The sequence below is a fragment of the Odocoileus virginianus genome, chromosome 11 (genome assembly GCF_023699985.2).
Source record: "Odocoileus virginianus isolate 20LAN1187 ecotype Illinois chromosome 11, Ovbor_1.2, whole genome shotgun sequence".
In the NCBI taxonomy this organism is placed as follows: Eukaryota; Metazoa; Chordata; class Mammalia; order Artiodactyla; family Cervidae; genus Odocoileus; species Odocoileus virginianus.
The window spans coordinates 20,523,077-20,667,255 of NC_069684.1; the positions used below are offsets into that span (position 1 = coordinate 20,523,077).

At 43.2% G+C, this 144,179-nt stretch overlaps 1 protein-coding gene and 1 long non-coding RNA gene across 2 annotated transcripts; both read left to right on the forward strand.

Moving 5' to 3' along the window:
- Positions 1–3,951: 3,951 nt before the first annotated feature.
- On the forward strand, positions 3,952–67,289 carry SEC16B (SEC16 homolog B, endoplasmic reticulum export factor). Its single transcript, XM_070474035.1, has 26 exons — positions 3,952–4,051; positions 23,977–24,329; positions 26,813–26,925; positions 28,169–28,289; positions 29,042–29,150; positions 30,592–30,736; positions 33,871–34,022; positions 34,407–34,468; positions 36,184–36,319; positions 36,806–37,036; positions 42,314–42,411; positions 44,774–44,855; positions 48,842–48,959; positions 50,179–50,290; positions 52,119–52,224; positions 53,880–54,020; positions 55,405–55,524; positions 56,381–56,453; positions 57,767–58,051; positions 58,899–58,966; positions 62,441–62,593; positions 62,744–62,842; positions 63,250–63,358; positions 63,493–63,572; positions 65,201–65,299; positions 66,147–67,289. Exons 2-26 carry the CDS (start codon positions 24,034–24,036, stop codon positions 66,213–66,215), a joined length of 3,177 nt encoding a protein of 1,058 aa, XP_070330136.1. The 5' UTR covers positions 3,952–4,051; positions 23,977–24,033; the 3' UTR covers positions 66,216–67,289.
- An 11,480-nt stretch (positions 67,290–78,769) lies between these two features.
- On the forward strand, positions 78,770–122,485 carry LOC139037454 (uncharacterized). Its single transcript, XR_011490287.1, has 6 exons — positions 78,770–79,130; positions 100,034–100,228; positions 103,211–103,296; positions 104,373–104,562; positions 114,467–114,545; positions 120,842–122,485. It is a non-coding gene; the product is annotated as an uncharacterized lncRNA (long non-coding RNA).
- The last annotated feature ends 21,694 nt before the right edge of the window (positions 122,486–144,179 follow it).

The following is a 144,179-nucleotide window of genomic DNA, read 5'->3' on the forward strand; positions in this document are numbered from 1 at the left end:
ATCATGGACCTAACTGTGAAAGCTGAAACTGTGAAGCGTCTAGAAGAAAACATTGGAGAATATATTCATAACTTTGGGGCAGGCAAAGATTTCTTTCATGAGATCCCCAAAGCACTAACTTCAAAAGAAAGAAAAATTGATAAATTGGACTTTATCAAAAGTGAAAGTTTCTGCTTATTAAAAGACAGTTAAGAGGGAGGAGGGATAAATTAGGAGCTTGGAATAATATATATTTGTAAATATATGAATCACTTAGCTGTACACCAGAAACTAACACAACATAGTAAATCAACATAGTAAATACATAGTAAATATACAACAAAGTAAATCTCAACTAACTCAACATAGTAAATCAACTATACTTTGATAAAAAAAAAGACCTTAAAAAAAGACAGTTAAGTGAAAAGGCAAGCCATAGACTGGGAGAAAATATTCCTAATAAATCTCTCTAACAAAGGACTCAGATCCAGAATTAGAACTCCTTTGAATCAATAATAAAAAGAAAAAAATAAAGCTTAAAATGGGCCAAAAAAAAAAAAGAAAGAAAGAATGAAGAGCAATAATAGGAACTATTCCTTAAGGCAGCTTCATGGATTGTGTAAAATTAATCTAAATGCTTTTAGCTGTAATAATTTAATATCTATTCACAACAACCCCTGAGGGAGTTACTATTTTTTTGGGGGGGGGAGTTACTATTAACCCCATTTTACAGATAAGAAAACTGAGGCCCAGAGCTATTCAATGACTTACCTGACATCAATGGGGTTAGACAGTAGCAGAGCCAGGACCTCAGCTTGGTAGTGTGGCTTTAGAGCCCACACACATGACCATTGTAGTATACTGCCTCTGCTCAAAAGCCCTTTGCTTAATCTCTCCTGGGGAGTTTAAGATGTTTTCCCTTCTCAACTTAGACTTGGACATGGTTTGCGCAAACTCCAGGAGATCGTGAAGGACAGAGGAGCCTGGCATGCTGTAGTTTATGGGGTTCCGAAGACTCGGACATGACTTAGGACTGAACAACAGCAACTTAGCCTTATGGTGGGTAAACACTGAGCCCGGACTGTCGTTAGAAGTAATTTAATTTAAGGAATGGAGCTTAGAATTCTTTTGAGAGGAAACATTTGTGCATATTGTGTTCTGCTATCTGTTTTGGTTCACCAACATCTGAGTTAATTCCTTGAATCTGCTAGTGAAACTGTGAAGTAGGTGCCTATGAGAAAGTATGTATTTGGGAACATAGCAATCATTGCATTTTCTCCTTTTTATTCAGTTGTTTAGTTACATATGCACAGGTCTATACCTTTTCAATTTACGGGAGATGTCTGAGCCAAGGAAAATGCTAGTTTGTGAAAATATGTATGTATACTTTTTGCATATTTTCCTAATGTATCTCTTTTTAAGTGAGAGAAGTGTGTGGAAAATGAGACTGCTAGATTGTCTTTAGATCAGGGTCACAAGTCCCATGTAAACTAAGGCCAGTATCGTCCATAATAGCCTGAGCAGTAGATGTGTTCTCAAACAAGAAACCTTGTATTTTGAATATTCTTTCCTATCTCTTTTTGCATTGATTCCTTTTCTTCTCATCTGAAATTACCTTAGGTTTATTTTCCTCTCCTGATCTCTTGTAGCTGACATCACACATTTGGCATTTATTTACATCTGCTTTTTACAGATTTCTGTTTGCAGCCTTCATTTGTCTAGGTGAGTGATTATTAACAAGATAACAGAGCCTAAACTAATCACAAGACAAGATGGCAAATGCAGGTCGTATTTAAGTATTCTTTGCATAAATCTAAGGAGGTGTTCTTTGCATATAAATCAAGAATATGGTAATTATGGGTGTCTTCTCTAGTTATGACAAGTCAGGTTATGTATGATCTGTTGTTAATATTTGCAGCACAGTGTTGTGAGATGATCTCTGAGAGCCAGAGTCCTAAGTTCTACTGTGTGACCTTGGGCAAGTGTGTGACCTTAGTTAAATAAAACCTCTCTCATCTCTAATTATTTCTATCTAAAATGATGAGGTGAATTCAAGATCATTTTAGGTTAAAGTTTTTTGGCCTCTACTTTGGATTATTTTTGTAATTGAAAGTAAGGAACAACATTTATCTTTAAAAAGTTATTTTCAAAATACTTCTATAATTAAAATATTTTATCTAAATCAGGTCGTTTTCTCATTTAAGTTTAAAATTGAGAGTTTCCCCCATTCCAGAGTAGTGAATACATACACACAATATATACTTTCTGATTCATACACATATCTGCTTAATACGTAGTCTTTATGGTGATGGGACATCTTGAATTTTCTATGATTGTACCAATTAAAAAAAAAACTCTGTAGTGTTTCCATATAAATAATTTTACATCCAAGTACATTCATATACCTCATTTCATTTTAATTCAGAAAATGTGGCCAGTGAATACATACTGACCTTGCCTGTAGTTTAATTATATAAGATATGTTGGTTGTTTGGTCACTGATCAATAAGAGCTTATTTCTCAATTTCTGGCTTTGTTGCTGAAAGCAGGGATTGACTGGTCAATTTCAACTCCCTTTTCCTCAGTTGGCATTTTCTCAAATGATTCCTGAGTCACCCCTAGAGGAATGATCTGAGGCAGTATGGGTTATAACTCTATCACACCCCTATGTGTGCACATGCCACAGAGCCCCCTCATTCTGCACCACACATCACGGGAAGGTGTGAAGATACGACCCCCCTCTGCTATCCATCTCAAAGGAGAGGAGGGCCACGTGAGGTCTGGGCTACAATAGTGTTTTACATTTCTCTTTGGCATGGCCTGTCTGTTCCAGATAAGCACAAGAACATCTTCAGAATTCTTGAGTGTATTTGGAACATGAAGGAAAAAAACCCAAATCTATTTAGGATTCAGCAGAGGGCCTCAGAAATAGAAGAGCTCAGGCAAGTTACCGCTTGTCAATAATCTCTACATAACAGAAGCAGTTTTATTGTTTGTTCTGATTATATAAAGAAAATTTTTCTTTGAAAAAGATAGATACATGTAAAATTATAGAGAATAAAATAAAAATCATCTGGAAGCCCACCACCCTAAGATATCTAATTAACACTTTTGTTAACTTCCACATACTTCTCAATACATGCCATTTACATACAGATACTTTTATATACATGGGATGTAATAAATGCTGTTTATTGTGAAGCCTTTAAAAAAATCACATCCATCTCTGGTCATTGTCCATGTATCACCTCCCCCTCAAACAAAGCAAGTATTGTTAACTGCTGGGTATATATCTTTTGTATACTTTTATCTATATAGATATATAGTTATATATAACCATATACTATCATATATATGCATATATAATAGCATAGGGGATAGTATTATACTTTTCACTCATTATATGTCATAGAAACCCCAAACAAAATGACATTATACCTTTTTTATTTTGGCTCATTAATGTTTCATAGAAACCCCTTCAAATCAACTGGTATATCTCTAATTCATTATTTGTCATTAGATATCTGAATATTCCACAACTTAAATGTCTCATAATCCATTAAAAAATCTATTTATGAGCATTTACTTTTTCAGTTTTCTGCCATTCCAAGCTCATAATTTTTTTCAGCTCAGGCTCATAATTTTTTAAATTTCTAAAATCTATGATGCTGTCTACAAGTCTAAATTTTACTTTTTTCTCTTGAATTTTTTTGGTCAGTTATTAACTTGCTGTCATGATTGTTTAGAAAGTCATTATAATATTTAGCTTTCTTTTGAAATCCTCATTTAGATACATGAAAGGGTCTGCAATTTCTTTCTGTAATTCTGTTATAAAAGAGGTAGTGACCTCTTTTACCCAGACCTTCTCAATATGGTGGTCAGATCATGTTTCCAGCCTCAGGATCTACATGCAAATCATTCCGTCAGGAAACTGTTGCTGAAGCAGAAAGGTTCTGGGCAGCTGACGTGGCATCACAGCTTACAGTGTCTGCCAGTTGTGAGGAACAGCAGGCTGTCATGTTGGAATATAGCCGAAGCAGCAGCAGCAACTCCTGGTTTAGGGGCAAAAGATGTAAGTACTTACTTTCACCATTAACCAATTAACACAAAGCAAACTCAAACTGAAGAATGCTAAGAGGGAATACAGTTCCCACTAGAGACCCCTTTAGAAGATTCATTTGAGAAACAGTTGGTCTTAACCAGAGTAGAAAGTTTTCAAGCCTGCACATGGTTTTCAGCAGAAGGGTAAACTCACAGGGTCTTGTTTGAAAAAACAAGCTTTAACTGTGGCTAACGCCCCTTTCAAGTCCTAATTCCTCCAAGGACCTGCATACTTTGGCAGGGGCTGTCCCCTGTGGGATAGAGTGCATTGCTAATGTGCAAAAAGGACATGTGATTTCAGCAAAGATAAAAATTTTAGGCAGGTTTGGTTATGGGAAGATCAAAGGAGGCTTAGCACTTACAGTGTTTGAGGGAGGGAGAGAGCCTGTTAAATATTTAAGGTGGATTCAAACTGGTGAAAGCTGACTTAGAGACAGCGGTGGAAACTTCTATTCTTGAGCTATATAGTTGACCAGGGGCATGGGGCCTGCCAACCCGATGACAAATGAAGCCCTGGCACAGATCCTTACCTTGAGCTGCTGTTTCCGAGACTGCCACCCTGGAAGTCATGTCTGGAGTTTCTGGTATTTTCGGAGTTTCTAAACCATATGTTTATATGTTGGTGATTTTTTTTTTTTTTCTGTTGAGATCTTTTACTCTGATGTTCAGCTCTTTATAAAACCTCACAAAGGATCAGCAGTGGTCCACCCTAAGTGTGGTTAACTTACTGACAGGTATTTCTGATGGTTACCTCTATGCTGGGGGGCGCCTAAGTGAACAAGATGAAAGAGGTCTCTGGTCCAATAATGTTTGCTGCCCAGCAGGAAAAACAGATGTGATGAGAAGAGGGGTGAACTGTGAGTGGGGAGCCAGGAGACCTGAATTCTGGTCAAACCATATGGCACTCTGGGCTGCAGTTTCTGTGCTATAAAATGAATGGGTGGGAGGGATAACTGTCAGTAATTGATTCCTTATCTACTGGGAGTTTTCCCCTGGCTGAACAGCTTTTAACTCAATGTTGAATTTGCTCCATGTCTTACTTGGGAATGAGTACTTTATTTATGAAATAGATTTCACATGTCATCAAATAGGCTTTATCAAATTGTGATTTTATTTTTAAAATAATTTTATTTATTTATTTATTTATTTTTTGGCTGTACTGGGTCTTCTTTGCTGCGTGGGGTTTTCTCCAGCTGCATCAAGCCTGGGCTCCTCTCTGGTTTTGATGTATCGGCTTCTCATGGTGCTGGCTTCTCTTGTTGCGGAGCAGGGGCCCTAGGGTATGCCGGCTCAGTAGTTGTGGCTCCTGGGCTCGAGAGCAGAGACTCAACAGCTGGGGCACCCAGGCTTAGTTGTTCTGCAGCATGTGATCTCTTCCTGGATCAGGGATCAAACCTGTGTTTCCTGCATTGGCAGGCAAATTCTTTACCACTGAACCACTAGGGAAACCCAAATTGTGATTTTCTGTGACTGAAACTTGAAGGATCCTTTTTGGATGGGTGCACATATAGTATGATATTGGTAGGAGGAAAGATTGTTTCTGAAAAAGATGTCTTAAAGGTAGCGATTCCACACAGACTCATCTTAAATATCTATTTCCAAAAGGTTATCGATTAGAACTTTTCTAACTGCTGCTGACTTTTGAGGAGCAAAGACACAAGAGCCTGGCACTAAGGAAAATGAAATTTCTTAAAATAGGTGTGACCCACAGGCTACAGCTTGACAGAAATTAAATTGAATCAAGAACAAGTCAGGCTGTGTTTCCAATAGAATAGGGGGAAAAAAACCCCTACCATGAGTGACTGTGTGTTACATTCTCAGCTTCCTGAAACCCAGCACCATCAGCTCAGTCATTTTTAGCTTTGGAAATTGTGGGCTTCTCATTAACATGTTTTAATAGAATCTGAAGGATAAGATCAATTTCTTTAACATAATTAGTATGCATATGTGCCCCATTAGCCTTGTCTAGCACCCACCTGGGCATTTATACATCCCTTGCTGCCTCCTGCCCTTCTCAATGGCAGAAGTGTACTTCCTGACCCAAGTAATCCCTTCTCCTGGGCTATGAGCTCCATCCCTGTATGGCCTCCTAAGGGACCACATCCGTCACTCATTTCCCTTGTTCCCCTGTCTCTTTAGCTTCTCTTTTACACTGGCTTTCTGGTCCACCATAGGGAAAAACATGTTCAAGTGTCTCCTATTTTATACCAACCAAGCAACCAGCCAATAAACAACCCTCTTTAATGTTCTACCCCTTTTCTCACCATTCCACGAACCCTATGGAATCCCATGGATATTTTCAAGTTCCTTTGTAACTTGATTTCTTACTGTTTTTATTCTCTTTACCTCTTCCTATGTCTTGATGCCTTGATTTCCTTGATGCTATTCCAACTCCGCCTTCTTAGTCTTCATGAACTTCTCTTTCTTTGCCTTTTACCCTTAATTCTTCATCTTATTTTTTATTTTAAAGTCTGTGACAATGTTATCATGTCCATGATTTTCATTATGACTTGTGTGCTGATAACACATAAATCAAAACATATACAAATCTTCAGAAAAGAAGCAACATATAAACAAATAATACCACCCACCACACATTGAGTCCCTGCAGACTTTTCTCAGGAGCTCGTGACTCATATTTACTGTCCGAGACAAATATATTGGTATATACACTCCCCTGAAAGGGCATTATCTTCCTGTCTAATTGAATATGGTGTGTCACCAGAGCCTGTCCAGCTGGGCCTCCCCTCCATGCCTTTGAACTTACTGATTTCTTTTCTGGAACCACCCCCATGCCTCAGTTCGCTTGATTAAGTCCTAATTATCCAATAAGGTTTAATGAGTTTTTTCCTTCCTCCTAGGAAGATTTGCTTGAGTTGGTTGCCCTTCAGTGATCATATAAGAAGCTATGTAATATTTATCACTTTTATCTAAGGCTATTATTTTGCTTGCCTTTCCAGTTGATAGTGAAAACCTAAAAAGCAGAATTATATCCTTATTCCTGTGTCCCTAATGTCTACAACATCATGAGGCACATACTAATTATCCAAGAAACTATTTTAGATTGAATGAATGGTGGACCGATGGCTGCCTGCAGCTCCAGGTTGCTATTCTATCATCTCAGTCAATCCAGTGGGAAGACTTATTTCCCAGCAGTTCAAGCATAAGCTCTGGGGGCATGCTTTGTGGACATGTCCCTGGACACGTGCTAACTGCCAAATTAATCTTTTCAGGCAGGGAGCTGCAGGACTCTGTCATGTATGAATTTTGTGTCCATTCTCAGAACAGGGATGGGATCAGTCCTATACATGCTATATAAGCTGAGAGGGGCAGGGAAGCTTATCATAGAAAAACTAATGATTTATTAGCAGAAGCTGGAGGAAAGGAGGCAGGCAGGCAGTAGTAGCACATGTCTGCCATATTGTGTGCAAACAATCTGGATGCTAGGGACAGCTGGGGCTACGCTCTGCTCTGCATGCTGGCGGAGACAGCTAGGACAGTCTCTTCAGTCTCAGCCCTCATCACTGCTGTCTTTATCCACTCAAGCTGCTATGATGTGATACCATAGACTGGCTAACTTATAAACAACAGCAATTTATTTCTCATAGTTTTGGAGGCTGTCAAGCCGAAGGCCGAGGTGCTGGCAGGTTCAGTTAATGGGGAGGGCCTGCTTCCTGGTTCATAGATAGCTATCTTCTCACCTCTTCTCACCTGTGTCTTCACAAGGGGCATGGGATCTCTCTAGGGTCTTTTTTATAAGGACACTAATTTCATTTATGAGGACTCTGCTCTCTTGACCTAATCACCCCTCCTCCAAAGTCTCCACAAATATTCAGTTTGGGAATTAGGTTTCAACATACGAATTTTGGAGGGATACAAAAATTCAGTCTTAGCAACTCCTTTGTGCATTCTAGGCTCCAACCACACTGAACATAAAACCTACTGATTATGTGTTAAATGCGCAGGTCCTCCTTCAACTCTGAGCCCTTATCATATCCATCCTCTTGCTGGGAACACCTACTCTCTTGCTCTTCCTTCCCTTCTTCAGGTTAACAGACTCACATCCTTCCTGAATGTGAGTCTTCCTTCATGTGGTCTTCACTGAGACTTCTTTCTTTGCTGGGAAGACTTCTCTGACTAGGTTGGGCACCTCTGCTGTGTGCTTCATCTATTTCTTACTGCCATCCTCTCCTAGCGCTGATCGTTGGGGTTGCCTGTTACCTTGTCTGTAGTAAACTCCAAGAGGATAAAGAACAAACTCACTTGGTCACTTCCTGTGGCCTGCACTTAACACCTAAGACAGTGTGTGGCACATAGTAGGCACTCAGTAAAGACAGAATAAATGAAGTACTTAGCTTCTCACCCATTTCTTGGTTATTAAATAGGAACAGGGGTTTTCTTGGGGTTTTTTCTTCCAATTAGTCCTGGGACTTAGCAGCTTTACTAGAGAAACTGTGGAAAGCCAGCTCATACAGGAGAAAATATTCTTATTACAGTGAATAATGAATCATATGTGTCTAAAATATAATTTACTGAATGAAGGAAATAATTTTTAAAAATCCTCCCAGGGTGAGACTATATACCCCAGTCAGGTTCATTCAGTGACATCGTCTATCTAGTGAATAACATTTGGACCAGCACTAGGACATGGTGTCACAGTGTCATGATGTCATGGATCATAGAGTATTGCATTCTTAGTGAAAAAGGAAGTATTCTTAGGAGGTTTGTACGGAAGTTATGTCACAGAAGCAATGTTGAACAAGGCAGTAAGTATTTTCTCAGCATGCAGAGAATCTATAACATTCACATATGGACGGCTCCCAGAAAATAATGAACTTTGGCCATCTCCCTTTCGATGACTACAGACATTTATTCTTAGGAAAGAAACTTCTCAATCAGCTCATCTTGTCCTTCAGTGTCCTCCAGAAACTGAAGTCTGAGCTTTGTTTTTTGGCATCAAAAGCGGCTCCTATGGAAATTGTCCTGATGTGCTAAATTCAGCATTAGAACAGCACTCCTGGGGATCTTGGCTATATCTGCAGTCACTTATTCCAGGCCGAGAGAACAAGAATGTGAGAACCGCTAAAATACGTGTATGCACTCACGCTGTGCACACATGGGCTATTTCTATATGTGGAACAGTGGGCAGAGGAGTATAACCAGGAAAATGGTATGCACCTTTACTGACTGACAAATGAGACAAGGAGGAAATACAGAAGTTAATCTTTGAGTTTCTATTTTTATGAATATATATTCCTATATATATGTCAAGTTCAATGAGCCTATTTACAGTGACTGATAACTTTGAAGTTTATGGAATGGGTATTTAAATAATTGCAATTTTGTATTAAATATGCTTGCATGTGTGCTAAATTGCTTCAGTCGTGTCTGACTCTTTGCCACCCCATGGACTGTAGCCCGCCAGACTCCTCTGTCCATGGAATTCTCCAGGCAGGAATACTAGAGTGGAATGCCATGTCCTCCTCCAGAGCATCTTCCTGACCCAGGAATCACACCTGTGTCTCATGTCTCCTGCATTGGCAGGTGGATTCGTTACCACTAACACCGCCTGGGAAGCCCTGTATTAAATATATCACATGGTTTTTATGAACCAGTATGCTTTTCTGAACAAAGCCTTGACTAGAAGTCCTGTAATTGATTTTTTGCTACTTGATGACTGATACTGACACTGCGTGAGTTTGGTGAAATCTCTTACCTTTTTTGGACTCACTTTCATTGCCCCTAAATGGACAAACTCTGCCAATACCACTGGGTGATATAAATAAAGAACCAAGGATGCCTGTCTTGGGGGAAGACAAGCTATGAATGCAGTGGATTATGATGATGAGAGAGAGATCAGGAGAAAAATTAAAAGCAATAACCCAAGATTAGATTTGAAGCCAATAATAAAGATCAGCTAAGATAAAAGCTATGAACTACTATGATAAGAGAACCTGAGAATTTACACCCTGAGCAGCCAGAAGAGAACTCTCCTGCTATGATCTTTTACACAAGAACATTGCCAACAAGCACTGGTGGACACTTCCTACGTGCAGGCACTGTGCCAAGTGCTTTTCCTAGCTCATGCATTCATCTGGCATCAAATATTCATTGAGCACCTCCTACATGCCATGAACAGTACATTGTCTTACTCATTCTACAACAACCTTGTGAAGATATTCGTTATTATACAATCACTTAACAAATAAGAACACTCAGCCTGAGTGGTTAAGTATCCTACTTGAAGTCTCCCAGTTAGTCAGGGGAGGCTCTGGGACTCGAGTCCAATTCACACTGCAAAGCCTGAGCCCTTAACCATCGTATTGTATCGTACTCAAGAGCTTTGCCTACAGTTTAGATTGTCACACCTTTAACAGCAGGTAAGGAACCTGGAACACAGAGAGGCAGAGACTTATGGAAAACCTCTATTTAATAGGCACTGTTGTGTTTTGCCATATTTTATTTCAGTCTATCTGCATCACAGCCTTGAGAGGTACTTTTTCAGTGCAGTTCAGTTCAGTCTCTCAGTCGTGTCTGACTCTTTGCGACCCCATTTCCTGCTGCACTCCAGGCCTCCCTGTCCATCACCAACTCCCAGAGTTTACTCAAACTCATGTCCATTGAGTCGGTGATGCCATCCAACCATCTCATCCTCTGTCGTCCCTTTCTCCTCTCACCTTCAATCTTTCCCGGCATCAGGGTCTTTTCAAATGAGTCAGTTCTTTGCATCAGGTTGCCAAAGTATTGGAGTTTCAGCTTGAACATCAGACCTTCCAATGATTATTCAGGACTGATGGACAGGGAGGCCTGGCGTGCTGCGGTTCATGGGGTCGCTAAGAGTCAGTCATGACCGAGCAACTGAACTGAACTGAACTGAACTGATTTCCTTTAGAATGGACTGGTTGGATCTCCTTGCAGTCCAAAGGACTCTCAAGAGTCTTCTCCAGCACCACAGTTCAAAAGCATCAATTCTTCAGTGCTCAGCTTTCTTTATAGTCCAACTCTCACATCCAGACATGACTACTGGAAAAACCATAGCCTTGACTAGACGGACATTTGTTGGCAAAGTAATGTCTCTGCTTTTTATTATGCTGTCTATGTTGGTCATAACTTTTCTTCCAAGGAGCAAGCGTCTTTTAATTTCATGGCTGCAGTCATCATCTGCAGTGATTTTGGAGCCCTGCCAAATAAAGTCTGTCACTGTTTCCACTGTTTCCCCATCCATTTACCATGAAGTGATGGGTCCAGATGCCATGATCTTAGTTTTCTGAATGTTGAGCTTTAAGCCAACTTTTTGACTCTCCTGTTTCATCAAGAGGCTCTTTAGTTCTTTGCTTTCTGCCATAAGGGTGGTATTATCTGCATATCTGAGGTGATTGATATATCTCCTGGCAATTCCAGCTTGATTGATTCCAGCTTGTGCTTCTTCCAGCCCAGTGTTTCTCATGATGTACTCTGCATATAAGTTAAATAAGCAGAGTCCACAAGTCTGTTCTATACATCTGATGTATAGAACAGACTTGTGGACTCTGGGAGAAGGCGAGGGTGGGATGTTTCAAGAGAACAGCATTGAAACGTGTATATTATCTAGGGTGAAACAGATCACCAGCCCAGGTTGGATACATAAGACAAGTGCTCGGGCCTGGTGCACTGGGAAGACCCAGAGGGATCGGGTGGAGAGGGAGGTGGGAGGGGGGACTGGGATGGGGAATACATGTAAATCCATGGCTAATTCATTTCAATGTATGACAAAAACTACTGTAATGATGTAAAGTAATTAGCCTCCAACTAATAAAAATAAATGGAAAAAAAATAAATAAAGTCAATCCACTTAAAAAAAAAAATAAAATACAAAAAAAAAAAAAGTTAAATAAGCAGGGTGACAGTATACAGCCTTGACGTACTCCTTTCCCTATTTGGAACCAGTCTATTTTTCCATGTCCAGTTCTAACTGTTGCTTCCTGACCTGCATACAGGTTTCTCAAGAGGCAGGTCAGGTGGTCTGGTACTCCCACCTCTTTCAGAATTTTCCACAGTTTATTGTGATCCACATAGTCAAGTGCTTTGGCATAGTCAATAAAGCAGAAATAGATGTTTTTCTGGAACTCTCTTGCTTTTTTGATGATCCAGCAGATGTTGGCAATTTGATCTCTGGTTCCTCTGTCTTTTCTAAAACCAGCTTGAACATCTGGAAGTTCACAGTTCACATATTGCTAAAGCCTGGCTTGGAGAATTTTGAGCATTACTTTACTAGCGTGTGAGATGAGTGCAACTGTGCGGTAGTTTGAGCATTCTTTGACATTGCCTTTCTTTGGTACTTTTTAGACTTTTTTTTTAAAAATGAGGAGACTGGGGCTGATAAAGTTGGAATGATGGTTTTCCAAAGGCGCATGGCTGAGAAGTGGCGATGTTAAAACTAAATCTAGATTTCAATTCCTATTCCTTTCCCCTGTGCCCTTACTACTTCCCAAAGTGACTGAGGGAAGGAAATTGCACAAGGAAACATAAATGGGATTGGGGCTGTGAAACCTGGAGAGAAGAAGAAGGCTAAGTGGCATGACACTTCCCCCTATTTGAAGAGTTTGAGTGAGTTTGAGTCACGTATGTGTGTTACCATCAAGGAAGAGTATCTTTATTTTTGAAAATATTTATTTATTTGGCCGCATCAGCTCTTAGTCGCACTGGCTCAGTAGTTGCGGACTGCGGCCTTAGTTGCCCTGTGGCATGTGGGATCTTAGTTCTCCACCCAGAGATTGAACCCACGTCCCCTGCATCGGAAGGCAGATTTTTAACCGCTGGACTACCAGGGAAGCCCAAAAGGAGAATATCTTAACTCTAAAATATTGAGGTGTGTTTCTATAAGGAGTCTGAGGACTTAACAACTGGAGAACAAACACTTCCTGCCCCAGGTAAAGCAAGAAAGTCACTGGCCACCTAGGTACTCTATAGAGTCTTATGTAAGAGAGGATTTTTTATCCAGCAGTGGAAAATTTGGAGTGCTACAGGTCTGGAAATCAAAGAGCTGTATGCCTTGGCCTGAGTCTCGCTGGCTTAGACATTGCATCACCTGCACAGATGGATTCCTTCCAGAGATTCTTCCCAGCTCATCAGTTATGTGTCCAAATGTCTGCTCTTGTTCAAATGTGTCTCTCAAACATTTCCATCAAATGGCAGGCAGTGACCTCCTGGGGATGCAAGGTATGTGTATGTGAACATGTGTCTCTGTGGGATGTGTGTGTACCTGTCTTGGTGCAAGTGTGAAATTTTTTGGAAGTTTTTCATGTTTTGTTGTGAAAAGTAATACAGATTTTTGTTCCATTATATTCCATATTATAATATTTTTGTTTGTTAAAAATTAAGGTAATATTTTAATTTGCTTATAAAATAAAATTAGTGCTGATCCTGAGGCATCCTGACAGTGGTTACAAGTTGTCCAGTGTGAGAAGCATAGGACTGCATCGTCACGAAGTTTCTAATTCTGATGTTCTTATCTTAACCCATTGTTTTATGTCATATGTAGTTGTGTAACATAGTCTCTCAATTTTTCCCTGATCTCATGGTTCATTGGGGACACTGGGTTAAATGTTGGGGAGAAGCTGTGGATTTCAGAGCAGTAATGGATAACCAATTAATTCCTGACTGATGACTTGTACGGAACGCTTCCTGAACACTTTATAGCATTTTCAGGGAAATGCTAACAGTTAACAATTATTGAGCATTTAGTATACGTCACGTTTGTAGATTTTTAATCTAAAAATGTACTCTTAAATTATAGCTCTCTGAGAAAGGTTCTGTTATTATCATTCCCATCTTATAGAGCAAGAAAAGGAGATATAGAATAACTTGCCTAAGTTCACACAGCTAGCAGATAGTGGAGCTGAAATTCATACTCAGCTTTATCCTGCCTATTTCCAGTTGACTTAGGGGGCTTGGAGGACTCTCCCAGCATTTACAGCCTTTTATTTCATTTAGCAGGTGCGTGAGTCATCTTTGCCTGATGGAAGCTTGATGTGGGGTTAAAAGTCAGAGCAGTGTCCATCTGCCACCCCACTCATCCAGGTTCAGGGGGCATCGATAAAAAGGGAAGGGTGAGGAGAGGAGAGAGTGAGGCCCCCTCTCCTTCACTTCTAGGGTAAGAGCAACAGTCCCAGGATTGGCATGGGTAGCTCATGGTGTCTGTGCCAGGTTAATTGTCTCTGGCCCTTATACCGGGTTTTCCTGGCATGCGTCCTTGCTGATAATGGAACTGCTGACAGGCATGTGCTGCTATGCCTCTCACCTGCCACCCAACCCTCCTGAAGAAGGAGGTTAAACCCTTGGTTGCCAGCCCCTGGCTGAGGCCATGAACTCCATATCTCCAAGGCAGGCTCCAGGGGCTGGCTTTGCTGGAGTCCAGAGACTGCTCTGTGCTAAACCTTCCCCTCCTTGCCTTGCCCCCGACTCCTTCCTGGAGCCAGAGCTATGAGATGCTAGCTGACTAAAAAGCACTTCATTGTATCAGATGTTTTTGGAAAGTCTGGGGTAGGCATTATCCAGTCATTCCCCTTTAACTGAAGTTTTACATTTTGAATCATGATTGAATGTTTTTCTTTTGCTGTCTTATTGGAGAGGCCTCTTATGTATTTCTAGGCACCTCACTTTAACAAGGTATGCAGAGAATTTGTGTTTCTGTCTAATTTATGCCCTATATGGCACCCCTTCAACCACTCTTCAGTCAGTCCCCTTAACTCACTGCCTTAACATTCCCTTTTACTTTCCCTAGGAACTCTCTATCAGAGTTTAATTCTATACTCAGGCTGGGAAAACTACTGGATACAATCTGCAGCCAAGACTGTTGCTGCTATACATTTCAGAGGTCCATTCATTTATAAATAAAGTCTTTATTGTGCCTTTGTCACACACCAGATGCTGTGCTAGGCCCAGTGGTTATAACATGGACAAAACCACAGATGCTCAGTATCCTCATGGAGCTTCAAATCCATCTAAGGGTCCAATAACAGCTGCATTTCCTGCCTACTGGTTCCTCTGAGGACATGTTCCTGGTTAAAGCCCACTCTTGTTTTCCGCATTGGCCAATCCAAACCATCACCACATTTCTCAAGTTTATCACTAAAAGCTCACTTTTATCTTTAGCAGTCTACTCTGCAGAGAAGTCTTAATACCCAGTCTCTTTTTGAACAGACTTGCCTCCATCCAAGCCTATCTTGACTGCCTTTATTTCTTTCTTGGAGGAAGAAATGCCCTTTCTCTTAGCTAGGCTTAACTTTATTTCTATACTTCCATGCAGTCAGCCTCTTTTGAGATTTATTCCTTCAGTAATTGTATTTCATTTCTGTATCTCCAATCTCCATATGAATCAGCATATAACCTTTTTAATCTTGTCTATGCTAAGCCAGTTCTTCAATCCTGAGTGCTTCATAGTAGTCCTGGCTATTGTCCCCTTTTCTTCATACCCAGGCTTCTCAAAAGAGTAATTCTTACTGTCTCCTTTTACTTACTTTCCATTTGCAGCACGAGTGATTTCTGTATCTAATTCCTCACACCGTTGACTATAGTTCCAAGGAAATTGTTTAGGTCATGATCATCAAACTTCCTTATTGGTAAAACCAGTGTAGGGAGAATACTTTCACTGTTGCCTCTTTCAACGTCTCTCCTACATTTGGCATTGTCGATGACTCTCCCATTTCTGAAGCCATCACCTCCCCTGGCTTCTGAGACACCATTCTCTCCTAGCTTTCAGCCCACCTTCATTACTGTCTTTCACAGGCTCCTCTTTCTGTGTCCAGCTTTTCAATATCTACTGCTTCAGTGAACTGAAAAGTTCTTTAGGGAAAGGATTATGTTATTAATTTCAGTGTCCCCCATGCAAGTGACAATGCTGGGCATCGAGTGCGTGTTCAATAAAGATCTGTTTAGTGAATGTATGACTTCCAGAGTCATCTTTCCAGAAGAGCAGACTGAGCACAGCCAAGCAATCTTGGAAGTTTTGGGGACTCACTGCTGCATTTTAGCAACTTGGGTAAATAATTAATTACTTCTATGAGAGTACCACACTTGGATATCGAACTGATTAAAAATCATGTTAGCTGATTTTGTTTTTGAAAGTAAGTTTATTGTAGAAAAGTTAGAGAATACGAACAGCCAGGAGAAAAAAATAAAATCATCCATAGACCCATTACCCAGACAAATAATTACCAGCCATCTGTTGACATAAGGCCTCTCAGTTCGTTTCCTAAATTTTTACTTTCAGTAAAGAAATCGGGTCAAGCCTGGAGAATATCTCAGCTACTGAGCTGGCCTTTGCAAAGCTCACCAGTCATTAAATCCTAGTGCTCAGGGATTCATGGCAAACCTGACCTGGATCTAGATGGGTGTTCATGTCTAGCAGCACTATTCTGGTGGGAAGAGATTAACTGCATTATTAGCAGTGATGATGCTTTTGTTAGATAGATGTCACACTAGGGTATTTGAAGCAAGATCCTCTTAGTGATCTGGTATCTGGAGAGGAAGGCAGAGAAAGGAAATTCAAAACAATTGGTAATTGACCAGGGCTCCATTTCCAGGGCTTGACTTTCCTGGTGGCTCAGACAGTAAATCGTCTGCCTACAATGCAGGAGACCCGGGTTCAATCCCTGGGTTGGGAAGATCCTCTGGAGAAGGAAATGGCAACCCACTCCAGTACTCTTGCCTGGAAAATCCCATGGACGGAGGAGCCTGGTAGGCTACAGTCCATGTGGTTGCAAAGAGTTGGACACGACTGAGCGAATTCACTTTCACTCTTCTTTCCAGTTCCAGTGGACAGTTGGCATGCAGAGTAGGAATTGGGCAAAAGGACAGGACACTTGGGGAAGGGAAAAATGTTAAGACTATAACAGTTTCAGCATATGAGAGCCTATGGGATCATGTGAGGGCCACTGTGATCAGGACTTGAGGTGACAAGACCAATTTTAGCCCAACTCCTGTTGGGGATGAGATGCTAATGTACTGTCAAACTGAGTGAATTTTGTTAGAAACCAGGAAGACTTGAGCTGCCAGGTTGAAAGACTTAGTAACTGTTGATTTATGGGGCTAGGAAAGGCAGGGACTGATAAATCCCAAACCTTTTGGAGTGCTGAAACCCCATACAATCTGTTTCATTTCATGACCCATATAACTGTGGTATGCCATATGTCGATATAAAATAATTAAAGCTAATTAAAATTAATTTTGGTTGGTGAGTATTTGAAGAGCTTCATAATAACTCTTGAGATGACTGGAGATGCTTTGGGATGTCACAAAAGGAGCATTTGCAATAACGGGGCTAGATGTTTAACCCAGATGTGTGAGATGAAAGCTAGAAACAGAATGACAATTCTGTGGTTGAAAGAACACTGGAATAGGAGTTAGGAGTTGTAATCATTGTGCTGGGAAAGTGACTATCTGAAAACAACAACAACCTGGTTTTGCAGCACTTGCCAGTTTCTGTGCTGTAAATACCCCCACTGTGGTGGGCTTCAAATTATCAACAGTTTTACTGTTGGCTCACATAATTCTTGAATAATTAATAATCACACTTTGGTAAGCCCAATGCAAGACAAGCCCAGTACATCTAGATCATCTTAACTGAGCTTCTAGCTAGCTATGTGATGTTGACTAAATCACTTTATCTCTCTGGATCTGCTTTTATCACCAACCAAATGAAGTTGCTAAAATAACCTGTAAGATCTTCCAAAGTTAACATTTCAGTGACACAGCTGTGTTACAGGGCAGGGCTGTGCTGTGCTTAGTCGCTCGGTCATGTCCGATTCTTTGCGACCCCATGGACTGTAGCCCTCCAGGCACCTCTGTCCTTGGGGATTCTCCAGACAAGAATACTGGAATGGGTTGCCATGCCCTCCTCCAGGGAATCTTCCCAACCCAGGGATCTAACCCAAGTCTCCCGCATCACAGGAGGATTCTTTACTGTCTGGGCCACCAGGGAAGCCCAAGAATACTGGAGTGGGTAGCCTAGACCTTCTCCAGGGGATCTTCTTGACCCAGGAATTGAACTGGGGTCTCCTGCATTGCAGGCAGATGCTTTACCAGCTGAGCTACCAGGGAAACCCTTGGGGCAGAGCTAACATCGTGTTATAAGCCAAAAGAGATGTTATTGTGAGATATTGGGACACATAATTTGACATCTGAGCCTGTGTTGTAATCAACCATGTTCTGATTCCTGTGGTCATTGTGTGTGTCCTTTTCCAGTACCTCTTTCCTGGAGGATTAAAAATGACAGTGTGGTTATTAGTGAGCCAAGCCTCAAAGCCTACCAGTGCGGTAAGAAACCACGACCCAGAGTCAGAGAATTCTACATTCAGCTGTCATGTCCTCAGAGTCAGTTGAAGGGCTGTGGCAAAAGCCTTTTCTTAAAAAATTAATTAATGAATTAGGCTCTGTCAGGTCTTGGTTTCAGCATGTAGGATCTTCCTTGTGGTGCACGGACTCCCTAGTTGTGGCACTTGGGTCCAGAATGTGTGGGCTCAGTTGCTCCGTGGCCTGTGGGATCTTAGTTCCCTAACCAGCAATTGAACCCTTGTTCCCTGCCTTGCAGGATGGCTTCTCAACCACTGGGCCACCATGGAAGTCCTCTGTGTCATAATCTTATAGCTTAGGTACCTTAGCCTCTCTGATCACGAGACCAACCATGGACCCTTAGTCCAGGCCTCCCCTGGACTAATAAACAGCATGACAGGTTAATTTGCTCATAGAGTTTTGATGACAAGGACTAGTGTCCTTCATTCTTATGTGTGTCAAATCCTGGCACACAGTAAGGACTCAGTAAGTGTTTGTTGAAAGAAAGGATAAACATCTGAGCCTTTTTAGAGCAAATTCTGGGTTTGATTTGTATTTTCTCCCAGCTCTATTGAGATATAATTGATGTATAACATTGTACAAATTTAAGATAGACAGCATGATGATTTGCTAAATTTTAAAATATTAATTCAAAAGTAGACATGAGCTTCTTTGTGTTCACCTGAAGAAATGTATTTCTCAAACAAGAGAAATTATGTTCTTGTTGTAATAGAAACTTCTCAGTGCCTTCAATTCAGTATTGAGCATTTAAATTTGCCTTCCATCTAGATAACACAACTGATGCACAGTCAGAATCCAATGGAGAGAAATTTGAATGAGAAAAACCTAAACCAGGCATTTACTACCCACCAGTGAATACTCTGGGCTGCTCCAGTGGCTTAGCTGGTAAAGAATTTGCCTGCAATGCAGGAGACCTGGGTTCGATCTCTGGGTTGGGAAGACCCCATGAGAAGGAAATGGCAACCCACTCCAGTATTCTTGCTTGGGAAATCCCATGGACAGAGGGGCTGGGTGGGCTACAGTCCATGGGGTCACAAAGAGTCGGACACGAGTGAGCAACTAACACACACAAAGTGTACTCTGCCTACCTTAGCCAGTAGAATTAGCTCATTTCCTTTGAAACGGAAAGATAATACTTATTTATAAAGCATACATAATTATATATCATTACCAACATTTAAAGGCATACCTCATTTTATATCGCTTCAGTTTATTGTGTTGTTTTACAACCTGAAGTCGGGGCAAAGCTTCGTTGAGCAAGTCTCACGGCACCACCTTCCCAATAGCACTTGCTCACTTTGTGTCTCCACGTCACATTTTGGTAATTTTGGCAATATTTCTTTTGTTTTCTTTTTCATTTTGTATGCTGGCAGTAGTTCAGATTTTCCCATTGTGATCATATTTGTTATAGTGATCTGTGATCAGTGATGTTTGATATTACTATTGTAATTGTTTGGGCACTTTTTAGCAATAGAGTATTTTATATTCATTTATTTGTTTGTGGTTTGCTGTGTCAGCACCTAGTTGTGGCTCGAGGGCTCAGTAGTTGTGGGTTTAATTGCCCTGTGGCATGTGGGAGCTTAGTTCCCCTACTAGGGATGGAACGCGTGTCCCCTGCCTTGGAAGGTAGATTCTTAGCCACTGAGCCACAAGAGAAGTCCCCAAGGATTTTAAAATTAAGGTATATACATTTAAAAAAAATGATTTGTTTATGTTTGGCTGCACTGGGTCTTTTTTTGTGTTTTGCTCTTACGTTTTGCTGAACATGGGCTTTCTCTAGTTGCAGCGAGCAGGCTTCTCATTGCAGTGGCTTCTCTTGTTGCAGAGCATGGGCTCTAGAGTGCAGGGTCAGTGGTTGTGGCACATGGGCTTAGTCATCCCATGGCCTGTAGAATCTTCCAGACCAGGGATCAAACCTGTGTTCCCTGCATTGGCAGGTGGATTACCAACCACTGGATCACCAGGGAAGTCCTACCTTTTTTTTTTTTTTTAAGACATACAGCTATTGCACACAGTAGGCTACAGTATCATGTACAACAGAACTTTTATTTGCACTGGGAAACCAACAGATTCATATGACTCATTTTATTTCAGTGGTCTGGAATTTAACTCACAATATCTCTGAAGTCAGCCTGTGGTCCTCATGATGACCCTCCTAAGTTAAGTACTGTTATTCCTCTTTAAAGGTATCTACCCGACCCAGGGTTCAAGCCCACGTCTCCTGAGTCTCCTGCATTGGCAGGCGGATTCCTTACCACTAAGCCACCTGGGAAAACCCACCTTGTTATTCTTCTTTCAGAGAAGAAACAGAGGTTGAGCAATAGAGCCGCCCGTGGCCCAGAGAGGAGTTAACAACCCGTAGGTGGCGCTCTTCCCCCCAGCCCAGGCTGCCTCCGGGCTTTCTGCACTTCCTCTCCTTGGGATCTCTGTTCTTTGCTGTGCAAGTTTGGATTCTTTCCCATGTGCAGGAACCTGGCTCAGCCCACTACCAGGCAAACGGAAGCAGCAGCCTCTGACTGGGTTCTGGGCAAACACGCCAAGCCGGGTCTGGATGAAGGAGGGAGCTGGCCTGTACTTTGCCCTCGTGAATCAGCGCATGGAGGCTGGGCAGTTGCAAAGGTAGCTGACAGGCTGTAGATCTGAGAGCCAGGTAGGTCTTGGTAGATGTGGCACCTGGACTTTGACAGTGTCTAGGAGGGGAGAAGACACTCCGGGAGCGCGCGAAGGGAAGGTGGCGGCTGTCAGAGCAGGTGTGTGGGGACGCTAGCGCCCTTGTGGGCTTTGTCTGGGCTGTGCTTGCTGTGCTGGTCAAATTAGGAAAGGCAATATTGATCTTAGTGGGGCCAGGGAAGGTCGTTTATGTGGATGTGTGAGTATGACTTGTCCCTGTGCATGTAATGCCTTCATTTGAAGTATCTTAAGTGCTTTTCACTTGGCGTCCTTAATTGTAACCTGAGCCCTAACTTGCTGGAATTGATATATTGGCAACAGTAATCAACTGTAGTTGACTTTGGCGAAGGGAGTGGGTAATGTGTATTTGCAGTCAGAGAAGGGCTGTCTAGTGAAAATATCTGGGGATGAGGTGGAAGAGGCTTTCATCTTTTTTTTTTAATAGATAATTTTTTTTGATGTGGACCATTTTTAAAGTTTTTATCTATAAATTTGTTTCAGTGTTGTTCCTATTTTATGTTTTGGTTTTTTGGCCATAAGGCATGTGGGCTCTTAGCTACCTGACCAGGGATTGAACCCTCACCCCCTGCATTGGAAGGTGAAGTCTTAACCACTGGACCACCAGGGAAATCCTGAGGCTTTCTTCTTGTTGAGCTTCCTTGTGTCCAAATACTTTCAAATTCCATAGGCCTTCAGGAAAGACTCAGGTAGCCTTTCATTGTGTCTGGGGCATTTGGCCTTTGCTGGGGTTTTCTTGAAAAGGCTCTCGTTACACCTGACTTTTTCAAGGAAGTAAGCTGGCATGGGAAGGAAGGTGCAAGTTTTCCTGAGCTGTGATTGCTCTGGAGGTAGAAGGCACTTCTACGCCTTGTTCTTCTGGTGCATTCTGCTTACAGCTCTCTGCTCAAAGCTGTGGACCCTGGCTCCTCGGCATTGGAGCAGAGTGACATCTTGATTTCAACACACACACCCTTTGACCTTTGCTTCTGATATTCATTCTTATATTGGGCTGGGAGTTTCAGCAGTGGGAGCAGGTTGTGGATCCGATCAGAACTTTTCAACCTAACATAGTTCCCAAGGGAAAAGGAGCATGGAGCATGGAGCCGTGTATACTCATGACAACAGGAGACTCCTGATCAGCTCTAAGGGGTGATGGGTACTTTTGTTTGGAGGCAGCTGGGTGCCGGTGCTGCTCTGTGATACAAGCAGAGAAGCTTGGAGGGTAACTCGTCCTTGGGAGCTATGTCCCATTTCGAAGAATAAATGGGAAAAACCAGTTTGATCCTGGGGTGACTTCCAGGTTTTAAAATCTCCAGGCAGGAAAATTACTGAGACATGGCTCTCTAGTTTGTCACTGAAGCAATCCCAAACCCTGCGTCTCCTCGCCTCCCCTGGAGGAGGGGCAGGCATGGGCAAGTTATAGAGCACAGTTCTCTAAGACTTTAAGGATTTAGAAAAGATGTCTCTTGAAGTCACTTTAAGCTTCTTCTTCTTCTTTTTAAACATCTATTTATTTGGCCATGTTGGGTCTTAGCTGTGGCATGTGGGATCTTTGTTGCAGGCGTGGGTTCCAGAACAAGCAGGCTTCAGTAGTTGTGGCACATGGGCTTAGTTGCCCTGAGGCATGTGGGTTCTTTCTGGACCGGCAATCAAGCCTGTGTCCCCGGCATTGGCAGAAGAATTCTTTACCACTGGACCACCAGGAAAGTCCCTAAGCTTCTTTTTATTTAGGAAATCTTTTCAGCTACTCACAATATGCTAATCTCTATCTCTGATAACACTGTTATTTATTGAACCGCTAATGTATACTAGTCATAGTGTTCAGCACTTTACATGAGTATCTCTAACTCTGACAGTGACCCAGTCAGCCAGTTATTATAGTCCTCATTTTATGGGTAAGGACATTAAGGCTGGAAAAATTTAACTCGCTCATAAGGGGCAAAGTCAGGATTTCTTTTTTTAAATTAAAAAATAATGTATTTATTAATTTTTTTTGGTTGTGCTGGGTCTTTGTGGCTGCATGCCGGCTTTCTCTAGTTTTGGAGAGTGGGGCCTACTCTCTAGTTACCATCCATGGGCTTCTCATTGCGGTGGCTTCCCTTGTGGAGCGCAGGCTGTAGGTGTAGAGGCTTCAGTAGCTCCAACGTGTGGGCTCTAGGGTACGTGGGCTTCAGTAGTTGTGACACAGGGGCTCATTAGTCGTGGCTCTCGGGCCCTAGAGTGTAAGGGCTCCAGTAGTTGTGGCGTGCGGGCTCAGTAGTTGTGGCTCATAGGCTTTAGCTACTCCTCGGCATGTGAGATCTCCCTGGTGTGCTAAGTAACTTCAGTTGTGTCAGGCGAGAATACTGGCATGGGTTGCCGTGCCCTTCTCCAGGGGATCTTCCCTACCAACGGGTTGAACCCGTGTCTCTTTTGTTTCCAGCACTGGCAGGCAGATTCTTATCCACTTTACCACCAGGGAAGTTCAGAGTTAGGATCTGAACTGGGTCTAGCTCTGTCCAAAGCCCACTTGATTTCTACGGCAACATAGCGCCTCCTGAATAACTATTTGTTGGTGGAATAGGTGAGCACACATGTCTTTAATCGGAATACTTTGATTGTGTTTTGGAGCTTCATCTATTATTGTTCTCTCTCCTGGGCCTCCCACATCTATTGTTGCTCCAAATATACTTCTAAATTTTTATAACAAGCTCAGTATAATTGTCTAGCCTGTTATTTATTTCAAGTATCCACTTGCGATTTTTTCAGACATCTCTGTCTCAATGCCTGTGTGGTTTGTTTTAGATAGAAGATTTTTGAGGACCATCGGTGCTTCTTTCACAAAACCTAATTAAGCATCATGCTTGGATATAGGCCTAAAATGATAATTTGTTTTGTTTTTGTTTTGTCTGGCAGGAAGATAAATAACTACATAGCTGACTCAAAACACTAGAGAAATTCAGAAGATCTAGGATGGAACCTTGGATTCCCCAGTGGCTGCCTCAGCCATCAGGGAGGCCCCCAGCACCATCAAAGGATCCAGACCGAGGGCTTCGGAGAGATAGATACTATCAGCCTATTCCTCACTCTTGGCACGATGGAGAGAGGGTCCATCAAAGGCAAGACTTGGGCCGGAGCCCCCAGCCACAGCAGGACCTCAGGGCAGACCACCAGGAGCCTCACTATGCAGCCAGACCTGGGGAATGGCATCCACCTGTGTCTGGGGTTGACTATTACAAAGGCAGTTATCCCAGTCAATTGTATTCAAGGTATGAGTTTAGAGCTTGGACTTGACCCAGCTCTCCCAAATGCTTATGAACAGATCGTTCTTTTCCGTCTTCCTTTTCCTTTTATTTCTCTTCTTCCTTTTCCTCCTCCTACTACACTGACTTAGCTAAACCCTTTCCTCTCCCAGGCTGGATTTTGGTGGCTGAAAATATAGTTTATTTCCCTTTATTAGTCCCTAGGGGAGCTTCTTAAGAAGCCATCACAATGCGATTGGGTGTTGGGGGCAGAGGAGAGAGTAGAAAGAATGGTGAAATTCAAGACGGCAGATGAGACCCTCTTACTCTGGGATCACAAAAGGCCGGATTTGTGGACTATGGAAAAGCTTTTCCTATGGATGTCTATAAAAAGTTCCTTATCCTCTTTGATGACTCTCCCAGGGTTAGCACCAAACCCACCCGCAACATAAGAGTCCTAGTGCCTAGAACAGCACCTACAGTGTGATGCCTACACAGAAAATATATACACTGAGTGAATGAATGGGAACTTAAAAAAATCAGAGAGTGGATAGAAGCTTGTAGTCTCCCAGTTCAGAATGAAAAGGTCTCTGTGAGGTGATTCTGGGAGAATCTGGAGTTTTTACTCCTGGCCTTCATATTTTATGGAATGTTGCAAGCCATCTATTTTTTACTTTAGCTCTTTCAGGTGAGATGATATTTTCCTGCCTCTAGGTTTAAGGTTGAAATTATGACAGTTATTATAAAGAATTCTGTCCCTATGAAATAGTAAAGAATTATTAATTGATAAAAATAGTGTTGAATTCTTGAAGGAAGGTCTGTTAAGGGTAGAGGCAATAACAGCAAGCATATTTAAGATGGTCCAATTTGACTTTTCCATCTCATTTCCATCTATAATATGCATGGGAATTACAGTGGTGGGAATAGCAGACCACCTGACCTGCCTCTTGAGAAACCCGTATGCAGGTCAGCAAGCAACAGTTAGAACTGGACATGGAACAACAGACTGGTTCCAAATAGGAAAAGGAGTATGTCAAGGCTGTATATTGTCACCCTGCTTATTTAACTTATATGCAGAGTACATCATGAGAAACACTGGGATAGAGGAAGCACAAGCTGGAATCAAGACTGCCAGGAGAAATATCAATAACCTCAGATATGCAGATGACACCACCCTTATGGCAGAAAGTGAAGAGGAACTAAAAAGCCTCTTGATGAAAGCGAAAGAGGAGAGTGAAAAAGTTGGCTTAAAGCTCACCATTCAGAAAACTAAGATCATGGCATCTGGTCCCATCACCTCATGGGAAATAGATGGGGAGACAGTGGAAACAGTGTCAGACTATTTTTTTGGGCTCTAAAATCACTGCAGATGGTGATTGCAGCCATGAAATTAAAAGACACTTACTCCTTGGAAGGAAAGTTATGACCAACCTAGATAGCATATTAAAAAGCAGAGACATTACTTTGCCAACAAAGGTCCATCTAGTCAAGGCTATGTTTTTTCTAGTGGTCATGTATGGATGTGAGAGTTGGACTGTGAGGAAAGCTGAGCACCAAAAAATTGATGCTTTTGAACTGTGGTGTTGGATAAGACTCTTGAGAGTCCCTTGGACTGCAAGGAGATCCAACCAGTCCATCCTAAAGGAGATCAGTCCTGGGTGTTCATTGGAAGGACTGATGCTGAAGCTGAAACTCCAGTACTTTGGCCACCTGATGGGAAGAGTGGACTCATTGGAAAAGACCCTGATGCTTGGAGGGATTGGGGGCAGGAGGAGAAGGGGGCGACAGAGGATGAGATAGCTGGATGGCATCAGCGACTTGATGGGCATGGGTTTGAGTAAACTCCGGGAGTTTGTGATGGACAGGGAGGTCTGGCATGCTGCAATTCATGGGGTCGCAAAGAGTTGGACATGACTGAGCGACGGAACTGACTGACTGATTGTGTACTTTACACAATTATCTTGGGAAGGGGTTTCCTAAGGTGATATCAGGTCAGGGTTTTCTTAGATAATATTTCGTTTTGTTGGATGTGTGTATTTGAGGAGTAAGAGGGATCATGAGGAAGGAGAAGAGACACTTGGCTGTGGTTTTACTGTAAATATTGCAGCCTTGTTCTGACACGATGATCCTATTCCTGCTCCAATACTAGATTTTTGGTTGTAGGATGAACCATAGCTTTAGAGAAGATTCTAGATGGGTGTCACAGTTTTGTCCTCTGAAGTTGTTTTGTTTGTCAAGTCCTTCATTGTTTTTCTTTTAAAAAAATCATTTATTTATTTGGCTGTGCCAGGTCTTAGTTGTGGCAGTTAGGATATTTGATCTTTGTTGCGGTATGTGTAATCTTTAGTTGGAGCATGTGGGATCTAGTTCACTGACCTGGATCATCCCAGGTTCCCTGCATTGGGATCATGGAGTCTTAGCCACTGGACCGCTGGGAAAGTTGCTCTCCATTGGTTTTTCTCTTTGCTATGCTCATCCTTCAATGAGTGGCCTTCTTTGTGATTCTTTAGGTGGGGCATTGAGGATCTCTATCAGAACTATTACTCTCCAGCCCTAAGGGAAGAATATGCTTATGGAAGTTATTACTACCATGGACACCCACAGCAGCTTCAGGAAGAAAGAGGTATGGAATAATCTCCAAGAAGCCTTTGGGATGGTACCACTGATATGACAGGGCAGAGGCCAAAAGGGCCATGCTCGGAGCCTCATCCTAGGCCTCCACCCCCACTCCCTCTCATCCCCGCCTGCTTCTTTCTTGGTCAGATGAGGCCACAGCAAACATACTGCTGCTAGATGTCTTGAGAAGAGATAGAAAAGAATCACTTTTCTTTGTACATGTAGGCATAGTTGATGGTACTGAAACTGTTATTATGTTATTAGTGTTACTGATAGTTTGTACTTCATCCATTTTTTTTTTCTACTCCTCATTATGATCAAGATTATAGTCTCTCCCTGACCAAGTAGCAGTGAAGTCAGTTCTTGACAGTGAAGTCATCAAGTGTGTGGCTGGGCTGTAGTGAGTCTGACCATCACAGAGTGGCAGATTTGTGCAAAAAGGAATTTATACCCTGTATCAATAGTAAGGATTTAGATATGTGTTAATGGCAGCTTCTGACCTGCTAGCAAAGAGAAAAATCTGTTTCAGTACTGAAAACACAAACATACACACACACACACATACACACAGAAGATCCCCACGATTGCACCGTCCTATACAGTCATGCTGATTGGTTCAGAGAAGACTGAGGTTCATCTTACAGACTTACACTCTTGGCTTTCACGTACCAACCTTACTCAATTTGGCAAATACAGTCAGCCCTCTGAATCTGCAGGTCTGCCTCCAACTGATGATCAAAAATTTTTGAAAAAAAGATTATTCCAAAACTTAAAACTTGAATTTGTTGCTTGCTGGCAACTATTTACATAGCACCTATGTTGTATTTACAACTATTTACATAGCGTTTATATGGCAACCCACTCCAGAATTCTGGCCTGGAGAATCCCCTGGACGGAGGAGCCTGGTGGGCTGCTGTCCATGGGGTTGCACAGAGTCGGACACAACTGAAGCAACTTTGCATGCATGCATGCATATGGTATTATTAGTATTTAGAAGTCATATAGAGATGATTTGAAGTTTATGGAGGACATGCATAGATTATATGCAAATATTACACCATTTTATTAATATATAAGGGAATTTAACTTTCCAAGGTCCTGAAACCAATCCCCTAAAGCATACAGAAGGATGACTGTATGTCTTTATACCTGCCATGCTCCAATAACCCAGCTTTACAACTTGCTAGTATCTCCAAACTTTTAGGAATAGGAAGTGACCTGTCTTTGTTTTGTTTTCTCTGAGGGTGCAGTGCCAAGGCAAGGGAGTCCTTATATCTGGCAGGAAGATCATCGAGATCAAAAGTACCTCAATGATCATCAACATGAAAACCAGAATAGTCCCTTTGGAACAAACAGGGAGACCCAGTTCCAGTAAGTGTGAAAGGAGAGGCTGGTTCAACATGATTCAGCCAAATTCAGACTATGTCATCTGGTACTGGTCCCTCATCTTCAGAAGCCTGTCTGCTTTTGTTCTGGCTACAGGGATGGAGCTCAGGCTGGCCCGAGCCAGCTGTTCTCATGGACCCTGGAAGGAGGGATTCTTAATTCTGAGCAGCAGTTCCCCAGACCTGCCTAAGTCCCCAAACCTGTGAGGTTACTTGAGGTCCGTCTTGAAGGAGGGCCTTAATTCTGTGTTGGCCTTGGGACAGATGTGGCCTTGCAGAAGTTCTCATGATTGCATCCTGCCTGGGGATGGGGTGCTTCTCCTCTGCCCAGTCCTGTGCCCTAAGAATGGTCTCTCCCCCGGGGTGAGAAGAGCAGGGAAGAGCATTTTGTACATGTAGCTGTCTGGTACCCTGAGGCCTTTCCCCTGCCTGAAACTCACCAACCCGCCTGCTCTGATTTAAGTCATTCTGGGATGCCAGGCCACAGAGACCCAGCATTCTCTGCAGAGTTTGGGGCCACTTCTAGTAACTAACTGTACTATGAACCCCGGGAGTTCCTGTTTTTCTGGTTTAATAGACTGTGGCAGCACAAGGGAGGACAAGGCTTTTCCCTGTGGCACGTGGGTCAACCCGACACCTGCCCACACTTTGCAGCAGAGCAGCCTCCAGTACAGAGCAGCTCAGCCTTGCTGGCCTGCCCTGGACCCCCCCTCACATGCTCCTGTCATTTTGCTGCAGATCTAAGAGTCAGAATCCTTATAAAGACAGTCCTGCTTCTAACTCTGGACAGGAGAGGCCCGGGGACCTGTTCATGGAGAGTCCGCTGACTGGGGCCGAGAAAAACAAGGTAACCTGAAGTGACACAGGGCTGGTGGTCTGTGACAGGGCATCTCCGCTGACATCATCAGCAGTGGCAGGGCAGGGCCCTGGGGGTGGGGGTCCCTGGTGCCAGCAGTCTAAAGGGTACCATTCCTCCCCTCTTGGCAGAGCCTCCATGCCCATGTCCTCCTTTCCCTGTTTCCTGTTCCAATCTTCTGGGTCTGGGGACCTTATCGAGCCCTTTTGCATTTTTCTTTTTTCTTTTGCCAAGTTAGCTGTCAGAAAATATCACCCAAGTCACTCCAAGGTGGGAAAGAAAAGAAATGTTACTGGTACCCCAGTGGACTAGCAATTTGGTTTACTCAGGAAGTGGGAAGTTGCTAGCATCTTTTAATTTGGGTATGAAAAGCAGACTGTGAAACCTTTCTTGACTCTTCCATTTCTGTCTTCTGAAATCTTACTGTGTGTACCAGTTGGGCTATGAAATGGAGCTCCTGAATTTTTTAAACTTTCAATTTTGGAATAACTTTAGACTTATGGAAAAGTTACAAGAGACAAGGTCTTAATGTTTGACAGTCTTGTATTAATCTTCTATCCCTGATTAGATTTGTATGATTTGGGGGAACAGTTTCTTCTGTATACCTAATACTTAACAGGGCTGGGCACCTATTAGGACTAACAGTAACAACAACACAGTAACAGCAGTCGTGTATGAGTACAGTGCTTGACAGAGTGGACAAAGAGCTTTTGTATCCATTGTTTGCATCTGTTTTACAATCCTCCCAGAATATAAGTTCTGTGAATTTCTTTTTTAAAAAATATTTATTTATTTGGCTGTACTGGGTCTTAATTGTGGCATGCATCTTCATTGCAACATGCAGGATTTTTTTAGTTGCGGCATGTGGAATTTTTTAGTTGTGGTGTGCAAATTTTTAGTTGCATCATGGGGGATCTAGTTCCCTGACCAGGGATCGAACCTGGGCCCCTTGTATTGGGAGCATGGAATCTTAGCCCCTGAACCACCAGGGAAGTTCTTTTATACCTGTATCCTAAGGGAAAGCATTACACCTGGAGCATAGTAAGTGCTCATTAAACAGTTGGTGAATGAATGCAGGTGGTAAGTACTTGAACTATATTGGATAGGTATGATTCTCTACATTACAAATGAAGGTACTGAGCTTAGAAAGTCTATGTCACTTGTTCAAGGTCACAGAGCCTGGTATTAACAAAGTTGGGATTTGAATTAAAACCCCCTGACCCCAGGACCTGCTCTCTACCCATGGGGCCAAAATGAATCCCTTAGTGAGAACTGTCAGTTGAATGATCCCTTCTTTTCCTTTCAATATGTCCACATTCATTAGATTTATTTGAAAGTTTGAATTTTGTTGCTTTGAAGAAACACTGGAGGACTGTCTCTCTGAAAGTGCCTCTGATTCTTCCCATGTGTTCTTGTTGTTTTTAACTTCCAGCCGTCTCTGATAGAGGAGTCCAACCTTCTCTGGCAGCATGAGTCTGGTCTCACCTCCAGCAGCTACGAGCTCAGTCAGTACATGGCAGATGCTTCCGAGCTCCAAGACCCCATGACTTCAGCAGTCTGGAGCCCAGTTCAGGCTGGTGGGTACTGACGTGATTAAAGGAGTTGGCTGAGTCTGATGAGAAGAGGGCTGGGTGGCACATCTCTTGGAAGGTCAACTTTACCTGGTATTTCCAAGAGTAGAGCCTTTGTCTGACTCATTTACATGTGTAGGTCCCCTGGACAGAGTGGCCAGCTTTGGCTCCATTCCCTGTCTTTTCTTTTGTCCTGAAGAATGCATCATAGCTGATTCTTGGAAAGGAACACTGCCCTTGGCCATCATCAGGTTGGGAGAGGAGGCCCTCAGAGGTATTGTAGGTAACAAGGGAAGAAAGTAAAGACCAGAGTCAGTTTGGGAAAGTGAAGGCAGGTCACAAAGGTCTGGATGTAAGAGATTTGCCCTGAGTATTGGGGCTATGAGAGCCAGTCCCCAACCTGTCACCCTCTTGATAGTGTAGGCCTGGTACATTATTGTTTGGACCAAACTGTCAATTCCTTGCATTATATTCTTCTTTTTTAAAATTAATTTTTTATTGGAGTATAGTTGATTTACAATGTTGCTAGTTTCTGCTGTACAGCAAAAGTGAATCAGCCATATATACACACATATCCCCTCTTTTTTGGATTTCCTTCCCATTTAGGTCACCATAGAGCATTGAGTTGAGTTTCCTGTGCTATACAGTAGGTTCTCTTAGTTTTCTATTTTATACCTGATAGTGTATATATGTAAATCCCAATCCATCAATTTATCCCATGCTCCCTTCCCCCCCTTGATGTCCATACTATGTCTGTGTCTCTCTTTCTTCTTTGCAAATAGGTTCATCTGTACCATTTTTCTAGATTCTACATATATGCCTTAATATATAATGTTTGTTTTTCTCTTTCTGACTTGCTTCACTCAGCAAGAAAGTCTCTAGGTCCATCCACATCTCTTCAAATGGCACAATTTTGTTCTTTTTATGGCTGAGTAATATTCCACTGTGTATATGTGCCATGTCTTCTTTATCCATTTCTCTGTCAATGAACATTTAGGTTGCTTCCATGTCTGGGCTATTATAAATAGTGCTGCAATAAACATCAGGGTGCATGTATCTTTTTGAACTATGGTTTTCTCTGGGTATATGCCCAGTTGTGGGTCACATGGCAGTTTTAGTTTTAGTTTTTTAAGGAACCTCCAGAGTGTTCTCCATAGTGACCGAACCAATCCACTTTCCTACAAACATTATAAGAGGGTTCCCATTTCTCCACACTGTCCCCAGCATTTTTTGTTTGTAGCTTTTTTGATGATGGCCATTCAGACCAGTGTGGGTGATATCTCACTATAGTTTTGATTTGCATTTCTCTGTAATTAGTGATGTTGAACATCTTTTCATGTGCCTCTTGGCCATCTGTTTGTTTTCTTTGGAGAAATGTCTATTTAGGTCTTTTGTTCATTTTTTGATTGGATTGTTTGTTATTTTGATATTGAGCTACATGAGCTGTTTATATATTTTGGACATTAGTCCCTTGTGTGTTGCTTCATTCGCAAATATTTTCTCCTATTCTAAGTGTTATTTTTTGGGGGCTTTGTTTACAGTTTCCTTTGCTGTGCAAAAACTCTTAAGTTTAATTAGGTTCCACTTGTTTACTTTTGTTTTTATTTTCATTACTCTAGGAGATGGGTCAAAAGAAGTTCTTGCTGCGATTTGTCAGAGTGTTCTGCCTGTTTTCATCTAAGAGTTTTATAGTGTTGGCCTTACATTTAGGTCTTTAACCCATTTTATGTTTATTTTTGTGTATATAGTGTTATGGAGTGTTTTAATTTCATTCTTTTACATGGGTTGTTCAGTTTTCCCAGCATCACTATTGAAGAGATTATCTTTTCTCCATTATCAAATACTAGGTAACCGTAGGCGTGTGGGTTTATTGCTGGGCTTTCTAGCCTGTTCCATTGATCTATATTTCTATTTTTATGCCAGTACCATACTGTCTTATTACTGTAGCTTTGTAGTATAGTCTAAAGTTAGGAAGCCTGATTCTTTCAGCTCTTCTTTTCTTTCTCAAGACTGTTTTGGCTATTCAGGGTCTTTTGTGCTTCCACACAAATTACAAAATCTTCTGTTCTAATTCTGTGAAAAAATTCAATTGGTTATTTGATAGGGATTGCATTGAATATGTAGATTGCTTTGGGTAGTACAGTCATTTTTACAGTATTAATTCTCCTAGCCCAAGAACATGGTATATCTCTCCATCTTTTTGTGTTGTCTTTGATATCTTTCATCAGTATCTTATAGTTTTCTGAGTACAGGTTTTTTAACCTATTTAGGAAGGTTTATTCCTAGGTATTTATTCTTTTGGTTGCAATGGTAAATAGAATTGCTTCCTTAATTTCTCTTTCTGATCTTCCATTGTTATTGTACCAGAATGCAAGAGATTTCTGTGCATTAATTTTGTATACTGAAACTTTACCAAATTCATTGATTAGTACCAGTAGTTTTCTGGTGGCCTCTTTAAGATTGTCTATGTTTAGTATCATGTCATTTGCAAACAGTGATATTTTTACTTCTTTTCCAATTTGGATTCCTTTTATTTCTTTTTCTTCTCTTATTGCCATGACTAGGATTTCTAAAATTATGTTGAATGATAATGATGAGCACAAGCATCCTAGTGTTGTTCCTGATCTTAGAGGAAATGCTTTCAGTTTTTCATCATTGAGAATGATGTTTGCTGTGGGTTTGTCATGTATGGCCTTTATTATGTTGAAGTAGGTTCCCTCTATGCCCACTTTCTGGAGAATTTTTTTTTTTATCATAAATGGGTGTTGAATTTTGTCAAAAGTTTTTCCTGTATCTATTGAGATGATTGTATGGTTTTTATTCTTTAATTTGTTAATATGGTACATCACATTGATTGATTTGCATATACTGAAGAATCCTTGCATCCCTGGGATAAATCCCACTTGATCATGGTGTATAATCCTTGTAATATGTTGTTGGATTTGGCATTATAGTCTGACATATTATTAAAGGCATAAATCTGACTTAGAGCATGTATTTCTTCTAATTATGTAACCCACCCAGAATCTTATCTTGGTCCCAGGTGAAATTTGGAAAGAAATATGTCTGTGGAATATTTCTTACATAAAGCAAAGCAGTGGTAGTAATGCTAACAGTGTCCACCTGTATTGGTTGGTCAGAGGACGTCTCAGCAGCTGGTCCCAAGGAACCCATGAAGTTCTATGTCCCTCACATGCCTGTGAGTTTTGGGCCAGGAGGTCAGCTGGTGTGTGTGAGTCCCAGCTCTCCCAGTGATGGACAGACAGCCCTTGTTGAACTGCACAGCATGGAGGTAAACAAGATTCTGTGTTCCTTGAATGTCAACATGTTACTCCCGGCTCCCCTTTGCCTGAGCCCTGGCATCTCCATGAATCTCTTGGAGGGGCCTGAGCCATGTACCCTGTGGATTGGGGTGTGTGTGTGTGTGTGTGTGTGTGTGTGAAGGAATGTGTGCACTCTCCTCTGAAAGAAGTAATGCTAGACTGATGTTTTACCTGTGATGCTGTTGGCTCATATCCAGCAACTAGAGAGCTCTTTTTTGTCTTTCTGCTTTCTCCATGAGGCATTAAGCCTCATCCTAGGACCACAGCTCTGGGTTCTGATACTGGACTCAACCGAGGAATGGGGCACTAGGGGGACATAGTCTTGAAGACCAAACCTGAGTTTTTTGTTCCAGGTTATTCTTAATGATTCTGAGGAACAGGGAGAGATGAGGACTTTCTCAGGACCGCTGATCAGGTAAATCATCATAAAAGTTGCCAAATAAGGGCTTTTGAAACCTATAAAATCTTCCTGCCCAAATCAGCATTTTGGGGATTTGGGCTTGGCTTCCTTTGAAAGAAAATATCTGTCCCCATTGGAATGGAATCTTTGTGCTACAAGTTGGAGACAGATGTGGCCTGAGCCATTTTGACAAGCAATTTGAGTGCTGAAAGACAGAAAAAGGTTTAAAAATCTGAAATCAGTTTATTTTACAAAGGCTATGTGGTAGGAGGTTTTAATATTCTGGGTACCTAATAATAATATGATTTCCTATGGGAAATCACAGGCAAGTTGCTCACATGGAAAACATTTTTCTAGAGAGATGTATAACCCAGTCAGCATGAGTTACTAGACAGTGTGCAAGTCTGCCCTCTGCAGGATTGAGCTAGAACTGCTTTTACATTCCTAGTCATGTTTCTGATAAATATTGAGGATGTTCTTTGCTGTGGAGAGAAGAGTTCACCCTGGTGTCAGAGGTGAGATAATGCATTCTGAAGCCCTTTAAATATCATCACAACTATACAGATGTGTCCTTATCCTGAAGCTTCCCCCTCCAAGAAAATCCCCAGGGTATTTTGACAGTTCCTTCAAGTAAAAATGAATTGTTGTCTCCATTTTTTACACACAGGTGTAGCGATGTGACCTAGAGTACCGAGTTGGGTATTTTGGACACCTAGGGTACTGATCCCCATTTGATTGACTTCATTAAATAATCTCAAGCAAATAATGTCTAATTCCTGTCTATTGAGCACTTTATATATGCTACACAGTTGGCTAATTCCTTTTTGTATGCGGTAGGCTTTAACACAGTGTTTTAATAGAAATACAGTTGATTTCCAATGCTGTGTTAGTTTCACATATACAGCAAAGTGATTCAGTTATATATAAATCTGTTCCTTTTCAGATTCTTTTCCACTGTAGGTTATTATAAGACATTGAGTTGGAGGTAGACTTTTAAAGAAATTTTACTTTATTAGTTTCAGCTGCACTAGGTCTTCGCTGCTCCACGCGGGCTTTCTCTCGTGGGGAGCGGGGGTACTTCTGTTGCAGTGGACTGGCTTCTCCCTGTGGTGGCTTCTCCTGGTGGAGCACAGGCTCTAGGCCTGCAGGCTTCAGTAGTTGTGGCTCACAGGCTCCGCGGTTGCAGCGCCAAGGCCTGTAGTTATGGCACATGGGTTAGTTGCTCCACAGCATGTGGAATCTTACCAGACCAGGGATTGAACTTGTGTCCCTTGTATGGGCAGGTAGATTCTTATCCATTTTACCCCCAGGGAGGCCCTGGAGGTAGACATTTTCATCACCCCTGTTTTATCAGAAAGAGCAGAGGTTCAGAGGAGATCAGCAACTTGTGTAGGCTGAGAAGTTTAGGCTAGATTTAAATCCAGGGTTGTCTGATCTCAAAGTCTGTGTTCTAACCTGCCACCCAAACAGTCATTTCAGGTCTCTGGGCCTGTTTCTTCCTCTGTAAAACGGAGACAGTGGATGAGAGAATCTCTGCAGTCCCTTCCTGTTCTATACGGAAACAACTGTCCTGTAACTTCGGACGCACTGTTCCCATCCCAGGACGTCCTGTTTCTGTTACTATCTCAGTCCCAGCCCAGGCAGCGCCCTCGCGCTGTAGGAGGGGCTTGTGGTCCTGCCCGGGGGCGGAGTCTGTCCATCACTCTTTGCTCCTTGAAATCTCTCCCTAGGGAAGACGTGCACAAGGTGGACATCATGACTTTTTGCCAGCAGAAGGCAGCACAGTGCCGCAAATCTGAGACACCGGGGGGCAGAGACTCGGCCCTACTCTGGCAGCTGTTGGTTCTCCTTTGTCGGCAGAACGGGGTCAGTATCACCGCGGCTGGAGGATGGGTAGGTGCAGGCTGGACTGAAATTTAAATTTTCCTGGGAGACAGAAGATTCGTCTTGGGACATAATTATAAAAGGTAACATTAAAGAAGCAACAAATGGCCTCAAGAAAAGAAACTGCTGAGGTCAATGCCACAGTGCAAACGCTAACTTTTCCCTGCCCTTCTCCACTAGCCTCTGGTTATTGCTCAGTTCTTGGGTTACTGCACCGAGCAGATAATACACCTATGAGAGTGTGCATATTGCTGGTCATCTTTGTGGCTCCTGACAGGCAGAAAATAGCCATGAGAATGAAGGTGGGGTTTCAACTACCACAATGCAAAAAGGACTGTCTTGTGTTTACATGTGGGTCTCCTCCTGAAGAAGGCGGGTGCTCCGGTGCCCCCCTTCCGCAGCCTGGGGTACCAGCATGGCGACAAATGGGATTCTAGCTCAGGGAATGGGATTCTTTTTGCCTTGCAGTCCATGGTGGGGTCTGACATCGCCGAGCTGCTGATGCAGGACTGTAAGAAGCTGGAGAAGTACAAGAGGCAGCCGCCTGTGGCCAACCTCATCAGCCTGACGGACGAGGACTGGCCGGTGCTGAGCTCCGGGACCCGGGACCTGCTCACCGGGGAGATTCCTCCCAGCGTGGAGACGCCTGCGCAGATCGTGGAGAAATTCACTAAGCTGCTCTACTATGGAAGGAAGAAGGCAAGTGCCGCGCCCGCTCCTGCTTAAAATAGTCCCGACAGCCTTATAGCTCACCCCTCTCCCAATGATATGAATGACATATACTCATTTCATAATAGTTAAGTTCAGAAAGGTACAAAGGAGAAAAAAAACCAGAGTCCTACTATTAAAAGATAATACCTGTTAACATTTTGATATATTTACTTCTAGTATTTTCTATGCATATGTATCAATATTAAAAGTTAAATTAAATTACATAAACAATTTTTTTTTTTTCCCCTTTAGACTGTATGGTGAAACCCTCTCATAGCATTAAACTATGCCACTAAAAACTAGATATATTCCATTATATGAATGTATGATATTTTATGCACAATTCGCTGTTGTTGACTCTATAGGCCATGTACAGTTTTTCCAGTCTCTGGTAACTCAGTGGGTAAAGAATCTACCTGCAATGCAGGAGACCCCCTGCATTGTGCAGGATCTTCCCCTGGGTGGAGAAGATCCCCTGGAGAAGGAAACGGCAACCCACTCTAGTATTCTTGCCTGGAAAATCCCATGGACGGAGGAGCCTGGTGGGCTACAGTCCACAGGGCTGCAAGAGCCAGACACGACTTATCCACTAAACCACCACCACCATAATCACACAATTTGAAAATCTTGTTATATAAATCTTTGGATGATCTTTTTATTATTTTCTAAGATAGATTCCTAGAAGTGGAACTACTGGGTTAAAGAGTATGTACTTTTAAAAGGCTCTTCACTTATACACTAAATTAGTTTCCAGGAAGTTTGTTTACAAATGATACCTCCATCAACTATATCTAAAATATACATGTCAATACTGAATAATTCCACTGAGGAAGTGATGTCTTCTGTATATTTTGATGTGTAAGTTAGACTTTGACATTTTTATATTATTTATTAAATTTTAAATAAAAGTATATTTGACAAATAAGATGGTAAGATAAAGTGTACAATGTGATTTGATATATGTTGTGAAAGGATTCCCCTCACTGAGTTATTAACATATACATCACCTCACATATGTCCCTATTATTTTATACCCTAATTTTGAAGTTGAGCTCACATTTTACAGAAGTCTTAAGTGAAGTGAAAGTCACTCAGTTGTGCCCGACTCTTTGCTACCCTCCATGGCAAGAATACTGGATTGAGTTGCATTTCAGTAAACTTAAACATTTGCATAAATGGTTGAAATAAATTCAAATAAATTAAAAATCAAAAGATAAAAGGGATATAAGGGGAGAAATGATGCTGTTCCCTGCTCCTTCCCAGCCATAAGATTTTTCCTCTCTGAAATATATGGAGGTATTTCTTCCATATATAATTATTTCCTCCCTCCTTGCCCTTATAGCATATTATATATCATGTCTTCACCTTCCTTTTGTCATTTAACAAAATCTTACAGGAAACACTCTATATTGGCACTGGTAAGTTTTTTTTGTAAAGGAACAGATAGTAAGTATTTTAGGCTTTTCAGGCTTCGCTCTACTTAGTTCTGCTGTTATTGTGTGAAAACAGCCATGGATAATCTGTAAATAAATGGGTGTGGCTGTGTTTCAATAAAACTTTATTTATGGACATAGAAATTTGAATATATCACTTTCACATGTAATGAAGCCATTATTCTTTTTTTCATCTTTTTTCCAATCATTTAAAAGTGTAAAAACTTTTCGTAGCTTGTAGGCTGTACCAAAACAGGCAGTGGGCTGAACTGGGTCTTTGGGCCGCATTTTGGTGACTCTTGTTTCTTATTGTATACAAATACCTTCCTCATTATTACTTACAGCTACATAGGTTTCTATAGGTGAATTATAATCAATTCAATTGAACTTCTGTAGATTGACACTTAGAGCATTTCTAGTCTTTTGCAATTACAAATAATGCTGCAATGAATAACACTGCCATTTTGCCCTGTGGACAGAATATACGTAAGGAAAGTTTGTAGAAGTGGAAGCTTTGGATCAAAGGGTATATGGTTTGTAATTTTGATAGATATTTACAAACTGACTTTTTAGAGGTTGTACTGATTACTCTACTAATATACAAGAGTGCCTGCTTCCCCCAACTCTCATCAAGAGAGTTTCTTTTTGATATGTGCCAGTGTGAGAGGTGAAAAAAATGTATAGCAGTTATTTTCATTTTTCTTATTATAAATGAAGCTGAATATCCTTTAATCTGTGAATATTTTTGTCACAGATTTTCCATATTTTTCTGTGGATTTTTGATACCCATATATTGATTTGTAGGAGCTCTTTACTTTTTTAGGATTTTCTGTCTGAAATCACTTTTTTGGGATGATATATAGAAAGGCTTTTCCTGCTTCAAAATTAATTTATGAAAATAAAGTTGAAATACTTTTGTGACTTCACCTTTACCTTTAAATGTTTAATTGTGTGTGTGTCTTTGTATGTGATGTTATCTTTTAAATGAAAGATAGACATGATACTCAGTGAAAATGGGATCAACATGTAGCATATACAAGTGTGTATATAGTCATTATATATTTAATATATATATATTCACTATATAGTAGGGACTGCTATTTCACCAGTGATTCACTTACTCAATAAACGTCTATGTAGCAGCCACTTCTTCAAAGGCATCAAACCCAGTAGGGGGATACAGAGATAAATTGGTTATAATCTCTTTCTTAAGAATAAGTAATGATCATAACAACAACAATAATAAAAGAAAATATTTGAAAAACACTTTCTATGTGTCAGATACTCACCTATCACTGTATATGCATTATCTCATTTATCTTCATAGAAACCCTCTAGTTTAGGTTCTATTCTTATTCTATGTATTTTTAAATGAGGAAAGTTAGTAATAAAGCCCAGGTTTAGATTTAGGCAGCCTGGTACCTGAGCTTGGGCTTGTAACCACCCACCACATCATCTGTCTTACTATGACCCAAAGGTAGCAAGGCTAGACAGAGCACTGTGGGAGTTCAGGGCCATCTCTGAGGAACTGGACTCCACAATATTTTTAAAATCTTATGTTAACACTTGACTAGGGTCTTAATTCAGGAGAAAGCAATGGCAACCCACTCCAGTACTCTTGCCTGAAAAATCCTGTGGATGGAGGAGCCTGCTAGGCTGCAGTCCATGGGGTCGCTAAGAGTCAGACACGACTGAGAGACTTCACTCTCACTTTTCACTTTCATGCATTGGAGAAGGAAATGGAAACCCACTCCAGTGTGCTTGCCTGGAGAATCCCAGGGGCGGGGGAGCCTGGTGGGCTGCCATCTATGGGTTTGCACAGAGTCAGACTTAGCAGCGACTTAGCAACTTAGCAGCAGCAGCAGGATCTTAATTCTGGCATCGGGAAGATTGATATCCTCCATATAAGTTCTCAATTCATCACTTATTCTTAATTATATTTTTGGGGATGCAGATTTTTGACTAATGTAGTAAATCCCCACCAATCAAAATGGTTGTCTGAGGAGGCCTTACAAAGAGCTTAGAAAAGAAGAGAAGCAAAAGGCAAAGGAGAAAGGGAAAGATACACCCAACTGAATACAGACTTCCAAAGAATAGCAAGGAGAGATAAGAAAGCTTACCCGTCTTCAGTAAATCCTTCTAAAAATACTACTATGAAATAGTTTAATGTACAAAAATATCAATCTTCTTTTTCCCAAAAAGAACATTTTCTTTTTTTTAAGATTTCGCCTGGGTTTCTTTTTTTTTGTAAATTGAAGTATAGTTGATATATAATGTTGTGTTAATTTTTGTTGTACAGCACAGTGATACAGTTATACATATAGATACACTTTTTCTAAATATTGTTTCCTATTATGTTTTATTACAGGATTTTGAATATAGTTGCTGGTGCTATACAGTAGGAACTTGTTTCAAAAAGAGCAATCTTAATGTCATTTTTACTTCTACTGACTATGAGGCTGAATTTCCTAACTATAATTGTTTAAATTTATTGTCGCTTTAAATACAGTAACATGGGAGATGTTGGGATAATCAAATGCATTTTCATTTGGAGGTGGAAATACCTCATTAGTAACCTCCTGTCCAAAAATCAAATTATTTTGGGGACAGTAAGAAAATTGCGTGGTCAGTTACAAAGTTGTGTCTGACTCTTTTGTGACTCCATGGACTATAGTAGCCCACCAGGCTCCCCTGTCCATGGGATTTTTCCAGGCAAGATTACTAGAGTGGGTTGCCATTTCATCCTCCAGGGATCTTCCTGACTCAGGGATCAAACCTGCATCTCCTGTGTCTCCTGCATTGGCAGATGGCTTCTTTACTACTCAACCTCACATATAAATTAAACTCTTACTAAATAGTTTTGAAAATTAAATGAAGAGATAAATATATGTATGTGTATGTTTTTAAGTTTGCAGCTTTTGACGCATGTCACCAAATTAATGATGTGATTACTTTGACATATGAAGTTGACTAGTTAACTAATAAGCACTTGATAGTTAGTACGCAGTTAGTTATAGTATTAGGTGGGGTAGGATAATGGCTATGTATACTGGCTTAAACATAATAGCAGCCTTTTTCTCTTCATGTGAGAGTACTGAGCAGGTGAACAGAAGATGGGGCAGCCCTCCTCCATAAGTAACCCAAGGACTCAGCTGTATGAGGCTCTACCATCTTCAACATAGAGTCTCTAAGGCTCCTGGGTGTCATCTGCATTCCAGCCAGATGGGAACAAGGCCATGGAGGATTGGGCATGGGGAGTTCTATGGGCCAGACCCAGAGGCTGCATGTATTGCTTCCATTCCCATCTGATAACCTAGGACTCAGCCACACCTCAGTGCCAGGGAGGTGGGAAATACAGTCCAGCCCTTGGCCCAGGAAGGAGAGCATGGATTTGGGTGGGGAACTAGGTGTCTCTGCCACAGTTGTTAATTAACAGTTCCTCTACTATGCCCTGTGAACGCCATCTTACAGCTCATCTTTAGAGACTCGGTCCTTGGTGTGAAATGCCTCTCTCATTCTTGGTGCTTAGGCTCATGAAAGTATCATGTGACATTTTCTCAAGAGATAAAGGTAACTGGTGACCATGTTTGTGGGGAGCTAATGAAATCATGTAGTAGGTTCTGATAACATGAAGGTTGGAGAAAGGGACAATGGAGAGAGAAATACCCGCCAGCTGAATCTGGTTCACCCAGATTCACATGGGAGGCTCTGCGAGTCTTCCTGGAAGCCTGGCCTCTAGTTGCTCAGGGGGCGGCGGTACCCAAGCACAGTTGTTGGTTGTGTTAGAGGAAGGTGAGCACGGAGGTCCTGAAGGCGATGTCTGTGTTTTCAGGAAGCCTTGGAGTGGGCCATGAAGAACCACTTGTGGGGCCACGCTCTGTTCCTCTCCAGCAAGATGGACCCGAGGACCTACAGCTGGGTCATGAGTGGGTGAGTTGGGGACTTGCGCACGGAGAGACCAGTGGAGTGGAGAGACCTCCCCTCCAAACGTGGGGATGAGGGTAGGGAGACGTACAAGATGCACTGAGGGGCCCCACCCTCCAAGCGTCTTTCCAATTCCAAGTCGGGCGTAGTATTTCTCTTCTCCAGATCCTTATAACCTAGGCGCGGATACATTCTTTTTAGCTGCTAAGTTGAACAAAACATTTTACTAACATTTTCTCAGGGTCAGAGCTTCCAAAGATTAAACAGGATTCTGCATTGCAGTAGCCTTCTCTTATTGGAAGAGAGAAATTCCTAGAACTCTAGAGAGTTGAATCAGTGAGGGGGTGGATCCCTTAAGGGTGAATGACAGAGCCTTAGGACTGAGAGTTAGTAACTCTCTGCTTAGTCCTGCAGTGGGGGTGTGGGTGCTGAGAAGTAGGGAGGGGTACACAGTAGCAGGACTGTGAGCTGTGGGAGAAAGGGGTTTACAGGGCTGGAGATTAGATATGGAAGACTTCATCTAAAGGGAGATGTCAAGACTGAAGGGATGCCCTCGGTCATAGGTTGCACTGGCTTATCAGGACCTGGGTGCCAGGGGACACTGGGAAGAAGGCTCAAACCAGAATGGGATAGGAATGCAGGTGTGAGTACCTAGCCAGGAGTTTAAAACAGGGGCGATGAAACAGTTAAGGAAACACAGGATCAGATGGAGGTGGTGGGTGTAGCGGGTGCTGGGGTCAGCCCTTCAGGCTGCAGTTAGCATCTGTGGGTGGCTGGGGACAGATGTGTGGCAGGGATGGGATGGGGAGGGGGGCCCTCCCATAAGGAGCAGGCTTGGGTCAGACAGTGAGAAGGATGCTAACTCAACATTTATCTTCTCGTGTTGCTTGAAGCCTTGAAGCAACCTTCTCAGCTTGTTGTTGTTTAGTTGCTCAGTCGTGTCTGACTCTTTGCAACCCCGTGGACTGTGTAGCCCACCAGGTCTGGTATTTCCTCTGTCCCTGGTACTTCTCCAGCAAGAATACTGGAGTGGGTTGCCATTTCCTTTTCAGGGGATCTTTCGACACAGGGATTGAACCTGAGTCTCTTGCATTTGGCAGGCAGATTCTTTACTGCTGAGCCACCAGGGAAGCCTTATCTTATATTTAAGTGAAGTGAAGTTGCTCAGTCGTGTCTGACTCTTTATGACCCCATGGACCATAACCTACCAGGCTCCTTCATCCATGGGATTTTTCAGGCAAGAATACTGGAGTGGGTTGCCATTTCCTTCTCCAGGGGATCTTCCCAACCCAGGGATTGAACCTGGGTCTCCTGCACTGCAGGCAGACTCTTTACCATCTGAGCCACCAGGGAAGCCATCTTATGTTTAAATTGGCTCTAAATCCTGCTGGGCAGAGTTGGATAAGAAGATAGACACCCCAACTTTAAGTTTGGTCTGTGGGGCTCACATCTATCCCACTGTCTGGGAGTCTGTTCTTCACCATGGCCCCTGCTGAGTCTCTATTACTGTGATCCTCAGTCTTCCCAGTAAATAGTGACCACCATGTACTTCATTATGTTCAGAGGCCAGAACAGTGAGGAGCACTGAACTTCTCTGAGGAGAAGCACTCCAAGCTCTGGAGGAAGGATGCTGTTAAAGACAGCATTATGAGGGATAAATTTCCTTTAGGTTTTGGAAGCGAGCATCCCACAACCCTGTGCTATAGCATACATCTCTGCTACGGATTTCCGCCTTGGGCCATTGATGTTTGATGGGGCCCAGTGAATCGTGAAATATCTCTCTTACTGAGTGTGCTTAAATCTCAAATCAGCCATAGAGCTTATTATATACTTGTTAAGCAGATCCCACGGTTTGTCATCAGCAGGATCATTTCTGGTCCCTGCTCTGCGCCTCTTCAGTTACTGAAAATGACTATTTAGTACTTGTGAGCAAAGGCACCCGGGTTAGTGATAAGCCCCAAAAAACCAGCACTGAGAACTGTAGGCTTGGCCTGGAGGAGGACTTCCTTGGGGCAGTGGGTCTCGAGGGTGGCTGGGGAGGAGGGGTCTGGAAAGAAGAGGTTCAGGTTTACTGTTGGGCTCTCAGCGTTCATTGACTTATGTGTGGTTCATCTCCATGATGGATGAAGGTTTATAAAAATGGTTTGCTCAAGAGTTAGGGTGTCAGTGCTGAAGTGCACAAGGTCTCCCCGGGTGGTGAGGTCTGCTTGGGGTGAGTGGTGGGATGGGTGTCTGAAAGTGGGATGGAGCTGAGCCATAACCGAAAAGCAGAGAGAAACTCCAGTTTCAACAGAAGCCACTGCAAGGCAATGGATTAGAGGTGCTCTTGATTGGGTCCCCACTGATGGTCGGTCCCCTCTCTCTGCAGCTTCACCAGCACGCTGGCGCTCAACGATCCACTGCAGACTCTCTTCCAGCTTATGTCGGGGAGGATCCCACAGGCAGCCACGGTACCCTTCGTAACAGGAGCCCAGCATCCTAAGGGTTTAGTGGGTGGGGACTGCTCAGAAACGAGGTGATGGCTTTAGAGAGGAAATAAAGTAACAGCTGTCCCTTAATCACCTGCCATCTGCCTGGTCCTGTGCTAAGTATTGTGATGCATATTATTTCATTTAATGCGTGGAGGTAGGAATTATTATCCCTGTTTTGCAATCATGAAAACTGAGATGCAAAAGTGTAAAATGACCCAAGATCACAGAGCTAGGGGCAGAGGAGTCAAGATCGGTCCAGGTCTATCTAATTCCAAAGATCTTGCTCTTTCCACAAATCCACAGCTACCTGCTGAGTGAAGAATAGCGAGTGAAGCTGAGGCTGCTCTCCCCGCTTCCCACAACCAGGCTTCCTTCCTTCCCCATCACTGCACGGGACCCTTCAAAGAGGGACACTTTAGATTCTATAGGTCGTCAGTGTGAGATGTGGTTCAAGAGAACCCTGAGGCCACCTTGATAGTTTTCCCATGATAAGAGACTTGATCTGTTTGTCCCAAGGTATCCCTTCCCTATCCTCGAAGTCCAGTAATTTTAGTAAGATACATCTTGTTGTTGACTGACTGTGTCAATTTTTGGGGGATAGAGCATGCTGTTTTAATATGTGCATCCATCTCTTACACTTCAGGAAAAATTTCTTGAATTATGTCCTCCAGTATTTGTTTTGCTCTCTTATTTTGATTTTCTTTTTAGGAACTCCCTCTATATACAAAATATAATAGTATATATATATGATTAATTCTTTCTTTTCTTCTTTTTTGCTGTGTCCCTCCTGTGTATCCCTTACTATATTTTCATCGGTGTCTCTTACTTGCTGTGCTCTTTGAAATTTTGTCATTAAAAAAAAATACATGTGTATTTATTTATTTGACTGTTTCTGGTCTTAGTTGTGGTGCCCGGGTTCTTTGCTGTGGGAGCGTGGCTTCTCTCTGGTTACGGTGTGTGGGCTCCAGAGCACGGAGTCTCAGTCGTTGTGTTGTGTGGGCTTATTGCCCCATGGCATGTGGGATCTTGGTTCCCTGACCAGGTATAGAACCCACATTCCCTGCATTGGAAGGCAGATTCTTAACCACTGGACCACCAGGGAAGTCCCCTCCATTTTTGTCTTTATTTCTTTGACTTTCCTTCCACTGCCCTCCTGAGCTTTGCACATCTACCTCCTCCTGTTCTCCACCATCTCTTTCCTCTGCTCCTGTAACTTAGCTTTAGGCTCTTGCTTCATAAAAGAAATTGTTTCATTATTTTACTTACATTCATGATGAAATATTTGATGACCATTCTTTGGTGGTATCATTTTTTTTTTTTTCTGGTGAATGTTCTCTCTACCTTCTTCCCTCCTTTTATCTTGATGGTATATTTGTACAAATTCTGTATTTGTTCCTTCACAGGCTTCAAGCCTTCCTTGGACCAGTTATTTATGGGAGGTTTGAGCTGGGGAGATGCCAGGACCATGTTCCAGGCCAGCTGGCATTTCCATACAACCTGGTACTTTCTGTGAGCGTCTTTGCTTCTCCGCAGCCAATGGAGATGGCTGTGGGATCCCCTGTCTCTGGTGTTCTCTCTCTCTGCCTTCCGAACCCACCTCTGCTCAATCTCTTTTGGAAGCCTTTTCTTGTATTTAGAGGCTTGGGTTTTTGCTGACTTTTAGTTTTAATGAAAACACACTCACACTTTTGCTTTTTTGTCCTTCTTATTGCTGTGGACAATTTCAAGAAAAGAAAAGAGAAATACTGACTTTCATGCCCCTTTGTCAAATAAACTGACTATATCAGAACATGCGATGCACCTCACAGTTCTGCCGAGTACATGTGATATGCAATGAAATCCTACCATGTCACAAAACGCTAAATGCAGGGAGTGATGTAATCATACAGGGAGTGATGTAATCAACAAACAACATTGGGTCTCAGTACACTGGTAGAGTTTGCTAACTGATCCCTGCTTTTGGATAGGAAAACCAAGGAGCCAGAGGTGATATGCCACTGTGGTATTTGACACCCGTGTTGGAGAGTTTCCTAGCATCATAGCAGCCAGTAAAGGCTAGACTCTGGTACTTACAATGAGAGGTGTAGTGGACGAAGCATGACGATTGGAAAACAGATGTGGGCTTCTGTCACAGGCTTAACCTAGACTCTGCTCCTCACTGTTGTGTGAACTGGGTCTTGTTACTTAGAGTCTCAGCTTTTCATCTTTGTGGGCATTTTGATGCCTAACAGAGTTATTATAAAAATTTAAAGGAGAGAGAATATCTGAATGTATTAATGGCCATGCTTGGCCCATTGAAGTTAGTTAATAAGTTCTCTGTCTCTCCCCACCTCTATAGATCTCCTTTACAGTGATCCCCACCCCCCAATCACCTGGGGAGGAGACAGAAGAATTGCTTCTAAGTTTTTGTTCTAAAAGAAAAAAAAAAAAGCAAGAGCTTTTCTGTTGCTGGCTCCCTTAGTTTCAGCCAGAAAGAGCCTGGCTCACACGTTAAAATGGGAATAATAATGGTACTTAATGCATGTGATTGTTCATAGGAGAAATGCTTAGCACAGGCTGTGGCCCAGGGTCAGAGTGCAATAAGTGAGAACTGCTATTATTTTTGTGATTTATTATTATCATTCTTCTCATTCACACTGCTTTTCCCAGATAAACAAAGAGTATCTATAAAATGGAGCTGGATAAAGCATCTTTTGTTCTGTGGGATAATTACAAATACAATACCAAATAATTGTGAATTGTTTTGACCTCCAGATCTTAGCTATTACTGTCAATCTCCTGTTCTGTCCATTCTGTGTAACAAATTGGAGGACAGACTGGCCTGCAAATCACCTCTTTTCCTCTGCTGTGCTTGTGTGTGTGTGTGTATTTACACCTACATGTAATTTATAAAGTGCAAACCAAGTGCAAGGCACTACGCTATGGGCTTCACCGATCTCATTTCACTACCAACAGTAATCCAGTCAGGTAGACATTATGATCTCGATTTAGGAGATGAAGAAACAAAGCTTCAAAAGCATTAAGAAACTTGCTCAAGAGGCAGGACTCCTGTTGAACCCAGCGCCTGTGACATTGTTTTCTTTATTGCTATTTCTTCTGTCCCGAAATTCCCCGGCATTCAGAAGGACGGCCCATCCATTCCTATGGGGCTTCCACCCGCGTCCACTTCTCTGACTACCCTCGACCGCCCCCTTGTGGAGCTATGCTGCCCCTGCATCGTCACCAGCGACTAACGCTGGCTGGGCCCCTTGGCCTGTTTTCTCTCAAGAGGCGATAAGAATTAGATTTCACAGAGTTGTGAGAAGATTAAAGAAGGTGATGTGTAGAAGAGGACTCTGTAAAAACAGAGAACATTAGCCATTTGGTAAAATATTAAGGAGCCCAGTGTTCCCCTGTTTTCTTACAGGTTAATATGGACTCTTCTCATGAACCAAGGGTTTGCGATCCTCCAAGAAGGAAATGTATCAATATCAATATCAATGTTGTTGTTGTTGTTTTTTTTAATTTTGTCCCCAGCTATCGAGATTAGGGGCACCAGGATGAAATTTGAAAATTAGTGACTAGTAGTGTGATTTTATTTATTTATCTACCTCCCAATATTGGAGAAGGAAATGGCAACCCACTCCAGTATTCTTGCCAGGAAAATCCCATGGACAGAGGAGCCTGGCAGGCTACAGTCCATGGGGTCACAAGAGGCGGACACAACTTAGCAACTAAACCACCAACCACCACCTCCCAATACTCCTGTGTATGCATGTATTTATATGTGTCTGCCTACCCATCCTTCGAAGAGTTTTGCTTTTTTTTTTCAAAAAAGAAAACTCAGAATCAATGAGTGGCCGCACTGCAGGCAGCCTAATAGGCATTCCTGGCAAATCAGAAAATAGACAACAGCCTTCCTTAATCTGTGTTCTGGCCGGGGCTGTATTACTCAGCCAGTGTTCAATTTTTCTGCTGCTTTTCAGTGTTGTGGGGACAAGCAGTGGGGAGACTGGAGGCCACACTTGGCAGTGATTCTGTCGAATCAGGGTGGAGACCCGGAGCTGTACCAGCGCACGATTGTCACCATGGGGGACACCCTGGGTAAGCAGAGACCAGCTCTGTCCCCTCCTCGCCTCTGTCTCCAGGCCAGCTTTAAACGTGCTGTGCTTAGACTCCGGTTCTGTGTTGGGCCCAAGTCTATGCCTCAGGCATTCCTTTGACCCAGGAGCCTCGGTGTTTTGGGGACAGAAAATCCAGGGAAAGGAGTGTCCTTCTTGCTTTTCTGTTTCCCAGATTTCTGCTGTGAGTGAGTGCAGGCCAGGCCCCTGAGACTCTGGTGTCCTGCCGCTGCAGGAGGCTGCCCTGAGTGGTTGATTCCTGTGCTGGGGTCAGAGTCCCCAGCAGATGGATTTAACACCTGGAGCATCTCCCTACTGTTGTTTTTAGTCCCCCAGTGACCCAGCTCAACCAGATAGGAAATTCTATTTTTGCCTGAGCTACCCTGGGTAACTGTGTAGTCTTTATTTCTATCATCTCTTTGTGAATGTGGCCTTTTAAACACTTAGGGGCTGTTGGATGTTGCAGATCAGTGGTTCTCAGATTGGGTCAAGGGACAGAATATTTAGAAAATCACTGCTTTGTGGCACTTCGTGAAGTACTGCTCTGCTAAACTTAAAATAGCTACAGGTAAAGTTGCGCCCAGTCAAATGACAGGTTATTCAGCACCTGGGTAGAAAGAACTTAACTTTTGTTGAACCTTCTTGGGTGCCAGGCTAATTACTCTGCCTACTTGAATTAACTCAATGTTGAAGTAATGAAAAAGGTATGGGAGAACATTTAAAAACTGGGAACAATTTGGTACTGAATGTGATTTTTATGAGCACTGGGAAAAAGTCTTCTATTGTTTGATTTTTAGCGGGGGAGGAATCAATGTCCCAAGAAGCCTAGTTTAAAAACCGCTGCTTCTAAGGGTCTGCTTCTCTGTTCAGGTGTAGGCATTTCTTACCTATTTGTTCCCTTCCAGAAGGGCTAAAATGCTTAGAGACGTCCTCATCAAAAGTCCATTAGGGGGAATGTGAAATAGTTCCTTTTTCTGGCTGAAGAGAAGTGCAATATAATGTCGGAGGGCAAGAATGGGGTGGGAGAGGGAGTGGGGTTTGGGGTATGTGACTCGCGTCATGGAGAGCTGGTTCTTTTATTCCCCTGAAGCTCCCTGCTTTGACCTCAGAGCCGCTCTCTAACCCTCTCCCCTCCCACCCGGATGGTGGGTCCCTCCCTTTGTGGGTGTGTTCCCTGACCCAGGCTTGTTCTCTGCCTACAGCTGGGAAGGGGCTGGTGGAGGCTGCTCACTTCTGCTACCTCATGGCTCACGTGCCTTTCGGCTACTACACCGTGAAGACAGACTACTTGGCCTTGCTGGGCAGTAGCCACAGGTATACCCATCTTCAGGGGGGCAGAGAGTGGGAGGACGTCTTCCAGGGGATTGGTTTCGCCCTAGCTGGGTTTCATGACTTCATTTTTCCACTGTCCTTTGTGAATTTTCAGCTACTGCTGATGGTTTTTCAGCACAGGTAGGCTCTGGGCTGAGGTGCCGGGAAGAGTGCGGCATCACACCGCCAGGGGTCCCCAGGCCCAGGCCTTGCTCCCGGAAGCTGCGAGCTGGTGCCCGTGGGTTGTATTATGCCCCTCTGGCCACTGGGTGGCGCCCTGGCTCCATGACCGGAGACCGACTCTTGGAGAATGCTAATACGAGCGCGGTGGCTTGAGGCTCTGAGTTAGGCCGCCTTGGACCTGTTCTCAGAACCGGCCTTGGGCAAAACCTGCAAGTGGAAGAAGCTTGTGTTTCGCCCCCACACCTTACACTGACTTGACATACGAGCTACTCAAAGTCAGGCCTGTCACTCATTCCCTGCTGGCCGAACATTAGACTTCTCACATAGAAGGACCTTGATAAGCCCCTAGACAGTGAATAAATGGATGAAAAGACCAGATTGCTCTCTAGCCACCCTCCACATTCTGGATCTTTCTTTCTCTCTCTCTCTCTGTGATAGTGAAGATTTCCTAAGCTCTTACCTTGTACCAGCTGTTTTATTTGCACCATTTTCTTTAATCATTACACATTTACCCTGTGAAGAAAGTGTATTTTTAAGCTTCACTTTATAGAGGAGGGAAACTGAGGCACAGAGAGGTGGAGTAACGGGTCGAAGATTATACAGCTAAAGTGGAGTCAGGATGGACTTGGAATCCAGACTGTTAGGGCTTTTCTTAGTAGAAATGCATCGTCTCATAACCTGTCTGTCAAGGTCATGGTCTCTGATAGCACGTAGTTAACTTGTCAAAGAAGGCTGTCTGGGCCAGATGTGACAAATAAGCAAAATGGGTTATGCAGCATCCCCAACCCTTTTGGCACCAGGGACTGGTTTCGTGGAAGACAATTTTTCCACGGATTAGAGTTGGTGGGGGTGGGGAGCCCTGTATGGTTTTGGTATGAATAAAGTGCATTACATTTATTGTGCACTTTATTTCTGTTGTTACATCAGCTCCACCTCAGATCACCAGGCATTAGATCCTGGAGGTTGGAGACTCCTGGGTTAAGGTGTCTCCCTCCTGTGTATTGTATGAGGTTGTTTATAGAGATCCAGCCCTGACCCCAGGGGAAGCCCTGGTGATTATGGTCTCAGCCCCCATGGCAGCTGTTTTGGGGCCCATGGAGACTCTGAGGGCCCCCTGATCACATTCGCTCAGTCTGCTTTCTCACTGGAATGAGCATCCAACGTGGGGACTGTCATTTGATTTTTGGCTCTGCGGTGCTACCCTCTCTCTACAGGGCCTTCTTTCTTCAGTGCTCCTGGAACATCACATGGCTCCCTCTTTCCTGCTCTTCTGCTCAGGCTGGGGTGACCTCTCCCAGACACCCACTCTGGGCTCTCAGGGCACTAAGGCTGGCACTCAGCATGCTTACAGAGGGGACGCAGTGCCCCTCTGAGCTGGGCATGAGAGCATCTTGCCTTAAGTGACCCTCCAGGAAAGATGGCAGGAACCGCCCCCACTCCCTGAAGTCCCCCTGCTTGGCCCCCCCCCCCTTCCCCCAGAGCCTTTGGGGGCACAGATTCTCCTTCTTCTCTTGGAGCTGCCCCAGGGATCAGCCCAGGACAGAAACTGCCGTGAATGGATGCAGCTGGTGTTTGGCTATCTATGAGTGAAATACGTCCCCTACCCGCCTCGACCTCAAACTCTTTTATTGTTATTCCCTGGTTTTAGTCAAGAGTTTTTGAAATTTGCAACAACTGAGGCTATCCAGAGGACGGAAATCTTCGAGTACTGTCAGATGCTGGGCCGTCCCCGATCCTTCATCCCTTCTTTCCAGGTAACTGAACGCTCTCGAGGCCTTGTCTGCATCTGACGGCTGTGGGCACCTGGATTCTCAGCCTTGCTCTCTGGCACGTAGCGGCTGGGCTAAGTCATCCACTGAACTTTTCCTCATGAGCTGGAGTGTGGGAAGGGCTAGGATTTCTTTCGAGGCCCCCTGAAGTTCTGCGTTTTAAGATAGGAAAGCAAAACACGGCAGCAGCCTCTGTGCTGCAGGCTCCTGCCTCCCTCCTGACGAAGGAGAATCAGGCAGGCTCCCTGGGGACCCGCCCCAGCTCCTTCCGCTCTTCTGTCTCCAAACGGCTCCATCCCCTCGGCTCCACGGTCATCCTGCTGGGGCGACCCCAGCTGCTCACCGTTCCTACTGTCCTCTGACCTGCCGCTCCGTCTCTCTCGGATGCCTCCCTCTTTAACTCTGGAATTCCTCCCTGCTCTGACTTTGGCCCCCGTCCTTCCTCTTCCTCTCATGGCTGCAGGTGTGTAGGCCGCATCCATGTCCAGGTTCTAACCTCTCAACCTCTACTGGATGCCCTGGTGTCCCCTCTGATCCCCAAAGACGTCGTCAGTGATTGTAGTGAGAGTGTCTCTGGTGGCAACAACACACACACACACACACACACACCCCACCATCACCACCATCACCACCAAACACACAAAAAAGCCTTGGAAACAGATGGATTACTGTCTGGAGGGCAGTGACCCAGTTAGTATCTTCTGTGAGGGTTTCACCAAAGACCCATCTTCTCCAGCGCAGCCCTGCCCAAGGAGCTGCTTGGGGTCCATGCAGGTCTTCAGTCTCTGTCTTTCTCTACTCTAGTCATCCCACCTCTCAGTTGGCTTTGGACTGATGGCAGTGAGATGAGCTGTTTTTAGGGAATGAGTTTTACATACCTGGCACAGTGCTGTGATCCTCTGACTGTGTGATTTCTAATTCTGTGAGGCAGGCATGATTACCCTCTTTTCACAAAAGTTCCAAGGAGTTACATGCTATTGGCTCACATCTCTTGGGTACCATTCGCTCTAGGGACTTTATATGGATTATCTCATTGAATCTTTATAGCAACCAAGGGGTAGATTGTAGTATCATCCCCATATTAGAGTGAGGAAACCGAGGTGCAGAGAGGAGGTGGGTGAGCTAGCTTCATGTTCCACATCCAGCATAGAGTTGGGGTTTGAACTTCGGTCTGTCTGATTCCCGGCCCCTTTGTACTCCATCTGGCCCTGTCCCTCGTGCTTCTCTGAACCCTCACCTGTATCTGTCTTACTGTCCCTCTTAGGTTTGAAGCCCCTTCCATTGGAGGCATTTTTTTTCTTCTTTTACCTGTGTCCCTGGTGCCTGGTCCTCTGCCCCCCCCACCCCCACACCAGGCTTCTCAGAGATGCAGGCTGCCTGATAAGAAGTGGAGAGGCTAGTGCATTTCCATGGTGACCAGCGCCTCGGGAGACTCAGCTGATGTGCCTTCCACCCCGTTCTCTGCAATGACGGAACTGCGGGCTGGGTTTGGAACTGTGCCTGTACACAGATAGAATGCCCTAAATGTTGCAAGGCCCTCTTTAATATTTGGACCCAGAGTTAGAGGAAGTTGGCAGTCCACTGACTTCCAAGAAGTCTTATCTCCACGTCTCTCTTTCTGGCCCTGCTCCCCTTCGCAGGTGTATAAGCTCCTTTATGCTTCCCGTCTGGCAGATTACGGCCTCACGTCCCAGGCCTTGCATTACTGCGAAGCCATTGGTACAGCCCTCCTGAGCCACGGAGAGAGCAGTCACCCTCTGCTATTAGTGGAACTCATCAAGGTGAGCTTCTCAAAGGGTTCTCTGCAGGTGTGTTATCTTCAGTGTTCAGAGAAAGCTGTTGTAAAGCGGCTCAGAGCCCCGTTTCATCTTCTTTGAACATGCTATAAAATTGGAGCCCCTGGCTGTCTTTGACCACATATGCATGCCCAGATGTGATAAGCAGAGCCTGACACTGCATAAAGAAGGATGCTATGGGTGGGAGGGGCGGGGGGCGGGAGTGGGTTTGAAATAGGGGGACTGGAAACCAGGCGTGTGCTGTGCAAGGAAGTTATTCTTGCATCTGCCTTTTGGTACAGTAAAAATGCATGTTATGGCAAACCATTCTAATTATAAGAGCTGGGCTTAGAAAGTATATTTTAGTGATTAAAATGGGAAATGATCCTTATTAAAATGCTTTTAAATGCATGGAATATTTTATCACATGTGAGATACATTAAAAAAAAAGAAAACAAAAACATCAACTTTTAGTTCCTGGGAAAGAAAACAATCAGGCAAATAGTTGTTCCAATTAATTGAAGAAAAATCCATTAGCTGAGAGTAAAAAGGCAGCTTACCGTCAATTTTTGCTTTGCTTTAAAGGAGGCCCAAGTGTTGGATTCTGTAGCCAGTAAAATCTGTGCTAGTGAGTGCCCTCATGGCAAATTTCTGCCAATAGGATGATGGTTGTAGGCAGCTCAGGAGCCAGAAGGGAGGAGTAGGAAAGTTTGGGGACTTAATGATGGGATGTTGTTGTTGTTGTTTAGTCGGTAAGTTGTGTCCTACTCTTTGCAACCCCATGGACTGTAGCCGGGCAGGCTCCTCTGGCCATGCGATTTCCCAGGCAAGAATACTGGAGTGGGTTGCCATTCTCTCCTCCAGGGGATCTTCCTGACCCAGGAATCAAACCTGCGTCTCCTGCATTGGCAGGCAGATTCTTTACCGCTGAGCCACCAGAAAAGCAATGACGAATAGTCTTGCAACATAAGCAGTCCTTTGACCGGCAACATGGGCATCACCTCGTGGGGGGCCTGTTAGCAATGCCGGATCTCAGGCCCCACAGACTTCTGGGATCGGAATTAGCATTTTAACAAAATCCCAGCTGGTTCCTACCAGCTCTGAAGTTTGAGAAGCACTGCTCCTGAGAACAGCTTTGCAGAGACATAGAGCAGAGTAGCAGTTTCTCCTCATATTTTACTTAGTATCTAACACCAGGATGGTTTAACTGTTTATGTTGCAATTTGAGGAAGGTATCTGCTGATGTTGCTATTCCGCAGTTCTTTGTAATTTGATTTACAAGCGAGCAAAGGCTTCCTTTCTTCTTTTTCTTACTGCTTCTCCCCATGGTCCATTTCTCCTACTTCTCTCCCTCCTTTTCCCTCTCTTACCATCTGGAAACCGGGCACAGCTGGCAGAGAGACTGAAGCTGTCAGATCCTCTGGTTTTAGAACGCCGCCGCCGCCGAGGAGACAGGGACCTGGAGCCGGACTGGCTGGTGCACCTCCGGGGGCATCACAGGGAGCTGCAGGTGAGGAGGCACGGTCAGCGGGGTGGGCCTCTGCGCCCCTCGCGGCTCCTCTGGACCCAGGGTAGGCAGGCGCTGACCTCGGCAAGTCCCCAACACCGTGGAGGGCCTTGGGGTCTTCTGTCCCCAAGGAAGCACAGCCTAATGGGGGAAGGGGTAGCGCTCAGCTACCCACCCCACCCCACCCCCTCTGCTAATGCGCTCCCCTCCCGGGTGGAGACATTTTCCTGTGTTCCCCTGGGAGACAGTGGGACCCTCTCCCGAGTCACCCAGCCACCCTTCTCTGCGGTCCTAGAAAATACATTGTTTGACCATCAAAGCTTCTGTCTCTCTCTGTGAGGAACAGTGGCTCACAGCGGCCCGGTGTCACTTTCATGTAATGTAGGGCAATTGCTTAAAAGACTTCCGGACCTTTCCTTCTTTTTTCTTTTTTTTTTTTTGTTCTGACAATTGCAAAAGCGGCTGGTAGTAATTGTCACAGTAATTGGAACAGGGCCTCCTCCATTTCCTTTCTTCCTCTGTCTCTGAGAAAGGGGCAGGTGGATTTTTTTTTTTTTAGACACACGCGGCCCTTGCTTCCCCCATGTGCTGTGGGCTCTGGGGCCCGTGGTTTAGGCCCGTCCTCTTGTCCCTTCCTCTGGGAGAGGAGGAGGCCCTGGCCTCTGCCTGCTGTCTCCGAGCAGAGTTGCGGGGCAGGAAGAACCGCGGGCCCCCTGCCCCCAACCCCTCACAGCCCCGCACTCAGCTGAGGCTCCCGTACCGCATCACTGCTGAAGTTGCTTGACTTCATTTCAAATCATGCTTCCTTGTTTTTGTTTTCCTTCGTGTCACCTAAGAGGATTTTACTTTATCTTAATAGCAAAAGGAAGCAGGAGACGTTGGGGGTCCTCACTCTGCTCAAGTGGTTATTTCAGAAGCCAGAAAAACTCCAGGTACCTAAACTAATGAACTGAGTGTGTAAATAGCCGACTCTCGGGATCTGATTATAGGAGATAACCTAACAAAAAACTTTCCCCCTTCCTTGCCTGGAGTGCCTTCCTCACCCGTGTCGGTCTGACCCGTGGTGCAGGCTTCTCTCTACACAGCCCTGCCGGCCACAGCCTTCCCTGACACTTCTGTTTCTGCATCGTTAGAGTTTTTGTTTCACTTTCAGGCTTTAATCTTGTTGTTGTTGTGTTGTTATATAGTTGCTTCACTAGTGTCAGTACCATCTCCCTATGTGGATGCATTTCTTGATGCCCGAGGTGGTGGATCATCTGTATTTCATGTTAGTGGTGGGTACATTGGAAGTGCCTATGGTGTTTGAGCATCAGTTGCCACACACGTGAAATAGGCTTCAAAGTGTTTTCAACAGATCCCTCCTTTTCCCTTAGGATGCTTCAAGTGCTGGGCTGGGCAGACGTTATTATCCCAGTTAACTCCATGCTGTTTCCCCAAATAGCACTCACTGGTGGGGTGAGGATGGGGTCTCACGGCTTTGCTTCTGGCTGATTCCCAGCCTTTTGTACCTCCTCTAGGGATGATTAAGGGGACAGCAAGGCTGGGCAGGCCTTGGTCTCTGTTTCCCAGCTTTGCTGTGTGCCCCAGAATTGGTGAGGGGAGAGGGATGCGGGAGAGCAGGCTGGGTGCTCCGGAGTGGTCACTTCCCCTGGGAAACAGCTGTGTCTCCTGTCACCCCATCAAGCGGGTAGGTCAGCCGACCTCACTAGTCCCGTTATTTGGGCCAACAGTTGTCCACGTCCACAGTCCACACCTTGGTCTGTCTCGTCAGCAACACAGCGAAGCCAGAAAGAATGTCACCAAGTCCCTTTCCTGGGCCAAAGCTCTTATCTTTCAAAATAAAGCCATCATTTCTGAGGTCTGATTTGGGTTTTAAGTTGAAACTTTCTAAGTTCCAAGTACCCCAGTCCATTAGGAAATCCATTAAAAAACAAAAAAACAGTTTATCCAAAAGCTGAAAGATGCAGAGTTAAACGAGATGGTCATTTCTGCCATCCCAACCCCCTGGTTTAAAAGGCTCAGAGATCATACAGGCTATGAGGGATATAGTTTTGAACACTCTAAGTCCTAAATGGTGGGAGGTGTTAAAATCGCTACTGTGTTGTACTTGTCACTTTGATGGTGGCCACGTCAACTGGCCTGTCCTCGTCACTGCTTTCCAAAGAGCAGGCTTGTTCCTGGTGTTTAGTCCACACAAAGGCCACACTACAGGTCTCACCTCTTCTTCTTTGTCCTGTGTCCTTAGAAAACACTTTCCATCATGATCTTTCTGGACCTCAAGGCAACTCAGGAGCCTATGGCGACCGCTCAGCTCTGTGGCCAACTCTGGAGCAGTCGCGCCCCGCCCAGCCCAGCCCACAGCAGCCCGGCTCCTACCCAACAGGCGGAGGTTCCGGGCAGGTGGGGGTCCCGGTGCCTCTCTACTCTGTTCCCGAGACCCATCTGCTGGGGACCAGTGGCAGCGTGGCAGTGACAGGGGCTCCCGGAGGAAGAGCCTGGGAGGGAGCCCAGCAGATACACCTGCCCCCTGGTAAGAGCTGCCAGCAAGGCAGCGAGCCTTGGCTGGGGAGGTGTGGAGGGGAGCGAGCAGAGGAGGGTGGTGCGGGGGGCCAGTGTGGGATACGGGGTGGGAGCGAGTGAAGCCCTGGGTGGTGGGTGTGCGCGTGATTGAGGGCCTCCGGGTGTCAGACCTGGGCTGGTAGCTTCGCGTTCATCCGAGGGAGACGACTGTCTCCCATTCCAGCCCCGCTCTCTGCTGGGACAAACACAGCACAGCCTCCAGCAGCCGCTCCGGCCCCCCGTTTGGATTCTGTAGTTTCCAGGAGAGAGGCGGTAGAAGGCAAGACCGTGCCACTTGTGCCTGCAGCTGCAGTTTAGACCAAGTCCTCTTTCTGAAGTCATCCGTGTCGGGGACTGTGGGCAGAGGCTTGTGCTTCTGTCCTGTCCCATCAAGTCTTGGACAACAGGGGTCGAGTGTGGGTGAGCACTGCCGAGTGAGGCCAGGGAAGTGCTAGAAGCCAAACAGAAGAGTCAGATCTTAGACCTTCTAACACAAGGTCCCATCCAAGATGGGAGTCTCACATGGACGGGAAGGCTGGGAGGATCCCTGTGATCCAGCCTGACGTGGCTCTCATTTCCAGGGTTCCCGTGGAATGATCTTGGTTTGGGGTGGAGGTTGGGTGAGTTCCATGTTTTGGGGTGGCCTGAATTGAGAGGCTTGTGCAAATGGACCTCATATTTATTCTGAGGCACTTGGGGCTATGTGCTCAGAGCTCCAGCCACTTGGCAATTAAGAAAGCTGACTGTGTTCCCATTACCCTTCTTCAGGAGAGAAGGGAAAGATGCAACATCCTGATGTCTGTTGTTTTGTGCCATAGGAGAGAACACAGTGTCTCCAGAAACCCTCCAGCATCCTGATGGGCAGAAGACTGTTTCCAGATCCCAGGTGAGAGGACAGAGTCCCAGATGACAGCACCCACTCTGAGCTGTGGATTTCTTCCAATTGCCCCAGTTTCTCGCCACATGCAGGCACCTTCCTGTGCCTCGCACCAGCCCTTTCTTCCACATTTCTCCTTGTTTCTGTCTACACCGGATCCTGAGAGGTAGAGAGGAGGCTCGTTCTTGTTCATGTTCAATCCTGCCAACCTGTGTCCATGGGGGCAGGACTGGGTTTCCCTCTGGTCTCATACATCAGCCCCGTCCAATGCCCTCTTCTTACTGATGCACTGAACACTTGCTGTGCTCTGCGCCATCATGGAAGACTCTTGATATTCCTATCTTTAACATTTTTACCTTGCTTTATTTCTGAGAAGGACCTATGGCAGCTGTGTCTCTTCTCTTCAGGTCTTGGAGGTAACCATGTCTAGTTAATCATCTATTCACCTGTTGAATGAATGAATCCCTCCACTAGTAACAGGCGTTGCTGGTCCAAATTTAAGATACTCTCTAGCTTTGCCTGCTTGGAAGTGATGTCATAGAATTATCTTGAGTAGTAACCAAGCTACAGACCTTAAAACATGTTTTTCCCCCTAAATTAGTGCTTTATTGTTATACAAAATCTGAAAAACAGAGAGAAAATGTCATATAAAGTGTCAGACAGCCATCACTCAGAATCTCATAGCCAAACAGTTTATTTTCTTCCAATATTTTTTCTATGTACACATTTCTTATGCTATCTGAAAGCAGAGCCTTCCTATGAAACCTTTTGTAAGTCTAAATGATGTGAAGGGAAGAAGCAGTTACCTCAGTACACATCTTGCTAACAATGCACAAAATGAATCGAGATGAAGCCCAGATGCTCACAGATATGGTTCAAAGCCCCGTGAGATGCTGAGTGTAGTTTCCGGTAAAGGAGCTTAGTGGGGTCAGTCTCACTGCTTGGGATACGAGCTGCCTCTATAAAGGTTCTACAAAACAAACGCTGAATGCTTTTTTCGCTTTCTGACTTTTTTGGTAAAAGTGAAAGTTTTTTTTTGTTGTTGTTAGTGAAAATAGGTACTAATGTCAGTCTTTGGTAAAAGCAAAGTTGTATGATACAAACTTTCAAAAAGTGAAGGAGATCCATCTATATGGGTGTATATATAGATGTGTATGTGGCCTTCCCAGGTGGTGCTAGTGCTAAAGACCGCGCCTGCCAATGCAGGAGACATAAGAAATGCGTGTTTGATCACTGGGTTGGGAAGATCCCCGGATTGGGACGATCCCCTGGAGGAGGGCGTAGCAACCCACTCCAGTGTTCTTGCCTGGAAAATTCAATGGACAGAGGAGCTTGGCAGGCTACAGTCCATAGGGTCGCAAAAAGTCAGACATGACTGAAGCAACTTAGCCCACATGCATTAATGTGTATATATGTACACATATATGTGTTTTTAAATGGTTGAGAACATATGTAGATGAAGCTTTATTTTCTATTTTTAACACCATAATATGAGATTTTCCATGTCATTCTTATATATGATTTTTAGTATTGGTGTGGTAAATTCACTGTATGGAAACATCATTGCTCATGTGTTTATTCATTCACAAATACTGAGATCCTGCAGTGTACCTGGTCCTGTTATTGAGGCTGGGGATACATAGGGAACTAGACAAAGCCTACCTTCATGGGGCTTCTGTTCAGTAGAGGTGACTGCAAGTAAACCACTGTATGCTTGAGGGATGTTCCTTTAGATGGTGTGGGAGGGAGTGCGTCTCTGAGCTCAGCATGGAGGGTGGCCAAGAGCCAGGTGAGTATTCAGGGAACAAGTGTTCAGGCAGAGGGCAGAGCAAGAGCAAAGACCCTGTAATAAGATGACCTGGTGCAACTGAGGGAGAGTATGGGCTGTACCTAGAGAGAGAGACGAGGGAACTCCGTGCTGGGCCAGTGGTTAGGACTTTGCGCTTTCATTACTGAGGGCTTGGGGTCAGTCCCTGGTTGGGGAACTAAGATCCTGAAAGCTGTTCAGTGTGGTAAAAAAAAAAAAAGGTGAAGAGAGGACTAAGAAGCAAGACCAGAGAGAAAGAGAAAGGCAGGATCATAGAGGGCCTGGTAGGCCCTGGAAGGAGCTTGGATTTTAATTCGTCTTTACTACTTTGTTAAACACACCAAGTCTCTCTCTTTTCCTTTTCTTTTCTACTCTTTCTCCTTACTCCTCCCTTCCCTTCCCCTCATATGTAAATCACAGTGATGGACATTCTAATATATAAGCCCTTGTGTATTTCTTGAATCACTCAATTAGGAGAAATTCCTAGAAGGAAAGTCAGACTGCTTGGGTTTGAATCCTTGCTCTGCCCTTAACTAGCTGTATGACCTCACACAGGCTGCTTAACTTTTCTGTATCTTAGTTTTCTCATATGTTAAATGGGACGACAATAACAGTACCTACCTAACAGGATAGTTGTAAGGATTAAATGACTCGCCGTATATAAAATGCTCAGAATACTACTTGGTATACAGTAAGTTCTATACTCTTTAGAATAAAAAATGAAACTTTTTCTATATTTGCCAAAGTGTTTTTTCTAAAGGTTATACCAATTATCTTTTTCTGAGAGTGAAAATTGTAAATACAACACAAAAGGACAAATACTGTATGATTCTACTTATACAAGGCATCTAGAATAGGCAAACTCATAGAGACAGAAAGCGTAGAGGTTCTCAGGGGCCAGAGGGAAAGAAAAATGGGGACTTAGTTTTAATGGGAACAGAGTTTCTGTTGAGGTTAATGAAGATTTCTGAAAATGGAAAGCGGTGATGGTTATGCAACATCATGAATATTCTAATACACTGAACTATATGCTTTAAGTGGTTAAATGGGTAAACTTTATGCAATGTATTGGGTTGGCCAAAAAATTCATTTGGATTTTTCCATAAGATGTTACAGACAAACCTGAGCAAACATTTTGGGCAACTAGATACATTCTACCACACACACAAAATTAATACTAAGGGATGTGGGTGTATTTTACTCCCCCCACCCCCGGTACAGTTGCTCACGGTTCATCTTGAGCAAGTCAGCTAGGAAATGAGGTCTGGGATGAGTTAGATTCAGTGGTTGTCACTTTCCCTGATCTTTGCATTTAGGGGTTTCCTGAAGGATGTTTCCTGGCTTTCTTCATCTCCAGTGGAAGCATTCCATACCACTGCTCCAGGCCTTGGAATAGTTCAGGAAACCTGGTGCTCCTGGGGACTAGTAGCACAATGGCCAAAACCCTGTAGGATTAAGGATAATCTGAAGATCGAGACTGGGCTTTGGCCTTGTCCTGACACCTTCAGCAAGTTATTCCTCGTGGCTGAATCATGGTTCCCCATCAGTGATATTAGATCCTGTAAAGCTATCGCCGCTGATTTATCGAGCAGGTCAGGTGAGGGAGTACATGTAAATGTGCCTTTGTAACCTGTCAAGTGCTATAAAGATGTTACTTCTCTTTTCTCTAATTCCAGGTGCCACTGATTCCCAGAGCTCGAAGTATTTCCGAGAGTTCCCCTGTATCAGTCAAGGAGGACAAGGAGGAGTCCTCTGATGAGGCAGATAAAAAATCTTCACAAAATACCATCCAGAGAGAAAAGCTTGGAAACGTGAAGGAGAACACAAAGGTGGAGGGATCTTTTTCTTCCCAGATGGTGGTGCAGAGCTGGGGATCTGGGCTCTTGTGGGGTCCCCTCCTCTCCTGTCTCACCACTGTCACAGTGAGGGGGGGTTAATCTCCACCCTACAGACCACAGAACTCCCCCCCTCTCTTCCAGAGCTCAGGGTTTGGCTGGTTCAGCTGGTTCCGCTCAAAGCCCACCCACAACGCATCCCCCTCTGGAGATGAAGACTCGTCTGACAGCCCGGACTCTGAGGTAACCTTGGGCAAAAGGTTGCGGGGGTCTGGGCAGAGAAACTCCCTCTTCTGTGGCGCCTTCTGAGGAAGTTTCCTCAATTCCAGGAGGGCTCGGAGCTGGCATCTCCACCCTGGTCTGGAGGAAACTGGTTTTGTGATGGGAGATTGTGGGAGACAGATTGGTTCAGTGAGGGGAGAGGCAGATGACGAAAGGTCTTAAAAGTTAGGATGTAGAATTTTAACTTTCGAGAGCTGGCAGTGATTTGGATTATTGAGCAGAGGAGTGGTATGAAGAGAATGGAGTTTGGTGGAGAGGAGGCCAGCCCTGCTTGAGGGTGGAGGCCGCCATGTGGGTGCTCCAGGAATACAAGCAGGTGACATGGATGTGTTGACCATCAGTTCCACCCTTCTTTCTCCACTAAGCAGGAGATGCCCAGGGCAGCATCTCCACCTCAGCCCAGCCCAGGCCTCTCACTGACACCTTCCCCAGATCCCCAGTCTCTGCTGGCTGCCAGTGCCTTCTCCAGGGACACAGGTATGCCAACCTCATGTCCTCGGGGCCCTCTCTGGTCCTCTCTGCGCTCCCCAGGGGTGGGTGGAGGAACCTTCTGGGAGTGGGGACTCCTCTGTCCTGAGTAGTTGGAACACCCCTGACTCATTGCTTCCTAGGTGGAGATGAAGTCCGAGGGTCAGCATCTGGTCCGGGGACAGCTGAGGGCCCCGGGAGTGGAGGTTTGTTGGGACCCGAGGTGAGCAGCCCACCTGTGTGTGAACTGAACTTTCACGGGGGCTGGAGGTGCTGCCCCGTGAGGGCCTGACTTGTGGGGAGCATGGAGAAAGTTTCTGTAGTAGTGTGCTAGGGCTGCCAGAACAAGGTGTCATAGACTGTGCCATTTAAACACCAGGCAAGTATCTACTCACAGTTCTGGAGGCTGGAGAGTGTTGGCTTGTAGATGGCCATGTTCTTCCTGCGTCTTTATGTGGTCTTTCCCTGGTGTGTGTGTTTATGTCAGAATTTCCCCTTCTTACAAGAACACCGGTCATAATGGGTTAGGGCCCACTCTTCTTTTAAAAAAAAAAACAAAACTTCTTTTGAGTATGGGGCTTCCCTGGTGGCTCAGATGGTGAAGAATTTGCCTGCAATGCAGAAGATGAAGGTTCGGTCCCTGGGTCAGGAAGATCCGCTGGAGAAGGGAATGGCCACCCATTCCATTATTCTTGCCTGGATCGCTTTACAATGTTGTGTTGGTTTCTGTTGCACAGCAATGTGAATCAGCCATAAGTATACGTATATCAGCTCTTTTTTGGATTTCCTTCTCATTTAGGTCACCATGGAGCACCAAATACAGTTCCCTGAGCTGTGCAGTAGTTAATCACCTCTTTAAAGACCCTGTCTCTGAATACATTCTGAGGTCTCTGGGTTAGGACTTCAGTACAGGAAGCTGGGGGCAGGAACATGAGTTAGCCCCTCACTGCTTCCTTACGTGATGTCTAGAGAATGGCCTCAGGACTTCCCTGGGAGTCCAGTGGTTAAGACTGTGCTTCCAGTGCAGGGGGCACAGGTTCAATCCCTGGTTGAGGAACCAAGATCCCACATGTCACAAGGCGCAGCCAAAAAAAAAGAAAAAAAAAAAAAAAAGGGAATGTCCTCTTTTCCTGTCCCCAGTAGGACCTAGAGTTCACCAGTATCCCTTGCAAGGATTGTGATGAAGGCTTGACGAATTGTCCAGTGTGGATTTCATGCCAATTGCTAGGAAAACAATTTTATTTCTTGGGGTCTGGTTATGGCACTCTTGTAATATTTTAGGCTTTTCAAGGAATATGAGGTTACTTTTTATGATGCTATTAGTACCATTTTTGTGGCCTTCTCTTCTCATATGGCAGCACCTGAGCCTCTGCAAAGCTCCCCTAGGCCCCGGGGGTGGCTGTGCCCACTGGAACTGTTTGTTTGCTCAGGATTCCCTGAGTTCTATCACATTTGCCTCTTTCTTTTACAGATTTTTAAAATTTATTTATTATTTGTTTATTTTGACTACGCCAGGTCTTGGCTACCATGTGGGCTTTTCTCTGGTTGCAGTGAGTGGGGGCTGCTCTCGGGCGGCAGTGCACGGGTTCCTCATCTCAGCGGCGTCTCTCCTTGCAGAGCTCAGGCTCTAGGCTTGTGGGCTCAGTAGATGTGGGGCACAGCCTTAGTTGCACGTGAAATCTTCCTGGAACAGGGATGGAACCTGTGTCCCCTGCCTTGGCAGGTGGGTTCCCATCCCCTGCATCACCAGGGACTGCATCTCTTGACCAAAGTTGATTCTCAGGAAGCCCCTGACATTCTAGAATCCAGGAAGTGGTGACTAAGAGGATTTTCTATTATGTTCCATCACAGGGTGTTTCCACTGAGCGCTACTTCAATGCTGGTGTTCTGCTTCCCCCACCCCCCGTGACGGGGAGTGTTCCTCTCTACAACCCCTCTCAGGTTCCCCAGGTAAGGAGGTCCTGAGGGAGAGGGGTTGGGTTCGGAGCATGGGTTCTGAGTGAAGGAGACCCTGGTTTATAACTTACTGATAACAGCTTACTCTGCCTGAGTTCTTCAGCAGTGACTAACCTCTGTAAGTCTCGGTTTCCGCATCTGTAAAATGGGGTTAGTAGTAACTACCTCACTGGATAGTTGTGAGGATTAAATCAGAGCATGTATGTGAAGGTCTTGGCACTCTGAAAATGCTCAGACAGTGTCACTATTATTAATGTTGCTCTTGACCTTTCATAAATCTTAAGACTCAGGAGAGACAATTTGTGTCGGTGTTAATTGTATGGTTGCGCCAGCACAGCATCCTGAGGGTGAGGGGATCATTGCAAACTTTGGTTGAAACTAAATTCCCTGCTTCTGCATGATCTGAGGCAGACTGCTTGCTTGGATGTGTCATTGGCTTCTCTTCTTTATAAAATCAAATTTCTTTCTCCTTATTTAAGAGGTAAAGGTGTTGTGTGAAAGTGAATGATGAGAATGCCACATGGGAAGCCAAATGTTCCTGAAGGGTTCTAGATTGGGAGCTCAGGCAGTAAAGCATCTGCCTGCAATGCAGGAGACCTGGATTCGATCCCTGGGTCGGGAAGATCCCCTGGAGAAGGAAATGGCAACCCACTCCAGTATTCTTGCCTGGAGAATTCCATGGACAGAGGAGCCTGGTAGGCTATAGTCCATGGGATCGCAGAGTCGGACACAACTGAGCGACTTCACTTCACTTCACTTCAAGCTCAATCCAGCCAGTCATGCTGGAGTGGCAGAGTCATGCCTGGGGTTATAACCTAGCGCTGTGCTTGTCTTTTCCCAGCTCTCCACGGTTACCAGCCTGAACCGGCCAAATCGCCTAGCTCAGCGCCGTTATCCAACCCAGTCATGATGAGAAGGACCACCCATCCCGGGCTGGTCTCCCGGAAGCACAGCTGTTATGTTGTTCTTGTTTCTTCACTTCCCAGCCCCTCTGCCATGTTTGGGCCCCCAAGAGGGTTGTGCTAGCCAGTTGCTTTCACTGGGTATGGAGAAGGCAAGGGGACAAGGTCTCCCAGGACACAGCTCCGTTCAGTCTCTTAAGATTAGCTTCACAGTGATGGTGGAAATGACTTCTTCAGGTGGAAAAACTGGGTATGACATCAGACTGGAGGGGAGTGGAATGCCATGGTGGCAGCATTGAGCACATGGGTATAGATCCTTGGGAAGATCAGGGCGTAAGAATTCCTCTGCAGGAATTGAAGATGACACCACTGGACTCCGTAGCAGCAATTACTTGGGGAGAGGCACTCAGAGCAATATTCTAGATTAACTTTGACTCCTTCCACAGCCTTAGTTACAGACCAACTCATGGCTCAAGTTAGCAAAGGATTTTTGAATCTTGGAAACTTGATCATTGTTTCCTGTCATCATTCTCTCTTGGGTGACATTTCGGCAGTTTCCTTCTTGGTTTTGGTTTGTGCACATTTTTTTTTTTATGTGGTTCAGATTAATTATATTTCTCTCACTTTCTTAGCTGGTCCTATTTTTTCACATTCTGGCATCTGGCTATCAAGTTAGATTGCTGTAGGCATCATATTGTCATGGTAACTACTGAACCTAATGATGCAAATGGATGGAACATCAGTGTAATAAAGGATGGAAAATGTTCCCTAAAAATTCACCCCTTCCATAAGAGGAGGATTGAGTGTCTGAGATTGTTAATACTTCCCTTCCTCCCTCAGGCCTCTGCAAATTGATGTTCAGAGGGTCAGAGGAGACGGAGGGAGAAGGGGGCCATCTTGGAAGTTTCCATTTCTCCTTTCATACCCCCAATAGGAATGACTCTCGCTGTTTGTCAGATTTGTTGAAAATTGCTCCTCACAAAACACATTTCTTTGTATGTGTAATTGTACATACAGGTTTTGTACTTTAATGTACTATGGTTCTGATGTTGACAGCGATTAAACCAGATAATTTTATAGCAGATGCTTGTCTCTGGCTGATTTTTGCAGAGGGAGAGTGCACACTGCGTGGTCTCTTCCCTGAGGTCTTCCTAATAATGGTTTCATTGGGTGATAAGGTGCAGACAGCTGGAAAAAGCCCTTAATTAATGAAGAATCTAGGGACTGATCCTCTTAAATTGTCTACCATTATTTTTACAATTAAAAAAAAAAGAACAAACCCTTCTCTCATGAAAATTAGTTACTCCGTTAACTAAATGTTGCACATTCTGCCCTCTAAGAAGTTTATTCATCTCTCAGATTAAATTAGGAAATGTACTTGTAAGTGTTTTGCATTTAGAAGGCCCTTAGTGAGTTCTTTTTTTTAAAATTTATTTTTATTAGTTGGAGGCTAATTACTTTACAATATTGTAGTGGGTTTTGTCATACATTGACATGAATCAGCCATGGATTTACATGTATTCCCCATCCCAATCCCCCCTCCCACCTCCCTCTCTACCCAATCCCTCTGGGTCTTCCCGGTGCACCAGACCCGAGAACTTGTCTCATGCACCCAACCTAGGCTGGTGATCTGTTTCACTATAGATAATATACATGTTTCGATGCTGTTCTCTCGAAACATCTCAGCCTCGCCTTCTCCCACAGAGTCCAAAAGTCTGTTCTGTACATCTGTGTCTCTTTTTCTGTTTTGCGTATAAGGAAGCTGTGGTACATATACACCATGGAATATTACTCAGCCATTAAAATGAATTCATTTGAATCAGTTCTAATGAGATGGATGAAACTGGAGCCCATTATACAGAGTGAAGTAAGCCAGAAAGATAAAGACCATTACAGTATACTAACACATATATATGGAATTTAGAAAGATGGTAATGATAACCCTCAGTGAGTTCTGTTCCCTTTCTTCCTGAAAAGACTGCAGCCCCTTCAGTTTGGTATGCTGACACCCAGTGGCGGAACAGTGTCGGTAGTTTGTGAGTTTCAGAGGCACCAAATTGTTTAGACTTGAATCCTGGCTCATCCACAGTTCACCTTGTAATCTTGGACAGGGTTATCTAATTGTTCTTGTCTCCAATTCCCTCTTCTATAAAATGAGAATAATAATTACTATTGCAATGATTATAATTACAATAGTAATTATAATAGTACTACCACATAGGACCCTGGAGGAGGGCATGGCAACCCACTCCAGTATTCTTGCTTGGAGAATCTCCATGGACTCCAGGCTCCAGGAGAGGAGCCTGGCAGGCTGCAGTCCATGGGGTCACAAAGAGTCGGACATGACTAAGCACATGAGGCATCACATGGCAGTGCAAGAATTGAGTCAATTTCTTAAAGAAGTACCTAGTACATGCTACACATCATATGTGTGTGTTTCTAAAAAATTATTAGTATACAATCTAATAAATAAAATTGCCTTAAGCTTGTTGCCTACCAGATTAAACTGGATTTTTATTCACTTAAAAATTTTATTGAAGTATAGTTGATTTACAATATTGTGTTAATTTCTACTGTATAGCAAAGTGATTCAGTTGTATATATATGTGCGTGTTTACACACACACATTCTTTTTCATATTCTTTTCTGTATAGTTTATCACAGGATATTGAATATACTTCCCTGTGCTGTACAGTAGGACCTTGTTGTTTGTCTATTCTCTGGATAATAGCTTGCATCTGCTAATCCCAAACTTCTAATCCATTTCTCCCCTACCCGCTTCCCCCTTGGCAATCACAAGTCTGTCCTCTATGTTTTGAGTCTGTGTCTGTTCCATAGGTAAGTTCATTTGTGTTATATTTAAAATTCCACATGTAAGTGATATGGTATTTGTCTTTTTCTGATTTACTTCACTTAGTATGATAATCTCTAGGTCCATCCATGTTGTTCTAAGTTCCATTATTTTGTTCTTTTTTATGGCTGAATAATATCCAAATTGTATATATGTACCACATCTTCGTTATTCATTCATTTAGGTTGTTTCTATGTCTTGGCTATTATAATAGTGAACACTGGGGTGCATGAATCTTTTTGAATTATAGTTTTCTTTGGATATATACTCAGGATTGCAGGATCATATGGCAACTCTATTTTTAATTTTTTGGGGAACCTCTATACTGTTTTCCATAGTGGTTGCATCAACTTAGATTCCCACCAACAGTGTAGGAGGGTTCCCTTTTCTCCATACCCTCTCTAGTTTGGTTGTTTGTAGGATTTTTAATGGTGGCCGTGCTGACCCGTATGAGGGTGATACCTCATTGTAGTTTTGATTTGCATTTCTTTAATAATTAGTGATGTTGAGAATCTTTTCATGTGCCTGTAGGCCATCTGTATGAGATTTTTCCTTCTTGATGCTGGTATGTAATGGAAAGAATAAATTAAAATTACTTTTCAATAGGTGTTCTTATGACTAAGCTGGCTTGTCTCTGTGCATCCCGGCTGCCACCAATGTTAGGCCGTGTGGCCTAGTGCCCCTAGTGACGAAGGGGAAGTCCTATCTCATAGAAAGAAGCACTTTAGAGGAAGACAGTGAGTACCTGAGAGGAAGGCAAAGATGCCTGTGTTTTTTCCCTTCCGCCTCCTGTTGGGATTATTCATGGAAAATCAGTGACTAGTGTCAACAAAGTAGGCCTTGAGCTTAGTTACTTTCCAGGCAAAGGAGGTAGTGCATGCAGCCGTGGACACATTTTCTGAGGGGAAGATCAGAGGGGTTTATGCAGTAGAAAGGGAGGAGGCCGAGGCACTTACGCTAAATCATGTTTGGAAGCTTGTACTCCAGCAGTCAGAATGCATCCATTCATTGGTGTGCGGTTGGTTAAAACCAGTCCTGCTGTTCATTGGTCAGGAAGGAACCCTCAGTTGAGTGCAGTAAGGGTCTGATGAACTGGGGTCATTCAGAGGTCTTAGTAGTTGATCAGCTTTTTTTAGTGGTGGTGATGGTGGTGAGGTTGCTAAAGGTCATGATTGTTTTAGAGCTCTAGCGGTTAAAACCAGTTGTGGTGAAACAAAGCAAATGCAACTGTAAGAACAAGATATTTTTTCCCTCCTATAGATAAAAGCTTGGGGATATTGTGCTAGAAATACGCTGAACAGGAACAGGGAGCCTGAGAACACTGGGGCTTGTGGCCTGTTTCCTCATCTAGAGCTCCTGGGAGGCTGCAGGCCTCTGTAGGCCAAGGAGAAGCTGGCTTTGGCTTGGGAGCTGTAGCATCCTGGCCTTGGGGATGACCATGGTCTGAGGCAGAGCCTCTGGGTCCCTGCAAGCTGGTGCACATGGGACTCTTGGAGGCAATGATTGTGCACCAGAGGTCACAAGGGACCCGTTGTGCCCGAGCAGATGCCAAGTCAGGGCTGGATCAGACCAGCCACCTGCAAGGAGAGGGGCTGGCTGTGTCAGCTACAGACCTTCTTTCTCATTTTGGGGAGAAGAAATAAACAGATCTTTCTCTCTTTTAAAAAAAGACTTACCCAAAGACACTCTTTAAAAGGGAAGAGACTGAGATATTATTAATTGGCAAGTTTGTTTTTGCCCCACACTCCTCAATGGGGTGTGAACTTGGAGGAAGAATAGTTATAAGAAATAAAGAAGCTATATTTTTCTTAAAAAACAGAGTGGTAATGTGCAAATTTGCAATCCTGCTATATACATATAATTTAATATTTATATGGAAACATTTAAACCTAATGTTCAGTAATTTGGAAGAGAATAAACCGTTAAATTCCATTTAAGTGTCTTTATCACATATCACCATTCCTGCCTTCTGTCTAACCCACTTATGTGGCTATAAAACTGCAAACAAGGCTTGCTTCCTTAGTCACCTATACAGCCTCCTCTTTCGGCCCTAACTCAAACTTCAGGTTGTTCAGGATCAAAGCCTCTGCTAGCTTTTTTTTTTTTTAACCCTAGAAATCGCCTTTCTCTTTGGTTTCTTCCTCTGAGCCACCAAGAATAGCAAGCGGCTGCCTCCAACTCTTTACTAAAATCAGAATATTTTCTTCCCAAGAGGAAATATGCAAAACACTCCTGAGCTTGGAAAGAATAATAGGTGTGTAATTTGGGTCTCTCCACTCACAGGGGTTTTTCTGACACTTTCTCCACCAAGAGAGTACAATGGAAGTGCATTTTCCCCTCTTGTTTTTACCATCTTAAGCTGGAAATTGCATATGGTGTGGTCTGCATATAATAGAATGTTAGGTACTTTCCTGAGTTTGCCTCAAACATGACCCCCAAGACTGCCTTCTCTCATGAAGTACTTATACCAGGTACCATTCATTCAGATCCTTCAGAAATGATTTCTTAATGAGATTTAAAGTTATTTTGAATGAGGATTTAGAGCATGTTCAACAATTTTCATTGCAGTCTCACTTAGTAAAGAATCTGCTTCCCATACTCTTTCTTTTTATATGTATCTCCAGGTAATGGTACTTCAAAGGAACTAGGTCAATAGCAGTGTAACTCAAACTTGACTAACCCATGCAAACTGCTTGATATTTTAATGTGAGATGCTTTTCTGGTCTTTATCCAACTTAGAGCCGATTCAGTGTCCCATTTTTAAAGAATCTCTAGAGAGGAGGATTCCATGGCTTCTCCTGAGGTTTCAGTGTAGAGTTTCCCACTCTCAAACATTAGGAAGGTATTCCTAGTACTTTACACCCAAATCGCTCATGTGGCTCTTTAAGACTCTTAGCTGGTCCTCAGCGGAGATGGAAAACAGCTGCTCACCACCACCTGTGCCTGGAACTCTTCCACGTTTTGGAAGCCCATTAAATCATGTCTCAGCTTGTGAAATGAAGGCTTACAAAAAGGGGCTTTCTTGACCAGAGTTGGGGATTAAATCAGCTAAATGTTTGGAATCTTTTGGTAGCTACGATGACCAGACATTCTGCATTGCAATAATAATAGATACATATTTATTGAGTACTTACGTAACAAGAGTGGAGCGAGCATGCAGCCGTTAGTCTGTAATTGTTATCAGGAGACCTTGAGAGTGGCCAACAGTCAGCCTCCCAGTGGTCCTTGCGGCAGAGACTGCAGATTAAGGCCTTCTCCCCGGGGCCCTCTAGGCCCTCCAGCCTCCGGGCCGGTGGATGAGCTGGGCGGCCTGGGGACAGGCTGAGGACTGGATCCTGAAGAGCTCCAGAGTCCTCACCATGGCTGGGCGTAGGCTGGAAGCAGCAGCGAGCCTTTCCCGCAAACCCACAGTCCATGGAGGCCTCAGCAACTGGAGTGTGTGGACACGGCCTTTAAGGTAACAGCTTTAACCGGTTACTCTCCAAGTTTCAAAAGTTGGTCCAGCTTAAATCACTTGTCACCTAGGAAGTGGCCAGAGGTCAGGGTTAAATTGCAAGGACATTGTACTTCAGAGTATCTCTGTGGTTGGGGCTGTTCTCAAAGAGGGGCCATTGTTGTGAGCTGGGGATTAACCTGAGTGGTATTTGCTACAGCGTGTATTCCTATTGGTTCTATACAAAGGATTCTCTCCAGTTCAGATGAAAAGCCTGAGGTGCCGGCTGGGCCCTGGGCATCTGGCTCCCGCAGTGATGGCGGCTGGGCAGGGTCTGGGGGCCTGGCCCTGAGGGTGCTGGCAGTTCACCACCCTTCAACCAGGCCTGCGTGCTGGTGGAAGGACCAAGACTGGTGCTGGACGAATTCTCCTGGGTAGGATAACTGGGCCGTGCAGGGACCCCTCCTTGTAGCCAGGGCCTGGACCTCAAACCCTGCCATTTTGATATTGTTTGGCCTCAGTGTGGGTTGGGCACAGGGATTTGCATTTGAGAACACTCACTTGTGTCAGACACTATGACACACACTCTGTGTGTGTGTATGTATGTGCTCAGTCGTGTCCTATATAGTAGTATTGCAATGCATTATTAATGGGGAATCTGAAAACTCAAGAGATAGTTCAAGCAATTTGTCCAAGGTCACTTGGTTCGTAAGGATGGAGCTGGGATTAGACTCCAGGTAGTCTGGCCTCAGAATCTGGGCTTTGAGCTACATTGTCCCTGGACATATGTATATTTATTCACTTATTCATCAAATATTAATTGAATGATGTGTCAGGCATTGCACTGCTTTCTCATCAAGAGGGTCTTCTCTCTAAAAATACTCTAGTGAGGGAGATAGACACATGAACACAGAAATTACTGCTTAATTTCAGAACAGTTGTACTTAAAAATATATTCAAAGGACTTAATTACCTTGATATCTTTAATAATAAGGAGTTTCATCTATTTATATAATTTAAGAGCTAATATAACATGTAACATGTTCACATGGTACCATCTATTGTTGGTTAAGAGCAGGGTGAAGTTTATTGCTAGTAGATAGAATAGCAAATTCAAATTTTGGGCTCAAGTGTAAAGTGGCATTAAGCCGCAGGGGGTGAGCATGAGGCCTGAAGGAACAAGGGTTGTGGTGCACTGTGATGACAAGGACAAGAACAGTGGCATCGGAAAGGAGGATGGTCAGATTTAGATGTGCTGGACTGCCATCACAGAATACCTTGCTCCTTCCTGCTTTTTCCAGGACCCTGAGGCCAAAAAAGACCAACTATTGCAGTAGAACTCTCTTAGGGAAGGGTCCAAGGTGAGGAGTGCGTGTGATTTATGTGTGTGTCTCTTTTTACCTTTTTTTCTAGACTTTTATTTCCTCTTCACAATTACTGCCTATCTGGAAGACAGCCCCTCCTTTAAGCATCTTCCAAGTGGCTGATAGTATGAAGCTATTCATGGAGTCCTATTTACCAGAATAGGATATGACAGATCCTAGGTCAATAAATCCAGACTTAGGGTTAGAAAACTGTAGCGAGGATGTTATGTTCCTCCAGTGTGGTGTCTTAGAAATCTGGACTTTTAAAAAACTTGTCTCTGAGTTCTAAAAGTCCATTTTGGAACATAGAGGATTATGATCTCTGTTTTTTCCCTGTCCTGTGTTCTACAGTCATCATTTGAGATCACAAGGAGATCTCATTGTCCTGGAGTAGACATAATCTGAGTTGGGGGCTGTAAGAATTTATTTCTAATACGTATCTGAATATTTGGATGAATACTCATGAATTGAGAACAAATCCGAGACTTATACTCGTGACTTCTTTATGTAATTTTTAGCTGCTTCTCCTCGAAGACAACAACAAACCAGCCCCAACCTCACAGATGGTGTTAGTCATCTTGATAATGCACCTCAGTTAATATCTCAAGTTGGGATCCAGCTACACTTACTTGCTTTGTGCAACAGGTACTTGAACAACAAGCTGTAGATACATTGACGTTTGCTAAATCAAATTAGTTTTTAAATGTACTGGAGTGGCTTGCTATTTGAAGGTAATTGATGTTAAAACCCTAAAAAAAAAAAAAAAAAATGGTTTGCAAAGAAAATGTTCACTTTAAATGAATCCCTCAGTTTATAGAGGCTGATTTTGTGGTCTTGGAGGAAGATACTACAGTAAGAGAAGACTTCCAGTTCTAGGCTCACATCTCCCACTAGCTAAACTGGTGATTTTAAGTAAATTAATTGAATTTCTCAGTGCCTCCAAATTTCTCAGCTAAAAACTTGGATTTGCTCATTCAACAAATAAATTAGGACTTCTCATGGAATGGATGGGCTTCCCTTGTAGGTGAGTAGGTAAGTAATCTCCCTGCAGTGCAGGAGACCCGGGTTCCATCCCTGGGTTGGGAAGATCCCCTGGAGAAGGAAATGGCAACCCACTCCAGTATCCTTGCCTGGAAAATCTCATGGACAGAAGAGCCTGGTGGGCTGCAGTCTATCGGGTTGCAAGGAGTCGGGCACGACTGGGCGACTAACACTTAACACTTATGGAATGGATAGGTGAAAAAAAAGGACTAGCTCAAAGAGCTCATGGGCGGGATGGGAAACCAAGTGAACAAGTATATTTCAAGAGAGCGATTGCTCCAGGAGCTAGCAATGTGCTCCAGAGGGCTCTGATACTGCCCGCCGGGGAAGGAGGTGACTGGAAGGTTCTCGAGGAGGTGACAATCGATGGAAAGACCATGGATTGGAGAGGTTAGTCAATTTTCCTGTGTGTTGTATTCAGTCACTCAGTCATGTTTGACTCTTTGCAACCCCATGGGCTGTAGCCCACCAGGCTCCTCTGTCCATGGGATTTTCCAGGCAAGAATACTGGAGTGGGCTGCCACTTTCTCCTCCAGTGATTGAACTTGCAACCACTGCATCACCTGCATTGGCAGGTGGATGCTTTACCACTAGCACCACCTGGGAAGCCCTTAATTAAAGTTTTGATTTCCATGCTGATGGTCTTTTCCTTTGACTATGAGAACATAATTTAAAATATAAAGCTGTTTTATTAGTACATCGAGAGTATATCTGTAGTAATAAAAATGTCAATAATAATAACTAAGATTTTGTGCTCGGTGTTGTTACTTGAGTTCACATGTTTACATTCATTAAATTCTCTTAACGTAAATGAAACAGGTATTTGGAGGAAATTAAACATGGAGTTCAAATAATTTGGACAGCACTGCATAGCTAATGATAGAGCTCAGAAAACATTGTGCTAGGTGCTTCATGTATGTTGTCTTATTTAATCATTAAGATAACTCAAACCAGGGGGCTTTATTTAGCCTCACTTCACAATCGAGAAAATGAAGGCACAGAGAGTTTAGGTAACTTTCCCAAGATCATACAGTATTTTGGGGTGGGGGCTGGGATTTGAACCTATGCCATCTGGCCCCAGGGCCTAGACCCTTACCTTCTGCTCACTTAGTTTAAAGTGGTTGAATCTGTCCTGCAAACTTGAGCAGGACCACTGAATGTTATCCCCAGTCTGACACTTCTGTCTCATCTAGTGTGAATTTCTATGCCTCTGTTTTCCATCTGTAACTGAGGAACATTACTCATGATCTTCAGTGTTTAGGCATATGTCTGTTTTATCCATTAGACTTGTGACTTCACAGGGACAGGGCTGATACTACTTACCTTTATATTTCCAGAACCTTTCACAATGCCTATGTCTAATAAGGGCTCAGTATTCAAAGTAGACCTGAGTGAATAATTTCCCATTATGAGTACTTGAAAACTTTAAGAAAATATTTACAAATTATTTCTGGCCTAGAGGTTGCTATGCGGGATCATCCTATTAGAATTTTGTCCGTTCCAGGAAGATCCCCTGGAGAAGTGAAAGGCTACCCACACCAGTGTTCTTGCCTGGAGAATCCCACAAACAGAGAAGCCTGGCGGGCTACAGTCTGTGAGGTCCAAAGAGTTGGACACGAATGAGCGACTAACACTCACTGCCTCTTTAGGAGGTGACAGGTCTCAGTACCTAGAAAACACTCAAAAAAATCCATAAATGATAGCTTAGTAAAGGAGGCAAGGGGTGCAAATGGGAATTATCACAACTTTTGGGAAGCTGTCCGTGGGAGAGGTGATAGAGATTGCTGGGAGGGGGAGCTCAGGCTCCTTGCGGAGACCCCCAGCATACAGCCTTCATGGCAGTTGATGGAAGGAAGGTACCCACTTGAGGTCAAGGCGAGGGGTACTCTGCACTGACAGCTCCTCATTTGACCTTAGAGGTGCTTATTTCTGGCAGAAGCATTTTTTGGTTTTAGAAGGCACTTCACCCCCTTTGCAACCTGTCTAATTGCTATTGAAATGCTTTTTTCTGCTAGTGTCTTAATTAGATCAAATTTTATACCAAGGGCTTTAACTTAGTGCTACATTTGCAATTCTAAGACCCCACCCCTACTCTTGGCACTGCCAGGAAACACTCACATTTTCTAGATGAGGCAACATCCTGACCCGGAGCTTGTTTTTGCATTCTTGCATGCAAATGCAGCGTGGGGTTGGGGGGAGGTGGGGACGGGGAGCCAGGCGAAAGGAGATGTGTATGTCAGGAGAATCATCTAAATGCTTCTAGAAAGGAAGGCCCATTTCTAAGTTGCCCTGTTCCAAGTGCTGCCTGGATGGAGATTGTTTGGATAATTGCAGGATCTGAGGCTGTTCATGTTTAGTTAAATTATATAGTCTTGCTCTCTGTGGGTTTTACAAAACGCCACCTTTTTATTATCTGCCTTTCATCAAGCAGAAGACACCCCTAGAGTTACACCCTTCCTCTCCCTCCACACCACCCCAATAATGAGAAGGAAGCCATCTGCCAAGAAAACAAACACAATATAAAAATTACACAAATACATAATCCCCAACCCAGAAGGGAAGGAGCAGCTGCCACCTGGTCCAAACAGAAAACAGCTTAATATTTACCCAGAAGAGAAGGTCCCCCAACCAGCCATAATTCCTGTCTGGGGTGGGGGCGGGTGAGGGGAGGTCAGGGCTGGGAATCACCTCCAAGGTCTGGGTCTAAGTAGGGACACGCTGGGAGCCAGTTCATTAAGCTCACTGTTGCTGTCCCCTGTCACAAGATGCATTCAGGCGGCACCTGGGGAGGCCGTCAATCTGTCACCTGGAAGGAATTGGAGGGGGGAGAAAGGAGGCATTGGAAATGAGGATCGCTGGGGACTTTTCTTCCAGCAGGAAGTGTCGCTAGAGAAATATGGAGCCGGGCCATCCCCAAGGTAAGGTAAACGGAGGGCTTTTGCTCTTGGCCTTGGGGAACGGTGCCTGGGAGAGATGAAAATCTCTGCCATCACATTTCAGACAAGCCTCTTATTCCCGATTTGCTCCTGGGTCGGGGGAAAATTTTACTCCCCTCACCCAGGAAGTGCACTTTCCAACATTTCAGTCAACTCAGGGCTTGCACTGATTTATATATAACTTGTATCTAATTCCTTAATCAAATGCTCTCCGACTGAATAGAAATGCAGTTATTAGAAATTGTGCAGTGCATGGAAGCAAGGCAATCTTCCATTTTATTGATAAATCAGAATGTTGAAACAATGCTGCCAAATGACATGACAGTTCTTTCTAAGGAAGAGGCAGTTTACAGAGCTGTGTAAATCAGAAGTGCCCTTAAACTGTGGTTGGGGAGACATGATATGGCAAAATGTCTACCAATAAAGTGGAAGATTACAGCAAATTACCCAGTTTATACATGCAGGCGAAGCTTCGTTACTCGTGCCATGTTCGAGAGCCAGTAAAGCTTGCAAATGTGATGGGAGCCACTATTTCTGCCTCTGTGCAGCTGTTTATCAGCAGCTTTTTAACACATTTTCACATATTAATGAGGTGGCATAACAGTTCCAGAATTAGAACAGTGGGATGTATCATTGTCTGCCTTATCTGAAGATATGCCTGCTGTCAGCATCATTGCCAGGGTGTGTACCATGGAAGATGGAAATTTCGGTGGATGAAGCAGATGCATGTGACCTCTGCTTCCCGGTGCCTCCAGCCCCCTCTTCTCTGATTGTACCTGCATTGGCCCTGGCACTGCTATTTTCAGGTCTTGCTGCACTTTGCAGCTTTATCTTTTTGTTTCATTTTTTCAATTTAATTGAAGTATAATGGTCTTATTATATTAGTTTCAGGTAGAAAGCAGAGATTCAATATTTTTATAATTATAAAATGATCACCATGATCAGTCTAGTTACCACCTGTCACCACACAAAGCTATTTTAATATTATTGAGTATATTCGCCATGTGGTACATTACACCCCTGTGACTTATTTATTTTATAACTGGAAGTCCATACCCCTTAATTTCCTTCACCTGATTCACTCATCTTCTCTCCCCACCCCCAACCATGGCAGTCACCGGTTTGTGCTCTATAAGTCTGTCCCTGTTATGTTTTGTTTTCTTTTTTAGGTTCCACATACAAGTGAAATCAGGTGGTATCAATATTCATCTTTTTCTGTGTGACTTAATTCACTTAGCAAAATGCCATCTAGGTCCATCCAGACTCTTTCAGATGGCAAGACTTCACTCTTTTTTATGGTGAGTAATATTCCATTGCATAACTACCATCTATATCCTATGTGCTTTATCCATTCTATTGATGATACTTAGGTTGCTTTCAAATATTGGCTATTGCAAATAATGCTGCAATGGATATTGTTTCATCATTTATGTGTCAACATGGCTTGAAAATTCTTCTTTGCTTCTCCATTTTCTAAAATAATCCCTAATGTTTAGTAAATGGTGGTGGTGGTGGTTTAGTCTCTAAGGCGTGTCTGACTTTTGCAACCCTGTGGACTGTAGCCCACCAGGTTTCTCTGTCCATGGGATTTCCCAGGCACGAATACTGGAGTGGGTAGCCACTTCCTTCTCCAGGGGATCTTCCCAACCCGGGGATCAAACCTACATTTCCGGCATTGTAGGCAGCCTCCTGCATTGCCCGCAGATTCTTTACCATTGAGCCACCAGGGAAGCCCTGTTTAATATGTACTCCGTAAATAATGAACGAATGAATGAGTGGGTTGGTGGATGGATGAAAGTCTGTTTCTTCAGAGACTAATCTCTGTAGGCAGCCTACCTGTCATTTTGGTTTCAAGGAGCAAAATAGGTATGAGGCATGGTTTCCCTTGAATTTGCCTACAAATGGTAAAGTGGCAAATGAGATCTCTGAACTAAGAGCCATCAGAGAATTTATAGAGCATTTAACCTGGACAAACACAGCTGGGGCCAGAACATTACAAACCTTTCACCAGTTTTGTTAGCCTATACCTGGCAAAACAAAAAGATCCTAAGCCCCCTGCATTTTGGGAGGATGAAGAGGGGAAATTTAATTAGTCTGTGAAATCCCAAAATCTGGACCCATGGTTTAACTCATCTCTGTCTTTTGAAAAAAACAATTTACTGAAACCACCCTATTGTTTTTTTATATTATTTTTTTAATTGAAGGATAATTGCTTTACAGAATCTTGTTGTTTTCTGTCAAACATCAACATGAATCAGCCATAGGTGTACATATGCCCCCTCTCTCTTAAACTCCCTCCCATCTCCCTCTCCATCCTACCCCACTAGGTAGATACAGAGCCCCTGTTTGAGTTCCCTGAGACATACAGGAAATTCCCATTGGCTGTCTATTTTATATACGGTAATGTAAGTTTCCATGTTAATTCTCTCCATACCTCTCACCTTCTCCTCCCCTCTCCCCATGTCCATAAGTCTGTTCTCTATGTCTATTTCTCCATTGCTGCCTTGCAAATAAATTCATCAGTACCATCTTTGTAGACCATGTATATATGCTTTAGTATATGGTATTTATCTTTCTTCCTGCTTACCTCACTCTGTATAATAGGCTCTATTTTCATCCTCCTCATTAGAACTGACTCAGTTGTGTTCCTTTTTATGGCTGAGTAATATTACATTGTGTATATGTACCACAACTTATTTATCCTTTCATTTGTTAGTGGACATCTAGGCTGCTTCTGTGTTCTAGCGATTGTAAATAGTGCTACAATAAACACTGGGATACATATGTCATTTTCAATTTTGGTTTCCTCAGGGTATATGCCTAGGAGTGGGATTGCTGGGTCATACTGTAGTGAAACCACCCTATTGGTTTTAAGTGAGACACTGGGCTGCTTAAAAGAATGAGCTCATTTCAGCAAATGATAAGATGCCTGAAGCCCTGCAGGCTCCTCTCTGTCTTGACTCTTCAGAGCAGGGGTCCAGGCTGGGCCACATGAGCCATGCAGGGATGCCACCACTAGGCTATAGGAGAATTTACATCCCTGTAACAGTCCCTGTAACAGGGGCACAGAAGCCAACACACTGATGTCTAATACATTTTCTTCTGCTCCAGATGTAGTTGCTCTGTCTTTAGATGGAACATATATGTGCTCCAATCATGTAAATACAAAGCTCCTCTCTGAACTACAAGAATTCTAGTTGGTGTGAAAAAAAAAAAAGACTCTGCACAGACGCATCTGCTCAATCACGTCTCCTTTATCCGAATCCCTGAAGCTCATACTGTCTATGCCACAGGGCACAACAGCCCTTCGTTTTTACATTGTCTTCTCTGCTGTTGATTATTCACAAGTCTTATCTCTCCTAAAGAATGAGAATACTCTATTTGAATCCTGTTATTCATTGATAAACTTTTTTTTATTGTCAACAGTCTTGTTTTGGAGGCTGTTGGCTGCTCACAATCCTACATATGTTGGAGAGATCAGAGGTTCTGTCGACCTGGTTTCCAGCCCTGTCCTTGTGACTGATGGATGACAAGTGTACGAGTGAGAACTGAAACTTTTAGCACCTGGATCCCTGTCACTAAGAGGGAAGAACAGTACTGACCTAACTCATGCAATGAAGTGTCATGTGCATTAACTGCCTAATGATGCTAAAGCTCTTTGAGCATGTAAACGTGAAACATTATCATTATGGTTAATGCTAGTCTCCAGGTTGTTAAGTTTTTTCTTTCCTCAAAGAGGAGAGGCAGAAAGATTATTTAAAGAAATACTGAATAGAAGGCTATAGTTTGTTCTTAAGTCATGGCTGACTTTGATCAGAATGGTGTAAACAGTGAGTATGCGGTCTTGAAGTCCTCAAGATAATTATTTCTACTTTAGGGCATGAAGACTTCTCTTTCTGCTCCTCCCATCAAGGGAAAAAGAAAAAGTTTGGAAAGCTAATGCTCTTAAAAAATAAGACAATTTTTCAAGTCTGGAAATAGTGTTTCCTAAAACTCTTGCTACAAAAGAGGTCAAACTGAGTAGAAAGAGCTGGACTCAGTCTTAAACATTTTGCTGTGGAAGGACCCAGAAGCAGGAGAGGCTGCAATGAGTTTTAAAAGCCCCTCCAATTATCTTTTTATTCTAGAATTTTGAGAGAGAAGGACTCTTAGAGATCCAATATCCTTGTCCAGTGCCCTTTCCACTTGTGACAGGCACTGGTGAATCCCCAGTGGTATGTCTCCTTCCGCTGTTGTAACAAGTTGCCACAAACTTAATGGCTTAGACCAACATGAATTTATTATCTTGCAGTTATGGAGCCCACAAGTCTGAAAAGAGTCTTAGGGACTAAACTTCAGGCGTTAGCCGGGCTGGTTCCTTCTGGAGGATCCAGGGGAGACTCTTCCTTGCCTCTCTCAGCTCTGGTGGCTGCTCACATTTCTTGACTTGTGGCCACATCACGACAATGTCCACTTCCATCATCACATGGCCTTCTCCTCTTCTCTAGCAGTAATCTCCCTCTCCCTCCCTCTTAAAATGGGCCTTTTGGTTAACTGGACCCACTTGGATAATCCAGGATGATCTCTCCATCTCGAGATCCAGGCCAAGGGAACAGTGAGTGTCAAGACTCGAGGTACAGCATGCTTGATGTGTAATAATAGCCACGAGGCCAGCACGCTGTGGGTGATGGAAGGGGAGGGAGTGGAAGGAGAAGAGCTCCCTGAAGTGGGGAGGCAGGTCTCATAGGCTGTAGGGGTCAAGGTAAGGACTTTGGTCTTTAAGTGAGAGGGAGACTGCTGTTGGGTGTTGAGCAGAGGAGTGACTGACATGGCCTTTACATTTTTCAGGGATCACTCTGGCTTCTGGAAGGAGACGAGACTGGGTGAGGGACAGGAGGATCTTGGAATAATCTAGGCAATAGGTCATGGTGGTTGGATCAGGTGGTGGGAAGTGCTGAAATTCTGGATATATTCTCAAGGTTGAGCTGTTAGAATTTTCTGGTGGATTGGCTGTGGGGTGTGAGTGAAATGCAGGAGTAAAAGTTGACTCATAGGTTTTTGGTTTTAGCAGCAGAAAAATGGGGAAAACTGCAGGAAGAGAGAGAGGTGGGGAGAAGATGGAGAGCGTGGTTTGGACATGTTAGAATCTGAGAATTACAAGTGGAGATGTGCCAAGCCATGCAGCTGGATTTGCTAGTCTAGAGTTCAGGGGAGAGGCAGGGGAAGTCTTCAGGAAATAAATATCAAAACCTATAACATCTGCTTACTTGTTAAAGGACAAAGGCCAAGTCCTTTAATATGACATTTACGGTTCTTTATGGGTTGATTTCAGCCTCATCTCTCACTGAGCTCCTATACCCAATGCTTCAGTGATTGATATTTTTCAAAACTCCTTGCCCTTTCCAGCTTCATAGTCTCTGGCTTGTGTTGTTCCCTTGACCTGGAAAAAGCACCCTCCCTTGCCATCAGAAGCCTGTTCATCCTTCAAGTCCTGTGATTCAATTCTGATTGCTTTAGTTGAAATCCATCACACCCTCCTCTGTGCTCCCAAGTAGACAGACGATGCATTCTCCCTCTCCCTCTGATACTTGTGTTTATCTGTATCCCCACTAGATTGTGAGTTCCTTGAGGGTAGGGAAGGAACATGGTTCATTGGTCCTTATATCTCTAAGATGTCTCCAAGATGGAGACAGGCAGGAGTGAGATCCTGAAAGCTGGAACCCTCAGTTTACCACTGCTGGTTTTGGGATAGACATGCACGGAGAACATGGCCAGACAAGGGTAGACTATTGATGACCACTCGGTGTTGGATGGAACCCATAGACCAGGAAGCTGGCTTCACCATGTGTGAGTCTCACTTTCTTCTTGGTCTCCTGAAGAGCTCAAGGACGATGCTAAAAACTGGCTTCCTTGGTCCCTTTCTTATACCTCTACCACTGTGTGAAAGCGGGAGGGCATTGACAACTGAATCTAACAGGGAGATGGTCCAGGGGATACAGCCTAGAGCAGAGCTGGCCTAAGTTAACCCCCAAGGCACTGGGAGATGGCAATGGGCGGGGGGTGGGGTGGGGGGGGGGCAGGGTAGGAAGCCAAAGGCTTAACTTCTCGAACTAACTGAATACAGGAAAACAATCTGGAAATTAAATGAGGGACTAGATAGGAGAGCAGAGAGCAGGTCAGGGATGTAAGAGCCTTTGACTTAAAATAATTAATATTTTATTTATGGCTCTGCTGGGCCTTTGTTGCCGTGTTGGCTTTTCTCTAGTTGTGGTGCCCGGGCTTCTCATTGTGGTGGCTTCTCTTGTTGTGGAACATGGGCTCCAGGGTGCTTGGGCTTCGTGGTTGTGGCTCCTGGGCTCTAGCGCACAGGTTCTATAGTTGTGGTACGCAGGCTTAGTTGTTCCTCACTGTGTGGAATCTTCTCAGATCAGGAATCGAACCTGTGTCTCCTGAATTGGCAGGTGGATTCTTTACCACTGAGCCACCAGGGAAGCCCTGCCTTGTTGTTCATCACACAGACTATCCCACCCTGCATCATGGCCCAGTAGCACTCACTGTGGTGGCTTCTCTTGTCGTGGATCATGGGCTCTAGGTTGCTCAAGCTTCAGTAGTTGTGGCTCCCACACTAGCGCACCTCCTCCTGGGCAGTGAGCTGCAAGGAGGAAAGCCTAATGCCCACCTCCAGATGGAGCCCACCCCCACCTCTGGCCCTGGCTTTCACCAAGAAGGTATTGAATAAGGTTTCATTGAACTTGCTGAATTGGATAAATCCTCAGGAATGCACATGTATTCCCAATGGAAAGACTTAAGTGTTACTTTGTGTCAGTGATAGCAAGTGACATAAACATCTAAGATTTTCCTGGAATCCTAGTATAAGACATAGTATAGTGTAGTGGGTGAGAGTGAGGGCTCTGGAACTGTGTGATTGTGGACAAGTTAATCTTCCAGGGTCTCAGTTTCCTCATCCATAAAATGGGAGTAATGATATTTCTCACCTCATAGATTTTTTTTTTTTTTGCATTGGTTACACAAGCTAATACTTAGAGTTGGGCACATAGTGAATGTTGGGTATGTTTTAGCTATTTTATGTGTCACTTAATTGTAAAATGTCAGGGGTTGTATGTCAGAGGATATGTCTAGGTCTGTGTTTTAAGAAGGTTTAAAATTTCTGAGGAAGATTTAGATTTTATCACACTGCATAGGCAGTTCATATCCTGGCAACAAAAATGACTCTTCTTGTCCAGAGGGACAATCTTATGGGAGCTGGTTATGGGGCTGTTATTTAGGCAGCTGCTTTTTGGCATGATCCCAAGTGAAATGTTTGAGCTGGCTCTTCCCTCAGGCTCAGAAGTCACCTGGCTAATGTGAACTTCAATGGTCCTGGGATGCTCTGCTGAAACCTCTGGCTTGTGTCGCTCCAAGCAGGTGTTCTGAGACCAAAGGGACAGTAATTGGCAACAATGGTGGTTGGAAGGTTACCAGGGACTGGCTGGGCATATTCTCATCAGGGTGTGTGTGTGTGTGTGTGTGTGTGTGTGTGTGTGTGTGTGTGTGTGTGTGTGTGTTCTCTCTAGATAGGTAAAAAGGGTCATGCTGCATGCTTGCTCAGATGTGTCTGACTCTTTGCGACCTTGTAGATTGTAGCCAGCCAGGCTCCTCTATCCATGGAGTTTTCCAGGCAAGAACATTGGAAGGGGTTGCCATTTCCTATTCCAGGGGATCTCCCTGACTCAGGGCTTGAAACTGCGTCTCTTGCATCTTCTACATGGAAAAGTCCAAAAAGGGTCTCACTAGGAATCTTTGAAGCCATATTTTCTTCTGAGCTTTCCTGGCTTTCATTGTTCAGAATTTCACTTCTGTCCTGGTAGTCTGAGGATCTTTTCAATACAGCCTTCTGCTCTTTTTCTCCCTCCTATTAATATTGCCTGACCAGTTAGAACTGTGACCTGAGAATCCTCAGAAGCCTTTCTGGTGGTGTCATTTTAATGCTGTTACTTACCTTTTTAAACTGCATTTCCCCACCCTCCCTTCCTATGAGGATCATCCTTGAGCAGTGAAAACTCTTCATGGTAAGAGGTACCTGGCAATGGCAGAGGGAACTCTTAGGTTAACAAAGACTTTTGTTTTGCTGTCTGGTTAATTAAACCTCCCCTTTCCTAATATTCCAGTGTCAATAACGCTGGTCGCTTTCTGAATTCCAAGAGGAGGATTTACTTTTGAAGTCAGAAAAAAAAAATCAATGCTTAACGTCTTCTCTTTTTTTGGAACCCTATTTATTTAGTTGGATCACTTATAATCTTTTATTTCCTGTGATAGATTTTACACACGAATATTCATTCAACAAATATTAACTAAGAGTCTGTTGGGGCAAGACCCAGTTCTAGCATTGAAGGGGAATATAAATATGACACATTTCTATCTCTCTGTCTATACATATGACATAGATTGTATTCTAATGACGGAACATGACATGTCAAAGTGGGGGATTGCATGAAGAAAAAGTTGAGAAATAGTGTTATAGGACCTCATGACTTTAGCTCAGTTTGTTACAAAGAAACATTTTCTTTTTTTCTTACAGGGAGGGAATAATTCTGATGTCATGGAAATGTGTGCAGATTCATCCTTCCCTTGAAGATATGTACATTCAAAGGGCGTGGTCCACACTTAAACTCTTCCCCGGGCATTGTTGCTCATGGCCCACAAACCCTTTGGGATGTACTTTGTGGCTGCCTGGTAGGGTCCTAAGCTCTCTTCTGAGAGGAGGCAGTTTAGTGTGAGGCAAATCCAGGTTCTACTCTCTGCTTCTCCACCTGCTGTGTGCCTTTGGGTGAGTTACTCAACTTCTCTGAACCTCAGTTTGATTGCCTGCCAAACAGAGAGAGTAACACCTACTTCATGATGTAAAAATTGAAAAGAGTTCATATATGTACCATACATGGTAACTAGAAAGTGGGCAGTTCATGTAAATTCCCTCTATTCTTATACCAAGATTTACATTTCCTTTTTTCCTTCTCTTTTTAATTTCCTTTTCTCTTGTAGTAGAGGTGAATGCCCAAATCACTTCAATCATTCTCTCCGGGTTCCAGGCACATCTGAGATTAATATCAGCTAGAACTTGAGCATCATTGCCAAAACATGAGCTCCTTAAACTGACATGTGGACCACATGAAGGGACTTTTTTCTCAGTGCTAGGTGATGCTAATTGCCAGCTGATCTGAAGCCAGAGTTGCTTTCCTTTGTTTAATAATTTATATCTTCTCTGAGAACACTGAGCCAAAGTTTAAAACTACAGAAAGTAATGATTTATCTAAATGCCAACAAAGCTAAGTGCAGTAAAATCACCCAGACTCCCTTTGTGGGTTGCTACTCATGCACCACTCCAAACACCAGGTGGCATTTGAGCGAGTGTTCGTGTGGACAGCGAGAGATAAGCTCCTGAGGTGTTAGGTCGAAGTGCAGCCTAATGCTGTAGGTGTCACCGGCTCAGGCTGGGTAAGACACCAATAGGACTCATGGAAATGAGTGTATTACAGTCCTGAGGTCCACCACGTAGGGCTGCACTTTATTTCCATTTATTCTTTCATCAAGCATTTATTGAGTACCTACCATGTGGCAGGTCATCTGCTGGGTATCATGCAGAGTTACAGAGCTGGAGATTGCCTCTCTCAAGCATCTCACTCACAGTCTGGTGCAGAAAATGACCGTCAGTGGTCAGTTATCCTGTTCTTCCCCCTCCCCACCTGTGCTTCCCAAGTAGCAACAAAGCAACCACCTCCTCCAGTATTTTTCCTTGTTTGTGGCATTTTGGGAGGTTGGGACTTGGGGAGGGTGAGGGAACGACTGGAATAATAGGAATAACCATTTAACCAATTGCAGTGTGCCCAGTATAGCACTTGTTGTTCAGTTGCTCGGTCATGTCCAACTCTTTTTGACCCCTTGGACTGCAGCATGCCAGGCTTCCCTGTCTTTCACGGCTCCCAGAGCTTGCTCAAAATCATGTCAGTTGAGTCGGTGACGCCATCAAACAATCTCATCCTCTGTCATCACCTTCTCCTCCTGCCTTCAGTCTTTCCCAGCATCAGGGTCTTTTCCAATGAGTTGGCTCTTCACATCAGGTGGCCACAGTATTGGAGCTTTAGCTTCAGCACCAGTACTTCCAATGAATATTTAGGATTGATTTCCTTTAGGATTGACTGGTTTGACCTCCTTGCTGTCCAAAGGACTCTCAAGAGTCTTATCCAGCACCATGGTTTTAAAGCATCAATTCATTGGCACTCAGCCTTCTTTATGGTCCAACTCTCACATCCACACATGGCTACTGGATAAACCATAGCTTTGACCATAGGGACCTTTGTGGGCAAAATTATGTCTCTGCTTTTTAATATGCCGTCTAGGTTCATCATAGCTTTTCTTCCAAGGAGTAAGTGTCTTTTAGGCATTTTATATCTAATATCTCATTTAACAGATCCATCCAGAAGGAAATGAGATTTATGAACTATAGATGGGAACAGGTCTGGAATTGTCAGAAGTGTTCCTTCCTGATCACACTGAGAGATCCAGTTTCACTTCACGATCACACGGTTAACAAAGAGCTGTCACTGTTTGATTGTGGTTTGACTTTGTAGAAAACTCGGTACCCTGAGCTGACCTTGACGGCTCAGGTATCTAAGGAAACCCTCTCCATTATAAGAAGGCTATGAAATCTGTCACTAAGGTGTGGCCAGAAGATATAAACCTGTCTTTGCACCTTTGTTTTCCTCTAACCAGAAGTCTCTTCCCCTACACGCACATGGTTGGCTCCCCCGCCTCCCTGGCTCCCTTCTCCAGCAGACCTCCCTTAGCACTGTTGTTATACAGAATGCCCCTGCTCCCTGGCATTCCTTTTGAAAATTTAATTTTATTATTATTTGGGGCCATGCTGAGTCTTTGCTGTGGCACGCTTACTTTCTCCAGTTGCAGGGCAGCGGCACTTCTAATTATGGGGCGTGGGCTTAGTTGCCCTGTGGCATGTGAGATCTTAGTTTCCTGACCACGGATTGAACCTGCCTCTCCTGCATTGGAAGGCAGACTCTTAACCACTGGACCACCAGGGAAATTCCCTGCTCCCTGGCATCTTTTCTTTTAAAAAAGTTTAATTGGAGGATAATTGCTTTACCATGTTGTGTTGGTTTCTGCCATATAACAGCACAAATCAGTCATAATTGTATGTATGTTCCCTCCCTGTTGAGCCTTCCTCCAAACCCTGGTACCACCTCTCTAGGTCATCACAGACGCCATACTGGCCTCCCTGTCTTATACAGCAGTTTCCCACTTCTTGTTGTTCAACTTTTCTCCATAGCACAGATAGTCATCAGACAGAACACATTTTACTTCTTTTTTCATTTGCCTTCTCTTTCCCCTTATGAAAGGCAAGTTCCATGAGGCCTGACAGTCTCTCCATTTGTTTCCCTGCTACAGTCTCAGCACCCAGAATAGCACCTGGCCCAGAGCAAGTGATCAACAAATATTTGTTGAATGAATCAGTGACCTGATGCTATTAATATTAGGAAGAAACGACTTCATGTAGCCTAAGCATAGAGTGAGGCCTTTCCTACAATGACAGGATCAGGAAATGTATCATTTGTTCATTGCTTCATTCATTCAGTAGATATTTACTATGCAATTAAGTTGTGCCTGGCACAGTGCTGGGCTTTGGGGTAACGAATGTAAATGAGACATGGTTTCTGCTTCCAGAGAACTCAGTCTATTGAGGGAAATGGACCCATAAATAATATTAATGGTGATAATGATGATGGCTTGCATTTAGTGGAGTGTACTACAGGCCAGATGCTGTTCCATGTTTAGGTGTACTAACTCTTCTTACAACAAAAAGAGGTCAGTGTGACTCTTATGCCCAATTTGCAGATGAGGAAACAGAGACACAGAGTCCACACATTCTGAAACGTGATGGCGTGTGTGCCGACAGCTCACATTGTAACTGGGCACTTCCTTAGCGTGGAGAGGGGCAGGTGGGCAGCTCTGGGAGGCTCATGGGTAATAATCGTTCTCTTGCCCCATTGACTGGTTCTCAGAGTTGCTGGACACGTCTCCTTCCCTCACTCCAGTCCTCGCTGCTCTGGACCTAATCTTCCCCGAGCTCTCAGCAAATGCTCTCCTTCTGACCCGCATGACCCGCTGTTCTTTGGCTCCCAAGTCTGTAGGCCTCTCCAGTGCTCGAGAGCAGGCAGGATAGCTCAGCCCAGACCTCCCAATTCCTCATTCTGTGCTCTCAAATCTGTGCCCTCAGACACCCGACATTGGGTCCTGCTGTCCTCTGGGGGAGGGGAGACACTGTGACCATTCCCCAGAATCCAGTCCCAGATTCTGCTCGCTCTGTGGGAGGGGGGGGTCTCTGAAAGGAGAGTGCAACACCGTCACCCCTCTCACCTGTCTGCTCTTCCCTCAGGCCCTTCTGAGCCTTGGGTGACCACCCTTTGCACATCAAAACTCTAGGAGGTCACTTATCTTCCTTGCCTAATGATGTGTTACAGAAAACAAGCTTCCATTACTTGCAAAAGTGTGACGGGAACATGAATATTAATAACTCCCATGGGTTTCCTGCAAACATCCATCACTGCGGCTCAGAAGGGTTGTTCAGGGTTGCTTGGCATGGGGGTAACTGCTCAGCAGAACAATAATAAAGCATTCATGAACCCAGCTCAGGCGGAGTGCTTCCTGGGGCTTTGAGCTGCCGTGTTCCTGCAGGGCTGAGGTGGGGAAAGAGCTCCCTTCCACCTGGGTTTTGGCAGGAAGATGCTTGGCTTTGGTTAGGGACAGGACTTGGCAGCTGCTCCGGGACCCAGTGGCGCTGTATCGGGGCTTTCTTTTGATCGAAAGGAAAGTTCTCTTTGGTGACAGCATCTTGGAGAGCGGGTGCATTAGATTTAAGATAAGTCAGGTTGGAGTGATGCTAGAATCCAGAGCTGGTCCAGCACAAATTATTAGAAATTCCAGGCTCAGTGGCATCTCTTTGGATACACGGAGGTCACAAAAGGCAGGAGAAAAATCAGCAGCAGGGCCAACAGCAGAGAATCTGGAGGGGATCATTCCTTTGGAGAAGCCTTGAGCAAGGGCCATTAGGATAATGTTGCTCTTGTCCTACCTTCAGGGTTCCTTAATAAAGTCTGCTGATGTAGTTTTCTCCACGAAAGTCCTTTTCTCCAGGGAGTCTTCAGGTATATACTATTTTCTGCTCCCTGGGTCTCTGGATGCCTATTAGGATCTCAGAGTTGACTCAGGCTGTGGTAGAGCTGCTAGATTCCCCATCTCAGGCAGCACTGTTCTAGTAATGAGTGCTCCCAAGATCCGAAGGGACTTCCTGGTAGAGCTGGAGAATGGTTAGATTAAAAGGAGATGGAGTTGAGAAACATCTGTTTCTTGGGTTCTGTTGCCCCAGGAACCCCGTGTGATCTTTAGGGTTTGAGCTCCTGGTTTGATGGCTGTTCAGGAACACTATAGCCTGTGTCCCCTAGTTGAAAATTACTGTTGAAATTTATTTTAATGTATACCGTGTGTGCTATATTTAAGCATTTGTTACTGTTGTTCAATTGATAAGTCATATCTGACTCTTTGTGACCACATGGACTACAGCACCAACAGGCTTCCCTGTCCTTCACTATCTCTGAGTTTGCCCAAATTCATGTCCATTGAGTCTGTGATGCTATCCAACCATCTCATCCTCTACCACCCCCTTCTCCTTTTGCCTTCAACCTTTTCCAGCATAAGGGTCTTTTCCAATGAGTTGGCTCTTCGTATCAAGTGGCCAAAGTATTGGAGCTTCAGTTTCAGCATCAATCCTTCCAGTGAATACTCAGGGTTGATTTCCTTGCATCCAAGGGACTCTCAAGAGTCTTTTCCAGTACCACAATTCAAAAGCATCAATTCAAAATCATTCATATAGCAAAAATAAAACAAAAAATCATTTGGGTTTTCTAGAGAAAAATATCTTCTTAGGTGGCTTCAATGTGATTAGGGTAGCATCTCTTTTGCTGAACTTTAGGTCAATAATTAAATCTACAATGTTAATGAAAATGTTCATTTTCTTGGGTAGCAGCATGCAAAATCTCTCTGCTGCACAATTAACAGTGGTAGGGAAATTTCTGCCATTTCTTCTAGCTGTCAGATTTTCTTGTAGGTGGAACTCCATTGTCTTGCACCAGGACAGGTCATGCAGGTGAAAGTTATGGAAACAGCCATGGCTTTCTTCCTAATATGCTTTATTGTAGGAGGTCATTGCCCCACTGAGTTCTGACACTGGGTGTGTTGAATCACAGTGGCCTCTGCTTGGAGATGTTTATCTGGGAGAAAGCTTGGTATCATCATGGAAGGAATAAAAAGTTGAGGCCAGAAGATCTACAAAGTGAATGCTCACCCTAAAATTTGCTAGCTGTGTGATTCTGCCCTTCCTGAGCTTCAGTTTTCCCACCTGTAAAATGAAAATAAAAATAACAACTGCTCTTTCTACTTTATAAAATTATCCTGAGGATAATATGAAACCCTTTTAAGGGCAATAGCTTTGAAGACTGTGTTGCTAAAGTGTTGTTGTTTTTGTTGAATATTGTATAGAAATAGAGTTAAACTTTTCCTAAGAATACTCCCCAAACACTCTTTGAACTATTGTAAAGTGGTTGCCAGGCATGTGCAATAAAAGTGTATAACATAGGAAGGCTTCTTTTCCAGTCAGAAAAGGAAAAAAATTGACTTGGTGATTATGGCATGTAATGTTGGCTATTTAACCAACCTCTATTCAACCTCTATTCTTACATCACTCCTTTCTCCTTTGTAAAAGAAACCTGATTTTGTTAAATGTCTGCCCTTATCATGATGGCATGTTTCAAGGGAGGCAGGCTTTAGCCCAGAAGCAAGCCTAGATTGGTCTAAGTCAATGGTTCCTAAACTTTAATGGGCATCAGAATCATGCAGAGGGCTTGTTAAAACACCAGTTGCTGAGCGCCAGCCCTGATTTAGTAGGTCTGGGTAGTGTCAGAAAATTTGTATCAAGTGATGCTGTTACTATTGGTCTGAAGACCAGGCTTTGACAGCCACCGTCTGAGCCAGTCCTGGTGATCCCCTCCTCCTTACCAGTTGCTGTTGTTCAGTTGCTAAGTTGCATCTGACTCTTTGCAACCCCATGGACTTCAGCATGCCAGGCTCCCCTATCCTTCACCATCTCTTGGAGTTTGCTCAATCTCATGTCCACTGAGTCAGTGATGCCATCCAACCGTCTCATCCTCTTTTGTCCCTTCTCCTTGATGGTTAATGGTTAGGTATAGATACATGAAGCAACTCTTCCCAGTGAGATGTGATAAGTCTACAGGGGGTTTATGGGGAAGGGGTTCTCACTTTTCACACGAGACACAGAGAAGAGATGGCTCCTTTTCCACCTCTGAACAAAGTCTTTGGAGCACCTGGGACTGCTGCAGGTATTCTGGGACTATTAAGGGAGCAACACTAAGGAAAAGTGGACGCTCTGAGAATGTCCAATCTTTTTTGGCACCAGGGGCCGCTTTTGTAGAAGACAATTTATCCACACTCTGGAGTCAGGGGTAGGGATGGTTTTGGTTTTGCCTGACCCTCACCTCCTACTGTGTGACCCAGTTCCTAACAGGCCATGGACCAGTGCCATCAGGGACCCTTGATGCAAAGCACCTGGGTCCTTAGTGTGTCCTTCGGCTACCCAATTAAATATGGAGTTGCCTACCTTATTTGTTAAGTCATTTTGAGTTGGAGTTCTCTGTTACTTTCAGTGAAAGACAACTTAATCGATAAAACAATAATGTTAAAATTTCTTTTCTGTCATGAGGACAGTGGGGTAGGTTATGGGACAGGATCCCTGAGCCTTACTGCAGGCAATGTGAGATGCCTGGCATTAGAGAATACACTCAACCATGAAACATGTACCTTCATTAAGGCCTAAGTATTAGAAGAATGTCCAGGAAGAACCAGTTTAGAAAGAGCTGGAGGTGGTGAGCAAGTCAGGATATGAGTAAAGAGTTCCCACCCAACCTGGGAGATGTGACCATATGAGAACAGGTTGGGAGCACATGGTGGAGGAAAGGTAGGCTCGGTGCCTTAAGAACAGCAAACTTATGAGGATTTTGTGGTCTGATAGGTGGGAAGGTGAAGCCAGGATTGGAAAGAACAGTTGAGGAAAGGCAGACTAAGAGGATCAGAATTGGAAAGTAGAAAATAAGCAAATGTCAGAGGGACTTGGGAGCTTGTATGCTGATTGAGATATTATGTCCCCAAATGATACATTATTTTTTACTATTTTGACACTGGTGAAGCTATTCTTGGGCATCCCAAGTGGCGCTAGTGGTAAAGAACCCTCCTGCCAATGCAGGAGATATAAGAGATGCGGCTTCAATCCCTGGGTCTGAAAGATCCCTTGGAGAAGGGCATGGCAACCCATTCCAGTATTCATGGACAGAGGAGCCTGGCAGGCCACTGTCCATAGGGTTGTAAAGAGTCAAACACAAAGCGACTTAGCATGCACACATGCAAAGCTGTTTTCGGTTAAAAAGACAACGTGGGTTCCTAAGGTGGACTTTATCCAATGGTTAATATGCCATCAGGTCCAGCCTGTGATTTCATGATAATTACTAGAACTCTCTTTCCCTCAAACTCTAGGATTGTTGCAACTGGGTTCTTCCAGCACCGGTGGGCCTGATCTGTGACTTTTCAGTGTTTATCCCATTTCCTTCCTATTACTTACCCGAATGTCTTCCATGGGCGGCTGCCTACCAACCCCACCTGCAAACATTACAGGCTGCGGTTCTGCTCCTGCTCTTCTGTTCTGCGCCAGGCCCACGGGTCCTTGCCCTCAGCTCTGGTGATGCAACAAAGAAAAGAAAGAACCTTGATCTCAGGATGCTCAGTCTAGGGCAGCACTGTCCAGCATAAATACAATAAAAGCCACAAGTGTAGTTTTAAGTTCTCTAGTGACCACATTAAAAAAAGTAAAATGAATAGTGATATTAATTTTAATGGCATATTTTATTTATCCCAACATCAACCAGGGGAGATTTTGCACCCTGGGGGCATTTGGCAATGTTTAGCAAAGTCATTAGGCAAGTTTTAGTTGTCACAACTTGGAGTGTGCTGGTGGCACTTAATGGGAAGAAGCCAGAGATGCAGCTGAACATCCTACAATGCACAGGGGACAGCCTCCCATAGCAAAGAGCCATGTAGCCCCAAATGTCTATGCTACTGAGGATGAAAAATCCAGATTTAACTCAATACATCTAGAACATTTCATTTCAACATGTAATCAAATGTAGAAAACTCATTAATTTGATATTTTACATTTTTAAAAATTCTAAGTTTTAGAGTCTGGTGTGTATTTTACACTTACATCTCAATTCAGGACAGCCATGTTCCAACTGCTCGATTGCCACACGTGACTAGCAGCTACCGGACAGGCATGGGGGTGTGTAGTCAGAGTCTAGGAAGCTCTGAATGACCCCAGTTTCCTGGGCATAGCAAATATATGGTGAAAGGCAAAGTTCTGGCACCTTTGTGAGATGGACTTGATAAGGAATTGGGATAAAAGGATTGCATGGGGTCTCTCTGATCATTAAACTAGGTAAGAATGCAAACACATTCAAAACAATGGCTATCCAGCCTCTTGCATTATTTCCCTGCAAAAACGTCATCAAGATGTTGTAATTTCTTATTCCCTTAGGCAAAGGTCAGCATACCCTGTTTGGAAGATTACAAACGTGATAGCTTCAATGCAGCTCTGAGGATTTAGATATTGATCACTGAGGCTTTCATACAGTCAAAACAAACAACCAAGCAGCACACTTTGCCTCTTCCAAAATACCCTATAGTTATTCCCTTTTGCAAAATGAGAAATGAAAGGGTTTCAGGTTAAAAAGAAGGTGATCATGTAGTAATCAGAGCTTTAGAACCATCCAAACCGACCTTAGTATAACATGCTGTACTTGGTAATCCCCGATTTGAAGGCTTCGCAGTATCTCATTAGTCTGGAGTTGCAGTACAGATAACTCTGTATTGAGTGAGTAATTAAATGTGACACAGAAGCAGGGGAATGGATTAGTGACACATCCAGAGGTTCCTCTGAGGGGGCCTTTCCTGCCTCAGCCTGTGAGGGAAGGTGTAGAGAGGCTTAGCAGAACTCCTGCAAGGAAGATCCTGGTGCAAAGGCAGAATGAGATTTCTCGTGTTATCTGCAGGCCAGGGCAACGTGCCAGTCAGTGTGGGGACAGGACCTTTTGGAAGCAAGGCCTCGTCTCTGAAGCGACAGGGTCACTTCTGTGGTGCTGCTGGTCTTTTCTGGGCGAATTCTGGGAATCCATCCTCAGCTTTTCTGAGCAAGCTGTTCATTCTGTCTTTAGTAGGACAAGGGCCTGCCGTGTTTACTTGAAGTCAGAGTGAAGAATGCTTCCCATTCTTCCAGGACCCTCAAAATCAAAGCTTACCCGACACAGGCAGGTTTTGTCTAAAATGAATAAAGACAAAAAGAGCACTTTCTCATTTTTTACAGTGTCAACATGCTGCTTAATTTCATAGAATTGAAGGTTTGGAGAGAGACTCATGTAGTTTCCTTTTCCACTTCCAGAAAAGCTGTCGTTCAACTTTCTCACACACCTGAAAATCTACCCTAATTTTTCAAAGTCCACCAGCGAAGGAGGTTTAAAAAATCTTTTTGGAAACATTCAGGTTCTCTTCAGCCCTCAGTGAACATATATAGAGCACTGGCTCTGAGCAAGAAATTATTTAGGAACCAAGAAATTAAAAGAAAGAGAAGACAGCTTCTCTTTTGAAGGAGCTCATGAGAGAGACTTCAAAAAGCAGGGGGTAACAAGTGCCAAAGGAATGGCACAGCCATGAAGGCCTGTAGGAGTTGAGAAGAGGAAACTGATGTGGGGCTGGGTGAGGTGAAATTCCAACCCCATTGGTCTTCTGGGGTTGGATGCAAGAGAAGAGCCTGGTGTGAGGAAATGCCATCTCATGCTCTCCCATCCACTGTCCCCCTTTTAAAATCCAGTCCCTGCAATGTGACATCAGCAATGCAAGGCAGCACAGGTGTAAGACAAATTAGGCTCGGTCCCAGCCTCTAGGAACTCACAATGGACTAATGCAGATTTTCAGATCTTCTATAGACACGTGACTCTTACTCACTCATTTAACAAATCTTTACTGGTTTGTTCTGTGCCTGGTCCTGTTCTTGATGCTGAGGATACAGTGGGAAACAAGACTGATTTAAGTCCTGCTTTATAAAGTTCATGGTGGAGAGGGGTGGGAAACAACAAACACATAATTACAAGTGTGATAGGAATTATAAAAAGGGGGTAATAGATGCTATGGGAGTATATATCAGGTATTCATCTGCTCTAGGAGAGAAGGCTTCCCTTGGGAAGTGTTGTTTAAGTTGTAATAGGAAAGAACAAATATGACTCCATGTTGGATGTTTCTTTTGCTTTAACCTTTGTGTTCTATTGCTGGGCTTCCCGGGTGGCACTTGTGTTAAAGAACACACCTGCCAATGCAAGAGACATAAGAGATGAGTGTTCGATTTCTAGGTTGGGAAGATCCCCTGAAGGAGGGCATGGCAACCCACGCCAGTATTCTTGCCTGGAGAATTTCATGGTCAGAGGAGACTGGTGGGCTACAGTCCACAGGATTGCAAAGAGTCAGACATGACTGAAGTGACTTAGCACACACATATACCTGCTATTGCTCCAAGTTATGAATGTTGCCTGTAGCTTAAAATATACAGGATAGCCCATTCTCAAGGCTCTGATCTTTAAAGGGATAATGCTTGTTCATTCTTATAGAGGTAAAAAGTTGCAGAATGGGGAATGGCATTTGTCTTGTAGGAAGTTAACAGGGACATCATGAAATGATCTACATGAACAGCAGCAAGAAAAAAGGATTCTGACACTAAGAAGTTTACAATAACCAACTACATCCCCTCCTGTTTTAGTATAAAAGAAGCCTGTATTCTACCTTGGGGAAGATGGTTCTTTGGGACACTAGTCCGCTATCTTTCTATTTGCTGACTTTTCAAATAAAGTCACTATTCCTTGCCTCATCAACTCGTCTTTTGATTTATGGACCTGTCGTGCAGTGAGCGGTATGAGCTTGGACTCTGTAACAAAGCCAACAGATGAGTGAAGAATTGAGTAAATAGGTGAAGGAGGAGAGAGGAGCAAGGGGAGAAGAATGTGCCTGTCCAAAATATCCAAAGTGGAGAGAGTGAAGAACTGAAAAGCGTCCAAGACGGGGGCAGCAAGGATGGAGATGAAGCCCAAGAGTTAGGACAGGCCCATCCTGGGCTGGAACATGACCACATGTGCTCTGGGCACAATGGCCAAAACAAATCAAAGCTAAAACAAACATCCTGTTTTGTCTCCCAATGACATGCATGCAGGGGAGACTGCTAAGTCACACAGTTTCAGAAAACTGGTGAAGATCCTTTGCATCTTGTCTAGGAGAGTCTCTGCCCAGGCTCCTTCACTTGCCTCTGGACTCAGGACTCATGGACACCCTCCACTTCCAAGCTCCACTCCATCAGTCCCTGGGTTTCTTGTGACTCTGGAGGAATTGATCTGAGACTGAATTCTCAAGTATCTGGCACCTGGTCCACTCAATGAGTGTGTATTTCTGCTGTGCCAGGAGGGGTACCTGATATTTGGTTCTTTCTTATGCTGAGCTAAGCCCCCAGCCCTGAGGAGGCTCCAAGCAGCAGTCTCTACATGCCACTGAGTTAGTTCATCATTGGGCTCCTGACTCAGTTTCCCTGTTTAATACTTCCAGGTACCTGCTGAGGCTGGAAGTTTGCTCAGAAACTCTAGTCCCCAATGTTTACTGAGTACCTGAGACAGTGATGGAGTGCTGGGGGTGGTGTTAAAACAAAACAAAACAATACACCAGAAGAACTGGTCCATGATCACATACATTCAAGTGTCGGTAATAATTTCATGTGTTGAATTATCATTAGTATTTTGAAAATGTGAAAATCATCTTTTTCATTACTTCAAAGGAGAAGATGATTCTTATTATAAATATGACACTTAAGTAATTTCATCGTTTTTTAAAAATTTTGATCTTGTAGGTGCCAACAATTGCTTCTTTCTTTTTTCAGTTGACAGATAGCAGTTTTAATATTCATTACATTTTTATGTTACAAAATCCGCATGAGGTAAAAACTGGCACTGGTTCCAGGGATGGAACTGAGTCCAAAGTTGTTAATTTGACACTGAAAGCATCTTGCCATTCAGCTCCAGCCTCCTGCCACTGCTCCTTTCCATGTTCTCCAGCCTTAGGCTCTCTCCTCTATGTTTGCGCTCAAACTGACCCCTCTGCCTGGAATGTCCTTCCCCTTTGTCTTCACATGCCATCATCCTTGTCCATGAAGACCTCTTCCCTTCCATTTCCACTGGCTTGCCTGTTTCCTCCCCCAGCTCTGAATTCTTCCTCTACCCCTGGTTCCTCATTTTCCATCTTCTTTATTGTCTTTCACTTGGACCCCTGTTCAGACTTGGTTTCATACGAATCAGCTGTGTATAGCTAACACCGATTTTTGAGGTCTAGCCTAGAAAGCTAATGACAAAATATCTTCCTGATTGTATAATACTGTTAAACCAGTTTCTTTTTAAATTGAGGAAATATGGAAAGTATGAAGATCACAGGGCTTCCCAGGTGGCGCTAGTGGTAAAGAACCCACCTGCCAATGCAGGAGACATGAGATGAGGGTTTGATCCCTGGGTCAGGAAGAACCCTTGTAGAAGAGCATGGCAACCTACTCCAGTGTTCTTGCCTGAGAACCCTGTGGACAGAGGAGCCTGGACGGCTACAGTCCATAGGGTCATGGATAGTCGGACACGACTGAAGCAACTTAGCATGCACTCATGAATGAAGATCACAAGGGTTTCCATCAACAGTGGAGGGGTAGTCAAGAGTGCAGACAAGTTACTTCGCCTCTCTGAGCCTTAGTTTTCTCCTCTGTGAAATGGAAATGACAAACCATGTCTCATTGGCTTACTCTATCAGTTGACTCTTATATGTAAAACGCTCAGAGTTTCCGGTAAGCAATAAGCACACCATACTTGGTAACTATTGTTATTAGAATAACCATGGTAACATTTTCAAGCTCTTATTTATACTGTTATTTCTATTAAAAGTACTTAGCAAATTCCAACCAACAATCTTTCAGGCAAAATTCAGATCCATTCCATTTTCAAGCTGTGGGCTGCTGCTTCTCTCAGGGCAGAGAAGTGACCTTCTTTCCATCCCAGAAGCATTCACAGATGTCACCAGGAAGTGGAACAAATGTACTTGACTCTCTTGTCTGGGCCTTCAGATCATGTGCAGCAGCTGAACAGTCACTTCGGGGTGAAACCAACAGAAGGTGAGGCTTCAGTCACTTGACTCAGTAACAGGTGCTGTTTATAGCACTCAGGCTCTTTCCTGGAATCATTTCATGTTTGTGACACGCACCATGTGTTAAGAGTGCACACGTTCCTCGTTTGGTCATAACACGACAACCAATGGTTGGCATAGCCTTTGGTTTAGACAACCAGACGGAACCCCCTGGGTTGAGGGTGAACTCCTTATCTCACCCAACCTCCCTCCTTATACCACGAAGGCTGTCAGGATGACTGCTCACATCCTGTTAGAAAGAATGACCATAATCGCTAACGGGTAGTTATGGGCAACGTTCCAGTTTAAAGACTTTCATGGGCCGTGAAAACTAGCAAGTAAATAATCGTTTATCAGCCAGTCACATAGACGATGCCACATGGAATGACATTTCAGCACTTCAAAACACACAGAAGCCATATATCGTAATGCGACATAAAAGTTACGTGCGGACTGGCTGTAAAACTGAACAACTGTTTACCTCAGTGGAGGTTTTATTTACATGCCCTCCAGCAGACACTTAAATGTGCTTCATATGAGGCTGAGGATCACAGCTTCCAGCAGAGCCTGGGTTAAGCAGAGATGCTTTGGATACACACACCGATCGCAGTGTGATTTCAGAGGCTCCGACAAAGGCCTCTCTAACTCCCTCCAAAACTCACTTTGTCTGCTTGATGCTTAAAAAAATCTCTTGGAATCAAAGCTTTATAATCACAGAAAATTTAATTTGACAAGTGTAATATTGGATTCAATATGAAATACCATGGAATACACAAATAGCCAACATTTATAGCACTCTGTTCTTTACTGAGCACTTCCACATGTGGAACCTTCTTTATGCTCCAACACTCCAGTAGGTTGAATCATTGCCCCCAGTTATGAGGAGGGACCTGTAACTTAGAGAAGTTCAATGATTTGTCCAAGGACACATGCGAGTCCCGTCAGGGCTGGGACTTGAATCTGGTGTTTCTGAAGTTGTCTCCTTAATGCACTTTCCACAAGAGCAGGTGCTCATATGAAATGCCCTACAGAGGAAGTCCTTGACTTAAATTTCCACAACCCTGAGAGCCAGTTTTTAAAGGTGGAGATGCAGATGAGAGAGTTGGGTCAGAGGTCTTCCTGGGCCCTGCTCAGCTGGGGCAGGCCTGGAGGTTCCCTCCTCTGTGATGTCCCCTGCCCGCTGGCCCTGCCCAAGCTGATGGGTGAGTGTACACACACTTCCTTTAGGCTCCGCCGAGTTGATTCCATTCTGCACTTGCATTCCCTGCTGGGATTGGAGCTCTGTTCTGATTCCTAGTCTCCTTGGCCAGAGTCCTGGAAGCTTGCTGCCTCCTTGCTGATTCTCTGTCCTTCTGCTCCTAGCCTCAGCTGAGGTTTTGTTCTTCTGCACAGACTTGTCAGGACTGGCTTCTGATTGTAGTTTTCTCTGACTATTGTAGGAACTGCCAGTTGTTCATCATTCCTTTGTTCATTGAACACATTTTTATAGAGCACCCAGGACAGACAAGATACAGTTCAGAGTCAATTCTTCTCAGTTCTCAAGGTAACCCTAATGAAGCAGGAACTTGCCACATACCTTTAGAGACTGTGTGTGTGTTAAGTTGCCTCAGTCGTGTCTGACTCCCTGTGACCCCATGGACTGTAGTCTGCCAGGCTCCTCTGTCCATGGGATTCTCCAGGCAAGAATACTGGAGTGGGTTGCCAGGCCCTCCTCCAGACCTTTAGAGACTAATGTAAGTGCTATTGTTGACTAGCTCATCAGATGCCTTAAAGCTGGGTCTTTTCCCTCTAAATCTCTGATCATCTACTGTCATCCATGAGAACTGATGGCTTAGTGGGGGCACTGAAGGGGCAGGAGGTGAGTCTGGATCGTGGTTGGGGTAGGACATGGGAAATGGGTTCCAGGAGACCTTTAAGACATCATGGGAATTAAAAAATTTTTTTATCAGAGTACAGTTGCTTTAACCCACTATTGTATTCTCGCCTGGGAAATCCCATGGACAGAGGAGCCTGGCAGGCTACAGTCCATGGGGTTGCAAAGAGTCAGACATGACTGACTGAGCATGGCACAGCACACATAGTTGCTTGAAAATGTTAGCTTTTGCTGTACAATGAAGTGAATCAGCCATATATATACATATATCCCCTCTCTCTTGGGCCTCCCTCCCGTTTCCCCTCCCACCCCCCATCCCTTTAGATCATCACAGAACAGTGAGCTGGGCTTCCTGTGCTAAATAGCAAGACAGGCAGCATAGGAATTTCCTAGCATCAACAAGGTCTGGCTGGCCCTGGCTCCAGGTGAGTCTGTGAGTGTTCTGCTGAGTGACAGCCGATGAGCCACAGAGGAAGTGGGATGATTTATAGAAAAGGGAGGCAAGGAACGACCTTCAGCATCTTTGTTTAATAACATTACCTTCATAAGCTGCAATCCTTTAGTTTCACAGATACCAGTGGCAAGACTTGAATGAATTTTATCTGAATTTCTGCTTTATTTATTTCCCCGCTAGCTTCATTTTTAAAATCACCTTTGCGAATGACAACTCAATCAATTCAATAACATGCAATTTTACACAGTAGGAACCCATTCCCATACCCCCCTTCATATTTAAAATTGTCGGCTGCTTCCTTGAATAGCCTATGTGTGTTTCAAAGCCAAGTTATTTTCATCTCCAGACCCCTGAGGTGGAATGACACTGTGAGATGGACAGAGTCCTGACTTGAGGTTGAAGATGCTTCCCTCTTCCCTTTCTTTTTTCACATGCATGTCTCGTTCATCACAGCCTGAGCTGCCAGCTCACGTTCAATTTCCCATCAGTTCAGTTGTGTTAAGGAATCATCGGCTTGATGGGCTTCATTTTAGAAGCTTTCTGAGATGCTTGGCTTTTTCTTACTTTGTTTTCCATGCTTTTTGGAATCTTGCCAGAGTAAATGAAGGTAAAATGAACATGTATATTTTGGCTTTGTTTTCCAGGGCCGGGTAAAGTGATGGACAGGATTATATTACTAGAGGAATTAAGGAGGAGATGGGCTGCACACATTGGTTAATCCACAGAGTCTGTGAGTAATGAACTGGAAAAAAAAGCTGCTGATTGAAAATTTGAATCATTAAAAGCTTTGAAATCAACAGCTTCTCTTAGAATTTCAATCTTCTGTGATTTGCTTAGAGTCAGTGCGGCAGTGGTCTGAGCCATAGGCCACATTGTCGATCACCGCGAGCAGGGTTTGCTCAGGGCCTCTGTTGTTTCAGAGATTAAACACTTAAAAAAGCTACAGTAACTCTTCTAGGGCACTGGCATGGCCATCATGGTATAGTACTCCCTGGACTTTCATTGATTTAGAATTTACATTTTCCATTATTTGTAAATGACCCTCCAGGTTCAAAATATATTGTACTTTGTATTCTCATTGAAGCATGAATCAGAATTTCACTTGCTGGCTGGGATGCTGGGGTGCAGTGGTGGATTGCATGGCTGGCCTAATGCTTTGCCCCTCGCTGCTCAAGGAAAAAATGTTTTTCACTTTTTGTATATACATATCATGGGGGAAATGATGTGATATAGTGGTTCTTTGTGAATTGAGGGGATTCGTAGGGATATTGGAAAGAATTACTCATGAGTGTCAGGCTGTACTGTCAGTATGTCTTATTGTAATGAGATCAAGTACAGCAATGCTTTTCTCATCTGTGGATGACTTATCTGGACATTAAGAAATAACTTATTTTGTAATCAGCCTGTAAAGAAAAGGGCTGCTGAGAAGACAATATAGATGTTCCCACATCCATCCACACTAAAACTCATGCTCTTAGCTCAAAGGTGATCTCCTCAAGCCCTCATCCAGAACTGCCCTCTGCCCTTTTTGATTTAGATTTGTCTTCAGGTGCAAAGAGTTGAACACAAGAAGCTCATGGCATCTGTGTCTTCTTTATGGCTCACATGGGCTAGTTTATTTCAGTATTTTCCATCTTCATACCTACGCCTGTTATCTCCTTCATAGCTAGTAAACGTGCCACATGCATACTCATATGTTTAGAGTATGTTATGAAATGTATGACATTTAGATTTATATAATAGTATTTCAGTATATATATTTTTTATTATATATATATTTTTTTCTTTCTACTGTTTTATTTACAGCATAATTTTTCAGGATTTATCCATGTTGGTGAATGTGCACGTGGTTAATTCTTCTGCTGCATTGTCTTCTAGAGCATGTGTCCACTGTGTTTTGCTCACAGTACCAGGTATAGATGCCATTGCTGGCTCAATGCTTTGCTGCCACAGTGCTGTGAAGAGCATCCTTTTCTATGCCCGTGTATGGTCCTGGGTAAGTGTTCCTTGGGTGGTAGCACTAGAGTCGGATTATAGGTTATAATATAGGGGTAATTTTTCCAGATGACTATCTACTTTTTTCTTCTATAGGAGTGAACTAGGCTTCCTGTATCTCCACACTCTCATCTGTATAAATTAGCATATTTCTGGGTATTAGTGATACAGAGCATCTCTTCATATATTTATTAGTCATTTGGATTTCTCCTTCTTGGAATTGTGTAATCATATCCTTGTCCATTTTACTATTGAGATTCCTGTCTTATCAATTTGTTGGAATTCCGTGTGTGTTTTAGACATTAATTTTTGTCAGTTTTAGCTGATGCAATTTTCTTCTGGTATCTTTTGTTGAAGGAAATTACTTTTTATATGACAACTGTTTTATTTTGGAAGAATTTGAGATTTACAGGAAAGTTGTAAAGATGCTGCAGAGTGTTCCCGTATTACCTTCTCCCTAATGTTAGTATGTTATTTATTTATTTTAAAAATATTTATTTATTTGGCTGCCCCAGGTCTTAGTTGCAGCATTCAAGATCTTATTTGCGGCAGACAGGTTCTTTCAGTTGTGACAGCAGGTTGTATCTAGTTCTCTGACCTGGGATTGAACCCAGCATTGGGTTCCCTGCATTGGGAGCATGAAGTCTTAGCCACTGGACCACCAGGGGAGTCCCCCTAATGTTAACATAATTTTTGGCATATTTAGCAAAACCAAGAAATAACACTGGTTTAAGAACACTAACTAAATCACAGATTTTTTCAGATGTCACCATTCTTTTCTTTGATGTCCTTTTACTGTTCCAGGATCTAATCCAGGATACTGCATTGCTTTTAGTTGCCATGTCCTTAGTCTCTTTTGATCTGTGCTAGGTTCTCAATCTTTCCTTGCTTTTCATGACCTTCGATGTTTTGAAGAGTACTGGTCAAGTATTTTGTAGACTGTCTCTCAATTTGGGTTTGACTGCCATTTTCTTATGATTAGCCTGGGGGCTTACACATTTTTTTGGAAGAAGACCACAGAAGTAAAGTACATTTCTTATCACATCACATCAAGGGGTACATAATATCAACATGACTTATTACTGGTGGTGTTAATCTTGAACACTTGGTTAAGGTGATATCAGCCACTTTTCTCTACTGTCAAGTTGAATTTTTTTCCTTTCCACACTCTGTTCTTGGAAATGAGTCAGTAAGTTCAGCCCACACTCAAGGGGAGGGGAGTCAAACTTCACCTTCTAGACAAGGAAGTAACTACATATGTTATTTACAATTCTATAAGGAAGAAGAAATGCTTAATTGTAATATAATCAAAAATTGCCAAATTTTCACCATATGGCTTGGGCTTTTGAGCTCTTGTTTCCTATCTGAAATACCACAAATATATTCTTCTATACTTTCTTTACATGCACACACCAATATAATGCTCATCTTTAATATTTAGGTCTTTAATCCATCCAGATTTTACCTTTAAAAGGTAAGGTGTGAAATAGGGTCTAAGTTAAAATTTTCTCCTTAGGTTTTTTTTTTAAACTCTCTTCTTAAACTAATTCTTCCTCCACTGATTTATCATGTCAGTTGTCCATAATCCAAAATTCCAACTTGGAACTCTTTCTGGGCTCTATTTGGTTCCACTGGTCTGTTAGTCTGTTATTGTGCCAGTACATGATAGAGTTATACTATGGCCTTACAGAACACCTTCATATCTGGTAGGGCAGGTATCGTGGATTGAATGGTGGCCTCCAAAAATGTATGTCCACACCCAAATCCCTAGAACCTGTGAATGTGGCTTTATTTGGGGGGAAAAGTCATTACATATGTAATTAAATTAAGGTGCTTGAGATGAAATGAGCCTGATTACCTGGATAGCTCCTAAATCCAGTAGCATGAGACAGAAGGAAAACACAGACACAGAAAGACACAGAAAAGAAGGCTGAGGTGAAGACAAAGACAGAGATTGGAGAGATACAGCCACAGGTCAAGGTATGTGAAGGACTGCCCTCCTCAGCAGAAGCCAGCAGACGCCCCATGCAGATTCCACCTTAGAGCTCCCAGAGTAAGTGTGACTCTGCCAACACCTTCATTTTGGACTTTGGCCTCCAAAACTGTGAGAGAATGTATTTCTGTTGTTTTAAGCCACCCAGGTTGTGGCACTATGTTACAGACTCCTTTGTCTATGGGATTTCCCAGGCAGGATACTGGAGTGGGTTGCCATTCCCCTCTCCTGGACTGAAGCCCTAGGAAACTATAAAATACAGTAATTAACAGCTTTAGTCCCTTGTTTTTAAAAATTCTCTTTTATTCATGGATACTTATTCTTCCATTCTCATTTTAGACAGTTTAATGAGATGTTTAAAATAATCCTACTGAAATTTGGTTTATAATTCCATTAAATTTATAAATTAATTTGGGGGAGATTTTCCATCTTTACAGGATTAAATAATCTTTTAGTTGTGGCAGCAACAATCCATTATCTATTAGCATTGGGTTTTTTTTTTCCCATTAATATGAACTTATATGACCTAAGGGTTTTAAGATTTTCTCTATAAAATTCTCATATATTTTTTGTTATTTCCAAACAACAGTTGTGCTTTTCCCTGGCAATCTTCCTGTCTCATTGCACTGGCCAAATATTGAGGGCTATATAAAGAAGCTGTGGTAATAGTGAGCGTTTTTATCTTATTCTGGTGTGAAAAGGAATGCATTTAAAATATATTGATTACATGTGAGGTTTCCTGTGGGTGTTTTGGTAGACTTTTTTTCTTCTTTAGCAACTTAAGGAATTTTTTTCTATTCCTGATTCAAGGGGTTGGGAAAATAGACCCCACATCTTGATAGGAGCAGATGCAAAGTTATATTACAAAGGTCCTGGAAAAAGTGATTAGTGGAAAATTATGACCATTTTTGTGCTTTCACTTCCAAGGGTAAGTTACTAGCTGTATCTTGCATAGAGAATTTCTGGTTGGAAGACAGGTGGGGGAGTTAGGGACTTCTTAGTTATGAGAGAAGTATCTATGACTTAGAGGTCAGTGTTGATGAAATGAAACTTTTAATTTTAAAAGTTGAAACAGGGACAACAAAGGGGCAGAATACTGAAAAAAAAAAACCACCAGTAATGTTTTATGAAGTTTTTTTTTTTTTCTTGTTTGGCCTTATGGAATGGGAGATCTTAGTTCTCCAACCAGGGATCAAACCCATGCCCCTGCAGTGAAAGTGTAGAGTCTCAACCACTGGACTGCCAGGGAAGTCCCCAAGATTGTTTTTAAAGAGTGAATTCCCAATAGGTACAACCATCACTTGATCACCAATTCATCAGCAAATATTTGTTGTCATTATAATAGACCAAGCACTGTCATAGTGACTGGAGGAGTACAAAAAATAAGACAGTTTGCCCTCAAAACACTTTCAATTTATTAGTATTAGAAAGATACTGCATTCCCTCAAAGAGGGCTGATAATACAAGATAAAATGTAAGAGACTTGAAAAGACAGGCTCAAAGAGATGGCAATAATGCATTCATCTCTTTAAAGAGATTAAAAATTTGAATATATCTTCAATAATACAATAAAAACCAGTGGAGAAGGTTCACTTTTCAAAACTAGGCCACGAAAGTATTTGAATTCCAAAAGCAAGAGATGTTTATATTAAAATTTCTTCACAAATGACACCCTAAAGTAAATTTCCTAGAGGTTTGAAAGAATTAGTGTAACTCTGAAAATAGCTTCCCATGGTCTGACTCTGTGAATTAAATGTAGGAGACATGAACAGGTTTCCATATCTGTATTGGAGTCTCTCCACTTACAAACCACTAATAACAAAACTAACTTGAAGCATGTGTTGACATGAGAATTAGCTAGTAGAAACCACTGTGGAAATCTTAAGTTGCTGTGGAACTAGGTCAATAATGGACTTTGGCTTGCCTCCAGTTGCTTCTGAAAGGGAGAAGGAGTTTGATGACAGTCGAGTGACCATTTAGGCAGGATGCTATTCAGGCAGCTTGGCTGGCAGGATGCCTGGTGATAAACAGAAGAAGAAAATTTACAGAAGACAAAAGCAGGAGCAGCAAAAGAGATCAGATGCCCTGCTTCTCATCCCGGGGACTGCAGGCATTCTGAACAGGACAAGTCTTTGTTGTACAGGACCGCTGTGCTGAGGGAGTTTGGCACCTCCTCTGGTTGAACATCAGGGAGGTTCCCCCAGTCACTCAGTGGTAAAGAATCCGCCTGCTATTGCGGGAGACACGAGAGACACAGATCCGATCCGTGGGTCAGGAAGATCTCCTGGAGAAGGAAGTGGCAACTCATTCCAGTATTTTTGCTGGGAAATCCCATGGACAGAGGAGCCTGGTGAGCTGCACAGTCTATGGGGTTGCAAAAAGCTGGACATGCTTGAGCGACTGAACACACACACTCTCTGTTTGAGCATCACTGAGACAGATCTAGGAGCCCTTAGGAAACAATGTTGCTGGGGGTTTAGAGGGAGCAGGGTCTAAAGATGCAGTTAATGGAGAAACTGAAAGATTTGAGTGGCAGCTGTAGTATTTGAGGGGATTTCAGTCAAGTTAATCCATTTTGCCTGAACTGAATCCATTTTGCGCAGGGCTTCCACACTATTCTCTTTTTCTTTTGGCCATACCATATGGTTTGTAGGATTTTAGCACCCCAGCCAAAGATTAAACCTGGGGTTACAGCAGTGAAAGGCCTGAATCTTAACCACTAGGCCACCAGGGAACTCTCCCAGCCTATTTTTAAAAATTTGCTTTCATCACATCATGACTCTGTTCTAAAGCCTGTGGTGACTTCCCATGGCTTACAAATGTAGAACGTATTCCCAGGCTTGACATTTGCCTTCTTTCCAAAACTCATCTTCAACATCCATCTTCCATTATCTTAAGTGGACTTTTCCAGTTTTAGTTAACAGAGCCCAACAACAGAATTTTGAATGGTCCAGAATGATCAAGATGGGAAGTAAATTAATTTTGGTCTCTTGTGTTTCCAGTGGGGTCAATACCAAGACTTTGTCTCTGTTGCTCTGAAGTTGCTATTTGTTAACAATAGCATTCTCATGTTGCAGGAGTTACTTTTCCCTTTGCAGTTTCCTAATTTAAAATCAGCTCTCCAGTGTTGTTCTGATCACAGTCCTTCTATCTTGACCACAGACATTTGTCCTATACCCAAGTCTTTGCTTCTGTGTGTTTCCCTCTCTTTCCTCTGTTCTTCTTTATATGGACTGTCATTTCCAGGAGCCTGAACTTCAGTAGTAGATGCTTCAGTTAGATTCAAGGTCTATTGCTAGCACACACTCCTCCCCACCAACCAATTATTTGAGGTTTCATGGTCAGTAATTATTTTCTTTGTGACCTAGTTGGTGTGATAAAACTTTTATTTAGCATTGTCTTAAAATTAAGTTATCTGTAATGTTGCATAGAAAACCTGTTGTATAAATCCAAATACTCTAGGATTTCTCGTGCATAAATCAAAACCTGATGTTTCATTTATGATAGAAATCCGGGCTCATTCATCTCTGTCTCGTCTCCCTTTTTTTCCTAAGCAGTTCCTAGTTTGATGACCTAGCCTCTTAAATAGTTCTGAAATTAAATAGAAACTCTCTCAATTCTCCTGACAGGTCTCTAGTTCAGGTTCTTACCATCTCTCACTTGGATTATTATAAATAATCACTAAATGTTCTCTGCTTCTAGATACTTCTCCCCTGCTCCACCTACCCTCTCACTTCTACCTAAATTCAACTTTTACCATGTTACTACTCTGCTAGAATCTTTCAATGTTTCCTCTTTTGTTCCAGGATAATATTCAAAAGACTTTAGCCCTTTCATGGTCTAGTACCTGCTCATCTTCGATCTCATTTCCTATCCCCTCCTCCTCACCCTGTGTGTGTGTTCAGTCACGTCCTACTGGTTGTGACCCCGCAGACTAACCTGCCAGGCTTCTCTGTCTGTGAAATTTTCTAGGCAAGAGTACTGGAGTGGTTGCCACTTCCTGCTCCAGAGACTCTTCACGACCCAGGGATCGAACCCAGATCTGCGTCTCCTGCATTGGTAGGTGAATTCTTCACCACCCTGCCCCCTGGGAAGCGCTCTGTGCCCCCCAGTGGTGCCAAATGACCATAGTTAAAAAAATTGCATTGTATTTTTTATGCTGATATGCCTTTTGGGGGCATTTATTTTATCAAATCAGTTATTTGGCATGAATCCCCAAAGAGATTCTCCCTGCCTCGGTAAGGTAAGAGAGAAATAGATTATCATATCCGTGCATCTTTTCTTTTGGTGGAGGTAAGAAGGACTCTGTCATTTTTTATTATTCTCTTTATTATTTCTAACTTAGTTTTATGTGAGTTTTCATACTATTTAAAGAAGTGAAATTCACCCTCTTTTTTCCAGTCTCTCCCTAGAAATTTATAGTTGCTTATTTTTCTACTAGGTATTACTTCAGTTATAGGAATTATGCACTAATAATCTTCCTTAGCTTTGGCACTTTTTCTAGCCTGACATTTTTAAAAAGTAGTTTTTACTGGAGTATAGTTTCTTTACAATGTTGTGTTACTTTCTTCTGTACAGCAAACAGAGTTGGCTGTAAGTATACATATGTTCCCTCTTTCTTGGATTTTCTTCCCATTTAGATCATCACAGTTCCCTGAGCTATGCAGTGAAGTGAAGTGAAAGTTGCTCAGTCACGTCTGACTCTTTGCGACCCCGTGGACTATACAGTCCATGGAGTTCTCCAGCCCAGAATACTGGAGTGGGTAGCCTTTCCCTTCTCCAGGGGATCTTCCCAACCCAGGGGTTGAACCCAGGTCTTCTGCATTGCAGGCGGATTCTTTACCAGCTGAGCCACAAGGGAAACCCAAGAATACTGGAGTGGGTAGCCTATCCCTTCTCCAGGGGATCTTCCTGACCCAGGAATTGAACTGGGGTCTCCTGCATTGCAGTTGGATTCTTTACCGACTGAGCTATGAAGGGAAGCCCTGAGCTATGCAGTAGGTTCTCATTAGTTATCTATTTTATAGATAGTATCAATTGTGTATATATGTCAAATCCCAACCTCCCAACTCATCCCTCACCCTTTAACCCATCTTGGATCTATACATTTGTTCTCTATGTCTGTGTCTCTATTTCTGTTTTGCAAATAAGATCATCTATACCATTTTTCTAGATTCTACATATATGCATTAATATATGATATTTGTTTTTCTCTGACTTACTTCACTCTGTATGATGGTCTCTGGGTCCATCCATGTCTCTGCAACTGGCCCAACTTCAGTTCTTTTTATGCCAATATGCTTTTAAAATGCTATTCTTTTGTTAATGGCTACTCACCCTTCAAAATGCCTCTGTGGAGTCACCCTCTCCTGGCAGCATTTCCTGATTTACCTGGCCAGTTGGATGCCTCTTCCGTGTTCTCTACAAGCTCCTCATGCATTTCTCTGCCTTAGCATATATCACATTGCATTGAAATGATCTGTCCAGCTGCCTGTCTTCCTCTCTTGACTGTAACCTGAAACCTAAAGTCTGTCTCTGAGTCACCCTTATATCTGCAGCCCCCAGTGCAATGCATGGCATAAAACTGATGCTCAGTAAATGTTTTCTGAAAGGTTGAATTCAAATTTGTAAACTTTCTGAGTAAGGCCAAAGAAAAGTGTAAAGTTGAGAAATACCTGATAAGTTGAGATGATACTGACAAGTCAGACATTTCAGGCCAAAAGGCATCAATTTTTATGATCTCTCAACAAAGGGTTGTGTCAGATGATTCCATTTGACCTCTGACTTTCCCGCCTGCTGACCTGGGAGAAGCGAAGGCAGTCTGCTGAGTGAAGCAGATGTAGGATACTGCTGAGTGCTGACTTAGCTTCATCAGGAGATGGTGGAGAACAGTGCTTGTTATTGAAGGGAATCAGTCTTCTCTTGCCTCAGGGTTGGTACTGCTGAAGGCTGAAGGCTGTGTGTTTGTATGCATGTGTACCACATGTGGGCACATGGTGGTCATGACAACAAGCAGGATGTTTTGAAGAAGCCCCAGGGTAAACAGGGAACCATCTTAATCAGCCTGATTGTGAGGCACCTGAGACCTTGATGATGAAAGGCTTTATTAATTCTAGCAGCTAATATTTTATCGATTACCCACTGTGTGCCAGGCAATATTCTAAATGTTTTGTGTTCATTAACTCATTTAATCTTCACAACAACCCCAGGAAGCAGGTCTTCATTTTAGAGACTAGGAAACCAAGGCTCACAGAATTGAAGTGATACACTCAAGATTAGTCAGTTAAGAGGTGTTAGGGGCAGGGACGATCCCGGGAGCAGGGCTTAGGAGCCCAGCTCCGGGCTAACTGCCTCGACTGTCTCATCCTGCTGTCTGTCATGAGCCAGAGCCAGTGCTGCTCATCCTCTGGGAGCCAGGTCTGCAGCTGGTCACTAGGGATGACAAGGGGGCATTGATCTTTGAAGGGATGTGGGGAGTCCCACCTGGAGGGCTTTTGGGGACATGGGCAGCTGAGTTGTAATCCGAGGGAAAGTCTCAATGGGAGCATATGTAGAGCTGTGATCTGTGGGGGAAGAGCTGTAACCACTGGCCAGACAACAGGCTCCCACTGCATGCTCTAGTCCTGGTTAGAAGTTGAATTGGAGGCTGGTAGAGTGAACCCACCCTATGAGCACCCTTGCAGTGGAAGCTGCTGGGGCTGGAGGTGCCAGTGAAGTAAGTTAGCAAAGATCAAGAGGCTAAGTGCCAAGATCTGGGCTGGTAATCTACACGCATTGACTCTAATACTCACACTGACCCTGCAAGGTGGATATTCACCCTGTTTACCGATAAGGAAACAGTCTCCGGGAGGTTAAGGAGCCCAACTTGCAGCGTTAGCCTGAGCTGAGGTTTGAATCTGGTTCTACTTGACTCCAAAGCCCACCTTTTTGACCCATAAGTCCTGCCTTTCCTGTATAGTGCCTGATTTTTTTTTCTTTTACTCTTTTCTTTTCCTCATTCTTTCCTTCTTTCTTCCCCTCCCTCTATCCCTTCATTCCAGAACTTCCTTCTGAATCATTAAAGGAGAGCTGTGGCCTGTCTACAGAGTGGGGATATTTCCCCTGGATCTGGGACAGCCTGAGAATTGGGAGAATGGTGACCCACCCCATAAAAATTCACTGCTATATTCATTTTTAATCCCTAGGTGTCTGCAGTCAGAATTCACCTCAGATTCTGTCTTTGTCATTTTTCAACTTTTTCACATGCCTGGCAAGTTGGTGTGTGAACAAAAGCTGAGTATGCAGCTCAGAGAGGGCCCAGCACTCCCTGTGGAGCTGGAAAGAGGGTTCGTGGTGCAGCTGTGGGATACGCAGCCAGCTGGGGGCTGTAAGGCTCAGTTATGGAGATCCCCTGTGAGTCAGAGAAAGCATGGAATCCTGAAGGTCAAAGGCACTCATAGCATATTGCTGAGTTGGACTGTGATGAAATCAACATTTTAGGTTCTGGAGTCATGTGCTTGTTGAATGGGGTGGAGGAGAGATTGAGAGATAGGAAGTCCTGCAGGAATGGAGACCATGTGATATGGGGCTGAAATTAGATGATGGAGTGGGGATGGGAAGTCAGGGGCAGATGGAAAAGGCATCAAGATGCTACAAAGAAGGAGTAACAGACCGTGTTTGATTGTGGGCAGTGATAGTGCCATGGGATAAGAAAAGTAAAGCATTTTAATAAAACTGGGGAAATCAGAAATGGGAGCTCATTTGGGGAGAAAAGGGTTAATTTTAAACAGTTTTTAGCATTTTTTTATTTTTAGGGAGGTATTTTGAAAAGGATTTGGTTGGAAATACCTCCATCCTTGCAGAGACCATCCTTGTCTTTCAGAAATGTCTTTCAGTAATTTGAGAAATGTGAATCTCTTACCCATCTCTTCAGGACTCCTGAAGACAGAGATAAGCCTTCTGTTTCCAGTGATCATGGGCCGGATGAAGCCAGCCTCAGGATAATAAACCAGGTAATTATCTCCATCCTTGCTATGACAATAATGGTGTTGAGGCAGGCAAAGATTCATCAGAGGCAGCTTCGTTGGCAAGCCCCAGGGAGACTCGAGATAAAGGAACTGATTGTCAGAATCTATCACTGCAGTGGTACACCAGGGGGGTGTAATGATGGCCGAGGGCCACATTGTGCCTCCAGAGTAAAGAACTGTGGTGATGAAAAGGAGAAGGACACCTACATCCTTGCATGGTACCCCACCAAGTCTGCATGGGTGGTCTGGATCAGTAATTAGAAACATAGTGCAATAAATATTGAAAGAAACTTCTGTAAACATTCTAGAGGACAATGAAATTAGAAATAATAAGCAGATGGGCTTTTATTCAAGGCAAATCATGCCAGATGGACTCAGTACCTCCTTTTTTTTTTTTTTTTTGGATAAAAGTACAAAGTTGGTGGATGAAGGGAAAATGGTACATTTGATGTCTTATGTTTGAAGACAGTTTAAAACATTTGAGTCTTCCAAGAAGTCTGATTTGCAGAATTGGCTCAGAATGCCTGGAATAGAAGCACATACCTGACAAAAAAAAGTTAGATAAACGCTGCTAATTGGGCAATAGAAAATGCTGGAACTCTGGACTGGTAGGATAGCCTCAGGAGTGGTCTTTCAAGGGACCATTGAACTTTGGAGCCTAAAGGGACCTTAAAGATTGTCAGTTCCAACCCTCTCATTTAAGGATAAGGAAACTCAATCAAAAGGAGACTGTGGCTTCACACAACCAAGGCTAGAGCAAAGGTGACTTGACAATTAGTTCTGCAGAGTGTTAAGTCTGCTTTCTACCCAGCATCTCTCTTATCTTGGAAAGGAAATCAATATGTTCAAGTACATTCTGAAAGGATTCTAAATACAAAGATGAGATTTTTGGACCCCAAGCAAACAAATGTATATGTGTATGCTCAGTCACTCAGACATGTCTGACTCTTTGTGACCCTATGGACTGTAGTCCGCCAGGCTCCTCTGTCCATGGGAATCTGCAGGCGAGGATACTGAAGTGGGTTGCCATTTCCTCCTCCAGGGATCTTGCCAAGCCAGGGATCGAACCCAGATCTTCTGTGTCTCCTGCATTGGTAGGTGGATTCTTTACCACTAGCACCACTTGGAAAGAAAAGCCTGAGATACAAATCTGTTTTGTCAAAAGTTTTAGTTCCGTTTTAGGTTCGAAGGATTCGTTAAGAAAAGAAACCACTTGTTACATACACAATGAACAATTTCAATATTTAAGAGAGGATTATTTGATTTGATTTCAATATACAGTCTTTAAAAGAAAACAGAAACAGTAGAGAGAGATATTACATCACCAAACTGGGTTGAAACCTACATCTAGACTTGAACATCGCTGGGAAGTCCAGAGAAACAGCAATCTGGAGTCCCAAATGGAAGAGGTCCTGGTTGGTACATCCAACTTCCAGGTGAGATTTCACATTGCAGTTTTGGGGCTCCCACTTACAACCTTAGGCCATGAATGTCATCATCCGTTGCATGAAAAAAATGCAGCTCTGGTTTTTCTTTGGCTTTTACAGTGCTGTTTGTTTCACCTTGTGAGTCATAAGATTTTCTAGACCCCGAAAGACTGACCAGGTCTCTGGGGCTCCAGAAATTCCAGGGCCCTCTCCCTTTCTTATCTAAAGTGCCACTTGGCTTGCTGGTAACAATTGGTGTGCTTGCAGGCTGGCAAACAGCCCAGCTAGGGTCAGAAGTTAGTCAAAGGCCTGCTCTCCTACTTCTGAAGCCTGAACAAGAGTACCTCCATTAAATTTCCCTAACAGGATCATGTCCCCCGAAGAGGGTGGGGGCCTCCAACAAAGTGGAGGTGGTAGTTGAGGAACAACTGGGAAGCTTCACTGCAGGCCACACTCCTGAGATCCTTGCGTGGTATTCAAGCCACTTTCAGCGGTGCTAAGTCCTCATTGCTGTGAAGCAACTATTGCCCAAGCGAGAGAACGACAGAAGTTCAGGCGGTTTGGTGACTTGTCCAACTAAGCTCCAACAGCAAGCTTGGAGCAGAGCTAGGATGAAAATTCACATCTTCTGATTATGGCCAGGCTCTCTCTCACCCACGTTTTGCCTTTAGTAGAATTCTGATGGAAGCCCAGTCCTGCCTGACCCTGTTGTTCCTCCAGAAAACTCCCTTCTTCCTCTGTCGGGTCCTTTCTCACCTTGTCTTTCTGCCCTTATACAATTCCCCAGATGCCCAGCGTAGCCTTCCCGACGTCACTCAATTCTCCCCGTTCTTCATCAGATTGTATTAGTCTCCTTTCCTGTTTCTGCCAAGTTCTGAGCTCAGCCTTCTGTCACCCTAAAAACAAATCCCCCCATTGCCTTTCCAGGTGCTGGTTTCATATCACAAGTGTGCTTTCTTGTTTATTTATTTATTTTATTTTTTTCCATTTATTTTTATTAGTTGGAGGCTAATTACTTTACATCATTGCAGTGGTTTTTGTCATACATTGAAATGAATTAGCCATGGATTTACATGTATTCCCCATCCCGGTCCCCTCTCCCACCTCTCTCTCTGCCCGATCCCTCTGGGTCTTCCCAGTGCACCAGGCCCGAGCACTTGTCTCATGCACCCAACCTGGGCTGGTGATCTGTTTCACCCTAGATAATATACATGTTTCGATGCTGTTCTCTTGAAACATCCCACCCTTGCCTCCTCCCAGAGTCCACAAGTCTGTTCTTGTTTAAAAAATGAAACACACAAGGACACCTAGTGTATTGTGACCTACAGGCAAGGAGCATGTCTGAGCACCATCGAGTTGACCCACTACAATATTGTAATTAGCCTCCAACTAATAAAAATAAATGGAAAAAAAAATAAAAAATAATTTAAAAAAAAGTGGAAAGCACATGAAGCTTATATAATTTGGGACTGAATTTGGTTATATAAAATAAGTCATAACTCATGTTCTAATCTATATAAGATGATTTTTAAATTCTATGCTTTGAAAATATCAACTCAGAACTATGTGCTTTTCTGCCTGTCTCTTTCTCTCCCCTATGTTTATTCAGTATATAACTTATAAATATCAGTAAAATTTCTTTAAAATCAAGTTTTTCTTGACTGTTACAGTGTATATGCTCATTGTAGCTACTTTTTAAAGAGCACTAATTTTTGAATAATTATGTATGCCCACTGTTGAAAATAGAGAAAAAACAAAAAGAAATGAAAAATCTTCCATATTCTCACTAAAAAAAAAAAAAAAAAAAAAAAAAGAAGTAGACACTCTGTATTTGTGAAGAGGATTGTGGGCTGGGAACTTTCCTAGTTCCCCTCTCAATAGTTCTTCCTTTCTTATGCAGAATAATTTATTTCTTCTAAACTCATATCCGAGCACCCTATCTCTACATATTCAACAGGGGACCTTGCGATTATAAGGATTAGTCTTTTGGTGGGTGGCAGGTTGAATGGGGAGGGGATATTAGTAAGTAATTTTTTTCCCTTCACACAAAGTTTTTATCCAGTCAGAGTGTGGAAGAGTTTTTGCAACAGATATTGTTGTGTGTGTGTTTGAAAGAAGAGTCGTTGTGATTAAGGAGAAAATGCAAGCCTATCTCTATTTCCTTCGACTGCTGAATAATAGCTCCTTGACCTTCACTGGTCCAGACTTTCTGCTCTGGGTGACCCATGGGGCAACACTGTTAAATACAATTCTTGAAATTTTTTTCTAAACCTTTTTTTTTTTAATAACAATCCTCAATGCATCTGTACTATTAAGCACTCTACTTATCATATGCTATGCATTGAATATTTGTGTCTGTTCAATATTCATAGGTTGAAATCTTTATCCTCAAACTGATGGTATTCAGAGATGGGGTCCTAGTGGGTGATGAGATCATGAAGGTAGAACCCTCTTAAATGGGATTGCTGCTCTTCAATGGAAGATCCCAGAGTGATTTCCCATCCCTCTGCCATGTGGAGACATGGCCGGAAGGCAAAGTCTATGAACCAGAAACTGGGTTCTTATCAGATACTATTGGCACCTTGATCTTGGACTTCCCCGCCTTCAGAACTGTGAGAAGTAAATTTCTGTTGTTTACAATCCATCCAATCTGTGGTATATTGTTATGGCAGCCTTAAGAGAATAAAACCCCATCCGATGACTACAGTATTTTTATTTTACTATATTTTTTCTTTTACTTACCTTCCATGCAGGGAGCACAGCAGTAAAGAAATGTGCCTTTTCCCCTTCCTCATGGAATGTGAGCTATTGGAAAGAGTAGTGTTTGGGCATCACTAGACTTGTACTTTTCTCCTGAGTCTGCCACATGGGAGCCTTGGGCATGTGTCTTAACCTCTCTGTCCTGCAGCTGCTTCTGGGTCTGTTGAATTCAGTGCACTATGACCTCCCTGAAGGCAGGAAATATAGCCTATGTTTCTTTACAATGCCTGACACAACAGGAACAAATTTAGTAAACATTTGGGAATCTTACCTCTCAATGTTGCTGAAACACATCATCACACACATCCATCACTAACAAATAGCCCTCAATACAATGCCAAATACATGCCTTTCATTACTTAATCTAATCACCATGATTCTGCAAGACAGTTATTATCAGTGTTTTGCAGAAAATACAACTGAGGTAGAGAGAGATTAAGGGATTTACTTCTTTGCTTAGTTGGTAGCAAAGTCGGAATTTAAACTCAGGTCCATCTGCCTTTGTTTGACTAATCTATAGTCAGGACCTATGCTTCTCATGTAATAACAATACAGTTGCAAAGGGCTTTTGACTTTTTAAATGTAACAAGAAGCTTCTTTGCTCTAAGACACAGTAAGAAAAAGCCACAGATTCTGAAAAGGAAGACTGGCAGAGGTGGGAGGGGGGTATATCTTGTCCTTGAATGGTTTTCTCCAGGACAGTCCTTCTGAGGTTCCACCCTCCCCCAGTACTTGACCTTATTGACCTTGGCTGGTGGGCAGTTTCAGGGTTTGCCTCACTTCTGGGTTCAGATGCTCTATTTCACTCAGTTAGAGACTTTGGTGAAGTTATTGAGCCCTTCTATGTGCCACACGTTGCATGGGCCCCGAGTGTACCCTGTGAACACGATGGGGCTTTTCTGTTTCTTTCAGGGACTCACATTCAAGCCAGGCACCTGGAAAAGTAAGCAGGCAGTTTCTCTGAAGAGGTGATCGTAGGGAGCTGCACACGCTCATGGGGGTCACATGACTCAGCCTCGGGAGCTGGGGGACGCAGGCGGCAGGAAGTGGCCTCCGTGTAAGGGCCACGGGAGGAACGGTAGGCTAGCCTGGAGTAGGACAGAGGGAACAACCTAAACAAAGCCCTGGAGGACAGAGAGAGCATTTTACATTTAGAGACTAAATTTTGCATTATTTTCTTTAGATCCAGAGCCACAGTATTTCAGGAAAAATCCTCCCGCACCCCCACACCATGCCCCGGTTTCATTCAACAATGTCACTGTACTTGTTTTCTGGCTCTGAGATCAGACAAACCATCTCCTTCCCCAGTTCCTTGTGGTGATGTTTGCTGGGGTCCATGCCTCTCAGGACTCCAGGAAAAGGTCATTTTAGTAAGTGAGGGGCTCAATGCCACAGCTGCTTCATATAAAATTCAGCCTCAAAACAAGTAATACTACATCTGAGAGCTGTCAGTGTATTTATCGGGCATATATTTTTTGCTCAGTGACAAGTGGGTGCTTAGAAGCAGGTTATGACACTCAGTTTACACGGCTTTTTGTTTTTGTTTGTTTGTTTGTTTGTTCTTGGTATATAAAATGCATGTAGAACATCCCAAGTAGCTTTTACTCAATTATCTTGTTTCTTCTTAACCTTCCCGTGGCTAATAGAAAGCAAATCCTATTATTTCTCTTCAATCTTTCTTTGCAATCCTTAGTTGAAAGTTTGTCTTCTTTTTTCTCTTTGGTACTTCTTTGATAGGTTTGATTAATGTCTTTAAAAAAGAAAAGATTAGTTTTTCTTACCTCATAATTAGCATTACTGCAGAGGGAGCCAGAAGCTGGGGCTGGTGGAAGAAAGCCTGGGACCGTGGCTTCATCTTCTGTGTGTGACCCCCATCTCCACGGGGAGCCACAGCAATGGGGCAGCCTCGCTTGTGTTGTTTTCAAGTCTCCCTCTTACTATTTTTGCAGTTAAAGATAGAAATCCCTCTGTTTTCTCAAGTGCTAGGAGAGGTCTCTCCTAACATCCTGCCTATTGTCCCCAAAGCAAATATACTCACAATGCGAAATATTGCATGTACAACTTTTTCTGGTTTTCTTTTTTTTCTCCCCCCAGGTTTTGCAAAGTAACACTGAAACCAACTTCTGCAGCGGAGTGAATCTGCCCAGGGGATATTTTTTGCCCTGAATAACAATAACTCCCCTAAGAGTGGAAGTTTCTTTTTTGCAGAGCTATATTATTGTTATTTGGGACTGATTGACTGACTGTCAGTCTTTTCTGCCAGAAACAGAAATGCTAATCAAGGCTTCAGCATGATGGGACTGGGGACTCACAAGTCTCTACATCGCTCAGACCCACGTGGACAATGGTTTTGCTAAATCTCATTTTTGTAGGTCTTTCTGGAGATGGGGCCTATAAGAAACTCTGGCAATCTAGAGAATGTTGTTCTAACTGAGCTCATTGTAGTACATTTTTCACCAAATTACATTAGCATACAAAACTTGGATTATTGATTTCTTCTTTACTTGTGGTTTCTGGGCAGAAGTCCAGTTTATAGAAACAAAGAGAACATGCACACATGAGTTGAGATCCATCTATTTGTTTATTTGTTCTTTATTTTAGAAACCTGGGACATGATTCAGAGAGGTGGTATGACTTTGTACTCTGATTTTCTCTACCTAACACCTCCATTAGACTGTTCTCAAACCTTCCATGGCACAGGCTTTATACTTTGAATCCAAACTGGAGAGGGAGGAGCAGATAGCGAACCATTTGCCAGGGACCACAGAACACCCGCCTTTTGTTAAATACCTACCGGATGTCAGGCAGTGATGACCCTGTACTTACAAGATCTCTTCTGGGATATATCCTCATTTTACAGATAAAGAAATTCAAGCTTACTGAGGCTAAGTGACTTATTTCAGGTCACCTAGAAGCAAGTGCAAGATTAGTGACTATTCACTTTAGAAAACAGTCTGGCAGTTCCTCAAAAGGTTAAACATAGAGTTACTGTGTGTGTGTGCTCAGTCATGCCCAACTCTTTGCAACCCCTTGGACTGTAGCCCACCAGGCTCCTCTGTCCATGAAATTTTCCAGGCAAGAATACTGGAGCGGGTTGCCATTTTCCTTCTCCAAGGACAGAGTTAACATATGACCCAGCAATTTCAGTTTTAAGTATGTCCCTAAGAGAAGTAAAAACCTATGTCCACACAAAAACTTATACACCAATGTTCATAGCGGCATTATTTATAACAGCCAAAAAGTAGAAACAACCCAAATATTCTTCAACTAGTGAATGAATAAATAAAATGTGGTTCATTTGTATAATGTAATATTATTTGACCATAAGAAGAAATGAAGCTTTGCTATAGGCTGAGCCTGGATGAACCTTAAAAACATTTCGTTAAGTAAAAGAAGTCAGTCATGAAGGAACATACGTTGCATGACTCTGTTTATACAACATGTCCCGAATGTAGAGAAAATAGATCAGTGGTTGCCAGTGGCTGTAGGGAGAGAGCTTGCGGGCAATGGAGAGTGACTTATAATGGTTCCAGAGTTTCAGTTTTGGGTGATGAAAAAAAAAAATCCCCCGGAATGGATTCTGTTTGCCTCTCAATTGCTTCTAAATTCTAAATTGGCTTTAAAATTGATTGTGATGATAGTTGTACAGCTCTGTGAATATACTAAAAACCACTGAATTGTACACTTTAAATGGGTGAATGGATGTGAATAATATCTAAATAAAGTTATAAAAAATCAGTGGCTACTGCCCACGATGCTTATAGGGAGAGATGATACCACTCAGACTGGGGAGTAATGTGAGATGTTTCTACTAACAGAGACCAAGGTACCAAACAGCAAGCAGCAACATCTAGCTTTTAAAATATTTACTAAGTACCTGGCACTGTACTCAGCACCTTATATATGATATCTAATTTCATCATCACGCTAACCCCATGAACTCTATGTTACTTTTACTCATTTTCTAGGAGGAAATTGAGATTTAGACTCAGTAATTTTCTCAAGATTGCCTATCTATTAAATACTATAGCTGCCTCTTCTAAATAAAGACCTTGGAAACAACTGTGTTGATTCATCCAACTTCCAGCATGGTACAGTAGTGGCTAAGAGAGGAGGATCTGCAGCTGGATGACCTGGGGTGTGACCCAGCCTCTGCCTCCTAGGTCCTGTGTACATGTGAGCAAGTTGCTTAAAGTCTGTATTCCAGTTTTTCCTCTATATAATGGGATAGTAAAAGTATTAATCACATAAAGTTGGAGATTAAATGAGGTAGTATATGGGAAGCATCTAGGACAGTGCCTGGCACAGAGTAAGTGCTCAATACATGTGAACTATTATTATATACAGCCACTGGGGGATGGGAAGACAGGGATGAACAAGTTGAAGCTTTTGGCTCAGCTACAGTCTAGTGGGGAAGGCAAGTTCAGACAACTGAAATCGGGGATGACGGTGGAGCAGGCGGGAGGCAGAGCAGAAGCACAGAGGCAGAGTGACTAATGATGCACAAGGGCCACACTCGCTTGTGGTCCTAGACCTTCGGTCTTCTAGGCTCTGGCATGAGAGTGTTAACTGCAGCAGGATTTTCCTCCCTTGCCCTCAAGGTTTCAGGCATTCGTCAGAATCTGGTTGGGGAGTTTCATGATTTTGCTTTTCCTGACAGCTTGGTAAAAACATAACACTAGAAAGGACAGAGCAGAGAGAGTAGGAAAGGTCTTTTATTTGGGCTTCTTGAATATTTACCATTAGATCCTTAGGCTATTATAACAGAAATTTGATCCAGAGATGAAGAGTCTTGAAAGGGGAGTCCGTGAGGTTTGCTTATTCTCGATGTGGGTGTTTCCTCCTATTCCAATTACATAAACCTGAGGAATATGTTGGAGGTTAGCTATTCATTGAGAAGCATGACCTAAGATTTATAAGTAAATAAGCCTATATATATGTTACTTCTAAAAGTTGAAAGGGAGAGGGAGAATGAATTCAAAACAGGAAATTAGGTTTCCAAGTATGAAGGGGAAGAAGGGAGAACCAAGAATATGGAGAAACTGTTTGATGAGTATGCTTCTCTTTTATTTCCTTGCAAGGTGTAGTAGGCCTTCAACAAATATTTGTCCAATCTGAATAAATAGATGGTTTATATTCTAGTTCATACATTGGGGACGACCTCTATGACCTCCAGATTCCAGATTTAAGTTTACTCTCTGAGAAGTTATTCAGAAAATCAAGTGATAAGTGAAACCACCTTTGTCAGGCATTCTCTTGGCTCAGTTGTCCATCCTTGCAAAGATGGCCCTGGAGGGCCTGGAGGCCAATCTGGTAACCCATCCTGGCTGCACCTTAGAATCACCTGAGGAGCTTTTGAAACATGTTGGTTGCTGGGTTGGGCCTCAACCCAGAACAATCAAATCAGACTCCCTGGGGGAGGAGCCTGGGTGTTGGCAATTATCTTTTCAAATCTTCCCCAGGTGATTTTCATAGAATTCAGGGGTGAGAAGGTGGGGCTAAGGCGTCTGTAGATGGGAAGGGCGGGTACTACCTGCCAGAAACCTTGGTGTGTGGTTGACCAGAGGCGTAAAACCACAAGTCTATCCTGAAGGAGTGTGGACGTGTCTGTCACCCTTCAGGTTGCCAGGGTTATTTTCCAGAGACCTCTCTAAGCTTGGAGTGAAGCTTGCCCACCCAGGGGCACAGAGGAAGCTGGAAGCTTGGCTGCAGAGAGAAGGTAAGCTGTGGTATCTGGAACAGGCACTGAACTTTCAGCAGCTTCAGTGCTGTAATTTTGAGATTTCCTATAACCTGAGACTAGGTACCAAGGGGAGGGTGTGTGAGAGAGGATGGGCCATCCCAGGGGTGGTCTCCTTGCAAGCGCTGAGCTGGGTCAGCGGAAGGCTCCACACCTCCTGCGCGGGCGGCAGGTCCTCTGAGACTCGGCCCTCTGGGACTCTCCTGTCGTTCTCCAACAAGCCCATTAAGATGATCAAAGAGTCACTGGAGAGTTCTGGGGGCCTCTGGAGGGTTTGGAGAGTGTGTCTGTGACCACGGGTGCATATACGTCTTGCCCTGAACTGAACTGCCGAGGGACGGTCCACTTGTACTTTCAATAGGACCAGACTCTCAGTTAGCCAAATAGCTCTGAGTGTTCCCTAGTTAAAAGAAGCATCCTAGAAAAGATACCTGTTTCTAGAGGCAGCGTGGCTCCTTCAGGGTCTAAGCTTTCCTTCAGCAAAGGATGTTATTGGGTCCTGTGTGGGTTTGGGGATATCAGGGAAAATGTAGTCTCCAGGAAGGAAAATTTTTATTGTTCTTGAATCCGGAGAATTAGATTATCAATGTCAACCCTTCTCCAAAATGCATTTGCACTCACATTGCTCTCTGCTGCCTTCTCCATAATCTCTCTGCAGCCCACTTCCACTCACCACATCCCCTTCGTCTCTCTCTTCCTTCTCCCTCCCAAAGATTCCATCTCAACTGTTTCTGCTTGATAGACTCTCCCACAAAGGTGCATTTATTACTGACCGGCTTCTTTATCTTGGATAGTATGTCACAAGTAGTCAAGACTATTGCTCTTGAAGGCAGTTTCACAGATTTAAGATGAAGAAACAGTATCCATATAGTTCCAGAGTCAAGGAAGTGTGATAGTCAGCCAGTAAAAAGAAAAAAATAAGACTGTTGGAGAGTGGAATTTTACTCACTAGAGCTGGCTTGGACTTTAGATGTGAAACATTTGATTTATAGTTTCTATTTCACGCTGATAGAAAACTCTGCTTACCCTTATTGGAAGGTCGAATGTGTTGGGTTCTCTAGCTAAAGTAGTTGTTAAAGTTTATTTCACATTCAAGGAAAGGGGTGCTTGTTATTCACCACACTCCTATTTTAATTATGATTTTCCTGGCACCATTTTTAACAAGAGGAACTGAAGGCCTGCAAGGAGTGATTTCCTCTAATCAGTTCATAAGCCTGGTTTTCCCCCTCCAAGGAGCTGCTCCAGCTCCAGATGAAACGCGATGGAGGATTGAGCAATTACCTGGTGGATTTGAACAGTGTGGAGTCAGCAGTCAATTAGAATAGTTCAATTATGAAAACCCTTTTCTCTCCCATCTTCTTTGCTCTACAGAATGATCATCTTAACTCCTGTTGCTCCACCTGCCCTGACTTGCAACTCCTTCTCATTCTCCTCTCTACTTGAGTCTTGCCCCCCTCCCCCCCACCAGCCTAGCCCTTATCTTCCATGCCTCCTGGGAGAGGGAGGCCTCGTGTTTGTCCTTCCCCAGGTGAGTGGACTCAGAATTGAGCCGCCCTTGAATTCTCATGACAGTTCCCGGGTGTGAGCCCACATCCCCTTTGGCCTCTGGCAGTGTGCGGCAGGCTTCTAGAACTTTCCTTGTCTGAGACTCTCTCTGCACACCCTGTGGGTTCCATGGACTTTTTCATCGATGCTGGTGCTGCCCGTTCTTGCCGGCTTCCCTCGTGAGGGACAGAGGCCTATTCCTAGCCTGGTGTGAGGAGGGGGCCTGCTCCCAGGTACAAACCTCTGGTCCAGGCACACGGCCCCACAGGCTTTTTGGAAACAGCTGTGCCCCCTGACAACTGGCGACTCCAGGGACTTCCTCTTCACCATAGTGTCAAGCACTTGCTTGTGTCTTGGTTAGAGACAGCCAATCCCATATTTGGTTGATCCCCGACTGTGAGCCACATCTTCACCATAGCAGCTATCTGGTTCTAGGCCTAAAACAGGTCTCTGGCATTTCTTGCCGGCAATATGAGCACTGTGTGTGAGTGTGTGTGTTAGTTGCTCAGTCATTTCCAACTCTTTATGACCCCATGGACTGTAGCCTACCAGGCTCCTCTGTCCATGGGATTTTTCAGGCAAGAATACTGGAGTGGGTAGACATTTCCTCTTCCAGAAAATCTTCCCAAACCAGGGATCCAACCCAGGTCTCCTGCACTGCAGGTGGATTCCTTACCATCTGGTCCACCAAGGAAGCCTGTGAGCCACCATACTAGATATTTATTCATTTATTCCTTCACTTAATACGTGTTTATTGAGCACTGAGTATGCAGCAGGCCCTCTGCTAGATGCTGGAAGAGTTAAACACTATACACATCTTACCCTTAAGGAATATGTGTTAGTTTGCCAGGGCGGCAGAATACCACAAACTAGGTGGCTTAACAATAGAAAATTGTCCTCCATGGTTCTGGAGGCTGAAACTCCGAGGTCAAGGTGCTGGCAGGGTGGATTTCTTCTGAGGCTGTGAGCAAGTGTCTGTTCTAGGCCCCTTTCCTAGACGCCTTGCTATCATCTCCCAGTATCTTCACATTGTCTTCCCTCTAAGCATGGTTGTGACTGTGTCCAGACTTGCCCTTTGTATAAGAACATCAGTCATGTTGGATTTGGGACCCGCTCTGCTCTGGTATAACCTCCTCTTAACTAATTACATCTGCAGTGACTCTATTTTCCAAATATAGTCAAATTCTGAGATATGAGTGGGCATCATTGGGACTTCAACATACTGCTTCTGGGGGGCTCAATATCACCCATAGAAGTAAGCATCATTTTATGGGGGCAGTAATGGTAATAAGAAGTGTGTGTGTATATATACATATCAGTTCAGTTGCTCAGTCGTGTCCAACTCTTTGTGACCCTATAGACTGCAGCATGCCAGGCCTCCCTGTCCATCACCAACTCCCGAAGTTTACTCAAACTCATATCCATTGAGTCAGTGATGCCATCCAACCATCTCATCCTCTGAGTCCCCTTCTCCTACCTTCAATCTTTCCCAGCACCAGGGTCTTTTCAAATGAGTCAGTTCTTTGCATCAGGTGGCCAAAGTACTGGAGTTTCAGCTTCAACATCAGTCCTTCCAATGAATATTCAGGATCGATTTCCTTTAGGATGGACTGGTTGGATCTCCTTTCAGTCCAAGGGACTCTCAAGCATCTTATCCAATACCACAGTTCAAAAGCATCAATTCTTCCATGCTCAGCTTTCTTTATAGTCCAACTCTCACATCCGTACATGACTACAGGGAAAACCATAGCCTTGACTAGACGGATCTTTATTGGCAAAGTAATGTCTCTGTTTTTTAATAAGCTGTCTAGATTGGTCATAACTTTTCTTCCAAGGAGTAAGCGTCTTTTAATTTCATGGCTGCAATCACCATCTGCAGTGATTTTGGAGCCCCCCCAAAATAGAGTCTGCCACTGTTTCCACTGTTTCCCCATCTATTTGCCGTGAAGAGATGGGACTGGATGCCATGATCTTAGTTTTCTGAATGTTGAGCTTTAAGCCAACTTTTTCACTCTCCTCTTTCACTTTCATCAAGAGGCTTTTTAGTTCCTCTTCACTTTCTGCCATAAGGGTGGTGTCATCTGTATATCTGAGGTTATTGATATTTCTCATGGCAATCCTGATTCCACCATGTACTTCATCCAGTCCAGAATTTCTTATGATGTACTCTGCATATAAGTTAAAGAAGCAGGGTGACAATATACAGCCTTGACGTACTCCTTTTTCCTATTTGGAACCAATCTGTTGTTCCATGTCCAGTTCTAACTGTTGCTTCCTGACCTGCATACAGGTTTCTCAAGAGGCAGGTCAGGTGGTCTGGTATTCCCATATCTTTCAGAATTTTCCAGAGTTTGTTGTGATCCACAGTCAAAGGCTTTGGCATAGTCAATAAAGCAGAAATAGATATTTTTCTGGAACTCTCTTACTTTTTCGATGATCCAGCAGATGTTGGCAATTTGATCTCTGGTTCCTCTGCCTTTTCTAAAACCAGCTTGAACATTTGGAGGTTTATGGTTCATGTATTGTTGAAGCCTGGCTTGGATAATTTTGAGTATTACTTTACTAGTGTGTGAGATGAGTGCAGTTGTGCAGTAGTTTGAGCATTCTTTGGCATTTCCTTTCTTTGGGATTGGAATGAAAACTGACCTTTTCCAGTCCTGTGGCCACTGCTGAGTTTTCCAAATTTGCTGACATATTGAGTGCAGCACTTTCACAGCATCATCTTTTAGGATTTGAAATAGCTCAACTGGAATTCCATCACCTCCACTAGCTTTGTTCATAGTGATGCTTCCTAAGGCCCACTTGACTTCACATTCCAGGATGTCTGGCTCTAGGTGAGTGATCACACCATCGTGATTATCTGGGTTGTGAAGATCTTTTTTGTACAGTTCTTCAGTGTATTGTTGCCCCCTCTTCTTAATATCTTCTGCTTCTGTTAGGTCCATACCATTTTTTTCCTTTATTGAGCCCATCTTTGTATGAAATGTTCCCTTGGTATCTCTAATTTTCTTGGAGAGATCACTCATCTTTCCCATTCTATTGTTTTCCTCTATTTGTTTGCACTGATAACTGAGGAAGGCTTTCTTATCTCTCCTTGCTATTCTTTGGAACTCTGCATTCAAATGGGTATATCTTTCCTTTTCCCATTCCCTTTTGCTTCTCTTCTTTTCAGACCTATTTGTAAGGCCTCCTCAGATAGCCATTTTGCTTTTTTGCATTTCTTTTTCTTGGGGATGAGGTTTTGATCCCTGCCTCCTGTACAGTGTCATGAACCTCCGCCCATAGTTCATCAGGCACTCTATCAGATCTAGTCCCTTAAATCTATTTCTCACTTCCACTATATAATTGTAAGGGATTTGATTTAGGTCATACCTGAATGGTCTAGTGGTTTTCCCTACTTTCTTCAGTCTGAATTTGGCAATAAGGAGTTCATGATCTGAGCCACAATCAGTTTCCAGCCTTGTTTTTGCTGGCTGAATAGAGCTTCTCCACCTTTGGCTGCAAAGAATATAATCAATCTGATTTCGGTGTTGACCATCTGGTGATGTCCATGTGTAGAGTCTTGTGCTGTTGTTGGAAGAGGATGTTTGCTATGACCAGTGCAAACATATATATATATATATATGTGTTTACAGTGGACCTAGTGAGTGGGAGATTAGTTCTCTTCACTTTCCAGAGCAGACACACCCTCAGAGCAGCTAATATTTATCATGTGATAACTATGTACCAGTCATGATTTGTGTCTCCTGAGAATATCCTACGTGTTGAACACTATCTAGTGATTCATATGCATTGACATAACCCTGCGAAGAAAGTGAGGCCCAGAGAGGTTAAGTAAACAGACCAGCTTCATACAGTAAGGGATGAGAAGCAGATCATGTATATTTTATAGGGAGTGAATCACTTAGACCTTTTATCCCCCACCTCCCTGTAGCACCAGGTTCTAATACTAAGGATCTCGCTATTGTTTTATATCTTGCCCCTCACAGGGTGTGGCTCACAGAGATTGCCCTGTAAGGCAGCTCTCTGAGTCAGGAGCGCAGAAGCCCTATTTCTCCAGGCTTTTCATCCCTGTGAGCAGAACCTCACCCCTTTGGGCCTTTAAAATAAGCATCTCCCATCCATCTCAGGTTCTGTTGGTTACCTGTGCTGTATCTTTCAAATATAGTTCTACTCATTTGCTAACTTGCTTAGTGCTCCTCTTCCTGATAGAGTATTAGCACCATGAGGGCAAAGAACCAGTGTTACTGGTACCTAGCACCCTGCCTGGACCACAGAGGCTTTACAGAAAGACCTATGGGTAAATGGAATCTGCTACAGATAAAGCAGACTTCTTTGGAGCCTTCTCCAAAATGATATTTTGGTAAAGCGCAGGGCACAAAATGACTCTAGGAACTCTGGGAACTCATAATAGATAATTGAGTAAAAACGAGGCACTTAGGACATCCTTGCTGGTCCCTGGCACACTGCAGAGGACACTGAAGATGTGACTCTTGCACCAAAGTCTTGTTACAGCGATTACTGATAATTATCATCCTAAGTGGAGCAGAGAACTTTTCTACAGCTCTTGCATGTAGCTACAGGTTTCAGTTTCACTTACAGTATTGATTTCCCTCCCAGAGCCCCATCCGCATTTTTTCTTCTAACAGTGGTCCCCTCCTGCTGCTTTGTAGGAACAGGCTGTATGTTCGAGGCACATTTGACTGGACTGAGCTCATGTGGAGGGGAGTAATTTATGGACTAGGCATCCCTTAGGTGGTGGAGTCAGGGCAGGGTGCTGGAGTTGGAAGGCGTGTGTTCTTGCCCTGGGATGCATATAACTCATAATTTATTTTGAGATTGGGTGTCCTCATTTGGGTGAAAAGGGTAAAATAATCTCTGTCCTGTCTGTTTCACAGACCGTTAGGGTTCAATTAAGATAATGCACAGAAAGCATTATGACCCAGCATGTGTTTGTGTGTGTATGTGTGCATGCATGTGCACGCTAAGTTGCTTCAGTCATGTCTGACTCTTTGTGACCCTGTGGATCTCAGTCCTCCAGGCTCCTCTCTGCATGGGATTTTCCAGGCAAGAATACTGGAATTGGTTGCCATTTCCTCTTCCAGGGTATCTCCTGATCCAGGGATCAAACATGCATCTCTTATGTCTCCTGAATTGGCAGGTGGGTTCTTTATTACTAGCACCACCTGGGAAGCCCTCATAACCCAGCATATACACATGTAAAGAGTAATTACCTGGCAGCAGCATGGCAGAATGGAAAGAACAGGAGCATTGGTATCTGACACATGGGCTCAAATTTTACTGCGTATTAGCTGTGACTTAAGTCATTGCAAAATCTCTGTGGTTCCATTTTGTCATCAGTGAAATGGGAAGAATAATATCAACTTTATATGCATATGAGGGCTAAAGGGTATGATAGTTGAGAGGCTCTTGGCATTTAGTAGGTGCAGTAGAATAGTTTTTCCATTTGCTTTACTTTCTTACTTAGATAATGCCCTTCTATCAGTATTATATTGCTGTCATAACAAATTGCCACAGAGTTAGTGGCTTAAACAATACAAATGTGTTATCTCATTGATCTTTAGGTCAGAAGTCTAGTGGGCTTGGCTGGTTTCTTGGACTGTCTGACTGAAATGAAGGTGTATTGGCAGGCTCTGGGAGATGATCTGCTTCTAGGCTCATTCAAACTGTTGGCAGGATTGAAGTACCTCTGGTTGTAGGACTGAGGTCACCATTTCCTTTTTGGCTGGTGGCTGGGGAGTTGTTCTCAACTTTCAGAGGTTGCCCACATTGCTAGGCTTATGGTTCCCTTCCTCCATCTTCAAAGCCAGCCATGGCTGCTGGACTCCTTATATCAGATCTTCTGACCTTCTCTTCTGCCTCTCTTCCCTTTTTAAGAGCCCAAGTGATTATGTTGGGTCCACCCAGAAAATCCAGGGCCCTATTTTAGGATCAGTAAACGTAAATAGGTGCATTTTGCCTTGTGACCATTTTGTGACAGTTTAACACACAAAAGTTTCAGGGATAAGAGCATGGGCATCTTTGGGGGCCTTTATTCTTCTTATTACAACCCTATGTTGCTATCCTATTGCTTATATGTATTAACAATGTCTCCCCAGTGAGATCTAATATTCAAGGTACTTGTTCAATGCCTCGCATAGAGTAAGCTCTTGACAAATATTAGTTTCAATTTTTGCTATTGGGAAGTAGATGGCAACAAGTCTTTTAATTTTTCCATCAGTCCTAGCATATCCACCTGGCTGATGGATATCTCCTTTACTGTCTGTCTTCATTATCTCCAGAAAGTGTTTTTGGTCACAGCCCTTGCCCACTAGGCTGGGTTCAGTGCCAGTCCTTTGTGTTAAAGAATCATAGGACTTAACCTTGTTTAATTTCCCTTGCATGTCTCCTTATAACTCTTCCATCACACTCTCAGCTTTTTGAGAACAGAAACTAATACTTTTACTTGTATCACTTGTTAGAGTTTCTGGTATACAATAGATGCTCAATAAATACTGAATACATGAATGATGAGAATTTATTACACACTTAAAAATAATTGATCAAATAATTACTGGTTGGAATGCATCACTTGTACAACATATATATTGAAACACTCAAGAGGAAATGTATGTACCTGGATGCTGTACTTTCTAAGAGAATTGTCTTTACACAGAGGTTTCTTGAAAGATAAATTTAGGTTGTGTCTGTGATACTCTAAGCAGATCTTGTGGAGAAAGGCAGTACTGAAATTGATGCAGACTTATGGTAAAAATGGCTTGGAATTTACTGAATGATTTTACCACTTTTTTCTCTGAATGCATCAGAGAACAAACAAATACAGAATTGAAATCAAGCCATATCAGCTTGGCTTACTTCTCATTTGCTTACTTACTGGGACTTATTATATCTAACAGCAAAATTGGACCCTAGCGTTATTTCTCTTGGAAATTCTAAGTAGCTCTTCCTTCTGCTTTTTCCCTCCCACATGTCGAATGCTCATTTTCTATCCATTTTGTGAAGTGTCTTAACAATACTGCAAAGAGACAGTGGTCAATAATGATCAAATAAGAGCAATGTTCATAGCATAATATATTTACTGTTGCTATGTGTATGTATGTTTTCAGTATTTTAAACTTTTATCTATTTTGGTTGGTCACATTGATTCCAGATCAGCCAGGAAGCAGGCTCCTCTTGCCTAGGCCTGAATCCGTTCACAGCTATTTTGAGCTTGGCTGGTCCTTTTGCAAGAATTGCTCCCACTCAGGGACTTGGGTCTTTTGATATTTATTTTTAGGTTCAATATAGTCACCATTATTTTAAAGGAACAGTTTTATTATCTGAAACAAACAACCACAAATAAAAAATTGGAGCCAAATCACAGGTCTCAGGACTCAGATGAGGAATAAAGAAAAATTGTGTAGAGCTATAAACGCTTTCTTCACAGTTTTCCTTCTACTGTGCTGGGGCACATTTTCTGCCATCAGAGACCAGTGTTTGGACATCAGATTATGTCTTGGTATAATAAATGTGCTGCCCTCTAGTGGAAGTCTGAGAATCCCAGTTTCCTTTGGATTCAGTGCTCCATTTTGGAACCTCAGTCCAGCTCAGGTGTGTGGCTTACTTGTGTCACTGAACCATTTTAGTGAAGTTGGTTCTCAAAGGGCACCACTTCTCACTGATCACTCTGGCACAATTACTTTCAATTCAGTAATTGAACATTCCCTGAGTACCAGACATCAGTCAAGGTACCTGATAAATACACAGAAATCTAATACATGGTTCCTGATTTCAGAAGCTTATGACTTTGTAAAGAAGACAAACTTAATAGAAGAATAAGTAGAATGGTAAGGTGACTCTGTGAAGTTCTACAAATCCAAGGAATTTTAAGTGCTATGTAGGTAGTGGCATGGCCAAAGAGGGTTAGGACTTAGTACTGAACCAACGGTTGGCTCAATGCCTGACTCAATGGTGGGTGTTTCACAGTGTGATATGTATGATTGTGAGAAGGTTCTGTAATTAGAACATGGTCAGTGGTGTCAGGAAGGGCTGCAGCCAGAGCCTCACTGGCATCTTCCTTTCCTGTCACGCTCCGACCATTTCTAGAACCATGCTGGATGACATCAGCTGCAGCACAGTAGGTGGCAGTGTGGTCAGGAGCAACACACTGGCAAACCATCCAGCAAGACTGTGTCTGTTAACAGACATGACAGGCTGATGTGCCGCACATAGAAGTGCTATGTGAGCCTATATATGTGTCTGTGATGGCCCAGCTTGCTGAGTATGAAAAGTGGGCGCTAGGGACCCATCCATGCCAGCAACTTAGGGAGGGAAGGAGGAGGTGGGAGATGTGGGCAGAGTGGTCTTGAAGAAGCAGTCATTAGGGTCTGGGTTGTCGCAGGGACTCTGACTTCCATTCCAAGTAAAAGGGGAAGCTATGGCAGGGTTTTGAGGAAGGGGTGCTTAAACCTGTTAAAGTTAGTGAAGCGGTCAGCCTGAGTGTTGGGTTGAGAATGCACATCATCAGGGCAGGACAGAGCAAGGACACCAGTCAGGAGGCCCTCTGAGTGATTCAAGTGAGAGATGATGGGGGCCTGGATCAGGGTGGTGGATTGGCGTTATAAGAAGTGGTCAAATTCTGGATACAGTTTGAATGAAGAGCTGATAGAATTTGATGGATTAAATATGGGGTATGGGAGAAATAGAGGAATTGTGAAGGGTGCTGAGACTTTTGGCCTGAGTAACGTGAAGAATGAAGTTGCCAGGAGCTGAGCTGGGGAAGCCTGAGGGAGGAGGTTGAGGGAAAATGAAAGTTCAGATGTCTCTTAGATATCTCTGTGGAAATTGTGAGCGCTCAGTCTGGTGTTCAGAGGAGAGGTGTGGGCTGGAGATGCAAACTGAGAAGTTGTCAGCACAGTGCATAGTGTTTAAAGCTAGACAACTGTGTGAGGTCACACAGAGTATGACCATTGGTCAAGAAAAGAGAGCTGATCCATGAGATTCATTTAGAGTCACACTTCAGTTCTCAACTCTGACAATCCCAGAAGGAAAGGAAAAGGTTGAACTTGTCTTTTCCCAATTTATTTGACCATGGAGCCCGCTTTCCCTCTGTGTGACTGTGGAATTGCTGTTTCATTGAACACATTTTCGAGAAGGCCACATTAGGCTTCTTAGGGCCATAAGGGGAGGAACTTTCTATGATCTACTAGGGAGTTTGGACTTTATCTTCTAGGTGGTGGGAGGTCACTGAGGGATTTTAAGAGAGGAAGTAACAGGATGGTATAGTTTTGTGGCAGTATGAAATGTAGTTTGGGGAGGGGAGTCTGAATGAAGAAGACAAGTGAAGAGGTGATTGAAGTAGCCTAGGTGAAAGATGATGAAGCCCTGAAAACAGCCTTTGGGAATGGAGAGAAAATTCAGATGAAACGAATATTTAGGAAGTTTAAAATCTATAAAATTTGAAGAGCAATTAGAAATAGTATGGGATGAAAAAGATTCTATGATAACCCTGAGGGTTCTGGCTTAAATAGGATTTTCTATAATTACCTATATCCCTTAGAGAGGTCTATCAATGCAAGCTACAAACCAGCATTTCATGTAACTAACTTTTATTTTTAACATGGTTCCAGTTATATTTTATTTTACAAGGAAAAAAATGAGAATCAATTTACTGCCCAAACAATTCTGCCTTCTTTGTTTTCATTCATAAAGTCATACTGGTTTTACTAATACAAAAAATGCTTAAAAATGAAACTTAATAGAGTGAATGTAATTGATTCATTTGAATGTGCTGGGAATTATGATGGTATTTTCTTTAACATTAAAAGTTATATTTTTGAAATTGGTATGTTTTATTTATTTTTTCATTTATTTTTATTAGTTGGAGGCTAATTACTTTACAATATTGTAGTGGGTTTTGTCATACATTGACATGAATCAGCCATGGATTTACATGTATTCCCCATCCCCATCCCCCCTCCCCCCTCCGTCTATACCCAATCCCTCTGAGTCTTCCCAGTGCACCAGGTCCGAGCACTTGTCTCATGCAACCAACCTGGGCTGGTGATCTGTTTCACTATAGATAATATACATGTTTCGATGCTGTTCTGTTGAAACATCCCACCCTCGCCTTCTCCCACAGAGTCCAAAAGTCTGTTCTGTACATCTGTGTCTCTTTTTCTGTTTTGCATATGAGGTTATCATTACCATCTTTCTAAATTCCATATATATGTGTTAACATACTGTAATGTTCTTTATCTTTCTGGCTTACTTCACTCTGTATAATGGGCTCCAGTTTCATCCATCTCATTAGAACTGATTCAAATGAATTCTTTTTAATGGCTGAGTAATATCCCATGGTGTATATGTACCACAGCTTCCATATCCATTCATCTGCTGATGGGCATCTAGGTTGCTTCCATGTCCTGGCTACTATAAACAGTGCTGCGATGAACATTGGGGTGCACGTGTCTCTTTCAGATCTGGTTTCCTTGGTGTGTATGCCCAGAAGTGGGATTGCTGGGTCATATGGCAGTTCTATTTCCAGCTTTTTAAGAAATCTCCACACTGTTTTCCATAGTGGCTGTACTAATTTGCATTCCCACCAACAGTGTAAGAGGGTTCCCTTTTCTCCACACCCTCTCCAGCATTTATTGCTTGTAGACTTTTGGATAGCAGCCATCCTGACTGGCGTGTAATGGTACCTCATTGTGGTTTTGATTTGCATTTCTCTGATGATGAATGAAGTTGAGCATTTTTTCATGTGTTTTTTAGCCATCTGTATGTCTTCTTTGGAGAAATGTCTGTTTAGTTCTTTGGCCCATTTTTTGATTGGGTCATTTATTTTTCTGGAATTGAGCCGTAGGAGTTGCTTGTATATTTTTGAGATTAGTCCTTTGTTGCTTCATTTGCTATTATTTTCTCCCAATCTGAGGGCTGTCTTTTCACCTTGCTTATAGTTTCCTTTGTTGTGCAAAAGCTTTTAAGTTTCATCAGGTCCCATTTGTTTATTTTTGCTTTTATTTCCAATATTCTGGGAGGTGGATCATAGAGGATCCTGCTGTGATTTATGTTGGAGAGGGTTTTGCCTATGTTCTCCTCTAGGAGTTTTATAGTTTCTGGTCTTACATTTAGATCTTTAATCCATTTTGAGTTTATTTTTGTGTATGGTGTTAGAAAGTGTTCTAGTTTCATTCTTTTACAAGTGGTTGTCAAGTTTTCCCAGCACTACTTGTTAAAGAGGTTGTCTTTTTTCCATTGTATATCCTTGCCTCCTTTGTCAAAGATAAGGTGTCCATAGGTTTGTGGATTTATCTCTGGGCTTTCTATTCTGTTCCATTGATCTATATTTCTGTCTTTGTGTCAGTACCATACTGTCTTGATGACTGTGGCTTTGTAGTAGAGCCTGAAGTCAGGCAGGTTGATTCCTCCAGTTCCATTCTTCTTTCTCAAGATTACTTTGGCTATTCGAGGTTTTTTGTATTTCCATACAAATTGAGAGATTATTTGTTCTAGTTCTGTGAAAAATACCAGTGGTAGCTTAATAGGGATTGCATTGAATCTATAGATTGCTTTGGGTAGAATAGCCATTTTGACAATATTGATTCTTCCAATCCGTGAACTCGGTATGTTTCTCCATCTGTTTGTGTCCTCTTTGATTTCTTTCATCAGTGTTTTATAGTTTTCTATGTATAGGTCTTTTGTTTCTTTAGGTAGATATACTCCTAAGTATTTTATTCTTTATGTTACAATGGTGAATGATATTGTTTCCTTAATTTCTCTTTCTGTTTTCTCATTGTTAGTATATAGGAATGCAAGAGATTTCTGTGTGTTAATTTTATATCCTGCAACTTTACTATATTTGTTGATTAGCTCTAGTAATTTTCTGGTAGAGTCTTTAGGGTTTTCTATGTAGAGGATCATGTCATCTGCAAACAGAGAGAGTTTCACTTCTTTTCCTATCTGGATTCCTTTTACTTCTTTTCACTTCTTTTCCTATCTGGATTCCTTTTACTTCTTTTTCCTGCTCTGATTGCTGTGGCCCAAACTTCCAAAGCTATGTTGAATAGTAGTGGTGAGAGTGGGCACCCTTGTCTTGTTCCTGATTTCAGGGGAAATGCTTTCAATTTTTCACCATTGAGGGTAATGCTTGCTGTGGGTTTGTCATATATAGCTTTTATTATGTTGAGGTATGTTCCTTCTATTCCTGCTTCCTGGAGAGTTTTAATCATAAATGGGTGTTGAATTTTGTCAAAGGCTTTCTCTGCATCTGTTGAGATAATCATATGGTTTTTATCTTTCAATTTGTTAATGTGGTGTATTACATTGATTTTGTGGATATTAAAGAATCCTTGCATTCCTGGGATAAAGCCTACTTGGTCATGGTGTATGATTTTTTTAATATGTTGTTGGATTCTGTTTGCTAGAATTTTGTTAAGGACTTTTGCATCTATGTTCATCAGTGATATTGGCTTGTAGTTTTCTTTTTTTGTGGCATCTTTGTCTGGTTTTGGAATTAGGGTGATGGTGGCCTCATAGAATGAGTTTGGAAGTTTACCTTCTGCAATTTTTGGAAGAATTTGAGTAAGATAGGAGTTAGCTCTTCTCTAAATTTTTGGTAGAATTCAGCTGTGAAGCCATCTGGTCCTGGGCTTTTGTTTGCTGGAAGATTTCTGATTACAGTTTCGATTTCCTTGCTTGTGATGGGTTTGTTAAGATTTTCTATTTCTTCCTGGTTCAGTTTTGGAAAGTTATACTTTTCTAAGAACTTGTCCATTTCTTCCAAGTTGTCCATTTTATTGGCATGGAGCTGCTGGTAGTAGTCTCTTATGATCCTTTGTATTTCAGTGTTGTCTGTTGTGATCTCTCCATTTTCGTTTCTAATTTTGTTAATTTGGTTCTTCTCCCTTTGTTTCTTAATGAGTCTTGCTAATAGTTTGTCAATTTTGTTTATTTTTTCAAAAAACCAGCTTTTAGCTTTGTTAATTTTTGCTATGGTCTCTTTAGTTTCTTTTGCATTTATTTCTGCCCTAATTTTTAAGATTTCTTTCCTTCTACTAACCCTGGGGTTCTTCATTTCTTCCTTCTCTAGTTGCTTTAGGTGTAGAGTTAGGTTATTTATTTGACTTTTTTCTTATTTCTTGAGGTAAGCCTGTAATGCTATGAATCTTCCCCTTAGCACTGCTTTTACAGTGTCCCATAGGTTTTGGGTTGTTGTGTTTTCATTTTCATTCATTTCTATTCATCTTTTGATTTCTTTTTTGATTTCTTCTATGATTTGTTGGTTATTCAGAAGCGTGTTATTTAGCCTCCATATGTTTGAATTTTTAACAATTTTTTCCCTGTAATTGAGATCTAATCTTACTGCACTGTGGTCAGAAAAGGTGACTGGAATGATTTCAATTTTTTTTAATTTACCAAGACTAGATTTATGGCCCAGGATGTTATCTGTTGTGGAGAAGGTTCCGTGTGCACTTGAGAAAAAGGTGAAGTTGATTGTTTTGGGGTGAAATGTCCTATAGATATCAATTAGGTCTAGCTGGTCCACTGTGTTATTTAAAGTTGTGTTTCCTTGTTAATTTTCTGTTTAGTTGATCTATCCATAGTTGTGAGTGGGGTATTAAAGTCTCCCACTATTATTGTGTTACTATTAATTCCCCCTTTCATACTTGCTAGCATTTGCCTTACATATTTTGGTGCTCCTATGTTGGGTGCATATATATTTATAATTGTTATATCTTCTTCTTGGATTGATCCTTTGATCATTATGTAGTGTCCATCTTTGTCTCTTTTCACAGCCTTTATTTGAAAGTCTATTTTATCTGATATGAGTATTGCGACTCCTGCTTTCTTTTGGTCTCCGTTTGCATGAAATATTTTTTTCCAGCCCTTCACTTTTAGTCTGTATGTGTCTCTTGTTTTGAGATGGGTCTCTTGTAGACAGCATATATAGGGGTCGTGTTTTTGTATCCATTCAGCCAGTCTTTGTCTTTTGGTTGGGGCATTCAACCCATTTACATTTAAGGTAATTATTGATAGGTATGGTCCCATTGCCATTTACTTTGTTGTTTTGGGTTCACGTTTATACAAGCTTTCTGTGTTTCCTGTCTAGAGAAGATCCTTTAGTATTTGTTGAAGAGCTGGTTTGGTGGTGCTGAATTCTCTCAGCTTTTGCTTGTCTGTAAAGCTTTTGAGTTCTCCTTCATATCTGAATGAGATCCTTGCTGGGTACAGTAATCTAGGTTGTAGGTTATTCTCTTTCATTACTTTAAGTATGTCCTGCCATTCCCTTCTGGCCTGAAGGGTTTCTATTGATAGATCAGCTGTTATCCTTATGGGAATCCCTTTGTGTGTTATTTGTTGTTTCTCCCTTGCTGCTTTTAATATTTGTTCTTTGTGTTTGATCTTTGTTAATTTGATTAATATGTGTCTTGGGGTGTTTCGCCTTGGGTTTATCCTGTTTGGGACTCTCTGGGCTTCTTCGACTTGGGTGGCTATTTCCTTCCCCATTTTAGGGAAGTTTTCAGCTATTATCTCCTTGAGTATTTTCTCATGGTCTTTCTTTTTGTCTTCTTCTTCTGGGACTCCTATGATTTGAATGTTGGGGCATTTCACATTGTCCCAGAGGTCCCTGAGGTTGTCCTCATTTCTTTTGATTCTTTTTTCCTCTCTGCTTCATTTATTTCCATCATTTTATCTTCTAACTCACTTATCCTATCGTCTGTCTCCATTATTCTACTCTTGGTTCCCTCTAGAGTGTTTTTGATCTCATTTATTTCATTATTCATTTTTAAATGACTCTTTTTTATTTCTTCTAGGTCTTTATTAAACATTTCTTGCATTTTTTCTATCTTTGTCTCCAGGCTATTTATCTGTAACTCCATTTTGTTTTCAAGATTTTGGATCATTTTTATTATCATTATTCTAAATTCTTTTTCAGGTAGATTCCCTATCTCCTCCTCTTTTGTTTGACTTGGTAGGCATTTTTCATGTTCCTTTACCTGTTGGGTATTTCTCTGCCTTTTCATCTTGTTTAGATTTCTGTGTCTGGAGGGGGCTTTCTGTATTCTGGAGGTCTGTGGTTCCTTTTTATTGTGGAGGTTTCACCCAGTGGGTGGGGTTGGATGATTGGCTTGTCAAGGTTTCCTGGTTAGGGAAGCTTGCGTCGGTGTTCTGGTGCGTGGAACTGGATTTCTTCTCTCTGGAGTGCAATGGAGTGCCCAGTAATGAGTTTTGAGATGGGTATATGTGTTAGGTGTGACTATGGCAGCCTGTAAGTTGACGCTCAGGGCTATGTTCCTGCATTGTTGAAGAATTTGCATGGTATGTCTTGCTCTGAAACTTACTGGCTCTTGGGTGGTGGTTGATTTCAGTGTAGGTATGGAGGCTTTTGAATGGTCTCTTATTCCTTAATGTTCCGTGTAGTCAGGAGTTTTCTGGTGTTCTCAGGTTTTGGGCTTAAGTCTCCTGCCTCTGGATTTCAGTTTTATTCTTCCAGTAGTCTCAAGACTTCTCCAACTATACAGCACTGATAATAAAACTTCTAGGTTAATGGTGAAAAGATTCTCCACCGTGAGGGACACCCAGAGAGGTTCACAGAGTTATGTAAAAAAGAGGAGAGGGAGGAGGGAGATAGAGATGAACAGGAGGAGAAGAAGGGGGACTCAAGAGGAGAGAGACAGATCTACACAGTTGTCTGTTCCCAGAGTGTTCTCCGTAGCCCGGACACCCACAGAGATTCACAGAATTGGATTGGGAAGAGAAGGGGAAAGGAGGAAACAGAGGTGTTCTGAGGTAGAAAACAGGGAGTCAAAAGTGGGAGAGAGTAATCAACACCTTCCTGAGTAAAAATGGGAACTGAATATTGGCTTCTTAAATGTCCAAAATTTATATCACATACTGAAAAACAAAGACTAAAAATCTAGAGTAGAGGTTAGACTCTTAAAAATACAATGTTAAAAACAAAAACACAAAAAGTTTTAGATCTATATATATGAAGTTTGGTTTAAAAATAGGGCTTCTCTTTTCTTTTTTTTTGCAAGGTTATAGTGAAATGAAAATGAAACTTAAGGAGTAGTAGAGGAGTAATAGAGGACTTTAAAAGAAAACAAGAGAAAAAGAAAAAAAAAACAAAAAAATTTGTTTTCCTAATTTAAAAAATCATAAAAATATATGAAAATGAAAGTTAAGGAGTAATGGGGAGTAATAGGGAATTTTAAAATAAAAGAGAAAAATAAGAAAAGAAAAAAATTTTTTTTTTAATTAAAAAAAAAAGTAAAAATATATCTAGGAATTTCTCTGGAGCTGTTGCGGTCAGTGTGGGTTCAGTTCAGTTTCAGGTAGCTCCTCATTCCAGCTTACACTTCTCGATATCTACAGGCCCCTTCCGGTGTAGTCGGTGTTACCTACAGGGATTTTAATCTGTTGCACCAGTCCCTTCTGAAGCAGTTCCCTTTGTTAATTTGGCTTCTGTTTGCAGGTCTCTTCAGTGCCTAATTTCTGCCCTGACACAGGTGGGCGGAGGTGGTCTCTTGTTCAGGTTCGCTAGTTCTGTCGCGCTGCGGGGAGGGAGGGGAACTGCTTTCCCCGTCTACACTGCTCAGGCTCCCGGCTGCTCTATATGGAGCGGGCCCTGCGTTGCGTGTGGTTCTAGTTTTCGGGTGTTCCACGAAAGTGCGGACTCGGTTGCACCTGCGTTTTGTGCCTTCCCCGGCCCTAGCAGCTCAGGCAGCCAGGAGCTTGACGGGCGCACTCTCCCCTCCGCGGCCCCAGCATTAGTTTCTGCCCGCGCTGGTCGGGTGTGTGTGCCCTGTGTTTAGCCGCGACCCTCCCAGCGGATGTCGACCATCCAGAATCTCAGGAAGTCTTTGATTAGAAACCTGAGGCCTGTTTGCAGTGTGGTTAGGGGATGCCCTCTTTGGGGCCGAGTTTACCCCTTTTCCCTCCCCCCTGCCTCCTGCCTGCGGCGGGGCTGGGCCGGTCTGCAGCTGGCTAGCTCCTCTGGACTTGCTCAGACCCTTTGTTCTGCGAACAGCCCGCAGTGTGTTCCGGCCGGTTAACTTTCTCTCTCTCTTTTGCGGTCCCACAGTTCAAGCTGGTATCTCACAAAAGCTCCCTCCGATTGCCCTCAGGGCACTCAGGCCCGGTCCTTACCCTAAACAATGCCGCCCGCTCCTCTCCATTCCGTCCCCACTTGCTGGGGTACTTTTCTGCTGGGAGTTGCTTTTAGGCACGTAATCTGTGGGGTTTATTTATTTATTTATTTTCCTCCCAGTTAGGTTGCCCTCCGAGATTCAAAAACTTCCCCCAGACCCGCCAGTGCGAGGGTTTCCTGGTGTTTGGAAACTTCCTCTATTAAGACTCCCTTCCCGGGACGGGTCTCCGTCCCTAGCTCTTTTGTCTCTCTTTTTATCTTTTATATTTTGTCCTACCTCCTTTTGAAGACAATGGGCTGCTTTTCTGGGCGCCTGATGTCCTCAGCTAGCGATCAGAAGTTGTTTTGTGAAGTTTGCTCTGCGTTGAATTGTTCTTTCGATGAATTTGTAGGGGAGAAAGTGGTCTCCCCGTCCTATTCCTCCGCCATCTTGGCTCCTCCCCCTGGAATTGGTATGTTTTAATCTTTTGTATACATACTACAGATTAAAAAAAAGCAGATTATACTGACTAGAAAAATGTTCCTAGGGCTTTGATTAACGACCTTGGATGTATGCCTGGGCCCTGTTTTCCAACACTGATAAAAAGTGGGAGACATTCCAGTATTGCTTATTTTGATTGTTCTATGTTCAGAATGCTGGCTGAGAAATGCTGGCATTCCTCTGCCTACTTCATGGACCCTGGAAAGAAAGGATGCTTCTTTGTGGTAGTGGTGGCATGTCCACAGCCTTTAAATAACCTCTTGTCTGCAATGGTGGCATCTCCTGAATAGCTTAGGCTCCAAAAACTGAATTGAGGAAGACCAAGTTGTTTAGGGCTGTGCAAATGATGAATAATATCATATCTCGACTACTAATGAAGCACAGAAGAAAGACCTTCAGGTCAACACCTAAGTAATTCTTCAGAAAAAAATGAACATTTTTTGGGGGGATAGTAAATATTTGTTCTGTTTAAAAATATTTCTGGTTTTCTTCCCTCTAGGCACATGTTGGATTG

Coding starts and splice junctions, on each gene's coding strand:
- SEC16B (XM_070474035.1), top strand. CDS start 24,034: ATGGAACCTTGGATTCCCCAGTGGCTGCCTCAGCCATCAGGGAGGCCC. Junction 37,037..42,313: donor TCTACTATGGAAGGAAGAAG/GCAAGTGCCGCG, acceptor CTGTGTTTTCAG/GAAGCCTTGGAGTGGGCCAT. Junction 62,594..62,743: donor ACGTGAAGGAGAACACAAAG/GTGGAGGGATCT, acceptor CCTCTCTTCCAG/AGCTCAGGGTTTGGCTGGTT.